The sequence below is a fragment of the Megalops cyprinoides genome, chromosome 1 (assembly GCF_013368585.1).
Source record: "Megalops cyprinoides isolate fMegCyp1 chromosome 1, fMegCyp1.pri, whole genome shotgun sequence".
NCBI lineage: Eukaryota > Metazoa > Chordata > Actinopteri > Elopiformes > Megalopidae > Megalops > Megalops cyprinoides.
The window spans coordinates 67,663,911-67,797,258 of NC_050583.1; the positions used below are offsets into that span (position 1 = coordinate 67,663,911).

General features: G+C 39.0%; 2 protein-coding genes across 4 annotated transcripts in view; one reads left to right on the top strand and one right to left on the bottom strand.

The window, feature by feature from the left end:
* Window positions 1-6,591, bottom strand: part of rcor3 (REST corepressor 3) — a 9,877-nt gene extending 3,286 nt beyond the window's left edge. For both annotated transcript variants that reach the window (XM_036541464.1, XM_036541455.1), the window contains exons 1-10: window positions 6,376-6,591; window positions 6,216-6,272; window positions 5,318-5,395; window positions 5,156-5,208; window positions 4,718-4,879; window positions 4,084-4,208; window positions 3,877-3,955; window positions 967-1,185; window positions 543-620; window positions 157-214 (exon numbers count right to left, since the gene is read on the bottom strand). In XM_036541464.1, the coding sequence (XP_036397357.1) occupies window positions 157-214; window positions 543-620; window positions 967-1,185; window positions 3,877-3,955; window positions 4,084-4,208; window positions 4,718-4,879; window positions 5,156-5,208; window positions 5,318-5,395; window positions 6,216-6,272; window positions 6,376-6,499 (1,033 nt within the window). In that variant the 5' untranslated portion in view covers window positions 6,500-6,591. The remainder of the gene's footprint in view (window positions 1-156; window positions 215-542; window positions 621-966; window positions 1,186-3,876; window positions 3,956-4,083; window positions 4,209-4,717; window positions 4,880-5,155; window positions 5,209-5,317; window positions 5,396-6,215; window positions 6,273-6,375) is intronic.
* Window positions 6,592-17,929: 11,338 nt separating this feature from the next.
* LOC118776446 (potassium voltage-gated channel subfamily H member 1) lies at window positions 17,930-104,597 on the top strand. 2 transcript variants are annotated; one of them, XM_036526807.1, is made up of 12 exons: window positions 17,930-18,191; window positions 24,379-24,405; window positions 26,889-27,012; window positions 30,216-30,322; window positions 31,795-31,923; window positions 32,185-32,303; window positions 34,150-34,542; window positions 42,756-43,185; window positions 59,397-59,596; window positions 60,892-61,144; window positions 69,522-69,718; window positions 103,560-104,597. In XM_036526807.1, the coding sequence occupies exons 1-12, from the start codon at window positions 18,119-18,121 to the stop codon at window positions 104,409-104,411; spliced, it is 2,904 nt and encodes a 967-aa protein (XP_036382700.1). In that variant the 5' UTR covers window positions 17,930-18,118; the 3' UTR covers window positions 104,412-104,597. The 2 variants fall into 2 exon arrangements, with proteins under 2 accessions (XP_036382700.1, XP_036382708.1); XM_036526815.1 differs by lacking the exon at window positions 24,379-24,405.
* The last annotated feature ends 28,751 nt before the right edge of the window (window positions 104,598-133,348 follow it).

Below are 133,348 nucleotides of genomic sequence, written 5' to 3' on the forward strand. Positions count from 1 at the left end.
CCCACATTTGAGTGAAGGTTTCTGTCACCGTCACTAACAAAGATGCACATATAGAGCACCACACAAGATCATTCCATCTGATGCGAAAGCCCCACCAACATAAATGTTCCACGTGGATTCTGTCTCCTATGTTGCCGACTACCTATCTGTATTTACCTTGAACTGCAAGAAGCTGTTCATCTGTTGTCCAGCGGGCGTTAACTTTCTGGTTGCACTACAAGAAACAAAATACAAAGTGATGCTCTTCCATCACCACCCTCTTAAACAGCTAAAAAGACCTTTAGGGGTTAAAAAATAAATCACAAGCCTCATATTCTAATATGAGAGACAGGATAATTTTCACAAAATTAATAACATATCTTGTCTTTATTTCCTTTTGTACAGGTGATGTTTTTCATAACATAATGTAAAGCTTTTTTTAGACAGACAAAACCAAACCAGTTTAAATAAAAAGTTAAGCAAACATGCACATTTGACAGTAAGCATGGCCATGCATGTTTAAAATCTCTGATTTACACAATTGCACATATGAAACACGTTACCTCAGGCAACCTGAAGTCATCTATACCTTCTTCCATCTTCTGTTTAAGACCACTGTTTAACTGTTTTGCATTTTGAACCTGGAAGAGAGCAAAGCGAATATGTAAAACCACATGAACACAAAACACAATAGGCAAGTTTATACATCTTTTCATGCTACAACATAACTTCAAGCACACAAATCAGGATTTAATGCAGAAAATGTGCCAGTTCAGACATACCGGTACAAAGTGACAATTAGACTGCAACTGATCAGTTCTTAAAATTGACAGTACTGCCCTGAGGAGTCAAAATACACAAGCAGTCCCCACAACACCTTACGGTGATGGTTAAGACTCACAAAGGAACTTGGGCAGTTCTGAAATGGCACATTTGGGTGTCAAATGGCATGGGAGACATGCATTCTGAAGTATGAAATTGTGATACCTGTCTTTTTAATGACACTAGCTCCATGTCCAGTTGTCTAAGAACAGTGTTTGCTGCACTGGCGCTACAGGAAACAGCTACCACATCCTCCTGAGTGAGGTACATGCCTTTGGGGGGGCGGCACTTGGAGCGCTGGGAGTGGTGTCGGTGCTGGAGTGTCTGGTGCTCCCGTCTGCCCAGCCCTATCTTAGTAGTTGGGGTCGGTGTTTCAGAGTGACTCTAGGAGGAATGGTGAAGACGACAATGAAACTGAACCAAAAGCATGCTTGCGTTTAAGTGACAAAGAATGCATCCATGGCCACAGAACAATATAACCTACCTGGCAACACCACAGACAGAGGCTATTTTTGACTATATACAGTATGTCACATAGCTCTACTCAGGTTCACAGTTTATTGTTAGTCAAGGCAACAGCTACCTAGCTAGCTTGGCCACGATTTACAGACACCTACTATGAAAGACAGAACTGATTAAACATTTGAGTATGTGGCTGGCTAGACAAACAATACACCTAGCTAGTTAGCAAAAATGTTATAATTGCTCAGTTGTCAGTCACTTAATGATTTCATAGAAAGGATGGTTTAAAAAATACCGAACTGAGCTAGCTAGCTACTAACCATCCACAGTATTGCAGCTGCAGGCTATGTGTTTTACCTGGGTCAGCAGCACAAAAACATATCCATCAATTTGAGATTCATCAATGCTTCTTTCCTTTTAATAAGACACATTGTAATGCCTATTTGTGAATAAGGAGATACTTATATGCTTACAAGCTTTTGAGACTTTTCATTGCATTTTCATAAACCATGAGTCAGAGGACAAATTCATTACTAAGCTAGCTAGTAGGGGTGGGCGATATATCGAATATACTTGACGTATCACGGCTTGTTCTATGTGGGATGTAGTAAATGATTATACTGCAAACACCGAGTACAACTTGTCACATAATTTTTTTAAGCCGCCGGCATGAGACTCGCTTCGGCATTTCGCTTCTCCCACTCTCTCTTATGGCTCTCTCCCTCTCACAGACACAAAAAACAGTCACATACATACGTCACACACATTCACCTGCCCATCCAGACCACTCTCCTGGGCGAGTGTGCGTGACGCATATAGGTGAGACATGTGTTTTTGTATCTGGAGGGAACAGGGAAAGAGCCTGGAGAGAGCGAAAGAAGTGAAGCACCAAAGCGAGTTTATACGTGCTGAGTTTGGAAAAGGTAATAGAAGATGGAGACGGACGAATTGGTTCCTAAAAGAAACAGCACTGGATCCATCATTTGGCAGTGGTTTGGGTATCCAGGGTGCCAGACTGCGACCGAAATGGTCGCATATGTGACCACTTTTGGAGAGTGTGCCAGTTAAAATTTCACTTGGTCACATTCGTGCAAGTGCATGATGATCATTAGGCTGTTTTGGTGCCCCTCCAGCACAGGTACTGCGTTAGCCATTGTGGTTGAAAGTAGTACTTTTTCTTCTTCACTGGCTCAGTTGGTCTCTCCCTGCCTGCACTCTCCCTGCCTGTACACGCACACTGATGATGAAACACGCGAAACGATCCATTTAGCTGTTACCGTGTTCCAAAGATGAAGCGGTCTATAGCTGATTACTTTAACCCTTTCACACGTAACTTATTTTATGCTATGTAGCACACATTACGTTACATGGTTCGTTATTTTTTCATTAGCGTTATTAAGCTTCTCGTAGTTTTCACGAGCCACATTTGCTATATTTTTTAATGTTAAATCGCTGTTTCCTCAAAGCTAGAATTAGCTAGAATTTTTCCCAATCTCGTGTTCTAATTACACCGGTTTTAGCACATGCGCTAAACAGCTAATCACACCAGTGTGACCGTACGTGCGAAAGGGTTAAAAAACAAAATGAGGAGAGAGAGGAGGAGGCTGGTGGAGAGGGAGAGCCAACGAAAGGTCCCGACTCAGACACAAGTGATGATGAGAGTGCAGATGCAGGCAGGGAGAGACCGACTGAGCCAGTGAAGAAGAAAAAGTACTACTTTCAACCACAATGGCTAACGTAGTACCCATGCTTGCAGTACGAAGGAAACTTAATGTTCAGATTAAAACATTTTGCAAATATGAATTCACGAGTCAATGTCAATCTTTAAAACCAGGGTATGCAAATTAAGACAACTATTAATCAGTATGCAAGGTCACTGAGTAATACCATGCTGTACCAAAAAAAAAAGGGTGCAACCTAATCATGTGCTGGAAGGTGCTGAACAAACAACGGCTATCTGCAAAATATGCAGCAAAACCATTGCCGGGTTTGAATAAATACTGTTTTGTTAAATTTAACTTGGTTGTGATTTCCCCCTTTTTGCATGCAGGTTTAAAATGTTTCCAGTAGAAACCACTAATGAATATAAACAAGCATGTTTTAATGCAGACATATGTTGCAGGGACTACTAGAATCATCATTCTGGTGTGTTTTTACGCATCAAACTGTTAAACTTTAAGAGCACTTATGAAGTGCTGTAGAGATTTCAAAATATCAAGATATATCTCCTGTATCACGATACAGCCTAAAAATATTGCAATATTATTTACAGATCATATCCCCCACCCCTACTAGCTAGCTAAAGATGCTCCCACATCATTTTTTTCATATCACCCACCCAGCCTCTTAAAGGGTAAGAAATGACTGTTGCACCCTCTCTGGTAACACATATTAAGCAATGCTTCAACATAAGTGTAATTTTGTTCTTGCTGGTTTGCAATGTCATGTTTATTAAAAGAGGAAACATGACACAACAATTGAAATCAGTGAAGCAGAAGTGTGCCAAGGATGAGGTTAAAAATATTGCTGACAGGCTGAGATGAATTCCTCTATATCTGAACTCCTATAATGAAAGGTCTCTCTGCCTTAAGTTACAAATTTATAAGAACTTACCTCTTTTTTGGTCTCTTTTGTTGGGTCATAATCACTGTCATTTGCTTCAATGGGATTAGCTTCTTCCATTTCTTCATCACTGATGTATCAAAACAATTAAAAAGACACATTCAACACACATACAAACTTCTCCATCAGACTTCTCTGTTACATCGTTAATTGCACGGAATTAAAATGTTTATGTTTATGTGTACGTTTAAATGTTACCTTTCATCTTGATTATTTCGATTTGCTAATTTTCTTGCTTGTCGATCCATTAGACTTGTCCTGGAACGTGTCTTTTTCCAAGAGTAGTAGTATTTCACAAGACTGGAAATTGATTTGTCTGGTAGCTACCAAGGAGGAAAACAGGTATATTACATTACAGAAATATTTACAAATGCATTTCCAAAGACAATCGCGTCATCCCACGGAAAACACTTAATAAGAAGTACCAACCATTTACTAAACAACTCTTTTAAGAGCAATTGACTTAGTTTGTATTTGGTACATCCATGTTCTCTGAATTCAAATGTCACATACTTCATGTATTTATACAGCAAAAATTACTGTTAAGCTCCAGTTAAAAAAATATATTAAATAATCTCAGCAATATTGACAATTTGCCAGAGAACAAACTGTTGCCTTTTAACACCTGTCCATTCTGAACTCAGAGAACTGCAAATTAAAGTTAAACATAGTCATTAATGTCATGAGACTGTCTAAATAAACTAGAAAGCTCATTCATTATATGCGGATCTCTAACACTATGAATAATCACTGTGTGAATACCACAGCGTATTTCGTACTCAGTATCAAGGTCAGGATCAATTGTAAAACCTGTGTCAGATGGCAAAGTTACCATTTGTTGAATTCTATGGAAGCTTTTCCCATGAAAGCTGAAAGCCTGTTCAAACAGCACTTTGTCCTCCACGGTCCATTCATCAGGGAAGGGAGTAAAGTTAGGCAGATCAGCTAGTGACTTCTCTATGTTGTGCTTGTGCCAGAACAACATGCCCAGTGCCTGTGGATGACAGCACAATGGCATACTCAGATGTTTGAAGGTTTACTTTCTGATAACATATCATAGTCACTGCATACATATGAAAACGGCTCGCCTGACTGTTGCCATAAGCAAAATGAAACTGCTGCACGCACACGCACATACACAGTGTATGGTGTGAACTTTAAAGTAACAACCATCATCACATTACTGAAGTAACAAACATAATTATAGTATGTTTTAGGGTCATTTCAAGTACATACTTAACTACACAAGCTTAATTAAAGTAACACAGACCTGTTCAACATTGTATCCATGCTTTTCTTTTGCAATGGCTATATATTCGTCCACTGTGGAAAAATACATTGAAGGCAAAAATATAATACAAGCAAATATAAAACAATGTAATTTAATGCAACAACATGATGTCTGTAGTGTAAATAACCATTCTTCTCTTACATTTAGTATCAGCAATAGTATGGTGTGGAGACCACACTAGCATGCCCCCGCTGTCCTTTTCAGTATACTTTGTGGAACCTACGACAACAAAAGAAAACGTATGCTAGTCACAGACAGAACTGATGCTGAACAATGCACACAGCTATTAGTATAATCGTGTCGGCTTTTGCAGTGCGTGCTGCAATATGTTACCAGCTTTTACGGCAGACATTTGTAGCTACTTCAGGGTCCTGACAGCACAGTGCTGATTCGACAGCAGTTGTAATAGCGCGAATGCGGGGGGGGATACAAGTTGTTTTCAAACACCGTAAAAGCGCATCATATGATCGCTCGTTTGCACTTTTAAGGAAGATAGTAAATGTAAATGATAACTCATATACGAATGTATAGTCGTTAACCCGACGTTGCACTGCAACCAAGGTTAATAAGAAATGTTATGTTTGGCTAACTAATAAGCAAAGACCACTTGTTCTCAGTGTGTTAAATTAATAGTTGTTTTGACATAATAAATTAATTTTAAAAATCACAAAGCACAGACGACTACAGGATATATAGCGTTATTTTGAAAACAGCTGACGAAAAAACTGAAGTGTTCTTGCATAAGAGCTAGCTGGCTAGTTAGCTAACGTAACGTAGCTAGTTCAATAGATAACCAGTTCGTCTCGGTAGCAACAATGATGTGATGTGTGTAGTTCATCAAATGTAATTAACTGCATTAAATGAATAATGTAAAAGACAAAATGTTGAGAGAATACACCGGTCAATCACTGTGTCTGAGATTATTACAGTAACGAGCTAACTGCAAACGTTATTGAAAGGCTTAAAGACCATTCCGAGGCTACCACTGCGAACGTCAGGTACTGTAGTTATATGGTTAACCCGCTGTACTAGACCATACCCGGATCAAATTCAGGGATAGTCGCTTGATATTCAGATCCCACTCGCATTCCCACATCTGCAAAAAAGCACAGTCAAACATTAGGCATTCCCCACTTTATATTAATATAGCGAAAGTAGACATATCGATTGTAGTAAAAGAGTCGCGTTCGAGGCTATACCGTGCTCGTCATCGCTGCCACTCTCATCGGAAAAATGTCCATTCGATGCATTTGAGGGGCTTTTCGTCCCGTTTGAACGTCCTTTCCCAAGGTACTCCGAACCCTTTTCCATCATTCCAGGCATTACTTATTTTTTTATTTTTCCTTCTTTAATGAATTAAAAATTAAAAGCATGCAACGCACTACTTCAACCAAGCTAACGACTCCCCTGTCTACGCAGTAATGGCACTGTGCTGATGTCAAGTATTACTCCACCATATTTTTTTTGAAAAATCTGTATATGTATTTCATTTAACCCTGAACGCACTATGTCACTTTAAATGGGTAATTCTTGGATAAGAAAAATTATCAAAACACGCCTGTGTTTCAATTCAATGCAGCAGTAATTCGATAAAAGAAACGAAATCCAGGTCTATTTCTTCTAGCGGATGGAATTGTCACTCACTTGGCCACAATAATGTCGAACTGTAGCTCGGGCATGTATTGGCTGAAATGGGGAGTAGCTTAACGCTGTGTAGCACAACTGTATGTTATTTTTCAATTTAACAAACCGGCGTTATACGCTTAGGTGGTTATCACATCTTAGAATTCTCAGTGAACCGGTCATCATTTAAAACGTTCAGTCTTTCTTCCTGGCCTTTCAGTATTTTCGACCGTGTTACTGTAACTGCGCTAATTGTGGCCTTTCGATCTTACAGTAACGTACCTAACCCTCCTCGCATGTATTTTTAGTCCATTACAGATAGGTAGGCTATAGCCTTGGCTAACTCAGGTAAAGCCAAGCGTCAAAAAATTTACTACGAAATTGCGTTGTTTATACGCAATGTCTTAGGTCCAGTTTGCGAATAGGCTGTGTGCATAACAACTCGTTCCTGCTGGATACCATGTTTCACTTTCCCATCGAAAGGTAAACACGGAAAAAAAAAAAAAAAACAGGCCGCTATACCATGGCTTCCACCTTTATTGGCAACCCTATTAAGAGCAGAAAATGATATTGTCAAAAAGAAAAAGCGTGAATTCGAAGATTTTATCTTAAAAGATAGGTTTGTGCTTATTTAAAAGTGTGAACCTCTTCTTATCAACTCTGTTGAAATTTTGGATTGAACAAGAACAACAGGAACAGGTAAATGTTACAAAACAAGATATGCAAAACCAGCAGAAACAACAGCAAAAGGGGGCATATAAAACCACAGACAAATAAACAAGTACAATTATTGAGAGTATACAAGAATATATGTTGGAGTAAATAGATCCATAAATGCATTAGTTTTTTCTTTATGACAAGAAAAAATGGAGTAGGTAATATTGTAAATATGATGGTTGAGAATTGCAAATATAAACACAAGGAGGCAGAATAACACTAATAATTGGCTTGAATAAAAAAAAAAAAGATGAAAATGTTACAACAAAAAAGAAATGTAAACAGTGATTGTCTATAATATAAAACGTAGACATGACCCCACAGGCTTTTCTACTGTGATAATTCCTGAATATTTTTGTGTATGAGCTGGGCTGGGCTAACCTGTGGCACAGCATTCTTAGTAGTGTTAGACAAATCAGAAGGTAAACAAACTTAATCTTATACCAGAAAAGATGAGGGTCACATATTGGAAGGCCATTGATTCAACCATGCCTGTAGAAGAGGCAGTGGATACTGTAATGTGTTCATTCTGGACACAGCAGAGTATGAGGCAATATTGAGAGGAAATCTGAGAAAAGGGTTGTTTTGTGATCTTCAAAATAATTGTTTTGCATCTTTTAGTTGTCTTTTTGTAAATCCAGTTATGTTGTAAACTGATTAGACAGACATTGCTGTGGCTGCATTGACATTCATTTCTGTTAGTTGGTGGCAACATAAGTATTTTATCATCTAATTTATGCACTGTGCTTGAGGGACGTCTGGGCACCTGTTAAAACATTTGAACGAGTAGTGACAATTTCAGCTTAATACTAATTTAACATTTTTGAAAATGAAACCATATACTGTTCTAACAACCACATATTGTGGCTATAACAAGATTCCTATAGTTTAGAACACTTCTGAAATACAAACCAAGAACATAACAAATATGACAGACAAGTCAACCAAGCCATTTTCTTGGTTACCAAGATTATAGATTTTTATATTATTAAAGAATAGTATTAAATAATGTATTAATTAGTATTAATAGTGTTAAATGGTATACAAAGGTAAATCAGTGATTATAGAGGTGAAATATAACAAATGTAAACTTAAACTAATCATTCAGTTTAAAAAACATTTTCTGGATCATTGAGGCTTTCATAACAACAGAAATGGAGAGCATCAATGATGCCTGATACACTGCAATCATATTTGGTGTGAAGTATGTCATTCTGCATGAGACTGGGTGCACAGACTGGGGAAAAAAAAAACTGTGTTTGAAATACTCGCCACATCGCACATCATAGTTATCTGGAGGTGGCTCATATCATTGCCTTGCACTGCGGCATCATTTGTTTCTATTTTGACATTGCTGGGTATGCAGAGGTTGTGACGGGTGACACAGCAGGCAGTCACTGTTGGCACTGAACTGAGCATCTCCAGTGCTTAAAAATGGCACACCATTGCCTTTTCAATAACTGATCAAGTCTTAGACAGCCAGATGCACTTTCCTAGCATCTAGCACTGATTCCTTGTAAGGGAGTATAATGCATATGGGCCTGTACAGATACGGGTGCCCCCCATCCTGTAGGATACACAAGCCTGATAGCTGTAAAGTTACTGGATGTACAGAGCTATTTATAAACAAAATTAGGTTGTGAACAGACCCAAATACAGACCTAACAAATATCCAAGGACCTCATTGTCATCACAAACTCCCTGAAGTTTACACGTGGTAGAACAGCCTGTAGCTGATGCAGCAGTAGGCATCCTGATGTCATACAAACCCAGTCCCCACTGCTTTTAGTTCAAATGCTACATATGAGTACTTCATAAACATGTAACGTTAGAATGATTTTTTTTTTTTTTTTATTAACGGGTATTTTGTATTGATTAAAAGTTTAAGAAAATAGGCCTACTATATGTATCCAAACATTCACACTGTTCTTCTGCTGGATTAAGGTAAAAAAAAAAGTACAAAAAGGTAGGTAAGGTACACTAAAGTGATTTTTTTAAAAATAAAAAACGAACACAGTTTCAACTTTAATAGCTCATTATTAATTCCCAATACAGTTTACAATGTGTTATTACCTTAACACACGGTAGACCCTCAGTGCTAACTGTTTCATTATGTTCCAAGTAGTAGCTACAGCACACAGCTAATTCATGCCTGCGTACCATAGAAAAATAGCGATCCGTGTGATTTTATCATATCTCCGAATATTCTCGAGATAACACGGTAATATAAAATTGATACAAATGAGTGGAATGGCTCACCTAGTCGTTACAGAATGGTAATTTATCAGTGTTTTGAAACAGCGCACATTTCAATGTTACTTTCAGAGCCAGAGTTTTGGAAAAGACATTTTTTCGCGCACAAGACACTGCCAAAATAACACTTTGGCCAATATTTTGGATCGTTCTTTATCTAGCTCGTCAAACTACTCACTGATCTGAACTGATAACTTAAGCTAACCTGTTACTTTGATTACCCCTCTCATTTTCACTAAAAAGAGTGGAATGATCTGGTTCGCGACTGAGCTCAGAGCAAGTAACAAAACAAAACAAAACGTTCTTTTGCTCAGTTATGTTTTTATTGTTTGCAGTCAACGACAGTGTGAGAAATTGATGAAGATAATGGCTAAGTGGCTAGCTACCCAATGGCAGAAGAGCTAGGAGTCTACTTTTGAGCGAGCTGTCAATGAATCAACATAGCTATCTTTAAAATAACTGTGTAAAATTCGTCAGATATCAGAAAACTGGTTTATTTTTCATTAATCCTTGGTAAAGTGATGAGATGATCGATTGGTAGGCATTTCGGTTTATAACCATACGAACTGTAAACGCGAGTACTGTAATTAATTTGTGCGATGGACATATTAAAAAGTACCAGCAATGTAGGATGAAGATGTTTTATCCCAAGGTACATCTTCCCTCTCCCACACCCCCTCCTCATGAAGAACTGCTGGCTACTTATATATGGGAATTATCCAAGAACGAGTCACCTGTTTCCTTTCTATTAAAGAACTGTGAAAACGACAGGCTCAGCAAAAACCGTGCCTATTCCTTCGAGTAGTCTTGTTTCGGAGAGGATGAGAAAGTGGCTGCATTTTAGCAAATTCAAGTCGATTCTTTTTGTGGTTTGCCTTCTGAATAGGCTTCTCCTTTGCTGCTTGGCCACGTATGTCACATTCGTGCAGGCGACGGCGGATGGTACTTTTTGACACTTTGTATCCTGAAGATGCCAGTTTGTTTTGGAGATCTCCAACTGTTGTATTTGGATTTACGGTTACTTCGAGAACCGCTTGTCTCACAGCCCGTGGTGGTAAAATACACTTGCGTCCTCTTCCTGGCAGGGTTGCCACTGTACCAGTGACCTTAAATTTTTTAATAATGGACACTACAGAGGAAAGCGGAAGATTGAGCTTTTTGTGAATTCTTTTATAGCCATCCCCCAACTTGTGGAGGTGAATGACCATTTGCCTGCAGTCCTCGGAGAGTTCTCTGACCTTAACCATTATGTTGAATTCAACTAATACATTTCAATGAGGATAGAGACAAAGGGAATGGATGGAATCTTTGACAGAAAGCAAGACCCAAAACTCACGCTTATTTTCGTTCTTCAGCGCGAAATTAAGCAGCGGAAACGCGTCTCCAGATCGTTATAATGAGGCTGATTTCTTCGCTACCTACCTAGCTACCGTTCCCCCGTCACAATACCAATGCCATAACATATTAAGGTCTGCTGCAAAACGTGCCGCAAGAACCACTTCTTCTGTGTTATTTTACGGCTCCAAATGAAGGGTAGTGTTTGTACGCATGTGCAAAGGTTCCAGCAAAATTAGAAGCCATTTCAGGTATTGTGGAATAACGAACACCAGGAGTCTCGAGGTGGTTGTGTACATCATCATTTTACCACCGCGTATAAAAGTCTGCGATTTATTTCGAGATACATACTATGAGGCAGAAAGTGTCAACAGTGTTAACATACTAGTTTAACAGACCGAGTCAATACTCTTAAGCGATTCTGGTTTCCCCAGCAATATGTTATGCGCGTTCATACTCTAGGTGCAGTTACAGCTACAAGTTTGCACGGTTGCTGCGCTGTATAGTCGAAAGCAGGAAACAGAGGAGAGGGTTTTGCGACAGGGCTGTCACGTGAGCATGTCAACTGACGTTACTGCACCGACATTCAGAACTTGGAGCTAGCTCGAAATATTTAATTTGTGTCTTTGTGTATTTATTCTTTGAGTTGATTTGTATACGTATCCATTAAACAGACGTTTCAGTGTGTCGTCACATTTTTCTACTGCGGGCCACCTACACAAAATGTCATTATTTTTACTTGTATGAGATATTTCAATAAAACAATGAAAACTGCGTGCGTTAATGGCAATGTTTAATTTCCCATATTATGTGACAAAGGTAGAAAAAACGTTCATTTTAATGTTTTTTTTTTTTAATTATTTTGTTATGTTTTGGTTATTTGTCAAATAAGAACAAAACTAAAAAAAAAAAACGTACCTAAAATTCAGCTATAATAGGCAACGGATTGTTCAAATTTTGTGAAATATAAAATACCTTCCAACGTTAGACTAAACATGATTAATGCATCCATTAACAGAATTAGTCATTCTAATTTCTTAGCAGTTAGTGATGGATCAGCCCATGAGCAAATGACTAAATTACTGATCTGTCGTTTTCTTAGGGCCTGTGTATGGTCTTTGTGAGAAAATAATATAACATAACATTAAAATAAAAATAAATAACATTATCTTATTTAAAATCATTCTTTAGTATTTACCAATGTCTTTTAAGACTGAATGCACAATAAGGAAGATATATCAAAGCAGGAGTTTTGATACAGCTACAGGACCTGGATCACAATCAATCATTTTTCACTAAGTGAAAGACATAGGACTGGGGTGGGGAAACAGATCTTAGATCTTAGAAAGTACCAGAACAGCTTTATTTTGTGTGCAAAAACACCCTGTTATCGGTGGCATATTGTAAATTCCTGCTATGACAGTACACCTCCATGCACTATTCTTCTGGGCAGGCAGCCCTGGCTTAAGCAGAAAAAGCAAATGCAGCATTATATTCAAATCATTTAGGGGTGGTCTTACTTGAGGATGAGCCTCCAAGCTTTTAGCACTGCCCCTTGTTGCGCACATCTGTTATGGATTGCCTGTTCACCAAGGGCATGTAAAAGAAGCCTTCAGGTCTGTGTGGTGTGGAGAGTTGAGAAAACTGTGGGTGAGATTGCTTTCTGATTGCCCACTGGTGAATGATCCTGTGTGCCCATTTTGACTCATTTTGCATGTGTGAGTACCTGAACTGTATGGTGATCCTGTGTCCAAATTATTACACACTAGGATCTGGAGTTTTGTAGGTGGCTCTGTCACCAGAGGTGTGTTTTATTATGGAGAGGGTGCACAGGTTGGTGTGGTTTATTCCTTATGGACTCTTTCAGTGGCTGCGGTCAGGCAGATGCCTCCGCAGCCAATACTGAGAGGCTCCGTAGGACCTTCTTCCCCCAGGCCATCAGAACACTAAATGCAGCTCATACTGGAGTCTAACTTCATTTTGCACATATTTCTATGTCTTGCACATTTTTCTATTGTGTTTTATATCTTCCTTAAGTTATTTCTTTTTTAATATTTTTTCTATTGTGAGTTGTGATTGTGAGTAAATTATATTTTTTTCTGTTGTGTTTTGCAAATTTTCCAACTATTATTTCACTGCACTGTGCATCGTACCTTGGCATGTGACAAATAAAAAACTTTGAACTTTTTGAACTTTGAACTTGCTTCTGATTGGCTGATGACTGAGTAAACTGAAGACTCAAGTACGACTTCAAGTGGAAGGATCAAAGGTGATGAGGTGGGTTTGAACTGAGCAAATTGCAAGCTTTCAGATTTATTGTGATCTTTCTGTATTGCATATTCTCCATCGATTAATTTGTAGATGAATATAGAAGACCATATAAACTGTGAATTGTCATACACAATTCTTAGACACTGATGTTCAATCATACTTAAGATGCAGGTTTTATCAGTTATTAAACAGGGTACAGTGTTACAGTCTCTCATGTCTCTAAGACATTAAGGCAGGTATATATTTGTATATAGTGTAACTTTTGTCCACCCTGAAGCAGAAATTCAGCTCCCATGAAGCATAAAATAATCACCATAAATTAATTGTATAGATTACATATTAGAACTCATTTATATATCTGAGCAAATGTTGCTGGCAGAGATTCTACCGATGATAGAATATTGACCATAATCTGCTCAGTGAACACTTCATGGCACCATTGTAGATTGATATGAAATTGTACATTTAAAAAGTGCAAGGTAAGGTGTGTGAAATTTAGAACAAAAAATGGAAGGCTGCCATTGCGCATTATTTTGCTATTTAATAGACCCACTCTCTCAGCCACCACCCCTGTGTTGCTCACACTGCCCTATCCATATTCTACCCACTCACAAACACAGAGATATTCAAACTCTAGATGTCTCATTGTTCATCTATTTGCTTCTTTGACCCAGTTCACCCTCTTCATCAGAATATATAATGTGATATTGTTCCATTCATCCCCTCTCTTGTCACCAACTCCCTGACCACTGGGTGTGTTCCCTTTGTCTTCCAGCAGGCTCATTTCACACCCCTGCTCAACAAACCAACACTGGACCCAACTACTGTTCAAACCTACTGCCCTGTCTCCCTTATCGCTTTCCTCTCAAACCCTTGGACATGCAGTTTTGAATCAACTGTCTTTCTCACACAGAATGACCTGCATTATCCCAACCGGTTTGGTTTCAAGGCTAGCCACTGTACTGATACAGCCCCTCTTTCTGTGATAAATGTCCCTCACACTGCAAGAGCTGGTTCCCAAGCTGCTTTCTTAATCCTCCTATACATTTCTGTGGCCCTTGATACAGTACATTTACATTTACATTTATTCATTTGGCAGACGCTTTTATCCAAAGCGACTTACAAGTGAGGTACAATACAACAGAAGCGAAAAACCATATGGTGTTTCAGGTGCTCAGTTAAGTGCAGAAGAGCTGTGTCTTCAGATGTTTCTTGAAGACAGAGAGGGACTCGGCAGAACGGATGAAGTGTGGAAGTTCATTCCACCATCGGGGACAACGGTGGTGGAAGTCCTGGATAGTGATTTTACACCATGATGCGATGGGACCACCAGATGCCATTCGGTGGGAGAGCATAGCAGTCGGGAGGGAACATAGGGTTGCAGCAGTGAGTTCAGGTAGGTAGGTTCAGTTTTGTTGGTCGCCCTGTATGCAAGCACCAAAGCCCTGAACATGATGCAGGCAGCTACAGGGAGCCAGTGGAGTGAGACCAAGAGAGGTGTAATGTGAGCCACAGTAAACCACCATGTATTCCTGTCTACCTTGACAGCTATGGGCATGTCAGGTAGTGTTCTTGACTGGGTCTAATCTTACCTGTTAGGTGTCCTGGAGAGGTGCCATTTCAATGCCTCAGAGTCTTACTACAGGAGTCCCTCAGAGTTCAGTCCCCACCCCCTGTGTTTTCTTTATGTACAAGTTCACATGGCTCTGTCATTTATTCTCATGGTTTCTCTTTTCACTGTTATGCTCATAACCTTCCATTGTTCCTCTCTTTTACTCTGGTAGACACCTGGCTTTCGTCATGCATCTCAGCTTGCCTAGCTGATGTCTCATCAAGAATGGTTAGTGCAGCTCAATTTTATTCAAGACAGCGCTTCTGTAAATCCCAGCTAAGTCTTCTCCTTTCCAGGAGTTGATTATTGCCCTGTAATATACCACAGTGTCAGCCTCCCAGCCTGTGAAGAGCCTTGGGGTGGACTGACCTACATTAGCACATAGCAACAGTCAGTAAAGCCTGAAGATTCTTCCTGTGCAGTATTAGAAGAATCCCCCCTGTCCGTACAAGCGACTCCACCCAGCTCCTAGTGGTCCTTTCCTGTCTGGTCTGCTGTAACTCTCTGCTCAATGCCCTCCCTGCAAGAGTGATCAAACCCCTCCTGCTCCTCAGTTGGTCCACAATGTCCCCATATTCTCCCACAATTTCACCAATCCTTATTTCCTTCCACTGCCTACTGGTGGCTCGTGTCCGTTTCAAAATGCCACCAGCAGTGCAAGGTTTGGCTTCCCCTTATTTTCAATCCATCATTAGACCCTACATACCAGCCAGGCCACTGTGCTTGACCTCTTCAGGATGGCTGCTTTCCCCCCTCTTGCAATTAGGCATCACAGTCACATCCTTTGTCCATCTTAGACCCTATGTAGTGGAATGAGCCTCCTGTTGTTGTCAGAACAGCTGAATCACTAGCCACATTTCATCACACCTACCTCCTCAGACTACCTCATTTACCCTAACCTAGAGTGATTTCTCATTCCCTTTCAAGTAATTTTTATGTATTGTAGTTTTGTAGTTTTCATTCTCATAATAATGGAGATGTTGTGCTTCAGTTAGGTGTTAAATCATGCACATAATTTTCATGATCTCAGCGCTGTTTGACATTTACATGTTTGAATATGCCTAACTGTGTCTTTGTTTTGTACATTTCATAATGTTTTGTTAAATGCAGTTTGTACTTGCACTTTGGAAGTTGCTCTGGATAAGCACCTCTGCCAAATGACAAAATTTAGGTATAAATTTACAACATCTGGGACAAAGGCTTTCTATAGCCTCCATTTTTAGTGGCCATGGTCATTCTAAACAAAGGGCCTGAAGGAAGCCTCTCAAACTGTAAATGAAGATCTGAGTTTTCCTTTTTACTGCAATATTGAATAACCCACAAGGCTGTTTCTGCTGTCTACTGGGCATTAATGGGATATACACCATACCATCACAACACTGATAGTCTGATGGAGCATTATTACTGAACCCTGAAACCCATGTTGAAGAAATGTTTTTGAAAATAAGAAGGATTGTGATTGCTGGTTTCTATTACTGCTGCCTGCTGGGAGCACCAGGACCTCACCTTCTGAACTCTTATAACAAAAGGACATATTAGAGCCCTTAAAAATCTTTAGAAGACCAACCCCCACAATGCTCTGTTATGTTCTCCAAATGTGGCATACCCTGGAGCAGATCTGGAGTAGGTATGCAACAACACAGAGAAGGCTCAAAAGAACCCACAATCCTTTTAGGAAAACTCCACAGATTTTCCAGCTGTAACAAAAGGTTCTGTTACAAGTGCTTCACTCAGAAAACAAACTACTGGATCAGTGGCAATGTGCAAAAGTGATGGGAAGGGGCTAAGGGTATAGATATTGGATTGGGATTTAGCAGTAGGCCAACTTTGGTAAGGGTAGCTGTTTTTCAATTAGGTCTGCTTCATCTGAAAAGAGATATTGATGATTCATCCCTGGGGTGTTTAACTTTCTGAAACATTATCAAATGATAACAGCAAAATATTGCTCTTTCCTGGCCTTGCTCAGAGGTGTGTGACGCTCAAGACAGCAACTAAACTGATGTTCTGCATTCAACATAATTACAGAGTGTGGAAGTCCAAAAATTAACTGCGCAGCCATTTGCAGAAGGGCTGGTTTTACGTGTGATATCACTGGCACAGGATATGTCAGTCTTGGTTTTCAATTCAAATTTCACAACTGCATGTTGACATCAAGCCATCAAATAATCTCCTTACATTCGATCTGTGATAATTTGTACCTGTAGGCTCTTACATTAACCATATTCTTTTACCGGTTAGTTTTTATGCCGACCAGCAGGTGGAGACAAACGGCTACAGTAGTCCACGGCACATCGAGTTTGTGTTAAATTAACTTTTGTGAATAAGGCACTGTAATATAATATTGTAAGATGACAGTCAAGAATGATTAGTTTATCAAACAGTTGCCTTCGATCCATATACAGATTTTGATACTCTATTTTTAACCATATATGCAAAAGTAGAATAATACATTTCTTTTGATGCACAGTATAAAATACAATAGTATTAATAGAGTTGAAAATACCATATTTCATGCTGACGGAATTGCTGATAGAAGCATTCTCTACATAAATATCTTTATGCATAAATATTCTTTATGTATAAATATTTTATCTTATAGAGCCCGTTTTGTATTGACTATCTGAGGGTATCTTTTAAAGCAGTGTTAGGAATCACATAATTATTGAAAAAAGCAATATGGTGGACTTCAGTTGTGTAATGTACAAAATGATTGTTTGTGATGCATAACACGTTTCATGACTATTGCATGGTGTTGGTGAGTATTGAGGTTTTTCTTTTAGGAAATTTCAAAAATTCTCAAATCAAGAATTTGAGACTGCAAAACTGCAATTCCTACATTTTCCAGCAGAGGGAAGTGAAACTTTGTGGTAATGAGAGGGAGTCGACATGCGTGCCCATCTTATTGGTACTCCGGGAAATCCCAGATGTGATTTACCCTTCGTGGCTTCAAGTCTTCCTCAGCAGGGGGAGCACAATCTCAGGCTCCGTGAGGCGTCGTGAGAGGCGACCTGTACCTCGATCCCAGTTGGACCTGGGACCATGAAGAAATCAGACCGAAGGTCTAGCCTGCGGATAGTTTTAGCATCCTAGTACGCCGAACCTTCTTCATCCAGACTGAATGACCAGTCGGGATGGCAGGCGGACGGAGAGGACTTGTAGCCCCTCAGAACACTTTTCTAGAGAATATTGTCCGACGGTCTAACGGTAAGAAATACTTGTGCATTATGTCTTTTGTTTTTGCTAATGAATTTTAGTAATGTTGATAATTAGCTCAAGCTCAGTTTAATACTAACGGAACTGAGGTAGGATCTTTTTGTTGCAAAGTGAATCTGGATGTTTCGATGCTTTAGGATTTTTTTTGCTGTTAAATTGTAAGAATACTTGGAAAATTATGTCGGTGTAAGACTACTTAACTGCAACACAAATCAGCTGTAAATAACCATGCAGTATGCTTCCGCTTTTTAAGGCACAAGAAAAGTTGTATGTTTCGCTGGGAAAATGTTCCCAATACTATTGGTGAACGACAGTTTTAATATCAGGTATTAGTCAATTCAGTAATTGTTTTTGTCTCACGTTTACGTATGGGTAAAGCAATATAATATAATTTGTCCATACCAATATATTCACCATTATCATTACAATAATTGCAACAAAACGCACGTTTATGGGATACTCGGAAAAATGCATACATTTAGATTAATAGGTGTCTCTTTGATTATGCTGAACGTTGTGTATGAGATCAATGCAAGCCTCCTTCGCGGCTGTGTGATCTTGTAAGGACATTCACCATGTTTTGAGGCATGTACGTTGTGTTGGTAGAAAATAGAGCAACACTTTCCGAAAAAGAAAAATAATGTCATTTGGTCACTTATGTAGTATAATTTGCTTGTATTAAGGGTTTGGTTCACGTTATTAGTTTTTTGTTGGCAATACTTTTTTTCGCAAATTAGCACAGGTTTCAGAAACATTGATAGCCATTGAATGGTTTTGGGGACGTTTGTGTCGCTTAATAGAAAAAGTTTCTCGTTTATAATTGTATAGTGATTGTAATTGAGGCTTTTGAGGAAACGAATTTAAAGAATATTACCCCCAACAGCAGCGTATCAATAGTGTGGATATGCCTCTTAAATGGACAGTGGTTTATTAAGTGCTGCTAAATGTTTCCAAGTATTTCAGGCAAATTGCTCACGCCATTGATAATACAACAGGTGACTAATTCTTTCTTTCCCCATTCCTGTTAACCCTGTTCTCCCAAACACCATGACACATCCTATAATCAAACAATTCACTAAACTACAGCAATAATTCCACTGAATAAAACTGTATCTCGAATTTGTAAAATCCAGCCTTTCCAGCTCACTCCATCTGTTTTATTAAACCTTAGATTAAATGTAAATATCACGTTTTATTTGCTCTTGTCTCTTATTATTGCTTATTTCACTTATTTAATTGATATTAGTCAAAGCTTATGCTTAGTTTGCAAAGCATACATGGCATATACATGGCATACGTGGCCACATCAGGGGTGGCATTTTTCCTCCGCATATCCCATAGATTTGCCCTCCAAAAAAGGAAAAACAATACTACCTCTGATCAATATAAATACTCTCAAAGCTATTTTTATATCCTTCTGAATAGCTCATGGATTGCTTTCTTTTATTGCTTGTATTCAGAGTGACAACATAGCCCAGAGCCTGTCTTTCATTTAGAGAGCAAGGTTACTTAGCTGACCTTATGTTCTGTAGAAAGACAGTCACTGAGTTGTGTTAACAAAATTCAATACTCTGTGTGACATGTAGTTAGGAAGGGAATGCACATGCCCCGCCAAGTGACTGCGATGCTGGTGGAAAAGGTGGAAAAGGTAGAGCACAACATTGAGACAAACAAATACAGTACGGGTCTTCATCAACCAAACTAGGTCCCATAACAGCATGCTCACAACTCAGCCAGACACTGCAGCTTGGAACAATCAATCTATATACAGGGAATGAGAATCACCTGGAGGGGAAAGCTCTCAGAATTGGTAGAGGCTATGGCTCGGAAAAAAAAGCAAGTTGTAATACATAAATCAGGTTCTGTAAAGTGCCACAGATGCAAACAAAACTGAGTCACCAGGCACTGTCCAAGGTGGATGTTCATGGCCTGCTTACAGAGTCTACTGCACACATCCAGACTTGGATATCAGCATATGTACCAAAACCATGCCCCCAGAAACCATGGAAATAAAGGCACCAAACACTTTAGACCTAATAGAAGGGTCGATGGGAATATTCAAACAGTAGAATCTGGAAAATGTGGACGGCAAAGTCTGCATATCTGCTGCATATACTTCAATCAAGTGGACAGTGTGGAAGCCCCCAGTCGTACTGCCTGAGATCCCTGTAAGGGTTTATGTCAAATTGCTGCTGTCCAACTAATGCAGGAACCTCAGAATCAGAGGCTTTAGACAACACAGGGGGTCCGCCTGTCTAAAAGATGCAAAGACAAGCCATCTATACATGTAAACTGTCCTCACAGAGAGAGCCCTAGCACTTTGCTTTCCCTCCTTTGCTGAACCTCACAAACCCTGACACTAGTGCAGTTGTTTAACGTTTTGATATCTGCTTCTCTGAGTTGGGAAACTTGGGATACCTTGGCTGTAGGGCTAAGGCTTGCTGATGACATTTTTGAACTGAGCCACATGGGGGCCCCTTAGTAAAGGTACCATTTGAATAAATGTCCCAGTCCACAAGCTAATCTTATGAAACACTAAAATTGGAAAACTGTCTGGGTCTGAAAAGTCATTAAATCAGGAAAGAAATTGCTGGTAACACCATGAAAGGTATCCTAAGTTTCACAATATGTGGGCTCAGTTGGCCACGCACTTGTCTTGAGTATAGGCCAAGTCCGACAGCCTGTATTTTGAAGTGGCCGTGTCATTTGAGGGCAATGACCAGGAGCCCATGGCAGTGGGTTTTTCTACTGACAGTAGGGGCGGGTAGGCTAGCCAGGGTTCCCTTGTCACACCACTCTCAGCTATCCTGTGAGTCATCAGTCTCTTGCAAGTTGCTTGGATGATGTCAGTGATGTAGCACCTATCCTTCAATGGACACCCATTTCACTTAGTGCACTGTGGGACTTGGAGTGTGAAAAGGAGTTGTGTTGGAGTGCATCTGTAGTGGAGGATAGCTTTTTTTTCAAGTGCAGTGAGTTCTGTTGGCAATTACAAAAACATTTGGGGGTGAAAAAGGGGGGGGTATAAAAATAAGTTCCATTACATGGATCTAAGCTCAAGGGCTGCCCCTCAATTTAATATAGGACATTCCAAGTACAGTTTAGGGCAAAGCAAGGGAGGAATGAAAGGGACGAATTTGCAAGACGCATGACACACTCTTGGGGTATAAAAAACATAACTCCAAAAAGCAAATATTTTCCCCTGTTGTTGTGTACATTATGACAGCCTCAAGACTCAAGACTACAGACTCAAGACAGCAAAATAAAAACAAAAACTGAATTGTAAGTTATCAGACTGAGAGATACAATTCACTGCAGTAAGTAAGAATATGTTAGGACTAATCTGTTTTGCCAGTGAAGCCATTCTCTTAGTTTATTAACCTAAGAGAATATAATTATTTCTGTAATTTCTGTACTTATTTAAAACAACTTTATTCTATTATTATTTCAGACAGACAGTGGATCTAGAAAGTCTAAACACCCTTTAAAAATGTCTTGTTTTTATTTCCTTGAGGCCTGAAATGAAAACCCATTAAATCCAGTTTTTTCCCCACTTTCATTTAGACATGGTAACCCACAACATCAAAGTAAAAAGAAAAGGCCACATTTCTGAATGTTAATTTAAAATACAACACTGAAACACATTGGTTGCAAGTTACACACCCTTTAATGGGAGTTGTAATTGTGCTCAGGTCTAACCATTCACCATTCAAATCATACCCAAAGTGAACTGACTTGTGACCTGTGATCATTTGAAGTAATTCTGATTATTTCAGGAAAAAATCCTGTAGTTTTTCTGAGCTGGATTATTTCTTAGTGCATGCCAGTGTACGGAAACATTCTAGATACTGTCGGCAGTGCGCAAAACTACAGCTGATGACAATAAAATCTTTCTGTAAGTGCACTCTCCTGTATAGCAACTACATGTGCACTCACTGAAGACACATTATCCTAACTAGCTAGATCGAAGAATTTTAATTTCCACATCAATACACAGTGGAAACGGTAGGCTAATATTACAGTGAAGACTCAAGACTACAGACTCAAGACAGCAAAATAAAAAAAAAAAACTGAATTGTAAGTTATCAGACTGAGAGATACAATTCACTGCAGTAAGTAAGAATATGTTAGGACTAATCTGTTTTGCCAGTGAAGCCATTCTCTTAGTTTATTAACCTAAGAGAATATACTTATTTCTGTAATTTCTGTACTTATTTAAAACAACTGTATTCTATTATTATTTCAGACAGACAGTGGATCTAGAAAGTCTAAACACCCTTTAAAAATTTCTTGTTTTTATTTCCTTGAGGCCTACAGGTACAGGAAATGTGTTTTAGTCATTGTTTGAATTATTAAGAACAAGAAAAAATATATACATTGTTGAAGATGTGCGCAGGTGAGCGTCCCCTGATGACATAGAAGAACGTATGTCTATGTGCCGGGGCCGAGCCCCGGACAGCCCGGCCCAATTGCCAACAACAAAGATCTCAAGGCAAAAATTGGCCACCATATGCACATAGCAACAATTTTATGTGTTCTCCACAATTCTGAGCTGTGGGGTAGAGTGGCAAGATGGAAGCCACTTGTCACAAAGAAGAACATCCAATCTTTGGAACTCCTGTTGCCATGTGAAAAAAAGGTCTTGTGGTCTGACGAGACTAAGGTAGAACTTGTTGGCCTTAAATCCAAATGATGTGTTTCGTGCAAAGCCAACACAGCCCATCAGCCCAAGAACACAGTCCCTGCTGTCAAGCATAGTGGTGGCAGCATCATGCTATGGGACTGTTTCTCTTCAGCAGGAACAGAAGCTATAGTGAGGATAGAGGGGAAATGAATAGTGCAAAATGCTGAAACATTTTAGAAAAAAACATGCTGCACTCTTGGAAAAAAAGTTGAACATGGGGAGGAATTTTACCTGACCATGTCCCAAAGCACACAGCTGAATCCACAGCGAAATGGCTGAAAAAAGGGTAGATCAGTGTTCTGGAATGGCCCAGTCAGAGGCCTTATCTCAACCCCATTGGAATCTTTGGACTGACCTGCAGAGAGCTGTTCGTAAGTGCTCCCCTCACAATTTAAGTGAACTCGGCCTGCACTGCAAAGAAGAATGAGAGAAAATTCCAAAATCTAGATGTGAGAAGTTGGTAGAGACTTATCCAAACAGACTCACTGCAGTTATCAAAGCAGAAGCTGCTTCAACTAAATACTAATTTAAGGGTGTGTAGACTTGTGCAACCAGGACATTCATAGTTTTTCATTTTTTATACTTTTTGAAAAACTGAGACATTTGATTTTCACTTTGATATTGTTTGTTACAATGTGTAAGTAAAGCTTTAACAAGTCTGACTTCATTTGCCTTGGTCTCAGCCTTTAAGACACAAAAACAAGAATTTTGAAAGGGTGTGTAGGCTTTCTAAGATCAATTCTATGTCTTATCTGTATTGGTAGAAATCGTTGTATTCTCAATTTTCCTAAACTTCAACTGATGATGTCATTACTGGATGAATATAACATTTGCTTAAAATCCCCATGCATTTGAAAATGGATCTCAGGGAAACTATATATATATATAGGAGACCATATAGACGGATTCACCAAACACAAAAGGCAAGTCAATGATCCTTATAAAGCTGACTTAACCAATTGTAGCTGCACATCCTAGGAACAAGCCTGTGATAGGAAGAATTTGCAAAGCTAAGGGCCTTGTAGTTTGTGCTTCATTGCTCACAGATAAGTTCTCTGGGGATTATGCCCAGTCCTCTGATGTAAATATGGCAGTTCATGGATAAGTATTTCTATGGTGTTTGCTTTATGCAATGCAAGCCATGCATAAAGCGGTGCACAGTGCGACTCCTGTGAATGAAAATTCAAAAATTTTGAAATACCATATTAATCTCACTGAAGAGTCTATTTTTTCCTTCTGCTCTCTAGTTTGTCCTTAACTTTGACCAATGCATTTTAGAATGCATTTCTTTGTCTTTTAATCATGTATCAGAAGTCACAGAGAATAAACAAAAATATTGTCTGCACAAGAAGTACCATTTGCTTAAATATGTTAGAATTTAGGACAAGCTGCAATGTGGAAGGAATAAATAGCTCTCTGTGTGGCAGACAGTTTAATGTTTTATGCACAGCTTTGCTTTCCTTGCCTTAACCATTTTTCTTTTTAAATTTTCAGTATGGACATTATCACATAGACAGACAGGTATACACAATGTTCTGCAGTGGTGTTATGCTCCTCTTATTCTCCTCTCTAATCATCTGTTACAGTGTTATAATGTTCTATACCAATCTATGTTAATTTACAAAGTTTTGCCCCCCGAAACAAATGACACAATATAATCAATTGTTCCCATTTCTTTCCTTGCGGTACATTACTTTTTCTTATCCCTACATTTTTGTTTCTCATATGTGTGGGGTTAACATGTTAATAATTAATATTTCACATGGAATGCAGTAACTTCATTCTGTGTGATAAAACTAACCTATTTTGTACATTTGAACTATTCAGTAACTCTCATATTAATATATTATCGATGATAACCATTGTAAAATAACAAATATTGGCATGGAACTCCTACCTCCATAATGTTTTGTGTGTGTTCCAATATTAGTAGTGCTTGTCTGTATTTAGAAAAAAAGTCCTGTAGTTTTGTAATTTGCTTGTTAGGTGACATGTCTTTCTCCAGCACCTTGTACACCCCACTGTTTCTATGGTGTCATTCATGTAAAGCATAATGTATTCACATGCCTGAAGTCCCATGGGCTGCTTTAGTCCCTGTGTACAGTGCACCAGTGTTTTGATACTGTGTCTTGATTCTGGGTCAGTTCTACGTTTATTTTAGTCATATTGCCATTGCTGTTCGTATCATTAAATAGACCAGCATTGAAGGTGTGTTAGTTAATAATGTTTTGCCACCCTTTATTTTACTATATTAATTGGGGATAACTCTTTATGAGAAATTTCACCTGGTGAATATATTAAAGCTAGTTTTGGAGCTCTTTTTCCAGGTTGCTATTTTCATGTCTTAAGTGTTTAGCAGTGTTGTCCTGTTATGGAGACAACACTGGGACATCTCCGCACAGTCTGTTACTGTGATCGCCATACCTGTCTGAGTCTGAGAGTGGAGAAAGCAGGCTGTATCTACAACACAAGGAGAGGTTCCAATAATACCTGCAAGAATGTGTACAGCTCGCATGGGACTGAAGTCCCACTCATAATGCCATAAAATAACATATCCCTGTCTGATGAGGGTACACATTCCATGGACCTCGTGTGAGTGTGTTTATGTGTATGATTCTTCAGTAATTAAAGGCATTCGGAGTGGATCATCCAATAAAGGCGCTTGCTCTGAGCACAGGGTGAATCCTACAGTTTGGTTCTTACACCAACAATGGCAGGCAGAGAACAGTTGGCTTCCTTCGGTTGGGGTAGGCTGGGTTTCATGGGCCAGGGTCCTCTCGTCCCCTCGCATTGGCATCCTCTAGCAGCTTGTGAGGCACCTGTGAATTTCTTGGATGACATCAGTGGAGATGTACCTATTCCTCAGTCAGCATTTGCACCACTGTGGTCCACTGTGGGAAATGTAGCGTGAATATTAGTTGTTGCTCCATGTAAGTGTGTCAGAGGATTGCCTTGCTTTAGTCACTTATTACGCTTTTTGCATGAGGATAGATATGTTTGTGGAGAGGGGAGCTTTCTATAGTGCAAGAGGTGATTCTGACTGGATGATTCTAAAAGTTGTGAAAAAGGGAAGAAAGTAGAGTAGTAGCTAATTCCACACTATAGAGTAATAGAAAAATGTACACTATAATGCACATTATAATGATTTTGTCATAATGTACATTTTCATATATATGTAATTTATTTTGTATTAATGAATAATATGAGTAAACAGTAAATTGTGGCTACATCAGAGAATAGCAGAGAACCAGAAGGAATCAATGAACCCTTTTGACATGAAATAGCAACCTACATATAAATAACACCCTTATTTCAGATTCCTGTTAATGTGTAGGTATGACATGGTTTCCTAATTTTAGCAGCTTGACTACTTTGTAAACTGTCAGAGACCTCAAGAGCCTATGCATATAGTCTTATAGATGCTGAAATATCAAATACAATATGTGTCATATCATAAATAGCTGTCATGTATGCATATTTAGACTTTTATTAATACTTGTATATTTCTTATATTTTTATTCTACATTTCATCATACATTGCATTGAACATCAGTAGTGGTATTGGTTTTGGTTTCCATTATATTTTCATTAGACCTTCTGTAATTACCTCGTTGAGAAAGTACATCGCTAACATTTTTGGACATAAGATTAATTATTCTACTTTGGAGATTTCATCACCATCACACAACCCCAAGGAATCTTTTTTTCTTTTTCCAGATTCAGTCACTCTCACCCTAATTCATATTTATGTTTTATAATGAGCTGTATGTCAGACTACCCCAGTATATAGTATATAGTACTATATATTTGTTTTTATTTCATTTTCATTTTATGTGTAAGTGCAGGCTCAGCCTTTAGTCAAAGATATGACCTGTCATTGAGCACTTGGAGGTGTTGCTAGCTTTTCTCTGAATGCTTTACATGTAGTGACTATTTTAGGCAGGCACCCTGTTCCTGTTTGGATGGTAATCCGCACCTGTGCTTCTTCGTTTTGTCCTCAACAGACACCAATTTTGTTCTGGGTAATGCTCAGATTGTGGACTGGCCCATCGTGTACAGTAATGATGGATTCTGCAAGCTCTCAGGCTACCATCGGGCTGAAGTTATGCAAAAAAGTAGCACTTGCAGGTACTCTCCTCCCCACCTTTCTGTTGTGCGTTCTTGCTTGGAAATACTTTATGGATTTGTAAGTACAACCTTTATGAACTGTTTTACAATGCATGCTCCTCAATGCTAATTCAATTGCATTCATCTCAAAAGAGGAATAAACAAACTCATTTAGAATTGCAAAGACTTGAAAATTACCATTCTGAAGTATTGGTGTTACATTGTGCAATGTCATCTAGATGTGTACTTATTTGGAAACAAAGCCAGTTTAAATTCAGCATTGGGCCATGCTTGGAAGAACAAAACCTTGCTATAGATGCCATTTAATGGAGCTTCAAGCTCCTTAACTGTCACGAGTCCACTGCCAGTGATAAAGGAACATTACAAACAGAAAGAGAAAATGTAAACTCTGTGCTTTGAAATACTGGTTTCCCCTGCGAAAGACAGTGCATTAGGGTTGAATTGAACTGAAATCTTAAAAAATAAAATGTGTCTTAAGCAGTAAAGGCTGAAAAATCCAACCGAAACCAATGATATCAATAACATAAATTTGGTGAAAATGTGAAAAAATAGATAAGAAAACATCATACATGGAGATTATGAGGTCGACCTCAGAGTGTAGCTTTTTCTGTTTGTTGTTGCCTGTTTGTTGATACCATTGTTTTCAATTAACCTGTTTTACTATAAATTGCCAAGTTTACGCTCAACAGTTTCAGGCATTCTTTGTATAAGGTCAGGCTTACATTAAAATAAACAGTAGTGAATTGGGGGACTAACTTGAAAAAACCCATCTTAACTTGATTTGATTGATCTGTGTTGCATCTGAGACACCATAGTGTAACTGCATTTTGTAACTGTGCACAAATAATGGAAAAGATAGTCAGACCTCCAAATTAAGCAAACACAATCTGCACTGTCAATCACAGTGAATTTTACATCTGCAGAATGCTAAAGTCTGATTTTGAAATGAAGCCATTCTTTAAAATTATACAGCTCTTCAAAGACTTCCACAGAGTACTTTTTTAGATCTGCTGTAACTTGACGTACCTTATTAAAAATTGCAAAATTAATTTGAGTGCTGCGTAATAATTTCAGCACCGTATCCAGAGAGAAAATCAAACGCTTTTCTTCATACGCTGTTGAGTGCAATCAAAGACAAGAAGCAAACAAACAGTCTCTGAGCAGTGGATGGTACCAGTCTCCCTTGAGAGTCCTTTAGCAGAAAAGTACTTGCCTATGCAGGAAAGTTGTCATCAATTTTGTAACCGTGTTGCATCATCGGTTGTGTTCTTCTTCTTGCTCAAGTGTTCCTGCTGAGGTACTTGGGAGGGATGATTAGCCTAAGCAATGGTCTGGAGGCAGGCATACAAAATTATACAACCCACTACCCTATATAAACAGGAGCAGCATTCTGGTTGTAGTGGTAAGAAACAATGCCAGGTTTCCAGTTAAATTCCAAGTGGCGTTCTGCTGCTATCCCCTCGGGCGAGGTACCTAACCAGAATTACCTCCAGCTATATCCAGCTGTATAAAAAAGATAACATGTAAAAACTGTAAGCTGCGGAAGTGGCTCTGGATAAGAGCATCTGTTAATTTTAAAGCTGAAAGAGTCATGCTTGCACAGGCTTATACAGAATATAAACCCTTAACCTGTTTTTAGATGTAAACAGGACAAGTCTACCCAAATGCAGAAACGCACAGTCTGAACTCTTCTCTCTCTGTGAACCCTGAGAAAGGATCCACCATTCAGTATCCACTGTCAGTCAAACTAATCCTGCATGGGGAGGCACGAAGCACCATACATCTCATGGAGAGTATCTGTAATCACAGAATGCCCAGCGGTGGGATTCTCATTGGTTGAAATAAGATATACACAAACTTCTGGAAGCCTGCTCCACTAACAAACCCTTTTAAACAAGGTGGCACACTGAGAAAAGTGAACCTGCAGAGGAAAACCAGAAGTGATTATGCTCTAAATCTCTATCAGGAATATGCCCTGCCAAACCTGGGGTGCTGGTACCATGTGGAGGTGCTGTGTTCTGTTCCAGTACACAATGCTTCATCAACAACACGTTGGAGTAGAAGGAACCATTAATGTTGTCCTTGCCTGCAGTTCCAGGCAATTAGTGGGGGATAAGTGCTTTCACAGCCTGCTTTCGCTACAGTGATTAGCTATAGTGAAGGATAACAGTTCACGCGCAGGAAGCTGAACTACTTAAATACCTCCTGGAGTGTTTTCCTTTTTTCTGTGGCAAAATGAAGGTCTTATCTATTTCTCTGAGATGGCAACCAAGACATTATGGCATAACGGTAACATTATGTGAACGGCTCCATCTTTGAAATGTTCTCTGGCGTGTTGAAGTGTTTAAATTTATCTCTACGTGGCATTTGCTCTGGGTGAGAAATAAAAGTGTAATTGTTGGCTATTTGATGGACACTATCTACATTGTTATGTAAGCACTTTAAAGGCATATTTATACAGTGCAGCTGTGTAGCAGGCTTAGTATGAAGTGTGTCCTGAAGTATGATATTGTGTGTTTAAGAGCAAGTCTCCCGTATGCAGGGAAATGTCAGTGACCATGGTCAGCAAATATGGGAATACTGGGATTCCCAAAAACCAGCAGTGACTGATCCACTCATGCCTCTATCCTCAAGAGCCCATTTGTGGACTTAAGCCCCCTGACAGATCATCAGCTGTGTGATCACTCTAATGGCTTTCCCCCTTGCTATTTACATTAAGGCCGTGGAGCCTCACCACCATTAGTATTTATACCCAGTAGATCCATGTGCCATAGCTTCGGATCTGAAACTGCCACCTCTGAAAAAATAATAGGGGATAATCCCACATTGATGATGTGCAATTGTTCTGCCTAGCCATAACAGAGGAGCTGTTATGATCATTGAGTGATGGGTAAAATAGTGTAATCATTTGAATTAAATGTCATTAATTTATGCACTGCACGCATTATTTATTTATTGACTTATTTTTTTTGGGGGGGGGGGGGGTGTTTGCCAGACTCTTATGGACACACAATATTTAGTATAGCATAGAAAATGTTTAAATCACTGAATTTTAGTAGCTCACAGCAAATACATCATGCATGTCTGTTTCTTTTTTTAACAAAAGTGCTCTACCTATGCAGACTGCCTTTTATTCCAACAAATTTACTGACAGATGCTGTATGTTCACATGTTCTGGAACCACCTCTTTGTGTGTTTTCCAGCTTCATGTATGGGGAACTTACAGATAAGGAAACGTGTGAGAAAGTGAGACAGACCTTTGAGAACTACGAGATGAACTCTTTTGAAATTCTCATGTACAAGAAGAATCGTAAGTAAATGGGAATTTTTCATTTAACAGCTATCTTCAAAGCACTTGACTTTTTGAGTTGATTTGAACTGATTTAGATGTCCCTAAAGGAACACATGCAGTACAGTAATAAATAGTGTAACAAATCCAATACAAAAATCATAAACCACAGAAATGTGCATATCTGAATCTTTTACATTACATTACAATAATTTAGGCAATCTAATCCAGAGCGACATCCAAGCACAAGAGAACAGAGGTATATCCATACAATTTGAATGAGCAACAGTGTCAGACCAGGCTGAGAGCAGGCTGAGAACACTCCCAGACCAGTGAGTGTGAGCACAACACCATTCAAGCACTGCCACAAGTTAACTTGTGCTAACCTGATTAGACAGCCTAGAAACTAAGGGGGGCTAAGTACACACACTACCATGCATCACAATTACTAGATCACAGAATCCAAAACACTTTGTGATATTACACATAAAATAAGCAGCAAGTAATACAAGTAACAGGTGTTAGGGGGTGGGGATTGAGGTGGATTTTGACGCAATTAAGTTGTAACAGGAAGCAAGTGAAGCGAGATGAAGAGGGGTATGACTTGACTATGTTTAGGGAAGTTGTAGACAAGTTGTGGATTAGTTGTAGGAGTTTGATGGCACAAGCAGGAAGACAAGCAAAGAGGGAGTTACAATAGTCCAGTCATGAGAGGACCAGTGCCTGAACTTGGAGATGCGTAGAATACATAGTGAGGAAGGGGCAGACGTTGTACGCAAAGCATCTGCACGCCCGACTGACTGCTACAGCCTGAGAAGAGAAGGACAGTTAGTTATCAAGGATTATGCCAAGGCGTTTGACAGTAGCAGTGCTAATGGTGAAAAAGCTTGTAGCGTCTAGGCTGAGGGAGAGGTCTTGAAATGGGGAGGACCTGGAGGGAATGAAAAGCATCTCAGTCTTAGCCAGGCTAAGCTTTAGGTGGTGGTCCACCATCCACTGTGAAATATCCTTCAAGAAAACTGAGATGTGTACAGAGATTTGTGTGTCAGATGAAGACAGGTAAAGTTGAGTATCGTCAGCATAGACGTGGTATGAAAAGCCATGGAAAGAGATGACAGGCCCAAGCGATTGCATGTAAAGACAGAAGAGGAGGGGGCTGGCTACAGAGCCTTAAGGGACACCTATAGGCAGGCTGTGGGGTCAGTGCAAACTTTCTAGAACCTTCTAGAATCTTCCAGATGGTAAGAATCAAATCACAATTGGATGAAAGTGACTGTCTTTAATGGGAGGGCATAATGCAAGACACGAACTTCTTATGAAGACATTGTAATCTGCAGAGAGATAGTTGCAGTCATTTTGCATGATTTGATAAATTTGAAAAATTTCATATACATAAGTCTCAGTTTTACTGTATTTTATAGATGTGTGAATCAGAGTTGAGATAATTAACTCCACTGAAAATGGAAAGTTAACTTTCCCCTCTTCTACTTCAGGGATGCCGGTGTGGTTCTTTGTCAAAATTGCTCCTATTCGCAACGAGCAGGATAAGGTGGTATTGTTTCTGTGCACTTTCAGTGACATCACTGCATTTAAACAGCCCATCGAAGATGATTCATCCAAAGGTTGGTGTGATCTGAAATCTCTGTTAGTGAGAAGGATCAGGAAGGATCAAAAAGGCATTATGTAGCATTACAATGAAATGAAAGGGAAAATTGCATCTTGCATCTTGCAGGAGAATTTTTACCTCAGATAGTGGCAGGAAATATTCAAATATTCATTATGTAGCATCTTGCAGACGGTGCTGAGCAGTACTGTGTATGGTTGCAGATCGCAAGGAGCTTGCCGTGTTGTCTAGTCATGAATATTGCTTTGTCTTTGTCAAGGTTGGGGTAAATTTGCCCGTTTGACCCGAGCCCTCACCAGCAGTCGTGGGGTGCTGCAACAGCTTGCTCCGACTGTGCACAAGGGAGAAAATGTCCACAAACACTCCCGCCTAGCCGAGGTAGGGGCCATGTCTCGCCTGCTGTGTCCTTGGTCAGGAAACGTTTGTCCATGCTCTGCTGGTAAACTGAGTGTAAACCCCCACCAGCCCACTGTTGATGGCTCCTTCCGGACTGTCCCTCTGGAATCTTTTTTATACCACTAGATTCTGGTGGCTGGATGACTCATCCAATTTTGAGGAAAACAGTAAGAGTGGAGGCTGACGTTTGGATGGTCTGATAGGGTGATTCTATATTAGTGTGTTTAGTGTGGTTGCCTGTCTGATGAAACAAACTGATAAAAAAGCACTCTGTCTGTGTGGAGTTAAACGGTATTCCTGTGTTATGGAACATTAAGTACAGAAATGAGAGTCTTGTACACTAATACTGAAACTAAAGAACACCAAAAATTCATGATTGGAACTGTACCCAAAGCTTTTGCAAATTGTGAATCTCTGCAGAGAAGTATAAGAAATATTGGTTTTATTTCAGATGCAGCAGATTTGTACTCAGTGGGAGCTTGGATGACCATCAGGATTATAGAGCAGCTTGTGCTAAAGCTGTCAGGATGCTATGAGAAACATTGTTTTTGTCAAACACTTCTGATTTCCATGCCAGAAAGCCAAATGGGCATGTCACCCGTGCTCCAAAAAGGCTTGTTTGTCAAAGTGTACTGTGGGATTGTATTAATGTCCACAGTTCTTTAAATCATCCCATTATTACTTTTATCTTTACACCTGGCAAACCTGAAAAAAGCAGAGAGGCAAGCTATAGTAACATTGGGCCTTTTGAACTGAAGAAAAAAAATCTGCTTATATGATGAACAGGTGGTGGAGATTTCCTTTAAATGTAGCCATCTATAGTAGCTGATTTATGTTCAGTGTTCAGGGGTCACAGTATACTGTAGTATTGTTTAATGTTTTGGTATTTACTAATATATTAGCTCAACTGAAGTAATACTTTTGGCCTTTGATCAAGAGTGATATTATACTGAGCAAACTGACAATTGAAATACTACTATATATCGTGCTGTGTACAGCGTAGTAGATACAATTTATTATTTTATTCTTTAATTGTTTTATTCTTCAGGGATGGAGGGGTTTGTGCTTTTTGTATACTGTATGTTTGAATATGAATATGAAACATATAGTTCATAAGTTGAAGTTCAGATTGTAGTTGTCTAAAAGCACATACAGTATGAGTCAAACATACAGTTAAAATTGAAAATTGAAAGTTCTGAAATGCCCTTTTTACTTGCTTCCAAAGGAAGAACTTCCCTGCAGGGAAATGTATCTTCATTGTGCATGAAATGTCTCCTAGAACTTCAATTTGTCATGTTACATGCATTCCATATGATTTCTACAGCCCACCAAGTTCAATGGTGAAAAACAGTCATTGGTAATTTTCGCATTGTGGCTAAATTAAACGAAGTGTGTGGGAGTTTAAAAATTGGGAGAAATTGCATATGATATTAGCCGCTCATCTACAGATATCAAAAGATAGTTTTGATTGTGAGAAGAAAGAAAACTCCAGAGAAATGTTGGGGCTGTGCAAAAGAAAGCATTTAAAAACCAGTCTAGTAAGGACCATTAGCTTGGTGTGTGCTAGGTACATCCAACCAAACATTTCCCATGGGGTCTGTTTTTCATATACAGCCATGCGTTTTTATAGAAAATTTAGTGTATTTTTACATGTACAATTTTATAAGTGTACAGCAGGTAATAGAACTGTAAGGTAAATTATATAATCTTTTCTATGGACATCCCTAAGTACTGTTTAATCTCAATACACAAAATTTCCCTCATTCTTCTGTGTCTCTGTGTCCTGGACGTACAATTCCACCTAAAGGCTTCTCTTTTTTTATGACAGGTGCTACAGCTGGGCTCTGACATTCTCCCTCAGTATAAGCAGGAGACACCAAAGACACCCCCCCACATCATCCTCCACTACTGCACTTTTAAGACCACCTGGGACTGGGTGATCCTCATCCTCACCTTCTACACCGCCATCATGGTGCCCTACAATGTCTCCTTCAAGACTAAGCAGAACAATGTGACATGGCTGGTGGTGGACAGCATTGTGGATGTCATCTTCCTGGTGGACATTGTGCTCAACTTCCACACCACTTTCGTGGGACCTGCTGGGGAGGTGATATCTGACCCCAAGCTGATCCGCATGAACTACGTGAAGACCTGGTTCGTCATCGACCTGCTGTCCTGCTTGCCCTACGATGTCATCAATGCCTTTGAGAACGTGGATGAGGTCAGCACCAATCACTCGGCTTAAAACAGTTTTACATGACTACAACACCATCCCCTGTCTTGCTTGTTTTGTCCTGTTCACCACTGATCTTTCGCTAATGGCAAGCATGTCCTTTGCTGCCCTCCACAGTGGCCAGCAGCTGTTTGTCAGATTGTCAGTTCATGTCTTAACTTTATTTTAGAGCAGGGATCAAGCTTCATTAGAACATGCACAAATCTCCATTTTTGAATACCCCAATATCAAATAGTAATTTTAACTCGTGACTTCATTCACTAACCACTAAAAGTCTCCAGAGATTTTCCATCCATTCAGACTGCAGTGCATTTGCAGCCAAGCTGCTTGCTGAGGAAGAATAAAGGGGGGCTGTTTTTCCTGTGATTTAAACAGTTGAGAATTGTAACGCCTCTCCTTCTGAACTGTGGAACTAAAGTCATTTGCATTGAAGTGGTCCTCCAAAGCTGCCCCCGTAGGTTTCTGTTTTCCCATAACATGAAGAATATATGCCATTTCAGACATATTTAGGTTCTGAGAGTAAATCAGGAAAGAATTGCATTCATATTTAATAATTAAGATATTGTACCTCAGACTACAGCCATGAGCTGTGTTGAGGCATTAAAGCCATACTTGACTGGATAAATGCCTCGATTAGTGAATGAAATGCACGTTTGGAAAAGCACTGTGCAAAACTGATAGTGAGGTTTTCATGGCATCCCTGTGGGCAAACATGTGTGCTGTGGCCCATGTTAACAAATAATGAGTGATGCAGTCACTGTATTCATTAAGAGCCTTGTTCGAGGAGTTGTGTGCATGGGCACAGTTGAGCTTCTGAACATTATTTTATATCCTCAGTAGTACTCCGGGTCTCTGCGTTTGATCTGAGAGGTGCTGGAATGAGCACTTGCTTTCACCAGCTTGTTGACTGCACCTGGTGTGTCTGATGACCAGAGAGAAGGGATGGCTGGGGTGGGAAGTTGCTCCTCTGCCTTAGTGCTCACTCCATTGAGGCTGTTTCTTCCTAAAAAACTGACCAGTGGAAGGTCTGACTGCATTGGATGACTGTGGTTGAAGCTTGCCAGAATCCATAGCGAGTATCCAGAGCTGGTTTTGTAAGAACCTTGGAAAAAGGTGCAGGTTATTTTTTTCTTTATTGTAGTTTCTGTTCAAAATCCACAAACTTCACCAGAGTGTGTTGGCATGCAAAGACAGTATGTTTTAGGAACGGAAAGGGTGGAAGAGATTCATCATTTTTCATCCAGCTAATTTTTTTGTCTGGCTGAATAACATGAGGTCTAATTATGTACTGAGGGACTCGCAATTCTTCCCAATTAAATGAGCTCTCAGTGGAGCCTCCACTAATAGTAACTGGGCCCACACCACCCTGTAAATTCTGGTAGCTGGTGTAGTGTAGTAGTTCACTTTTCATAAATTATCACATACAGGCAGCCTGTTTCAATGATTGTTTCTCTTATGTACTTTTGGATCATGTGCAATTTTTAGACAGCTATAACTAAGAGTAGACTTTGGTGTATAACTCCAGTTTTTCCAACATAGTAGCTAGCCAGCTTGCTATTGTGAAATATACCTCTTCTTATTTAAGTCTTAGAATACTGCCAGTGCATTACCAGGCTGATATGTAATACTTGAAAATTGCAATAATTAGTGATGTGAGGATGGTGTGGATGGACTGGGTGTGCGCAAACCATGTTCTCTGTTGTCACACTAAGATTGTCCATTTTCTCTGTATTAAAACACTGTGACTTGCCTGCTTGATTTTCAGTCTTCGTGCTAACACAACACTGTAATGTAGTAGCAAATCAGTTGATTTGACATTACTGTAGTGAAGTTGCAGTCAAAAATTAAAAGCAACTTTACACTAGTACTCTATAAACACCACCTCTGGTAGAGCTTTACCAGCTTGCCAAGCACACATATTTGCCCTGAAACAGGCATTGATGTCAGCCTCTATTTAAACCAAATTCTGGTCTCCCTGTGGTTATAGAATATGAAGCATGACACATATCTGGCATTCTAATTCTATCTACCCAATTAACCCCAAAGTTTGATTAGTAATTCAACATGCCTCTCCACTGAAAGCTGATTAACGTTCGGGTGTCTTGAGTCACCCAGATGGGGCAACACATTGATATTCAAAGAAGCGGATTTCGCCATTTTTCTATCAAAAGATTTGGGATCCTTAAACACATCTGCTGGCATCTCATTGTAAATGGATTCATGAACCCTTTTGTATGTGAGGCCACATAAGTCTGCTACAAAAAGGTGATATGACTCTCTATAGTCAGGACCTTATGTGTTGGCTAAACCTCAGCCTTTAGCTTGGAAGAACAATTGCATCTTTTTGGAACTTATCCGGTGTGATTATGTGGACTGTGGGTTCAGTCCCTGCGTGGACTTCAGACTGGCTCTTGATGTTACAATAAATGGCCATCTATGTGTCTTCATCAACTTGAAAGAGGTTTAAAGTTCACACATGAAATTTTTGCAACATTCAACTTCCCTCTCCGTGCTAAGGCCTCTTAGCAATATCACCACAATGTGCCTTTGACTTTGAATAAAGCTAAAATGGGGCAAGTGTTTATTTTCCCCCTTTTTGCAGAATATGATGGGTTTGATGGTGGTTGAAATTAATGTTAAATGCTACATAATAAATGAAGAAACAAAGCTTTCTTAATTTTTTTTTTATTTGAGGACAAAATGCCTTGCAGGTGAGTTGAATTTAGGCCTAAATCTTGATTGACAAATACTTGTGAAATAATTAGAGCCCGACCGATAAATCTGCGTGCCGATATTATCGGCCGATATGAGATAATAGCAGATGAATCAGTATCGCCGTTTATAACGGCTGATAAATGACAATTAAAAAAGAAACGGAGAGATGGAAGATGGATCCTTCGACCATGTTATGAGTGTCGTCGTTGCGTAGTTTGTCCATCAGAGGGCACACTGCAACTCCACTGTTGGCAATACATGTGTTTGGAACACCACATATCACAACAATCAGCTGACCCAAGCAGAGTCAAGCAGAGTAGCCCACGACGGAGATCTTCATATTCATGGTAAACTGATAATTGTCACGTGAAATACATTACTTAAATAATAATAAATATCCCCCATCATGTCTCCTCTTAGCCTAAATAAACCTGACAACGTTCATATCAGCCATGACTGGTTTTGCTGCAGTAATGTAAAACTGCAATTGCAAAATGACGTTTAATGCTACGGTAGTTGAGTGGTGTAGGCTAAGCTGTTGACAACTTGGGTTTATTTATGAAACAGTGTGGCAGTTCTAGCGAGTAAACAAATAACGGTCCTATCATTTCTTCCTCATCATTAAAAATTAAGGTAAATTAGGTTACCCACAAAGCTAGCTAATGCCATGTCTATCAGTGGAAGACCGCTAACGTTAATAAGTGGTTAAACTATAGCGTTTAACTTATTCTGCCTAAATGAAGCAATGGTAAATATATCTGCGACTCGCATGTCTGTAGTTACAGTCATTGCATTGGAAATTATTAACCCTTTTGCGCATACGGTCACACCGGTGTGATTAGCCATTTAACGTGTATGCTAAAGCTGGTGCCATTAGCACACTAAATTGGAGAAATTCTAGTTAATGTTAGCTTTGAGGAAACAGCAATTTAACTTATTGCTGTTAAAATTTAAAATATAGCAAATGCTAACTGAAAACTATGAATAGCTTAATAACGCTAATGAAAACATAACGAAACGTAACACGCACGCTACATAGCATAAAAAATAAGTTACATGCGAAAGGGTTAAACCAGAGGGGACACGTAAATAAACGTGAGCTGAACAAGTATCTAACATGGCTTGGTAGCCAAACAAAGTAGCTTCTCTTTCAAACGTGTAATGTGAAATCCCAAAGTCGCAAGTCCTCGTTGCAGACAGTGATGCATTATTAGATGCATTCAACAGCAGCATTTACTCTAGATCACTGTATCAGTTTACTGCATAGTTTAAGATGGCATGATATATATATATATTTTTTTTGTATTTTTATACATTTAACTCTTATTTATCACAACTTTAATATATTTTGTTGTACTTTTGTTCAAAGTACTATTTATGATAATAAAACAACTTCATTTTTAAACAGCATTATGTCATGTTATCTTGGTGAGGACTCTTAAATAACTACACATAACAAATGTTAGGGGAAATCGTTGTTTATGTTATGTTTTTTCGGGAAAAAAAAAGAATATCGGCTGATATATCATTATCAGATTTTTAAATCCTCAAATATTGAAATTGGTCGGGCTCTATTAATAATAATCTTTTACATAGCATAACTATCTAAAGCAGAGAGGACGCAAAGAATGATAGACTTGTCACAAAACACAAAATCTGACCTGCAATCTGGACTAAATCTGGATATAATATTATCATATTAGTGAGAGAAAATGCAGGTGAGCTTCCACATGTGAAACAAATTTTAAATCAGACATTTAATCCTATTCTGATAGGATGAGACAGCAATTTTGTAGTTTTTCTATATGGATATTAAATATGAGATTCCAGCTGAGAGGAAGTGTCATTCATATATATTGCCTTGCGTATTTAGCAAACCACTTCAATATTGTGCGCAAACCACTGATCAGACCCACTTATCAGAATCAGTTGTCTGTAGCCTACTGCCTTTTTCTGGGCTGGGATATTTACCAAGGGGAAATCAATAGATGCACCGCAGCAGCATAATTGAATCATTCTTATGTATCACTAACCAGTTGGAACCAGAATTGATTTCTTCATGGGTTTTTGGCAACGATGCAGCAAAATTCATCAAGAGGCAGACAATAGATTTATTAATAACACTTATTTGTGTCTATAGTGCCTTTAAATATTTAAAATTTTACATTTCAAACACATTTCAACAATCCATTGATACCACCGCAATTTTGAACTCAGTCAACATCTTACAACAGAAAAGTGAATAAATATTTAGTAAATGCTTTGCTCAGCTCTGTTGGACAATGATGTCATATAGTGATGTTGGGCTCAGCCAGATGGCATATAATATGCAAGACCTTGCAAAGATGGAGAGCCTCTTCCCAGGTTTTATTCACAGCTGTGTGCAGGAACACTGGACTAATCTAACCAGTTTCCCATATACAAGCTTCAAAAATAGTTCTAGCACTTAGAGCTGAAAAGCAATGCCTGTACTGTATTCATCTGAACAGAACATTACGTCCACAATCAATGGCAACCTCTGAATTCTCAGGTATTTATATGGAATCAAATAATATTGAAGATGTGAGGAAGATAATAATCTTTTAGTCGTTTGCCATTGTGTGTAATGTTGTGTCCTGATTTTTTTTTCATTTTCCCTATAGCAATACTTTATTTCTCATCATTGTTTTTTTTTATTTTTAGTAAATGTTTATATGCTCTATTATTTGACCATTTTGCCTTGTACCCTCCTTTAAACTAATCTGTTTGCATGCCCTCCTATTCTTCTGTTTGTTTGTGGGACTGGAAGAACTGGAACCACTGAGCTGTCACTGAAATAAGCCTCACACTTTTCATTCCAAAAGTTGTGGATTGGCAGAGACTTTATACATAGACTCAATCTGACTACAGTGGTTTCCTCCTGAAAGCCTGGTACACATATTATGATTCCTGGAGATGACAAGTAAACCTGACAGAGGTTAAACCGAGGTACTGCAGAATCAGTACAGTTGGTGCTCATTCACCTCATGGGTTTTGAAATATGTGAACTGGGCCGTGTCACCACTTCTGGGCTTGGTGGCGATTATGAAGCCGTGCACTTCTGCTTTTTGGTTTGTTATACTGCCCTGTAAGTCCTTAAAGCAGTTACCATAACTCAAGGACACACAAAGGTCATGACTGCCTAGGTATTTCTTCCCCCTTGACAATTTTCTTTTGTTACCAGTGGTATCTGTTTGCTGATAGATTCAATAAACTAAATGCTTTCCACAGCATAATAAAGTCCTTGTTTGTTGATTCTGCTTGCTTGGCGCTTGCGTCTTTTTCATTGTATCATGCTCCACAGTTCTTTCGCTACTTTTTGTTGTGGTTCTTAATGAAACAGCTACAGCTCCCAGTAGTTCTTCCAACGCTACATTATGAGCAATGAGCAATTTTGGTCACTCATAGGACCTGGCACACTGAGCAATCTAAGATGTAAAGATGTGGTACAATTTAAGCATGCACACACAACATTTCATCAAGAATCATGGCAAACTCATTCCAACTCACAAGTGCAACTAAAAGAGCAAACGTGAGTTAAAATCACAATATGTGTACAAGGCTTTGACTAGTGAAAGAAACAACATTGTGTATTTGTCACAGAAATCAATGTAAAACGCAAACCTACCACTGAAATGACACTTGCTTACTTTCATTATTCATGGACACACTCTTATGTGCACACACATACACACACAAAAATTGCATGGCTACTCCGAATTTACCCTGCAAAGACCAAATGTTATTTTAGAATGTGTGTGATGTTTTGTGGTGTGCTGTGCATGTACATGTTTGATATCAATTGTGGAAAATGTAGAAGCTACCAACATGCCTATGCAACCCTCATCACATAAAGACCCTGTGCACAGTACTGAAATTCTTGTCTCTGAAAGATGGTCTCCATGTCATACTTTTGTATAGCAGTGATAACATATGCAGAATGTGTGTGTGTGTTTAGAAGTTTGTAATATCACAGAATCAGTCTCTCAGCCAGACAAAATTTCCCTCACTAAATATGTTTGTATATGTCTGAGGTAGTGACCATTGTATATATTATATATACCTTTTTTCCTCTTTGTCTCTGCCTCCCTCTTTCTACAATTTCAGTTATTGTTTAATTACAGACATAATAAGCTCATTCCAGTATATCTGCCAGGGTGCAATTACTTCATACACAGCTAAGGCATGCCTTTGCACATATACCTAAAATTATTATAGGTTTTGGAGACATACAAATCTCCTGTAACTGCCTGTGGCAAAGAGCGAGAGCAGTCACCCCACCCAGCCTCGAACCCGGGTTTACGGGGTACCAACCATGTGACTTTGACCGCGATGCCAAAGAGCCAGGCTCATTGGCATGGCAGTCAGAGCGCATACTCAACCGTAGTGATGGCACTCCTTCACACTGCCCTCCCCTTCGGGAAGCGCACCCATGCGCTTCACGCACCATGGCGTCCCTCACGCATTCTCTTGCCGTACTTCTCCCATCCCAGGGTGCCCCACCCATCTCTGGGGTCCCTCGCACCGTGCTTCACTCATCTCTGGGGTCCCTCACACACTAGGGTCAACCGAACCTGGGGGTCCCTCATACGGCTCACACACCGGGCACGCCTCCGATGGCCTCACGGCAAGCCATCCCACTTCTAATACCATCGCCATATCAACAATACAAAATCCTATTGAAAACCACCAAAGTGTGTTTACTATTAGGATAATGATGATGACTATTCTAAAAATAATATATTAATATTAATTTTGTTTTATTATACAGTTAAAGTTTACAATTCTGGTTCATGTAGTACCAAACATGGTTACTTGGAACTGCCTGTTTCGAGTTTGAATGTAACCAATCATGCAAAAGTAGCTCCCACTGGCACCCTGAGCACCTGCTGTGATAAACAAGCAGACAAGCTTTTAGCTGCCTCCTCTTACTCAGTCAGGGGATATTTTATCAACTTGACCAATGGCAAGTTCAGTGCATGGTATCAAACAGTTCACAGCTGTCTCCTGTGAGCTTTTACTGTTGTCCCTTCTGAGCCTTTTACTCTGTCAGCTTTGAAGACCACACACTCTTGAAAGCATATATGATGTACATACATTTTTATACTATTGTATTTAATGAATCTGCTCTAGAGGACGGCTTTTGGCTGTATTGTTTATTTATTTGCCTAGCAGGTGTATTTATCCGGGGCAAGTTGTGGGTTACATGTTACATATTCATAGAGCCAGATGTTTTCTGATGCAGTTCAGATAAAATAATGTGCTCACGGCCATACATGGAATGCCCCAACCTGGATTTAAATCTGCAACCTACTGGTTACAAAGCCACTTCTTTAACCACTAGGCTACACTGTGGTAGGCCCTGTGTGAAAAAAACTAAAAGCCACACAACACCTGACAGGCATTCTGTTCTTTTGCACATGAACTAGTATAATGACCCAGTGCATTTCCCCTGCTCTGTTCCCCAGGGCATCAGCAGTCTCTTCAGCTCCCTGAAGGTGGTGCGGTTGCTGCGGCTGGGCCGGGTGGCACGGAAGCTGGACCACTACATTGAGTATGGGGCGGCGGTGCTGGTGCTGCTGGTGTGCGTCTTCGGCCTGGCCGCCCACTGGCTGGCCTGCATCTGGTACAGCATCGGGGACTACGAGGTCATCGACGAGGACACCAACGCCGTGCGCACTGACAGCTGGCTCTACATCCTGGGCGAGACGGTCGGGTCGCCCTACCGCTTCAACGTCAGCGGCTCTGAGAAGTGGGAGGGCGGCCCCAGCAAGGACTCGGTCTACATCACCTCGCTGTACTTCACCATGACCAGCCTCACCAGCATCGGCTTTGGGAACATCGCGCCCACCACGGATGGCGAGAAGATTTTTGCCGTGGCGATGATGATGATTGGATGTGAGTAACTGCTCCACTTTTCTTGTTGGCTTTTATGTACACGGCCTTCTGGTCCTGGTGACAGACTGCTTCACCTCCCACATGCTTTAAGTGCTTTTAAACCTGTTTGGCACATAACTCACAGTTGGAAGCTCCGGGAAAAAAAAATAATAAAATGCCTTTGAAAATTAAAGGGAGATTGAGCCTTAAAGATTAGTGTGTCCGTAAAAATGACACACAAAAATGATACAAAGAGCGTTCTTCACATGCTCCGAATAAGATCATTCTGAAGGATCAAATGGCAAATTGTAAGTTATTAATAAGTCATTTGATGTGTGTTTTTAGACATAATAAGTAAAGATTTGATAGAGCTGAAAGCTCTTTTGCTGCATTTTCCAAGGTGATGATGTCAATGTTTAGCTCCTCCTCCTGTAGTGGAGTGTAGTTTGGCCACTATAAAAATATCCATACCATCATACCAGGGCAGCTGTATGGTAAGGTTGTAAGGAATAGGGTTTGTGACCAAAATGTTGCTGGTTCAATTCCCTGGTGGGGCACTGCCATTGCATCTGTGGACTAGATGCTTAACCCACATTACCTCAGTAAATATCCAGCTGTATAAATGGACAACAAGTAACAAGATAACAAGTATTATAAGCTATGTAAGTTGCTCTGGATCAGAGTATCTAAAAAGAAAGTGCCACATAACATACGAGGGTGGGAAAATGGAACAATGTTGCCACATGCTTGTCGCTGTCTACTGCAGATTATACTGATCTATTTTAATTAACTTTTTATGAAATAACTAGGGAGCCCCAAGTGTAGCTAATTCAGACGCTTGCACCTGAGATACAAGATTTTATTTTGATAGTATTTTCCATCGAATCTCTTCATTTTGGTCTGTTCTGTTCTATCACCTTCTCAGTCTTGCTTCAAAGTACCCGAGGCACAACTATGAGGCAATGAACATTCCCCAGCAAACACACAAGAAAGAACTTTCTTTTTGTATAGCCAGCTGTGGGTAAATGTTGGATGTTTATACTGGCCCTTTTATGAAATTTATGAAATCAGAATACCCCTTTTATAAATAAACATACGGTGACTCTGCAGTGTCTATTGCGCATACTGTAAAGTGTCTTATCAGTACAGCCGTGGTTTACTGGCGATGGAAAGATTTCAAAGTGTGGAGGCCAAATTTCATCAAGTGACAGAGCTAAATTTAGATTCTCAGATGTTATTGTATTGCTGTTGGCAAGATCCTCTGTGACAACTGGGCATGCGTCATGACATGATGTAACACATAAAAGCCTATTCTTATTTCTGTTGTGTCCGTAGCATTTTGTCTGATATTTTGGCTGTTAGGGTGGATTACATTTGCTGGGGGTGATGCAGAGCTCGTTCTTCATTGACTTTGATGGTGTTAAGTTTGGCTCTGCGTTTGAAAGCTCGTGTTCAGATAATTAACAAAATCCTGTGTGACAGTGATCCAGGGTGGCAGAAGAGGTGGGAGTAACCTTGGAGGCGGGGGCCATGCTGTCTGACCACGGGGCTCAGAGGACGGTCTTTGTGTGTGTGTGGGGGGGGAGGAAGGCTGTCCTGCACGCTGTTGCTCTTCCCCTCCAGCTTGAATTGAGCTGAAGCAGTGACTAAGTCATGTGATGAGAACACCTGCTGTGATGTGGGCCTGTCTGACTTTTGTCGATATAGACTGCACTGTGTTTGTATCATTCCAAAATATCCATGGGCATTTTCCTGAAAGCAGACTGTAGCATCTTAGATCAGCTGGCAGTGAACTGGCAAACTTGTCTTTGATTTTCCTAGCACTGAAATCTCGATATGTTTTGTCTTCAGTATGTAATATGAAGGTATTATATTATAAACCGTTGCTGCAAAAATCTGTGCATGGGGGAAGCTATGCACTGCATGTAGCTCTATTCATAGATCAGATGCGACAATCAATGTGTGACTCTGTAATGACTCTGTTTTGTCTGTCTCTGAGCAGACAGGCCTGTCATGTTGGTCTCTGGAACTGTGTCAGTGCCTTAGACCCTGTCCTCTGGGGCTGATAACCTATTATGTATTTATAAACCACCTCATTCTAATATCTCTCCTTATTTGCAGAGTACAGAAGCAGGTTACATGCTGTTACATCACAATTTTGTATATACATATATATATATATATATATATATATATATATATATATATATATATATATATATATATGCATAGAGAGAGAGAGAAAGAATTTTTTGAAGTTTTTCATGATGTTGTACTTTACCTTTGAACATAAGTAGCTTCTCAGGTCTTGTGAGTTTATTTAGATGGGTGATTTTTGGGTGTTTTATGGCAGTTATTGTCATCGGGAGCTAAATACATTCCATACATTCTGTAGAATACTTAGAGTACTTAGGCACAGTCCCTTGTCCTCATTAACTGGGATATGTAAGCTGAGAATCTCAATCTTCACCACAACATTTGCATCCCCTGTGCCAGTGGGCCTGTCTGTCCATGTCACTGCCACAGCGTGAATCCAGGTGCCCCTTTAGGCCACAGCAAATTGAAGAATAACTCACCCAGCTGGCAGGATCCTTTACAAAATCCCCTAGGACACATTGAGTCTGTGCTACTCTGTTGGCTCTGCTGGCAGGACAGCTGGACTCTTGATTTGAAGAGAATTGGTACACACCGAAGGGCTGGTAGGGAAGAGGAACACCAGGTTGCAGCCACGCAGGACTCCCTCAGCCAGTCTCGCTCCTGGCTAACGCAGCACAGAGCGAAGCACTCAAGGCGCTGTGCAATTTTAGCTCCGCTCTCCCTGCAATTTGACAGCCACCCGAGGCAACAGGAGAGACACAGCTCCAGTCATTGTTTCAAGAGACAGCAGTTATGCCGTGTGGGAAAGCACAGGAGACTGCCTCGCAGCAGTGACATTTTAATTTAAAACAGTGTCAGTGCAGTCCCATTAGGGCTCTTAATTAAACTTTAAGGATTGACTCTGTGCTACTTATGCTTGCCTTTCATGCTGTGGGCTCCTAAGGTTGTTACTGCTAGTCACTATTTAGACTTAGTTTTCGAAAATTCGACCCCCTCTTTGAACATTGTTCTATTTTTACAACATCTTTGGAGAAGTGCTGTCAGTGAGACGTCATATCATGCTTGTGGCAGAGAGGATCCCTGTTTCTATAGCAACCACCATCCCAGGGCATTTATATTAACAAAACAATAAAGAAACTACAGTACCAATAATAATCACTGTGGTAGGGGTGCAATACTTTTTCACTTTAATAAATTAGAGTTTTAGATTAAAATTTTTGATTAGACTATCTGTTACATCCCACACGTAACACTATCAGATGAATATATTTGTGAAACGAGTAATACAGGTAACAAGGGGATTAACATTCTCACTGATGTTTGCATAAGAAGTGTATTTTCTCATGGACTAGGCTGCAAAATTTTAGTCAAACAAAGGAGTTTTTGGTACAATAAGCTAATCGTTTGTTAGCTTGCTATTAGCAGAGCATACCTAGGCAGATCTTAAAGCTTTAAGTCTCATGCTGGCTCCACACACTGCACTGTGTCACTGTCTATGTAGCAGTGCATCAGCTTCTGTGCTACTCTGCCACTTTCCCATCAGAGGAAACGTACCATACTATGCCATACTTTACACTTTACACTTGGGACAGCATAATAAAAATAGAGTGTTATGGGGTTTATGATATAGTAAATTATGTGGTACACTTTAGCAAAGTAGGTGTGCTCTAAAAAGTCACTCCATTATGAGAAATTTCATTTCTAGAGACATAAATAACCTGACATATGAAGGGATGTGTTCTAGGAGTTTAGAAAATGGGGCTAATTACAAAAATATCATTAACTTAGAAATAAATAACATCAAAACATAAATACACATATTTAATTAATAGATTTTGACTGTATAGATTAGATTTATTAATATTTGCTTTGAACTGAGAGCTAGTGCTACTGCCTTTGCTCCAACTTTTTAATGTCACTATACTGTGGTTACCCTTTCTGCTCAATTTCAAATGCTTTTTGTTGCTGCCAACTCCAGTGAACTTCCCTTTTAATTTCCCTTGACTTTATCCTCTTCATGATCTGCATTTTAATTTCAAAGTAATTGATTTCCTATTCATCTTTTGCTGGAGAGGCAATGATGAGAGGATGATTTTGTGCTTTTCTCCCTGAAGACAACTGAACCACTCATTGGTGCTTGATTAGAAAGATATTACTGTTTTGACAAACACCGTTGCATGTTTTTAAATGATTTTAAAAATGCAATTTTTGGTTTTGCAAAACACATAAATAGTTTTGGGTAGGCTATTGAATTTCAGATCTTGTTGCTGGATTACAAACACACACTGTGATGGATTTCTCATACTGCCTCTCAGAAGCACCATAAAGCACAAGGTCTGCTTGAATTCTGATACCTCTCAGAGCTTCTATATACCTTTCCTCAGAGACATGCATAGTGTGTGTCAGTGTGGATTTGTATAGGCACATGCCTCACCTCACCATTTTCCTGAGCTAGCTCTTTTGAGTGGTTACATTTATGGCTTTCAGTCTTTCAGTCCACCGCTAGCTTTTGTGTCAAGACAACAGATCAAAATTCTACACTTCTCTACCTGTTGAACGACTCAAAAAAATGATACCTGGAGCTTCTAGCAATTTCCTAATGTAACGCAAATTTTTGTTTGCGTGATGTATGATATTTATTTGTGCAAACTCTTCTCCTGACAAGCGGATGGATTCATTTTCAGCAGGTATCTGCCACTCCAGAAAGAAACAAAATTCCATCATTTACAATGTGTTTGACTGTGGATTTTATTACCAGAAGAATGCCATTAAAGATTCTGGCTATGGTGGGCAGTTAGAGATGCAGATGTCACTGCAGGCTTTGTGCTGCACATTTCCTTTGAGTGCTTTCATCAGTGTTAATTAGGAACTCCGGGGCCATCTGAAAAGAAAGCAGAGCCAGGATTCAGAGGCTTTTGATCCTGTCTTGAGGTGCTTGGTTCTGACGTCCGCTTTAATTAATTTCCATGGTGGCTATAACTTCAGAGCATTGCAGAGCCAGATCAGGAGTGGTCCTGTGGGTGTTGTCATGCTGTATGTACCAGATTAATGGATGGTCTCACATTTAAAAAATAATTTGTTGGCAAGATGTTAAAATAAGGGATTATTTCAGAGGTAGGCAGCCCTTGCCCTGGGATACCTGAGATTATCTTTTTTTTTTGGTTCAGGTGGAACCAGAAATGGCATGATTGGATCAGGTACTGCAGGTGACTCTGTGCTCAGGGTACTGTTCCACAGAGAACTCGAGCATCTGCATTGGTGTGGGGGGTTTTCAACACCATTTGTGGACACATGCTATTCTAGGGTGCTCCACCGCTAGCAACAGATCAAAATTCTACACTTCTCTACCTGTTGAACGACTCAAAAAATGATACCTGGAGCTTCTAGCAATTTCCTAATGTAATCATTGCATAAATTTGTGCCACCTTTTGTGCGTTGTACTAGTAACCATGTCTGTTTGTACAGAGCCCATCAGTCACAAGAACAATTACTATTTCATCAAGTTGATTTTGCTGCTGTACCAAAATTTGACAAGGTAGCCAATCATAATCTTGTATTGGTAGTCAGAGTGTAGTGGTTTTCTGGAGTCTATTGGGATGATTCTCTCAAAGGCTTACCAGAGGGGAACCTCATTAAAGTATAGTAACCTAGACTTCAAATAGCAGAATTGAAGAGGAAGCATTATACTGATAGTTTAATGCTAAACTATGGTGTTCAGAAAATAGTATGGCCAGAGGAACAGGGTCTGAAATCTGAAAGCAAGTGAATGAAACAGAGAAATCAGGTGGGCTTTTTTGATTGATCTTCAACTTCAAATGGTATTGTGTGGAAAGGAGAGAGGATCCAATATGGTATGCTTCACATACCAACATACACTTGTAGCAAGTGTCATAAAGGTTTCTTACAGCCAAAGAAGGAGCCTCTGAATGATCACAGGATTATAGCATCTAATGAAAATGTTCTCTAATGCACAGAAATGTTTAGATCAGTCCTTCATTAACTCCAAGTATAAGAGGATATACGGACAATATATTAATCAACAGAATTAATTTAAATCAACTTAATAAGACTGAAATATCTGTGTATCTTTGCTACTGAGCATCTCCCTCACTAGTTGTTTTAACTCACCCCATGTCGGCTGCTTTGTCATGTCCTCTTTTAAGTGTGCACTCAGTTTTGAGAGCCCTGATGTCTCTGAAGGAGTGAAACCTGATCAAGGTTTGTTTCAGGTGTACTGCTGAACAGGCATACAGGTGAAAGAATGGAAGACAAAAACACTTCTCAAATTGTTTCCTCTCTTTCTTTATGCATTCCAAATTGGGGACAGCAGTTGTCCCCTTGGTTACAATTTTATTCAGAAAAGCATATTATTAGATAATTTCGTTGCATGATGTGTTATATCAGTGTATAACAAGAGTAGTCATATAATTTTATAAGGCCATTCATAAATTTCACCCATGTACTGCAACTTGAACTCTATGTACATGTGTCCATATCCATAAAACTATGTAATTCATGCTTCTTTGAATCTTGCGTTAGAGCTTGAGGTAATGTTTTCTTTGCAAGACACCATTTCTTCACCACTTCATGAATGCCATTCCCTCTCATTTAACAGCCTTGCTGTCAAAACCCCTCGAGGATTCAGATTGCAAACAAGACCTAGCTGTGTGTGGAGAACACCAGCCCACCAGCCAGGTCATGCACACACCATCCCGCTAAAAATCTCTGAGTGATGGTTCTGGCATGCACATCCAGATATGAAGCTGCTGAGGGAAAATTTCTGATTGGGAAAGCAATTAAATTCTCATTTGTTGAGTGTGTAATGTATCCTCAGCAATACTCATCTTCCTACATTAGAAATGTCATGCTGTTTTTAATATAACCCATACTTTTTTTTACAGTCCTTACACATCGTAGGTTAGAGGGAACAACAGAAATTAACAAAACATTTGAAGCAAATTTAGTATGCTGTCAAATTAATCACTCAAAATTAAGGAAATAGTGCCAATATAGTTGGATTGAATGCCCCACTTACACTCCAAGACTCTGTCAATCTGGGCACAATTAAGGTGAACTGAACTGAATGAACTGAAATTGATGTACGCTTTCTAATGATCACTCCCAGAGGAAATCACTCCAGCAATGACCCCTGATTAAAGAGGCTATTGTGCACAGATTACTAATTAAATGGCCACATTCTCCAAGCGTTAATTAGAAAAAAAAAACAAACAGCAGGACATGAGAGGACGATATAATTATGAACGCCACCAATTCCAGGATTTAAAATCTCCAGTGATTGTCCACTTAATGACGATGATGTTTGTTTGCCAATTTGTTCATGCATGTTCACTTTGAAGAGACCCTTGAGGAGTCAGATCATCCAGATGGCATTTTAGAGTCATGAGTCCAGATTGATTTTGATGTAATAATATGCAAAGATATGTTTTTCACCGTAGGAATCACTGAATATACAGTGAGGCAGAACACTTCTCAATGCCATAGAACTCCAAATGAGCTGTAATAGACTGGCAGTGAGAGACCTCTCACAGATCTGCCCATATTGCTACATCTCAGGTAGAAACATATTGCCACATGACACCTCTGACTAAAAGACCACAAGCCTTGGACTTGTTGTTTAACTGAACTTGATATACATTTACTTCCTTAAAGGACATTTTGAGTCAATGTAGCAAAAAAAGTATATGAATAAAATAATGGAGAAAATTGCATGAATCCATTTAAATTTTCTTAAATCCCCAATTTACTGTACAAGACAAAATACATTGCTGTGAAATTAAATCTGGGCCTATGATTCATTTTGTCTCAATGACTATAATTTTGACAGGGGAGTCTGGCAAATACTGCACTCGAAAAGACACCATTTTGATTTCATTAAACTCATTGTAAATGCAGTACATTTATCACTAAGTGGGCCCTCTGTAAAATATTATGACTTTCTAACCGTCACAATGTTTTGCTGAGCTACAAGAGGTCGAATCAGTGACCTCAGTGAAAGAAAGGTTAGATTGCCATGAAGATCTGCTCGACCTGTGATCTGCTAAATGATACTTCATTTATCATTAATCATTAATGTCAGCTGATCTGCTCGGTTACTGGGCCGTCTTTGTTGCAGAGCAATGCTTAGTGCAGCAGAACTGGCGTAAAATGGAACTGCACCAAATCATAGGCACCTGCAAACCCAGTGTCCTCACTATAATGTAAATTTATTATGTTACATGTCATGTGTATGTAGTACTGTATTTAGCTTTTGCGGCAGTATTGAATGCAGTGCCTGTGTCAGACAGTGTCTGTGTATCATAACAAATCCTTGCTGCAGTGAAGCATTTGATCTCAAATTTAGAAAATAATGCTGTGGTTTAAATGGCTGTAGTAGCGTTTGATAAATCACCCCTATTGTCTTTTTGACAGCTCCTTTCTCATGCTGTACCCATACCTCTTGTTTGGTTTCTGCCTGTAAAGAGATCCGTTTATTTAACACTGTGGTCCTTTTCCTCCTTATTCAGAACCTACTGTATTTCACTGCTACAATGCATGACCACCATATTGGTTATATTATATTAAGTTCTTGCCCAAATGAAAAAGCAACAGATTTCTCATATCCATGTTTCCACAGCAGTTGAGGTAAAACGTGATTTATTGATTTGCTTGGCAGAGAACCTTATCTAAGGAGGATTGAATCGATTATGTTTTTGCTAGCGTCTTTTACGTTCCATAAGCCATTCTCAAGGATTCCATTTTCACTGGAATATTTGCATGGTAAAGTGTTTTTTAAACAATACTACCACACTGTCCCACACTGGATTCAATGTGTTGCTCTTAAAGCTTTCACCCATACATCATGTACAAGCCTGCGTCAGAGTGCATTTTTATGTACACTGGATCTAAAATCAGTTGTGTCATAAACATTAAATGGCTGACTGTCGGTTCTGTTCAAGGATGTATGGTAAAAATAATGAGAATAAACAGCCAATGTAGTTTATTAAAGTGTACAAATACAACAAAATATATATGTATTTGGCAGAGAGGACATTCCAGTATTTATTTGAACTATCCGCTAAGTTCATTGCAGGGTTATAATAGTTTTACATTTTCAAATTCGTTTTTCTCTGAATCTGAATTTCTGTTTAGTTTTAGTTAGTTTCACCAGTGTTTTCATTAGTTTCAGTTTAGTTTTTATTTCATGGACTCATTTCTATTTCGTTTTAGTTTATTATAGTTTCAGTTTTAGTTTTAGTAATTTTAGTTAAGGAGAAAAAATTGTCTAAGATTAGTGCAGTGTGAAAAATAATCTGTTTATCATTGAAGATATCAACATTTCAAGACTAAACTTAACTAACATATGCGATACATTTGTTTCAGACTACACAGAATTTTGGGAGTGTGACCAGTGGTGGCTCCTGCCAAATCTCTCGGGGGGAGGGGCCAATTGTTGTGATGATGGCTAAGCGGTGACTCGTTCAATGGGTGAATTAACAGCTAGCTAACTTGACATTGTCACATTGAATTGAGCAGGGGTAGCAGAACAAAACGTTACCTACTTTGCAGCCTGCTAGCCACGTTTTCCGCTCCTACCAGCTCCGCGAAAATCCCCAGTTATACGATTACCACCCCCGCCCCCCCTTTGTAGATACTTGCTTGATGTTTAAATTTGGTCTGGGTGGTCCTCATTCTTTAGTTGCCAATTTATCCTGCTTACTACGACAACTGAACGGTATTTTTTTAATGCCACGATTGAGTTGCTCTGAGTTGAGGTAATATTAGCAATGTTGACCTTGAATGTGACGAGATCGCTGGCTGTTTGGTGGTGCGTCGCCCGATCGCCCTAAGGAACAAACCGCCCCTGAATGTGACACCCGCCGCCTTGAATGGATACGACCTATTTTATTTGTATTAGTTTTTTAGCAATCATTATTAGTTTCGTTTAGTTTTAGTTTTACATTTTCTTCGGGTAAATTATTTTATTTCAGTTTACGAAAATGTCAAAAAACCATTACTTTTCGTCTTAGTTTTAGTTTTAGTATACGATAATAACCCTGGTGTGCGCTATACGTCAGATATGAGTGAGTATGCATATTTCAGAAAATGAAAAAAACCCTGTATTTTTAAAATAATTGAACACCACATCATCAAAGTTGGTGTTGTGTCTTTATATATGGTCAGATACTTGCATGTGTCATTATATTATTAATATTTTACCAAAATCAAGCTCAAATGGAGTTACAAGGTTTGTGACCAGCGAATGTCAAGATACGTGTTTTGTCCGTCATTGATTAGAATGGGTACATCTGAGGCAGTAAGTGCAAGGCATTGAATTCATTTGGCCAATTCTCTTGTTATAAAAGATTAAGTGCTATGAACGGGCTATTGAAGACATTATTGGCCATGACTAGACGTCAAATGCTAGACTTAATTGCACTCCAACCTGCTGTGGTTTGCCTGTACTCTTCTCCGCTCCCACATGTCTCAGGCCTCAAATACATAAAACATTAGCTTTTATAGACTTAGGCTGCATCCCAAAACTCATACTGCCTTACTATATAGTACGCAAAAAGCAGTAGGCCCTACGTCACAATCCGCAGGGTGTCCGAATACTCAGTAGGTATTTAATAGTAGTCGAATGGTACCCGGATAACCCACTACATCCGTTGAAATTTTGAAGTGTGCAAACGTACTACACTACACTATCCCATAAGTCAGCTGGAGCCCGAATAACCGCAGAAGAAGAATTCCCCAGGAAAAAGAGAAAGAATATGGCACACCAAAGCGAAGCTGGCTTTAATGTTTCTTGAGTAAAGAAAACGCTGTACTTATTCAAACAACCACTTCTTTATTTAGCCTTGCATTGCAGCTCTTGCACTGCAAACAACCAGAGACTTTCTCCAAACAACTGCCTACTACTGCTGTGTATTCTTATACAGTATAGCTTGCTGCTATACTTCATTCCTGTTTCAATAATGGACAGAGTTTTACCTGAGTTTTATAATATTACTTTTGATGAAGTAGGGATTGACCTAGCTAGCTAGAGAAAGGCTATGAATAATCTGATAATTTCTTGTCATATCGCTACGCTAGTCTCCTCAGCAAACACTTCCATATATAATCACAATGTTAACATCAGAGCTAAATTTAATAAACAGGTACACTACATAGTTTTAACTGAGTTTACAACCTAGGGCTAATTTGAAAACATTTTATTGAGCTATTTGCCTCAGACGAAGTCAGACGAAATCGCCTCATCACTGTTTACCTTCAGCTCTGCTGTGTGCGGCACTTCATTCAAGATGGAGGCAGGGTGGAGCTATGAGGTTTTGCCGACAGTTTGAGGATCTAATGGAGTTACGATATTTAATCACAAGCTCTTTTTAATACTTTTCATTGGTTAAATATTTGTAAAACTCACATACAGACGTAAAGGGTAACCAATAGCATTGATTTATGGAAAAAAAAGACGAAATATGGAGATTTGAGATTTCTGCCCGACAGCGACAATGTACAAAGAAATATTTTTATTGGACCTATTTTAGACTCAATGTAGTGACATATTTCAGCTGCTTGCAGGGGGGGCTTGCCTCCCTGCAAACTCCACACATGGAGGAGTAAGAGGAGTCGGTTATGTACTGCAGGGAATGCAGAAAGACAAGGCTGTATCCCCCATTGGTATATTAAATATTAACATTGATGTCAAAGAAGATAGGATGTTTTCCATGACTTGGAGCACATTCTTTGTAATGCAATTCATGTATCTTTGTTTGCCACTTGTGGAGATGCTAACTGCACTGCTGTGATTATTACAGGCATAGTTTTGTAAAATAATTTTATTTTTTATGAATCACCATAGTTTCCTTGTGTAACAGTATTGCTTCAGTTTCCCGTTGAAATCAATTGAAAATATAAGTACAGTTTAAAGGGTACATCATTTGTAATATTTAATATGCAATTCTAGCATTTTATCATTTTAGATTGCTGGTGGGTTTTAAGCACCAAAGGCTTCCATTCATTGTTGTTTTGGGTTGTATTACAAATGTTATTATTCTGTTGCTAATTTATTATCTTTAAATATTGCTGTCAGAGCAGCTATATCACCATTTGTATCTTTTAAAATAAACCTGAGCCTGTGTAGAGTTCAATGGAAGATCATTTGGTTGCAGGGTTCATCCAGAGGTCACATCAGCACTGAATCTGCATAATTTTATGTAGCAGGTAATGAAAATCATTCTCTTGTTCGCTCAAGACATTCTGTAATTTCAAAAAGATATTGTGTTGCCCAATTTAACACTATCAATAAGTTGGAATGGTCCGTTGTAAGGAGATGGCATTTCAATGTAACCAGGTTAATTCTGAATTTCTCCATTATTTCCCACTAACTTTGACAGTCAAAAGCCCCACTCTGAAGTCTTATTCAGCATATTCTCATAATTGTGATCCATATCAGTATATCATGCCAAAACTGAACCGTGTGAGATTACTGGGTTTTGTGTCATCAAACTGCTGTAGTGAAACTGTTTGTGAGATACATTCAAATTCAAATTTATGTAGAGTATGATGAAAAGACTCATTGTTTGGTAGTTTTCTGGTTTTCTGGTTGTTAATTAAATATTTGTTACACACTATATAATCTTTTTTTCAGCTGTAAATATGATAGGTTACATGATGGGTTACATGATAGGTCCTTGCCGATATTTTCTCATGTGTGTCAAGATGCTCATAATAACAAAACGGATTAGCTGAAGCAAGAAAAAAATTATTGAGCATAAAAGCATTCATAACACTTGAGTAAAAACAGAGGGTATTGTGCAGTATCCCATTGAACAGCATCACCTCTGTCTGAGCATGACCTCTAAGCCGTAGTGGTGTTGATGAAACTACACCCGGTGTGACCGAGTTTGTGTATGATGGATGGGCTTGGTTGTGATTTTTTTGGTGATGCTGTCCCTGTCATAATTTCATAAGGTTAACAAATAAAGCTGAAACATACAAGTCAGAAAAGGGTGTGTGTGTGTTGTTGTGTTGGGTGGAGACGGAATATGACAGTAAAGGCAGTGATGGAAACGCTTTCTCCTGAATAGACAGATAACCTCCCTGCTGTTTGCTTTATTGACCTTATCGCAATGTCACTGGCTATTTATCAGCATGAGAGAAAGGAATGACTTATCCTCAAAAGGCTTGTCTTTCGCATTTAGCAGCAGAAATGGCAAGCCCAATAACATGTAAAAAAGGGGGTGATGCTCATAAATGCTTTTCACACTGCAAATTCTTAGCCCAGGGCTATCCTATACACACACATTGTAAACCAGGGTTAACCTAAGCTCAGGGCTATACGATTCACACTGCACTTCTAGTAGCCCTGGGTTAAATGTTTACATTCTGGAATGAAGTGTGACTACTCTTTAACAGCAAGCAGCAACGTTAAAATGTCGCTATTAGCAGAGCTTTATACGAGAGTGGTGTTGAAACCCTATTTTTTTTAGCTTTTTTTGAGTTGTTCCAGCATCCTATTTAAACCTCCCTCGGCTAGCTTCACTGACAGATGGTGGAAAACCTTTCTGTTGCGGCATGTTTCATCTAGTTTGTCTTGAACGGACTTCCCCGAGCACAGACTCAGGTTGTTGTTTTAAGTTAGCTAGCTTGCTAGGTACCTTTAGCATCTGAATGTTGCCGGTTTCGGTTAGTAGTAGTTACAACGTAAACATAAAACACGCACATACCGTCATGATATGATGAAGAAGTCGTGTGATTGGACAACAAACACGTGGCGCAAAGTCCATTGTTTACTGTTTCACACTGGCACCTGGCAACCAGGTGATTAATCGATTTTCAGGGGATAACCCCGCAAACTCAGGGCTAACCCTGCTCTGGAGCAGGGCCAGCAAGCCCTAGGCTAAAGTCGCACTTTGGAATGTGCCAGGATTGTGCAAGTGTGAAAGCTTTCTAGCCCGGGCTAACAGCTCCCTTAGCCTGGGACTAAGAAGGTTCTAAGAATACTTTTAGCCCTGGGCTAAGAATATGCAGTGTGAAAAGCCTTCTGAAAATCTATCAAACTATAAGACTTTTCACACTGCATATTCTTAGCCCAGGGCTATCCTTAGCCCTGGGCTAAGAGTTGACCCTGGGATAATTTAGCCCCTTTTCACACACACATTGTTAACCCAGGGTTCATTGTTCATAGTTCATTGTTCCCCCACAATGTTCAGTCGATGTTTAATTCAATGTGGGTGTGAACACAGTGGGTCCACCTGCAATTATTGCCTAACACTGTAAGGCAATGTCAGTATGAAGGGGCTGTTTGAAGTTAATTTGCCACACCAGTAATTTCCCCATATTTCATAATCAGTCTTAGCTCCTGGCTGGCCTTGAATTGATTTGTACAACCTTGGTTACAGGGTTGGGTAGTTGAAAGGGAAGAGGGTAATGCACTGCACCAAGCACCAAAAAATCCGTTTTTGATACGTTTATCCAACATCCGAATCCAAGCCCACACATCACGAAGTAGCTACGAAGGAAAAAAGATAAGCATTTCCTACATGAGCACTCAGTAGTGTGAGAATGTTCTAAATAGCATTTAGGGACTCAAATCTACATGTAAAATATTTGTCTGCAATTTCAAATTTAGTGGGTCTGCCACAGGAACTTAAAGTACCTCCATATTTTTTAGGCAGAAGCCCAAATTTGATACTGTAGAACAGCATTTGGGAGAAGTGGATTAGATGGTGTGAATATCTTCTATGGAGGACACCATGAGGATGCTGGATTATAAACACAATTTTCTGTAATTTTCAAGAGAGAGGCTGAGGGAAATAAGGACAGGATGCCTATGTATTGGTGCCTATTGTGTTGAAAATCCCATCATGCTAATTTCATGACAATACACTCCAAAGAAAGAGCCACCAGAGGAGGATCAGTGACTTGGAGGAAAAAAAATGATCACAGCGATTTCTTCCAACATTAACAGCACCTCTGAGCAATCCTCTCTTTTCAGTACAGGAAGAGAAGAACTATCCTGTATTTAGTCCAATAAGCAGAAAGTAAATTAACACCTGAAGGCACTTCTTCTAGGTTGGCAGTGCATGTGATGCCAGCAGACAGCCTCTGTCAGAAGTGTTTCCTTTCACCCAGAAACTTCTGGTCTCAAATTCAATACCGTCAACCTCTTTGTGCAGTAGTTCCTGGCTCTCAGCCACCACTGCCTGGTGGTTGTCACTTAGTCTTTAATTCATGCTACATGTTAGATCTAATGCATTGAACGAGGCCTGCGGCACATTGGGTGATTTTAAAAAGCGGACTTGTGTTGTGGCAGTGTGCCAAAAATAAGCAATTGACGTGTCGACTGGTAATTTTGTGATCAATTACTTCTGTCCTGTTGTCGTTGCTTTGCATGCAGTCTGCATGCACAGGTCGGTCTTCTCCAGGGTTCAGCACATCCTGGTGCTCTCTGGTATATTAGTTGATTTGAATGAACTGAAAAGCATGTGGCACAATGTGTTTGTCAGTAATTAATTGTACAAAATATTCACATTTTTATAAGTGTAAAAATAAATTCCAGCATATATCTTGCCTTAAATTGGCTCTATCATGTTTGGAACGATATATTTAATATTTGAATTTAGCAGCTGAAATATTTGGGGAAACTGGGGAAAATTTTTAAAATGTGGGATAAAATGTGATTAAACTAAATTTACTGTAAAATTACAAAAAAGTTAAATTGGAAGATACACATGTAAAATGAATTAATTCAGCTCACATATTAAATAAGAAACATTGTTGATCCATATTAAGTTTTTTTTTAGCTAATTATGCAGTTTGAAGGAAAAGTAAACACATGAAGCTTCTCACAAAATCATTTTACTGTCATGTTTCTTGAATGTTGACGAGAGCTTCTTTTACAATAAATAAATAAATAAATAAATAACTTGTGCTGAAATAAACCTCTGCTGAAATTAGCTGCAGATGGCCCTTACTTCTCTTAGTCTTCTGTTTGGATCACTTAATTGTTGACTTTGAAACCTTGGAAGGTCCCATCTGGTCTTATCTGACACAGTTTTATAGCTGTTGGCTCTAACATGCATATACTTTATTTTTCTTCCTTGGTCTTAACTGGCATCTGCTTGTCTTTCTAGCTCTCCTGTATGCAACCATCTTTGGTAATGTGACCACCATCTTCCAGCAGATGTATGCCAATACCAACAGGTACCACGAAATGCTCAACAGTGTACGAGACTTCCTCAAGCTCTACCAGGTTCCCAAAGGCCTGAGTGAGAGGGTCATGGATTACATCGTCTCCACGTGGTCCATGTCCAGGGGCATAGATACTGAAAAGGTATATCAGACCGTATGCAAGACATTCCTTACCTTGCCTGCATGGTCTCTATGCTGACTCCCACATGGAAACTATTAGCAAGCAGATCCAGTGAACAGTGATGACAAAGCTGTTTGTTTGAGAGACTGACAGAAGAAAAGGAAGATTTATCTGTTTATTACACTATCATAATTAGTTTTCCAATTTTTGTATAATAATAAGTAGTTTATTTATAGTTTATATATATTATATAGAATAAAATATAAATTTTATATATAGATATATATTAGCACAAAATTGAAGTGTGCCCTGCAATAGGCTTTGAGGTGCTTCAGAGAAAGTGAGACATGTTCAAATCTGCAGTATTTGTAATGGCTTTTGTTAAAAAAAATAGATGAATTCGTGCTGGTAGCTGCCTCTGGAAGACCTCTGCATAGTCTTTTGAGGGTAAAGCCTATCGCTTTTGAATTCAGATACCAATTTCAGAATCCTGCGTTCATGAATTAAACATGGCCTTCAGACTGTGACCCCTGCACTGCAGAAAGAGTGAAATTCAGCTTATTTGGAACCAGGCCAATTAAATAACACAGAGCTGGTATATAACATCACTTCTAATGCTAACTGTAGCCCCTTTCTAATTCTGGACCAAGGAGATAATACTGTTCAAAGGCATACTGTATTGTGTGTTTTAAAGGGCATTTATGGTTCCTCTCTAAAAATGATTTGTAGTTTACCTGATAATTATCATTTATCATGTGTGCCCAATAGAGTTTAGAATTAAATTTTGAGCTTTCTGGAAAATCAGTAAGTACTTGAAACGTGAACTCCAGGAAGAAAGTTATGTTTGATGAACTCTGTGACACTCTGAGGGTGATTCATAAATGCTTGCCATGTTCAGCTAAGCACTTTTCCTGGAGAAAATTCCCTCATAGAAACTTTTATGGGGCCTTTTTGGTATACACTGAAAGTTAAACCTATACTTCCTCATGTCTGGATTATTGCATACTTAGCTGTCTTAGTGGTATCAATGCTGGCAGCTGGAAATTTTTATTGGTTTGAAACATCAACAAGACATAAGGACATGTAAAAATTACTCCAGTCTAGTGCGGCTGAGGTGGAGCTTTTGGTAGAACTAGCTGTCCATAAGTGCATAGAAGTTTGAAGTGTGAATGTGAAGTCCTCTTGAGGGGCAGCTCAGGGCCTGGACCTCCTGCATGCTGAGTCATCTAAGCATTCTTGTCATAGTGGAACACAACATGGGCGGTGATGTGTTATAATCCCTTTCTCTTGCCTCTTTGCTCCTCTCCACCAATCAGGTGTTACAGATCTGCCCTAAGGACATGAGAGCAGACATCTGTGTGCACCTGAACAGGAAGGTATTCAAGGAGCACCCAGCATTCAGGCTCGCTAGTGATGGCTGTCTGCGTGCCCTGGCCATGGAGTTCCAGACCATCCACAGTGCCCCAGGGGACCTCATTTACCATGCTGGAGAAAGTGTGGACAGCCTTTGTTTCGTGGTGTCTGGCTCCCTAGAAGTGATTCAGGATGATGAAGTCGTGGCCATTTTAGGTGAGCTTTGAGTGGGTGGTGGCTGACTGGGTTTGACACTGGGGCCAGTGAAGGCACAGTATTGCCAGTTCAGTGGCCATGTCTTTACTTTCAGTCCTGACTGGGGAAAATGGTGGGTTCAGTCCCCAGCAGGGACGTCCATAAGGCTTTTGCAAACACTATGAGCCACTCGGCTTTGAAAAATTCCCAATCTTTAAATGGAAAGGAACGGATAACAAATGTATTTGCCTATGAATGGATTTAAGGCTTGTAAATAATCTGGAGCTTTCTAGAGTTTTATGAAAGTTCTGTATCTAGTTTTAACTTGGAAAATTATAAAAAAGGGAAAACCTGTTGCTTTCCACACATATTATGTCAGCGGCTGACATATAAATGTGTGGTAGGTCTAACCAAATACTTTTTTGGGGGTTTTATTTTCTTATTGAAAGCTCTATCAACTTTCTATGCTCTGTATACAACTCAAAATGCTAATTTTCCCCCTGTAAAGAATACATTATATTACACCCATACTGTTCACACAAAGTGCAATTTAGAGCACAGACATTATAACTTGTATTGTAATATTTTTATAGATTTTATAGAATAAAATTATTCCTATCACAGCAATTACAAGCAAGCAAGAAAGCGTAGTGCTCTTATGTTTACAAGTATTGTGGATTCTCAGCCTTTTGAAATTAATGTGCTTGAAAAGATGTGAGTTGTGTTTGTTTGAATTAGAATACATAAAAGCAATTAAATGCACTATGGCTTTTTCATAAAATTTTCAAGGAACATGCTGAACCGCACAAATTTATTGAGCTCTACTTTTCTGAAGATTTTATGTAAGCCCTTGTTCAATTACAGCTCAACATTGCCTTAAAAAAAAGCAATAGGCTTGGAAATAAAGCCATTTCAGTTTAGAAAGAAGAAACCATCAGTGGCATAGGATTAACAGATATTGGTTCCTGTTTTAAATATGTATGGTTAATTATGATACACAGGGTGTCTCTGATCTTATGTAATATTATACATATGCATATACATTTATAAACAACAAAAAGAGCTGTGTATGGAAAAGGTTTATTGCATGTATAATCCTTTTATCATCTTTATCATTTCTAGCAATTTTTAAAATTTTTAACATGTCAGGGGATCTCACTGTATCTATTCCCATCTGTATTTACTATATCTACTATATCTACTGTGCTGTGTGTTTTCATTTGTCATGTTTTGGGCTTAAACGTGAAAATCTACAAGTGTTGTTCAATGTTGATGAAATGTTGATCAATTTTAGCACTAAGCCTACAAGAATCACAATAAACTGAGTTTGTAAGTTGCTGTCAATATGACCCAAAGTGCAAATGAAAACAGAGGGAAAAGTTTTTTTGTTTCACATACAATAATGTTTGGAGCCTGATAAATTTCAGATACCCTTTCCAGTTCTGATTCTGAAAGGTTGCCTAGGGGTGGCTAACTCTGGTCTTTTAAAAGATAAGAAAGTTCATATTGGCAATGTTTTGGTCTTCAGAACTGGAATTATTGCTTGAAGAGAATAAGTTTACAGTACCTCAGGGTTAATCCTCACATCGGTAAGGAAATGTTTTTTTTCCTCTGTATTGTCAAGAGAAAAGCTGCGACTCAGGGGACTGTCTCATTACAGAGTTCTTATTTACATCAGAGATAAACATTTGTGCCTTTATCATCAGCATGGAGCCTTTCAACCCCCTTGCCAGCTCACTTCAACCAGGCTAATTCATTTTGCTGTTAGGCTCATAACCTTAACTCAGTAAACTGAGTGCAAATTGAACTTTCATGTGTGGAAAAACTGTCAGGACTATCATGACGGTGGGTCACAATGTTGGAGCACATTGTGACCCACAGTTACCCACAAAGTTCACAGCAGGATAGAGTTTTTACAATAAGAGAAGAAGCTACTCATTAGCAGCTGGTGACCTGTGACCTTATTGACTTGCATTGTGAATGTCATTTTGAAAATGGCCCTCAGAAGTGATTTGACTCCAAAATGCATTTATAATTCTCTGAAAAAATAAGAAAAGAAATTCTACCTGAGCACCAGTGCTACTAACAGCAGGATGAATATGATGAACTCTGTGACCGAGGCTTTAATCGAAAGAGAGTAGATTTAGGTTCAAGTAGGAAAGCATTTTAAATCATGCATTTTCCTGTATAGTTCCTCCAATATTTGTAATTTGTTAGTTGATTCTAGATGGGAACGGTGTTAAGTTTGTAATGTTCTTGCAGACTTCATTAGCCATCTGTGTAAACCAATTCATCACAAGACTGCTCTTGGAGAGTGAAATTATGAGCAGTCACAGAGCAATGGGAAGAGATTGATGTGACTACTGAAATAATGCAAAACACACAACTGCCACAAAACCCTGTAGTGTACTAATTAAGTCTAACCGGCTGTTCTCACCAAATCAAGTCAGATATCTTCCATAAATTCAGCATCATCCTGAATATTGTCTACCACTGCTTTATGTTTTGTTTAAAAAGGTTCGTGCAGTTGGTGCAAAACCATGAAGTACTTTATTGAACGGTTGTAAGTATGTGGGCATCAGTTTAACAATGAGGCAGAGCAACGTTTGAATAGAGTGGTGGCAGCGTGCAGGGTTATTCCTGCTGATCTAAATGCTAGCCAGCCTGCTTTGCTGTGTTTTCATACCACATTTGCCCTGTCCTTAAAATGTCTGTAAATTAGTATTCCAGAATGATAGAAAACTGTTGCCATTTTGCATCATGTTCATCCTTTAGATGGTTCAGTCAATTGTGCACTACAAGTCCAGTGCACTTTTGGGGTAGTTTGTAGTCAAACATAAAAATATGGATCCCTTAATTATTAACGTTGTGGTGCTACTTGACTTACTGAATACACTGTGACATGGCATACACAGTCCCAATGCATCCCTGAGGAAGGAGATGAAAATGATGAACATTTCTGTTTTGTTGAATGAATACACATGCTGTAATTATTTATTCTAATAAAAAACACAAAATATATTCCTACACCTCAGATTTTAACATCTATTACATTTACCTGAGGGATGCCATGTTATATTAGACTGCTACACATGAACATTATCTCATGAATGAACATGCACTGTGTGTTCTTCAACATACAGTGGATCTAGAATGTTTACACACTCTTTCAATTTTTTATTTCCTTGACAACTGAAATGAAAAATCATTAAAGCAGTTTTTCCAATTTCATTTGGGTATGGTTATCCAAAACATCAAAGTAAAAAGAAAAGGCAACACATTTCTGAATATTAATTTAAAATATAAAAACTAAAACACCTCAGTTGCACAAGTTTACACACTCTTTATAATGGGAGTTGTAATTGTGCTCAGGTGTAACCATTCACCATCCAACTTATGCTCTAAGCTAATTGACTTTGCAATTGAACTGATTCTGACTAGTTCAGAATATAATTAGCTGCTCCTGTAGGTTTTCTTAGGAGGTTTCCTTGTTCCTTAGTGCAATCCTTTGTATGGAAACAGCTATGGGAAACAAAGAACTACCAAGACATTTCCAGGATTGAATTGTTGAAAGGCATAGATCAAGAGGGTTATAAAAAGAGATCAAGGGCCTCATCTGATTTATGCAAAAAGACACTCTGGATCTCCTGTTGTCATGTGGAAAAAGGTGGTCTGATGAGACTAAGGTAGAACCTTTTGGCCTCAGTTCCAAATGGTGTTTGACACAAAGCCAGCGCAGCCCATCATGAACATGAACACTCTAGAAACATGAACTTTGAGCATTCTTTATGGCAATTATCCCATGCTGTGAGGCACAAGCAGAGGGTTCTTCCAGAGGTGTGAGGTCATTCTGTGGTTGATGGACACTGGCAGGCGTAATGTGTGAGCACAGGGACAAAGTGTCACTTCTGTCACACTGGACACAAGGACATGTGTCATCTCCAATAAGAGAGGTTGGCGCTCTCCAGCAGCCCCTCTTTCAGTATTTTCCCCTCATTCTGTAGATGTGAGCAGAGACACTAGGGCAGAAATAGATGTACCCAGGCAAAGCTTATGAGAAGTAGGAAAATACGGATTTTTTATTGAGGGCGAGATGACTCAACAAAACGACATGACTAGCAGTGGAAAAAATGGCAGATTCCTGTAAGCAGTTGGTTTTGAGCAGGATATTTGTTAGTCCCATCCATTGCCTTGCCAGAGGAAGAAATACTTACTAGATCACAGAACACCACTGTCCCTCTCTTTGGGTAATTAACACAATGGCAAAGAATTGTGACAGAAGTAAAACTGGTGTGTGTGTGCTTGAGGGGATGAGAACTAAACCTGGGAACTAAAGCTTTAGGATTAATTAAGCAGACATTAAATGGTCTCATAAGATCTGTAGGTGGTGTACAATCAAACATTACATAATTCAGTGTGGTGTGCACACATCCCACCTCAGCATATGCTGAAACTTGGTAAAAAATAAAAACAGAAATATGTACCCGAATGTGAACGGCCATTAATTTTAGAATTTTAGATGACCAAAAACCTGATACGTGGAGAGAATGCTGTGCTAGCTGGGTGGTAGAGTTTGAGCAGAGGAAGCTCTGTGGGTTAGAGCCTGTCTACAGCTGAGAGGTCAGAATGTATTTATTGGTTGGCTCCCGGCATCATGTCCCTGAGAGGGTAATGGACTGTCTGATCAGGAGCACTACGGTCACCTCTGCTAATGGATGCCTCTGCTTGCTGTTTGCATTTAACTGCACGTGGGTGGCAAATAATTCACAGACAAACAATAAGTGTCAGGCCAATTATACTAGCAGTCAAGCAGCATTGGTGCCAGGCCAGATAAGGCAGCGTCTTAAAACAGATATAACTGTTTAACTCCTCCACCCTCTGCCATGGGGAGATCACCATATGATCCCTCACAGTGCAATAACTCATGTGCAATTAAGTACAAAACCCCTCATGTGCAATATATACAATATATAAGTACAATACATGCAAGAGACTCACTTACGGACATTACTGAAATTCTACAACTTGTTACTTTAATGGTGCAGTTGTAGTTGCAGTATTTATTGACCTATTTATTGTCCTATTTTTTTTTAAATGTCGTGTACCTCTTTTCCCAACATGCTTGACTGTTGGCAATGCAATTTCCTTTTTGGATCAATAAAGTAGGATCTATCTAACTCTAACCATCTTGAGGGTTGAATTTTAGGCAGATTTATTGAGTGGCAGTGAGTTTACAAAGGCTCATAGAAGTTGTTTGAATGGTTTTCTGGCACTGTGGTTAAAATCTGATGTGGCTCTGTTAGTTTGAGAGGCTCTGTTAGTCTGAGTGACTGTTAGTTTGAGAGACTTCACACATCAATCAGGTATTAACTCTTCAGAAATGCTCTGTGCTGAGGCTTTGGGATTTGAGACAGGCCTACTGAATAAGACGTCAGAGCTCAAACTGGGCCCTGTCTATCTGTAGGTCCATTTGAACTGTTGTCCTTTTTAACCCTTGTATGTCTGCTACAGCTGTTGGTTTTTCCTTTTTAGTGTAAATAATAGCTAATCTATTGTATGGTCACTTGTATATGAATTTCCTCACAATGTGTACATGTTGTACTAAATTTAGCATACAAAAGAAACAAAAACAATTTGCCAACAATAGATTTCAACATTGATTAGGATAATTGTAATTTAAATGCAATGGTAAATTCACATGCTGACAAAGGAATAAAAACATTGTAAACTAAAAAAATATATTCTATTTGGCACAGCACACATTTTCTGTTGGCCAATAAAACATACTATCTGACATCAAGGAACAGGCTGATTAGCCATGTAACTATGACTTTACTTTCAAGGACAAAAGCAGCCTTTTTGAAGGGAGGGTGAGGATGTTTCTAACTCCGACCATCCAGTCCAGTTGATTTGACTCAAAGTATTAGGGAAATTATGGATAATGCGGCAAACAATAAATACTCATGTCCAAGGACTTCATCCTAATTTTAATAATGGATTGGAAATTAATCATATCTATTTTCTACTATTGTCATTCAAAGTCATGTGTGACACAAATGTTTTGACATTAACATGTCCTTGTCAGCATATGAAAACAGCAGGAAAATTAAGATGAATATCTATTCTCTGTCTAGCTCTCTCTCCTCTCTCTATTGCTCTGTCTCTCTATCTAACACACACACACACACACACGCACACACACACTGACACAGACACACACACACACACACACACACACACAAACACACACACACACAGACACACACACACACACACACACACACACACACACACACACACACACACACACACACACACTACTCAGTCATTCCCAGTAATGAAAACAGTATAAAACGAAGAATGGTTTTGTGTGTAGTACAAACAAAAGCAATACATTTAGCTACATTTGACTGTGTCAAAACAAGTTAATCACCATTCACAGCTTTCATTTTTCATTTGTAATACCCTTTAAACATGTAGATGATGGAAAGAATATCAGAGGCATTTCTTACTTCTGTCTTATAGTGAAAATGACATGTTGAAAGGAAGAAAGCATTGCCTCTGCCATATACTCTAAGGCAGAGGTTTTCAACCTTTTCAATCATTTCAATCATTTACCTGTATGCTTTTAAGAAAATGAAGATTAGAACTGAATGAAATTCAGATATAATCCTTGATAGCTCTAAAATGATGGAAAGTAACCAAACAAAACAGTTTGCCACCATTTTATAAAGATACTAGAATCACAGATAAGTCTGTTTTGTCAGATATGATCTTGGCTGAGTAAAGCTTGGTAAATTTAAGGTACTCTCATGTCCCTTTCAGGAGAGCCATGTTGTTTATTTAATTGGACAGATGTACAAGTATTGAGAGTTTGTACTTCATTAATTGCAGTGCCCTATTGCTGTTGTTGGTCAGAATTTGCATAATGACACTACCAGCATATATGCCTTTATTAATTTCACGGAAATTACGTGACAAATGCAAATAAGAAATGTAATTCAAAGGCTGCCAGCAGATTTTGAAAATCAAGGTTTTTTCATATATGGTAGGCATTGTTTTTACATGTTTTCATTGTATCAATTCTGTTTCTAAGTGAGGTGATTTGTGTACACTGGTGGAGAGGTTATTCTTAAAATATTGCAATTAATCACATTTTACATTAAGTGTACTTTCAATCTTTCATAACATACATAATACCTTTGTGACAACTGGCATAGAGTGAGATAGCATGCCATGGAAAATATGTGCAATAATAAATAATACAATATCAACTGTCATTAAACACAATTTCCTTATGAAGATCTTATGAATGTAAATTTAGTTCTGTCAGATAATATTTACATCACTTCAACAATGTCTTATGATATCATTAAGATACTATTTTAAGAGTTGTGTATTCTATGCATAAAATTGTCTGTTCTTATTAGAAATTGGATGATGAAAATACTTAGGCCTACTTAGGAATGTCCAAAGAGTCACTTTGAAATGATTAGATTTGAAATCACAATGAATGACAGTTTATATAACTGAAATGACTGGAGATGACACTGAATAGCATTTACTTTCCTGATCCTCTAGGTCTTGTATTGAGGTATTATAGTCAGAAATCCCTATTTATTTCAATTTATAACAAAAAAATCACACCGGATCTCACATGCAAAAAGTATCTTGAAATTAATTAGCTTGTATGCAGCTTACATATAGTGTTCACAAAATAAAGCTTTTAAAAAATTCATGATTACCTATTGTATGCACAAAAGTAAACACATATGGGGCATTATTTACTGTGAAAAAGTCAGAAAGTGGCAAAGTGACATTTTCTGTAAGTGGACAGTTTTAAAAGAAATCTCTAAAAAAGCCATCCAAGATCAAATAGTTTATGATCAAATTCTGCCTTGCAATGTGAAAGACGTGAAAAACATATGTAAATATATCATGGTTATGGGAAAGTTGCTCAGAGGTCAGGCTCAAACCTATGGGCCACAGAGATGGTAAAGATGCTGAAATACTAAGTAAATGTTCACTGCACTGACTGGGGAGAGTAGAGGAATCCTTTTCAGAAGTCGCAACCAAAAAAGGGACCATGTTTTGTCATTAGAAAAATTGAGACTTGTGTTGTGACTTGGGTTGAAACTTGGGTTTTTAATTAATATATAATGTACTGTGTGTTTGATTAGTCAATGGTGGTCATTTTGTTGGAACAAGTAAACTATTCAGCACCTCCTGGCTTCACTTCATTATTAAATTCTTGTAAAAAATGTATGCACACAAAGTGGCAATGCTTAAACTGAATTATGTGAGTCCTCGTTGGCTATGATGTGAAGGTTTTATTGCTGCTCATACGGCACAGTGGCTGCACAATACAACAAAGTTCATTTGTTTTTTGTCATCACAGGAAAGGGGGACGTCTTCGGGGATGTCTTCTGGAAGGAAGCAACCCTGGCCCAGGCATGTGCCAATGTGCGGGCGCTGACCTACTGTGACCTCCACATTATCAAGCGTGACGCTCTGCAGAAAGTTCTGGAGTTCTACACAGCCTTTTCGAATCACTTCTCCCGCAACCTGCTGCTGACATACAATCTAAGGAAGAGGGTGAGTAAGTCCTCTCTCCTTCCCATGGGATGAGAGCACACTTTTGGCTTTTCATCACCAGCTCTGCCAGGTATTTGCGTCAGGCCCACTGTGCACCTTTAGGTACAGAGTAATTTCCTCTGCCTGTGACGTTAAGCAATGATGGTTTGTACGCAGCTCCCTACCTTCTTGGAGCCAGGACATACATGTTAAGAATAAATTTATTAAAATCTGTTGTTAATACCAATAGGATATATATTCAGAGCCCCCTCTGAGGGTAGCCTTGAGCGACTCTCTTCCTCTAAGCCTTCAGCTGGCTGGCTGACATGGAGCCTCGTACGGGGGCATGATGCATTATGGGAAGTGTTATGAGAAACTTTGTATGGGGCAGAGGACATAACTAGTGATAGAAAAAAACTGCATGTTTTACAGTGAAGGGCCTAAGAGTTGCAAAGTCTGCTCCTTTAGGATTCGCTTGTCATATGAGATGGGAAATGCATAGATATTATACCGTTTTTGTCCTTTGTCACTAATAAGTATAAAAGTCGACACAACTGATGCAACTGTCATTGAGCTGACTGTTTCATCAGTGTCTTGTGTAGGGTTACACCTATTCAGATGAACCAGTTTTTCCCTTCAGCATTTTTCACAGGATAATTTGCACTGATGTATCCATTTGTATACATTGTTTGGCTCTTCACTGAGGTTTGCTGAGAGGCATTGAGGTACTTAGACATAGTTCCCTATATACTTAATGATTGAAGCCACTGGATCCATTGACTGCCAGCTTCCTGTAAATGGTTTTAACTATAGCTGTTTCTACTCTTTCTTTCTTTCTTTCTTTCTCTGTGTCTGTTGCATTCCATGAATTCCAGTGGTTCTTCAAGGCTGAGCTGTGCAATTGTAGCCATGGCACCTAAAGCACCAAGCTTTATGCTATTTCTACAGACTGGTTTAACTGAAGCACCATAATAGTCTTGTATTGTGGCTGACTGCCCACATAAAGCACAATTGTTTTGCCACATGAACATACACTCAGTGCTGTATTGATCCATCCTGCCAGCCAGTGTGCCTTTTCACTCTTCGATCTGTGGCAGCCCAGCAGCCATCGAGAGTAAAGCAGTGTGGGTATAATTCAGGCTATATATCATTATATGTGTTTACAATATGGCATTTGATGCCATGCATATTACCTCCTTGAGTCTCGGTTTTCACAAAGGTTTGTTCTTGGTAGCTTGTTTCATTTTGATATTATTTATTTGCTTAACGGATGCTGTAATCTGTGATGACTACATTTTTTCATTATTATTTACATTATCCATTTAGACTGCTATACATTTACTGAAGTAACTTTTTTAGGGCATGAAGATAGTATGCCTATACTCCAACCTGCCACTGTGATAAAAGGAATGTGTTTGTATATGATTGGCTTTCACTGTAGTTCCTCGGGAAGTCTTTTTTTGAAAGATTTGAAAGATTCCTTTGTGTTCATATGGTATGAGTGAATTTCAGCTAATGTAATGGCTAAATGTAATTACTCATTAAGGCTCAAGGAGAGCACTACTATTCCTGGAAGAAAATTGAACTTTCCTTCAGCATATGCCATTAGCGTTGGAATTAAAGTGATTTGGTAAGATAAGTGGTAAGATGGGGCGGCAGTGTAGCATGGTGGTTAAGGAGCAGGACTCGTAACCGAAAGGTTGCCGGTTCAATCCCCGCTGGGACACTGCTGCTGTACCCTTGGGCAAGGTACTTAACCCACAATTGCCTCAGTAAATATCCAGCTGTATAAATGGATAACATTGTAAAGAACTGTAACCTATGTAAGTCGCTTTGGATAAAAAAATGCCAAATGAATAAATGTAAGATACAGAACATAGTCTAATGCTACCTGAAGATTTACATATGACAGCAACTCCGTGGAAATAAGCTGCATGACGTTTTATGTCCAAAGTATGGGGTCTTTTGCCGCTGTGTGAGTGTTTGTGAGACCGTTCCAGAAACACCTGCTGGTGTTTTCAAGTTAATACAGAGAGATTCGCACTGCTTAATTTTTCCTCCGGGGTGGCACTCATGAGAGCCTTTTGTTTAGATTTGTCTGACAAATATGCTGGTAATCCTGGACACTCATCCACCTCATTTAATCTAGATCTGCTGTTTTTGAATCATATCTTGAAAGTCACACACAGAATCTAATGTAGGTATGTGAAATAAAAATGGCCTGACTACCTGATAGGGAATCACTTCTGTATGTTTTTCCCTTCAAGGCTATCAGACATTGAAGGACAATGAACAATGACTACGGTGTTATAGAAGCGAAGATGTTGAATTGGTGTACGTGATCACTGTTTTAATAGTAGTCCCCTAAATTGGTTTTTGCCTGTATAGAAATGATATATCACTTGTTTGTGACTCATTTCTCATGGAACCTTGAGAAAACCTAAAAAGAGAATCTTGAAGAAGTCTTAAAATAAATGTGTATAGGGAAGCCCTGGAGAATCCAAATGTTTAAATAATTTAACAGGAGACTTTTCATGACCAGGTCTTAGGATCCAATTTATCTCACCTCGTAAACTGCCAGTTTAAAAAAAAATGAGCCCAGGCACACCTCTACATGCTGAGTGATGCCTCAGTGAAGACTACTGTACAATGTGACTTTTTACACAGACAGTTGCTCAACTCAAGTTGCACATACATCATTGCAGACATTATAGCCTGCTTCTCCAATTCGGAGCTTAAATGAAACCTGTGGCTTCATTTAACCTGTGATTTCCACACAAACAGGAAGTGAGCTTGTGTAATGGTCTGAGAGAGCTGGCCACAGCAGGCCTGTGTTTTCAAGCACAGAACATGCGTTGCTTCTTGTTCCTTGAGGGAGGCTGAAGAGCCATTTATTCTTGTCTTCCAGATGGGGTCCTTCATGAAAGCACTTATCTATATACCGCCACACTCTGCAGTTCAACTAAAAACACCTTTTTTGTATGGCGAGCTCAATCTGAATATTCTAATTCTGGGATAGTACTGTGGTACAGTGGGTGGGAGAAAATGGAAGGGCTACAAGTTTAAATTTTTGGTGGGGCACTGCTGTTGACCCTCATGTAAGGTGGGGTGAATAATAAATGTTTAATATAGTATATGGATTCTGATACTGTCTGCTAAGCAAAGAATATTGCTACTACAGCACTAAGAATAATAGTATTTATCTGACATCTGATCATTCCTGACTGGTTAAGGAGATATTAATAGTCAACAGAATATAAATGATGGGGTTTCTCTCTGCACATACTGGCTTTGTCTGGATCCCTGCTGCAACAATATTGTTGAGTAACATGGTTTGCGTCATGCTGTTTGCGAAAATCGCTAGCACCACGTGGTTTGCTTTACCTTATCATTTTTTGGTGTGAGAGGACAGGATGTTAAATAAGTTTATATTCCTGCATGCTCCCCATTATAAACAGAGTATGCCAATAACCTAGCTGAAGGATGTTTCCTATAATCTAATACACTTTTTGCCGGTCCACCTCAGTTAGTCAAGAACTTCAGTGAGTGTGACCTTTCCTTCATCTTTTTATACCACGCACCTTTGAACTGAAGTGGAAGCATTTGCATAAGTTCAACACAACTAGTAGTAGACCGTGTTTCAGTTTAGGTGTTAGGCTATGATTTTCTTGAAAGTGTTTGTTGCTTAATTTATCCAGTTAATGATGGAGGCTTGCCCCCAGTTTTGACTCAACTGACATTTGCAATGTGAACTGTGTAATGGGCATAATACTGTATATATAACAGAGGTTGTGTGCTGTGTAATGGAAATAATTTTTACGCTAGAGATGGTGAATCTTCAGGATATGATCCCTCTTATAGGCTACTATATAAGGTGCAGTATCCCTTTGAAGGTGTCTATGTCCTTGCTTTTTGAAGTGAATTTGACAAGAGCAAATTGTTGTCGTTTGGATTGTACTATGTGCTGCCTCTTTGGTGCTTGTCCTTCAATGTAATAAGCACATCTGAGTGTGAGTTACTTATTCTGTTGCTTTCATTATTTCAGTATTTCACTGTGTTGTCTAGGTAATGAAAAAGTAACACTTGTCAAGGGTACGACTACACTTTGAGGCTATGTAACTGCCCTGGTGCTATATCTAGTGTAAGGTTATTTCCTTTTTGGCTATCCATTCTTAATATTTGGCTGTCCACATGAGGCTGCTCTTGACAGGTTAAGGGAGTCAGCCCACAGGCTATGGTGCAGTAGAAATGAGAATCAGTTTCACTTGTTTCTGGTTTGACCTCTGTTGGTTGTAAGTATACTTTTATCACTCATATTATTGGAAAGAATAGAAATACTTTACACAAATACATTACATGTACCCATCTGTTAGAGCAAACACACTTCTAACAACTCATATCCATAACAAAGCACTGACAGCCAATACTTGTTAAGTGGCATCAAATTCAGATCAGTATAAAATGAACAGGTCAATCAAACCTAATTAACAGACAGCAGTTGTGCCGCTAAGGCCAGGGTAGGGAAACACTGTTGGGGAAGACAACCTGTGCCAGATCCTCCAGATCAAAATCAAACTGCAAACCAATAGCCATTACAAGACTCTCAGTGTTATTAATGCTTTGCCATCTAGTAGGCAGCATAAGCCTATTTACAGTCATCTAGTGCATGACCCTCTGCAGAGAGCAGCCTTATTAGAGATTTGGTTTGGGTAGTGCTTTAATCTGCTATAGTCTGCATCTGCTGGGCTTCCATCTTCTTGTGACTTACACATTTACCCAGTACTGCTTCTCTCACGCTCCTTCAGTCAAGCACAGAGCATGGCGGGGATAATGAGAGCCCCTTTAATGAGAAAGAAGCTCAGCTGTATGATTGAAATTACTTCGTCTGAGCACTTGGGACAGGTCCAGCTGTGTTTCCTCTGTTTAAATAGCATTTGGGGAATATTTACTCTATCCCCAGGATATCTTTTTTTTCTTAGGTTTAGACTTGATCTTAATCTCATTGCTAAAATGCATTTTATAAATGGTGTATACCAATCTCTCAGGACTGCTTTTAGATTATTCTTTTTTTTAGGATGTACATCATCTATGTTAACGTGTAAAATGCATCAGTCAAGCATTTTATGTGTAGGGTTTCAAGTTTACAAGCCTTTGTCAGTTGTTATGCGATCCAAAGTCCAAGGCTAAAATCATTAATGCATTTGGATGTTTCCATTTGTGTGCATGTTATGAAAAGGGATGCAGGTATTAGGTTTGTACCAGGACTACACAGAATTTACAAATTTCTAAAACATAGATATTTTAGCTACTTAAATACGTAGAAATATATTGAACTGCGAGCACAGTTCCGTGATTTTCATGCAGCACAACAATGAAGCAGTCTAAATAAAAATTACCTTATAACATGTTAGCATGCTTTGATTTTTGCAGGTTGTGCACATGCAGTTTTTCCACTTCAGTTACTTCTCCCTGATATTGTTAAGCAGAAAATGGATGCTATCTGCATTTACTGCTACTTGTTCCTAGAAGTAGAATAATGGAGAGCTCAATGGTTAAGGTGTTTACTTTGAATACAAGCTGAGCTATATAGTACGGGTTTAATCCTAGCCAAAGAATTTAGAATAATGACTTGAAGTCTTCAGCAGTGGAACAAATTTGCTTCATACATTCATGCCAGGATAGGGGTGTGTAGGTCAGCCAGGGTTTCCACATCTAACCTCCTCTCAGGCCAATCAGTGAATCAACTGCCTATGAATTGCTTGGATGATGGATGAACAGAGTAGCGTCTTCCTCCAAGAAAGGTTGCATAAATGGGGAAGAAGGCCGAAAAACAGATATGTTGCGTAGTGAGAATATTTCTTCATGTCCTTTTTTAATGCATGAAAAATTAGCAGCTTTGTCATTTTCACTGAAAGCAGTTTTCAAAATTGCACAATGTTTACAAACCGGTCTGTGTGTGTCATTTGAGAGAGGAAGCATAGTTTGCTTCCTGTAGCAGTGCTGCAGGCAGCATTGTAGCAAAACGTGTTGAGGCGACTTTCCTTCAGACCGAGCTACTGTGGTTATTGGGTGACAGTCTGGACTTGGAGGCATTTGTCAGTTTCATAAATGTGATGAATTGGCAATAATACAGAGAGTGGGAGATTTAATATTGTCCCTGAGTGAATTGGAGCTAATTAATTCGGTGGCAGTTCACCTGTAAAGTGAACACATCTGGTCTAGCACCTTGCTACTGGCTTGTCACTGTAAATCATCTCAAAACACAAAATTGTTGACACGAGGACAGTGCTTATGTTAGTTTCACACAGGTAATTTATAATGCTGGTTCCTAAGACTTGAGTGTAGAGGAAAGAGAAAAGACTGCTGGTCAACAAAATATAATTGTTATGCTCCAGTTTACTTTCTTCATACAGGGAATATCTGCATAGTACATGCATTGACTTTGAGTTGTTTTACTCAACAGCTGAAACTGATGAACCTGATGAAGCTCTCAGATTGTGTTACTGCAGGCTGTGTCTATTTCAGCATGTGGTTCAAGGAGTCTGTCACTTTCAGGCAGGGCCACTCTTAGAGAAGGGCTCAGGTGTTGGAGAAATCGATTCCTACGTAAGCTGTTTGGGATTTATAACAAGGAAGTGAAAGAGTGTACAGATGGCCTTGATGAGAAATAGGGTAACCTCTTCAATTTCCATGGAAATTGTGGATTGACAAGGGCTCAGTCTGGACTCAAAAGTAATTGGAGGATTTCTACTATGTTATTCATACTCATACTGTATATTGTCATTCATGGGTTTTCTTTAATGTTGCTTTCTCCAGAGCAGTCATTTTCTTCAAAACTTGACAATGACATTATTTCTACATGGAAATGACAAATGTATACCCACACTAGTAATGAGGGGTTGGTGTTTTGTACCATATTATCAAGTGAGAGGCTGAGATACGATGCAGCTGGTTTTGGCTGCCCTGAACTTTGCCTTTAACTTACCTCCTAGGGTTTCACTTGTCACTTCCATTTTGTCTCTTGACAGTTCTAAGAATCTCTGTGAGGAAACTGTGGGTTAGAAGCTTACTCAATCGGCACCTTCATTATGAACATCCTCTTTCTCGTCTCCCCATGTAGAACACATTTTAATGGCACCACTGATGGCCTAGCCTTCCTTAACATTACATTGTTAAATTCTAAATGTTAACTAAAAATGATATGAAAATCATATCACCATCCCCTAATTAAAACATGCTTGCCAGGAACACAGGGAATATGTCAAAGGGTTGCTGCTGTTACTGTGTAGGACAACCTCTTTTCTTTCCAATTAAGGCCAGTGCTCCCACACTGAGAATGCAAGGTCTGAACTTTGGGTACTTTCTACACCTAACAGCTGAAACTGACCAGAGGTCAGTGCTTGAGGGAAGAATCTATCGACACCATATTGGTGTTGTATGGGAACTGTTTCCCTGCTCTCTGCCCAGACGCACAGCTTTGGGTGCACTGCTGGTAGCCGACTGTGAAGTACTAATTGGAGTTAGCACAGATGTGATTGCAAAGAGCAGGTGACAAATAGCTGTGAGCTCTGTGCCTCCCTATGATATGAGCCCTGTGGCCTCATGGGATGGAAACCTGTTCCTTATGCGAACATGAAAGTACAGTAAAGGGGGTCTCGTGAAGTCAAGATTCTGGCAGGGTGAAGGGTGTTCCTTTCGTGAGCTTGTTTGTGCATAACAGGGATGTAAGCAGTCACTGAGGTGGCAGTATTGATCTTGTCCGTCAACCATACAGCGTATAAAGAGCTGTCAACAGTACAAAATATCCAGCCATGGATGGAATGGTACACTCGGTATGTCACATGATCAAGAATTATTATTGATGAGGTCATTACTGACAGTGAGAATTATGAATGATTTAGTGTTATACACTAAAAATCAAGAAATCAAAAGAAATTGTCTTAAACTCTTTTTGATGTCCAAACGGGGGGTCAACAACCTCAACCCATGGCCGGGTGTGACCACTTCATTGGATTCCAAGCCAAATAAAGTTCTGCTATAACTAAATTAAATGCAACCTTCATACTTCAATTGTATGGAAATTCATATCTACTGAATTGGTATTTTAGTGGCAATAGTGTTTCAGCTTCATTGATATTGCCCAGGATTTAGCGTAGTGACAGTGGTGTAGTAGTACTTGCATCAAACCATTTAAACTGTAAGCTGTGTAAGTTATTTTTGATAATGACATATCATCACAACTAATATACACATTACTAATATGTAATATTTTATTATTTTCTTATTAATCACAGTAGCTGAAAAATATCCAAGAACTGTTGATGAGACAGTTTCTTTGCAGTTCTGTGCTCGGACTTTGAGTTCCCAGTGTCCCCTTATTTATTGACCATCACCACTCTTGGCTCTACTAAACTGGAATTCATATTTCTCCTCTACATGCTCCTCTACCCTGCAGCCAGTGTGATGCCTATTCTCAACATGGATGACATAATAAATTAGGTAATGTAAAATGTATGCCTGGTGGCTTTATCACTGAATTATGCGAGCATATTGTGACAAAACAAAGCTTTTGTTGATCTGTTAAACATTGTAGTCAGAGAAGTCGCCATCGGACAAAAGCATGCCATTGAAAAGGAGGAAATTAGTCAGGTACTGAGAGTTGTGCAAGTTGTCAAAAAGGTTGTGGTCAAGTGGAATCCTGAGCTAAACTGGAGTAGAAAAGAAAAGAAAAATGTGAACATGGGAAAACATCCATCTAAAATTCTGTGGACTGCCAGTAATCTTCTGTCTTTTCTGACCCAGCTGTCTTCAAAAGCTTACTGCACTGTGCACTCCAGTATATGGCTTGCTTTCTTTCTCTATCAAGGTGCATACAGCCTGAGCCTGGATCTAATCACTGCAGCTTTCTATTAACTTTTAATGTAGAATTTAAGCAAGTCATATATTGCTGCGTAATTAAGGACATGAGTGCTAGAATTCATGTAATTAATCTGGCCTGCAGTGTAAGTTATTAAAAATGGTCAAATTTGTCTTAAATTTGTTGAAGACAGACCACAAAGCAGAAGTCTCAGAGTCTGAGGCCTTTGTCTCTTGTGCTGAATGAAAACTCAGTGCACAGAAAGCTTACTTCTCCATGCAGACTGAAGCCCTTAAAATGACTTTCAGGAAGCCTGTATCTCTGTTCCCAGAACAGAACACAGAACTCTGTCGAGGTTTGCAGAACATCTTTTTTTCCCTGCATTGATTTTTTTTGCCCTTAAATTTGCATCCCAAGGAGGGCAGAGATAAATAGAGAGCAGAGAAGAGAAGAGAGGATGTGCACACACTGAGCCAGACTAATCCACAGCAGTCCTTTAAGATGCAGGAGGATCCCGGGAGAAAACTGAAATGACGAGAGATTGACAGTAAAACAGTCGCTGTAGCAGTTGCTGTGGATCCCACAAAACAGTCAGAGTTCCATATATCTATTAAGGCCACCTAGACACTCACCATGACAGGGGAGTTTGCTTAAGTTTTTAGAAGTGATGTTTGCATACGTTCATTTTTAGGTCCCTATTATGTGTCTTTACTGATGTGTCACATTTCAGGACTTAAAACCACAGAGCATAAGTAGAATGGTGACATTAGTGAACACACATTGGAAAGACCAGTTCACCTTTGTTATTACTGAAAAAGGCATTACAGGGTACAATGACACAAGTATGCTAGTTGTAGAATGATATAGTGTACACAATACAGACATCTGTGGAGAGGATATTTTGAGATTGGACAAAGCAGTGTAGATGATGATTCTTGGCCAACACATTTTGTACTGTTGACATTGCATTGCTGTGATGCTGAAGCCCTGTGATAGTGCCATCACAACATTATGGCAATTAGTAGGAATTAATCTGAAGCACCTGTCTGCAGCAGGATTTAAAGGCTGGGGTTAGATGAGAGAGAGGGAGAAAGAGAGAAAGCGAAAAATTGAGATAATTGAGAGAATTGGAGGCAGAGAGCATAGAGAGACATAGAGAGTGAACAAGTATAAGATGATGAGGAAGGAGAGACAGGGAGGAAAATGCTGTTGCATTTTAATTTGAGCATACAAAAGGTCCTGGTGCAGACTAAAAAATGTGACAGAAAATAAAGGAATAAGAAAGAAGATACTGAAAACAACAGAAATAACTGTAAAGGAAAAAGACAATTACATTTCTGTTAAATGTAATTTCAACATTTCGGTTAAATCACAGAGACAGCTGTGCTTTGCCTAGCAACAGGCACACCATCACCCCATCATTCTACAAAGCTGCCAGCCTGGTCTGAATTGCTGACTTGACTTCATTTGCAACAACAGGCCTATTCTGCCTGCTCGACAGCGAGCTTCCCACATCTGGGGTATGTGTGTGTGTGTGTGTGTGTGTGTGTGTGTGTGTGTCTGTGCGTGCGTATGCATGTGTGTGTGTGTGTGTGCATTGGATCTATTTGCATGATAGAACAGGCTCAGTGCATTAACTTACCACGAAAGAGGATGACTGTGCTATTACATAGCTGATGATGTGCATCATCAGCACATCATCATCATCAGTTGTATCCACTCTAGATTTGTAAGAAACTCTTTGTAGTTTTTTAGCTGGATGTCAATCATTATATTAGTTTAGCTGATGCTCTTTCTGTATACTTTCACAGCTTGCAGTTTTAACATGTTATCCATTTAGACAGGTGGGTATTTACTGAGGTGATTCAGGTTAAGTACCTTTCCCAATGGTACAACAGCAGTGGCCCACCTGAGAATGAAACTGGCAACATGTGGATTAGGAGCCGTCTATTAACAATTATACCACACCATCCGAATTTGAGGAGTGTTGTGTGAGGTTTCATGTTCTAACTTCTGCATTAACGGCACACCTTCAATAAGGAGCTGTAATGGAGCAGTGTACAGGTGAAACCTGAAGGCATTTAATGACACGGTCCAGCTTCAAGAAGAAGCAGAGCAGAGCATTGTGTTATGACTCTGAGCTGGAAGTCAAGAAAGAAGATACATGTTGTAATCATATAGAGGGAAACACCAGTATTAAAGTCAAATTGAAGACTTCATTGATTAAAGACAGGGGGCAGAGAGCAAGTGTCCAGAATGTCTGCTTGAGTTAGGAACCAGCATTGTCAATCACCCTTCATTTCAGAATGCTGAGGTTTATGGAGTTTTTAGAGTTTGTTAACTTGCAAATTGAATGAGAAGTGAACAGCTGTGGTTTGCCTCCAGGGAAATGTTCTTCACTGAATTTACAAGATTACTCTTCTATGTTGCCATCCATCAGGATTTACTAGAATTCTCATTTAGTGTTGTGGGAATTAACTCATTAAATATGTTACTTCATACACACACACACACACACACACACACGTTAAGGCGTTCCTGCAGTAGGCACTCCGTTAAAACATTGCCACACCACTTTGCCTGAGGTTAGAATTGTAAATAACTAATTCACATGCAAATAGTCATAAATGGCCAGCAGTAGAAGTGCTTTTCAGGTCATCTGAAGAGCCCACAGTTTCCCATCCGTGGGCTTCTTGAACAAGGCGATAACAGAGGACTTAGCTTTCTAGCATGTTCATCCTCATTGTTCCAATTATGAAAGCTACTTACGGTTTGAACACATTGATAAATGCTGCGACCTACTATAGTCCGAACAGCTGTTGGGTCCCTGATGGTCCCCGCATCCTCATCTGTGAGCCATCCAGCCACATCACTCAATCATTAGTGTAGACGGGCTTTGTGGACTATGGTGGGTCAGCACTAGAAACATCAATATCTCATTGCTGATCAAGTCACGACAGGAACCTCATTGTCACATTGTAGTAGTGAAGCTGTGTGTTATATACAATCCTGATTGCTGTCACCATAATGCACATGATACAATGAGACCTTATTAACTGCATTGGGACAAAGTAATTAATAATAGTCATTAAAACCAATCCCAAAGTGTTTATATTCAGGGATAGGGGTATGAATTGCCATTGGCATAAATTTCTTTGTCCAAAAATATTGTTAATGAGGTTGAACGTATTTACTGTAGGACTTGGCTACAGGCTCACTCAACAATTCGAAAGGATGCCAAACATATTCCTAGCACACCACTTAAAAGCATTGTACAATACAGACAAGGTCTGTAGTCATACAGTCAGGGTGCTCCTTCATTCACTTAATAAATAGATATGCACAGTTTTTGGATACATTCCAGAGTAGACAAATAAATATCCTAATGGAGCTATACTGAATATCATTCCATAAGAGGGCTTTTCACAGTTCTGACTCAGACTGTTTGTAATTGATAGCCCTTCAGAACTGGTCTTGATCACTCACTGTAAATAAAGCCAGCCTACATGTATTCACTGCGGTGTCTAAAGAGTCTGCTGAGAACCTGTGTGGTATCTGTTGTAGTCAGAAAAGAGCTTAAAAAACAATGTTTCATATTGCCCCTTGTGTACAGAGGCTAGAAAGAGGCTGGTGCAGACCACACACCAATAAAATGCAGAATCTGGATAATTATATAATGTGATCCAATGCTTACATAATGTATGTAGCAAGAACAGAATGCAGGACAATCAGAAAGTCTTCGATATTCGATATTTTGCGTCAATTCCAGTGATATGTGTATGATTTGTGGGAATGAATCTGTCAATGTCCTGTGTCAAGGCATTTTGCCATGCCCAATAGTTTTAAGCTGATGCACCTTGACTTAGACTAGATATTGATTGGACCCACTAATTGATCTAATTAATCAGTTAAAGCCTGTGGGAAAAAAAAAATGCAGTTAAAAGACAGGGCTACTCCATGAGAGAGCAATCGACACGGCACCAGACACCGCTCTCTCGAAGCCATGTCAGCGTCACATGCAGAGGGCGTGTAACTTGGCGTAAACAGCAGACACTGAGTGCAGACCCCTGTACAGCTTCTCGTCTCCGGTCAGAGATGAGATGTTGTGGCAGCGCTGTCATCTGGGATTAGCTGCTGCTATACAAAGTCGACACGTCACATTTTGCCTGGAGCTGGAATAAACGAAGGTCTGAATCACAGCACTGATAGGCTGACAGGGGTCTGCCCAGGCCAGGCAAATCCTGTCACAGTCCCCAATGCACCGTCAGCATTTCCTGTCACGCCCATGCCACACCAGACACCGTCTGGTCTCCATGGCTACTTTGCCAGTCCTCCAGTGAAAAAGCAGTATTTGGTTAAAGTATGTAGTCAAAAATAGGAAGACATCTCAAAATGTTTGTAGAAACAATTTCACTGTACAAGTACTTTTAAAATCTTTTCAACAATACACACTTAGGCCTATACACTGTCAATGATTTTTATATTTTGTGATATGTGCAGTGCAATATATCTATAATATTTTGGAAAATATAAGAATAGGTTCCTTGTATTATTTATTTTTATATAAAATGTTGATATATTTGTATGTTTTATTTTAGATTTGTATTATATTTACACTCTCTGCTAATGTGAATAAAGATAATCTATATGCTGACCAACAGGGCTAAACAGTAATATAACTCACTTCTCCTGCAGCATCCTGTAGCTTCTGCCTTTATTACTGTCAGCATTTGAATTGTAGCTTGTAGGATCCCAACTCCCAACTATCTCATAATGATCTCCCAACGTTGTTAAGGTGTTTCAATAAAGTGTAAGAAATTTGAAATCGTTATGTGTAATGATTTTGTGCATGCAAAGCATGGTATAAATTGAATTCATACAATGGTCATTACTCAGAATGACTGGAAATGCAACCGAATATCACAGGATGTTCAAAATATTTGAGCTTTTAGGTGCCACTTTAATTATTTGAGCAGGTTTTTGTTAGTTTTTATTCAGCACTGTTTTGTATCATATTCTGCAGAGTGATTTTATTCACACTGCACCTTGATCTTATAAATGTAGGTGAAATAATATATACACTACACTAACTCAGCTACATTACAAGGGGAACTAGCATGACATTTGAAAAAAGGTGGTGTGATGACAGTACTGATATGACACAGGTGACTTGATGTTGGTCCTCCTCCTCCTCGAGGTTTCTTTGTTTCACTTCCGTGGCTGCTGTGAAGAGGTTGGGGCATTATATTGTACTTTCACCTCTCTCCAGTGTTTCAGAGGAAAGGATAAACTCACAGGCGAAACTGAACAGCCGTGATTTGCACAGGCAGGCTTCTTGTCAGCACCGCAAATCCACTGCATCAGTACTTAAAGTGTCACGTGAGCGCTCAGGATCCACCAGACCCTCATAGCTTTAATCCCTCTGACTGTAATGTCGTCCTTCCCGGTTTTAGTGGAAAGGACGTACAGATGAAAGACAGATGAAAGGTGTGTTGTGGAGGCTGTCTGCGAATGCAGTTCTGCACACAGGGACCTTGAGTACTCTCAGAAACAGTCATGAATCTTGTTCTGCTCTCCATTGTACCCAATTCCACCCAATTTACCATCATTGAGAAGAGATGCACTGACAGAAGCCTGTGGTCTTTGTCTCTTCAGTTGAAAGGTCTCTTCTCATCTATTTTTTTAACACTGCCTTTGTGGTGTGAAAACAAATCTGAATGTTTATGTAATGCTTAATCAGCATTAGGTCTCTTTGTAACAGTGCATGTTGTTCACAGAAAAACAGAAAAATGTATCTGTGTCACCAAGTCTTGCTGTTTGTATCATGTCATTTTCAACATAATGTCATGCCGTAGAATTCATAGATGAATATTTGCTGCTGGTTTAGCTCTGTATATGGATTATCTAATGGGTGACAGTGACAAACCACATGGGTAATTTCAGATTCTATTTTCGCACAGAATATACTAAAAATATAGGATAAAGTACACTATATGGACAAAAGTATTTCGCCACACCTGTTTTCCAGGGTTTGGGCTAGGCCCCTTATCTCCAGTGAAGGGCAACCTTAATGCTTCAGCATACCAAGACATTTTGGACAACGCCTTTGGGATGAACTGGAACGGAGATTGCGAGCCAGGCCTTCTCGTCCAACATCAGTGCCTGACCTCATAAATGCTCTACAGAATGAATGGGCACAAATTCCCACAGAAGCATTCCAAAATCTTGTGGAAAGCCCTCCAAGAAGAGTGGAAGCTGTTATAGCTGCAAAAGGGGGACCAACTCCATATTAAAGTATATGTATTTGAATACAATGTCATTACAATGTAATGGTCAGGCATCCGAATACTTTTGTCCATATAGTGTATATGTAAATACTTTTACCGTATCTGTAGTACTATATCTACTGCTAATTTTCATGAATGGGACACTTCTTCTTGAGAAGAAATTAGTCCTCTGTGAGTACAGTCTTTTTAGATTATTAATAACATAACTGAAGTACAGTAACTGTACTCGTCGTCACTTGGCAAAGCATGAAGACATGCCATCTATGCTTAAATGACACAGTTTTGCCAAGCTGCAGTCACAGGTGAGTAAAATTTCTACATTCAGCGATGTTGCTAGAAAAAGAGACAAGAGACGTATTGTAAATGCGTATTGTTGGGTGGTAATTGCATATATTGTTTCAGGGCTCTATCCAATGATACTAAATGGCTATGTCTCAAATGAAGAGAACCATCATGTTCCTCCTGATTACTAGAGTGAAGGTGTGTGAAGCGCTAGGGTTGTCTTGCCATCAAATTGATTGCACAAAGATATTTTTTGTGGAAATAACCAGTCTTGACCCATGGTCTAGCCACAGTCCCCCAACATTTCCAGGAAGGGATTTTTAAAGCATCTGTTAATCAGTTTAATCAGAACAGAATGATTTCTAATGAGTCCTCCAGATATTGTGTTCAAATGCAGGCAATCAAATGTGTGCATCTGCCACCTGGGCATAGCGGAATCAATGGACTGAGAGGTCTGAAACTATGAAGAGGACACACAAGATCTATTGGTAAACTAAATAAATAATGAATAATCCAGGTATTGAACATTAAGAGATATCTTACTTAAATATACACTCACTGCATACAGTACCAGTGATGCAGCATATTGTGCATGTACCCTTCCAAGTAACCTGCCTTTGAGTGCACACACCCTCTTGTCTGGAATTAATTGCCCTAGTAACCGCAGTTTCAACTCTGAAAATGTTCTTTTTAAATTCCCTGAGCGCCATTATTTTTTATGAGACAAAATGCCATTATACATTTTAGAGGACAAGTGATTGAATGTCAGTGGCTGCACCCAATGACAAGGTCAATCACCAGGTGTCTGGTTTGTAGTAGAGATATTGACATATGTCGATGTATTGCACTAACCAAGTTGACATCTTTCAGTGGTACCTCCTCATGTGAGATTGTCCCTTTGGTCCATTGCCTAATGTATGCTGTTTTGTTTAGGGTTAGGGTTATAAACCTCATAAAAAATTGTAGGATTCATAGGAGTTTCCAATACAGAACCACATGTCCTCCATATACATGGAATCATTTTTGTATTTTAACAATTTTATACAACTAAATTTTTCTGACAGTGCCCATCCAGTGAGACAAAGTCTAAAGAGAAAGACAAATTGTACACTTTTCAAAATGTTACACAATACTCACTTTCTCTTTACTGGGGGAGAATGTAATTGTATACTTTCATTAATTGTTAAAGCACAGATTAAAATCTCAACAAGGCAATATTTGACAGTTTAAAATACAAGCACAGTTTATTACATTTGTGGATGTGTTAGATAGATGCAAAAAGACAGTTCTATATTCTTTTCATTGATTTTAGACACTTGAAGCAGACAGTGCACTCTGAAATGAATCTTACTGGATTCTTCTTGCTTGCAATACATAGCATGTTTTATTTTTTCCAGAGTAGATCAGATGATGATTGTTATTAGTGTTAGTGGTCATCTCCAGGATCTTCTGCTGTTATAAGCAAGTTTCCACCAAATTTGTCATACCTCAGACTCAGTGATATCATCCACTCCTGTTATTTCACTCACAAGTGGAGCCTTCCAATCTTAACACTTTTTTGGCCTTTAAATGAAAAAAATGTGTTTTTTTTACAAGTGTTATGTTTGATGGAATACATTTTAAGGGAAGTCTGTGTTTTTCATTTTCACATATTATGTAAGTAAGTAAATAAAGAGATTTATTCAACCTGACAAGATTTTTTCAGGCTGCTACCTTGAAAAAGAATATAGCACATTTACATTGAAGACTAAATACTAATGGATCATAATTCTAAAAAATTATAAATAGTTGATTAAGTGAATAATTTAGTTGGTTTGAACTTACTGTTCTTCTTAATTTTAACTTCACTTGAAAAAGCCAATGTACTATTCGTGGCAGATACCTTCACTCAGTGATGGAAAAGCATCTTATGATTGCCACACATTTTTTGTTAAGGACAGAATTTTTGAAATTTCGGTTAATAAAATGTTTAAAAATGTATTATAATATCGATGTCTATATTAATAACAGTTTATGTCTATGCATACAGCCAGATTTATCAAAGTAGCTTAGGTTAAATATCTCACTGAAGGATACAATAATAGTGAACTATATGGCATTCAAACCTGTAGCCTGATTTATAGTTGTCTTTGATAAAAACTGTCAAAACTTTATGTCTGTGGACTTTTAATGCATTTTGATTATGATTTATACATATGGAGTCCCACAATTATAATTAACAGAAGATGGGAATGACATCGACTTGAAATATAACAACTGTGGACAGCCTTGATTTGATATGAGTTGGGGATAAGAATTGGCAATAAGTTGTACATTTTGAAAATATATGTTATATTTTATAATTATGCTTCTTATACTGTGTTTCAGATATTTAACATACTTAGCATATTACTACAGTACATTTCACAAGTAAAGAGTAGTTACAGCAATCATGAAAGCTTGCCATTGCTGTATACTGGAGTTTGAAAATGATTCATTAAACTTCGAGTGTTGTGGAAAAAAATTAACCATGCTGCCGTGTGAATTTGCACTGCCAGTCTAGCGTCTGCATGCATTAGACTAATTGCTGTCTGTCACTGTCACTCTAGACATGAGAAATGAGAAATACAAGTTTTAGAAGGTACATGCCAATTCAATGCAAATGTGACAGGCGCCAGTTACACATGTGTATTCCCTGCTCAGTCTATATATGAGTAGAGTGACTACCCAATGAATGACTTTCATGACTTTCATGTCTTTATGACATTGAAATGTTTTTCTTATACTTTTGTGGCTGTGGCTTGTGGATGTGGTGAAAAAAGAATCTGCACCCCTGACTCGCTGTTGCAACCTGAGAAGAGAAGGTCAGTTGTCTATCAAGTATTATGCCATTATGCTACTTCTGACGGTAGTAGTGCTATTGGTGAAAAGGCTTGTAGAGTCTAGGCTGAGGGAGGAATCTCGAAACGGGGAGAACCTGGATGGGATGTAAAATACCTCAGTCTTAGCCAGGTTAAGCTTTTGGCAGGGGTCCACCATCCACAGAAAAGTCCTTCAGGCAAGAACATCAGAGACAACCATACTTACACACATGGTTAACCTCATATTTAATATGCTTCCACTTCATTAATTCTAGTTATAATAAGGCCAGTTACAATGCTGTGTTATGTCCCCAGTGTGCATATTTCTTATGCAATATATATTGTACATTTACATTACATAGCATTACAATACATATATTACATATGTACACATTTAAAAGCAGAATAGTATAGCTTACATGTCAGACTGTCTTGAAACAGCACCCCAGTTAGGGTCAGGAGGTGACCTCTGTCCTTCAGAGTAGTACACAGACTGTAGGCCAGACCCGCTCCCCCAGAGAACGTACCACACCAACAGGTGACCTTTATTCGGATAAAAAAGATAAACAGTACATTATATGAAAGTCAGTGGACCTACCCTGAAGCTACTTGAACTAAGCAATTGCAATACGGACATAAAGTACCCAATAACAACCGCTGTGTCATTAAAATTTGTTACAGGGAAACTGTGGTGTGGGAGCTGTGTTGCTCACATACATGTGGCACTCTGCAGCACTGGGGTCCCTGCTTCTTCCTCAGATGAGAGGGATGTGTGTGTGTTTTTGGAGCTCTGTGTTTCAGGAGCTGTCCTGCTGAGCCACAGATGCTATCTGCTAGGTGGTAATGTGCAAGCAGCAGGGCGGTGGCACAGCTGAATTGCACTGTATCAGTGCTCAGCATGTGTTGCTACTTGTGCGTGGATGAGCTGGTAACAAAGTGAAGACCTCCTAAAACCAAGCCTTCAAAGGGAGCAAAACAGGGATTTAAGTTTCTCTTGGATCCAAGCAAATCATTGTGCATTTGATTCAGCCATTCATACCCAGAAGAATACTAATAACAGTAAGTCAGCATGATGATTCTTAGGCGGAGCTGTAAATGCAATTTCCAATACAAATCCCCAGTTTAAGCAAATCAAATATGAAGCGTGATTACTGGTTGTGGATTACCTGTGGGCACACAAATCAAAGGAGTATATTATTACGACAGACAGGGGTGCTCTGGAGCATCTTTCTTAGCATAGTTTTGGTGACAAAAACCTGCAAATCCTCGTAGACTGAAAGCAGACAAGACTGTCTGAGTATTGTCTGCTTCTTGATGATTTTCTTCAGAGAAAATGCGCATTCTTTTGGGATGGTTTCCTTCATTATGACCTCTTTTTTCATTTAAACATCCTTAATTGTCCAACACAGCAGTAAGACAAACAGGAAGCTTTCTGCAGTAGACAGATACTTGTTCTTGGAAGAACAAAGAGTGTTTTGGTACAGTAAGTCTGCTAATGATCCACTGCACAGGCAACATAGTCAGAATGTAGTGACAGATTGTATAGTGCAGAATATAGTCAGAATAATGCATAATGAGAGACAAAAATGGAATCTGAGTACACTAGGGGGTGTATTCAGTTTTAATTTCACCAATACCATACATTGTCCCCATGTCCACCATAGTCCAGGCAACCTGAAAAAGGGCAGTTTATGATTTAGCAACAGGCATTGGGATAGTTGTGACTACACAGTTACCTAATAGTGTGGTTCAATTAAAAATAAGATTTACAAACCAGTGTTTCTCAACCCTGGTCCTGTGGGTGCGCTGTGTACTGGTTTTGGAGTTGAGCTCAGAATTAAGTAGGAATGATTGAGTTATTAATTGAATACTGATTTTATTTACTTACTTTTTATTTACTTTATTTAATCTTTACGTATTGTGCTGTGAATGCTTTGTGAAGTAATGGTGCTTAAAATCATGCATTTGTCCTATGTGAAAATAAGAGTACTGAAGTGCTCTTTGCATTTTTGTGAATGTTTGTCCCTTGAAAAAATTCATTGCAGCTGTCTCAATTAAGCATAATTAGTTGTCCAATTACTTTTTCTAGGCTCCATCAAACTACTAATTACTCTTTAAATTAATGCTTTGTGCAATTCATTCAATTAGTTCTCTATTTATCAAATGTCTTGAAAGATACCTTGGGTGTCTTTGGGTTCAATCCTGCCTCTCTGGTTGATCTTTCACGGTGGGTTGTCTAGACCCCGCAGCCTTCCTAAGGGCGTCCATCAAGACTCTGTACTTGGCCCCCTCTTCTTCTCTCTTTACATGCAATATCTTGGCTCTGCCATCTCCTCCCATGGCTTTTCATACCATTCCTATGCTGACAACACTCAGCTTTTCCTGTCTTTTCCACCAATTGACACACAGGTCTCTGTGTGCATCTCAGCTTGCCTGAAGAACATTCTCCCTCACCCTAAACTCTACAAGCCTTTTCACCAATAGCCTTGGCATAATGCATCATAGCCAACTTGTCTCCTCTCCGGTTGCATTGATGAGTTCAGATTCTTTTTGTACAATATCCAGAGAATCCACCCGTACCTCACCATGCATTGTATGCAGCTCCTAGTTCAGGCCCTGGTCCTCTCATGCCTGGACTACTGTAACTCCCTATTTGCCTGAGAGAGCATGAGTTGTCTACAATATCCCTAAATGTAATCAAGTCAAGTTCAAAACCTTGGTATTAGCATACAGGACAGTGAATGGGACAGCCCCCTCATACTTACAATCTTCAAACCAAACGTTACCTCAAGATCAACATTTGGTTTGACGATGCAACCATCTGCAACCATGGGGCAGCTGACTGTCCCATCCCGATGGGGTCACTCCTCCCAGACACAGTCCCTGTGTGTACTGGTCTCTCAGTACAGCGGAATCACTGGCCATCTTCTGCCGCAGACTGAAGACCCACCTCTTCAGACCTCATCTCAAGTTTCACCTCAATCCCCTAACACCTGCTACTTGTATTACTTGTGGGTTGTTTTATGTGTAGTATCATGATGTGTTCTGTGATCAAGTGACTGATGTATTGTAGTGTGTGTACTTGCCATCTCTTAGTTTCTGCTGTCTAGTCAGGTTGCACAAGTTAAATTGTGGTAGGGCTTGAATAGTGTTATGTTCACACTCACTGGTCTGGGAGTGTTGTTAGCCTGGTCTGACACTGTTGCTCATTCAACTTGAATGAATACACTTCTGTACTGTTCTGGTCACGTCTGAACTTCAGTAAGTCATAGTCAGATATGCTTTATGTTAAATGATGTCAAGTTGTGGTAGTTTTTCAGAAAAGGTTCTTGTATCCGATAAGTAAGTGGTGTCCCACCCCAATATGCCCCTCAGCTTGGCCCTGCTTACCCTGCTCTCCCACTGGTATGTTTTTTCTGGAGGCTGGTACATATATTTCCCCAACATTTTATTCCTCAGTTTGTGTCCCTCCTGCTTCATTAACCCTTTCGCACATGACTTATTTTATGCTATGTAACTTGCGTGTTACATGGTTTGTTATGTTTTCATTAGCGTTCTTAAGCTTCTCATAGTTATCACCACCACATTTGCCATACTTTGTAATGTTAAATCACTGTTTCCTCAAAGCTAACGTTAACTAGAATTTTTCCAGTCTAGTGTAATCACACTAGTTTGACTGTACGCGCGGAAGAGCTAATCACACCAATGTAACTGTAAGCACGAAAGGGTTAAACAACTAGGTTGTGAGGCAGCTGCTTTCTTCACATAGTAAGAATTACATCTGATCATCACCCAGCTAAATAAAGACCACAGAGTTACATAAACAAAGTGAAGCCCTCGTTCTACTGAACTCACAGTTAGTAATAGTGTCAAGATGAATAACACCAATGGATCCCCAAGGCACAGTCTTACTATACTTGTTGGTGCTGATGTGAGCAGTTTTCAGTTTTTCTGGGGCAGAACCTGCACTCAGTTTGAAGATGCAGAATATTTTGCTGTGATCTTGGTTTCTCACAAGCAGAGGCCAACCATGGGAGAAGAGAACCTGCTCAGTACCTGACAGGGAATGAAAAACAACGGAAACCTTTGGTTTTGCCCAACAAAAAAAATATTTTTACCAACACTCTTCCATGGGGCAGGTCTTCAAGCATCCCTGAACGCATTCTACCTGAAGTGCAGGTGGAACCCACATATAATCATATTTTGTATTTTATATTTTGTGAGGTGTAGGAAAACATGTCAAAACCCTGCACTGCCAAGAAATATTGATAAACATATTATCTAGTTGCTGTCTCCACAGAAAACACTGAGATCTCACAGATGATTGCTTTATTTGTTCTTAATGCAAAAGGCAAGGACAGATAGATGTTCCCTGCTAGACCTGCTCATATCAGCTACCTAGATTGTGCAGCTTGAATAACATGACTGCCTTGCAGCATTTTTTTTTCTGTTCTCTGCCATTAATCCACTCTCGGCTGGGTGCAGTTGACGCCACCCACACAAGGGGAAAAATGTGTGAGCCTCTTGACTTCTCTTCTTGCTATCATTAGCCTGGGGTGCCCTGTACAGAGAAACCCATTCCGACTGTGTTCCCCAAGGATCAGAGATCCGCTGGCTGAAAGGGACAGAAAAACAATTATCCAGGAGTTAGATATCACAGTGCAGCATTTGCTAAGAACAGCCTGGACAGACCTCAGACTTCCAGTGTAATTCATCTTTACTGCACTTTACTCTCCCTTCTCTCCCTATCTATGGAAATAGGAGGAAATACTTTGGCACATATGGCTTTTTTCATGTCAAGTAAATGTTAGCTATTGTGTTGTGGAAAGGAAAGCAATTTCAGACAATCTGAGCATCGAGGTGTGGAAGTAGCAGGATGTGTTTTCTTCTGTGTAGTTATACATCATTATGATTTTGGGAAAATTACAACAAACACAGTCTGCATCTGGTCATTTTATGCCATGTCATAAAGTTGTACCTGTAACAAAGTATGACCTTCACTAGTGCAGTCTCCATCCCAGTAAAATGGTATCAGATAAGTTACAGTGGAGGAATTTGTGTGGTGTGTTTCTGTTCAGCAGGACTGCCTGACAGCAGAGACACATGCAAACCGAGACTTTTTCAAAATAACATGGTATGACAGGCTAGTGAAAAAAGGATATTAGTGACTGCATCAAGCCCAACCACAGATATTTAGGGGGGAAAGAGGGATTTTAAAAAATCATTTCCCATTTGGTATTCAAATTCAAATCAATTGCTTTCATAGGTATCACTTAAGTGTGAAACTAGGTGTCATAAATTTGATTGGTTTCACATGGCATTGAGTAGCAGTGGACATTTTCCTTATCAGAATGCATTTGCTACAGAATCCAGCAACTTATTGCTTCCAGTTGGTTTAGATGTCATGTTACCCACAGCAACCATATTCTGAGTGCAAATAGATGTGCATTGATATGCCACTGGAGTGATATAACAGGAGTGATTCAATTGTGGGGATTAATTACACGTTGCTGAGCAAAGCTATGCAGGATGCCGGCCATTCGTTTTCAAGATGCCCAGCTCTGAAAGCAAAAGGTTAAATCTCAAGTGCTTCTAATGGTCTGTATCTCCTCATAAATATGATGGAATTGCATTTTCCTGTGATCTGTATCACTGCGGAACACTTGCTTTGCAAAGCGTGCTGGAATTCTTTGTCGATACCTCAGTGTGTGAAGGCAGTCAGTGTATATTTAGGGGTCAGGTTTTGTTTTCCAGGTTTAGCTGGAACACACAGACAACTGTTAGAGGGGTTTATATCAATTTAAAATGCCATCCTGTCCGTGTATTAACCAAGATGTAATCTATCCGCCAGAATGAACTGATTCTCCCTTGGGTTGAACACAAAGTAACCACAGCTATTTTTGCCACGCCCTTAGGTTTAAGTGATAAGTTAAAATTATAAATTATAAAAATATGTTTTTACTATATGAAAGAAATTTTCCGTGTGTTGCAACATGTATGAATGAATGTTATTTTATGCATATACTGTAAATGTATATTGCAATGTAATGTATATAAATGTATCTAGAATACATTTTATGCATGACACTGAACTCACACATAGCTATGTTATTCATTTTATTAGAAGGGACCGTGCTCTGCTATCAGTGCTCAGTGCAGCTGCTTTGCAACATGGGTAATCACAGTCTCTCATTTTGCCTTGAATAGCCTGTTCAAGCGCAAAGGTATTGAGAGAGTAGCATGCAGTATTTTCTCCAACTTAAAACAAATGTGTATGTTTATAGCCACTTTGTAGCTGGTTATGTCTGAAAGGTATTATTTCAAGACTGCTGACAAGTACATCCAGTTGGCAGGTAAAAATGCAATATTAATAAAGTCTGATATCTATCAAATAAAAACCACTGCGGCCCCACAGGAGTTACATCATCTTAACTCTGATGCAAAGGGACAGGTAGAGAATGGAAAGGTACACTGCTAAAATGTCACAAAAAGATGCAAGATGTTAGCACAATAAAGAAGCAGGCCTACATGTACTCTGCTCGATGGTGCACTGCAAGTGGGAAACAAGAATGAAATGTACCATCACTATTTGACAGAATGTAGATATCCAATGATATTTCAGCCAAGGGATTGGCAATGGGAGGATACTGACAACTGTCGAATCAAAATGAATAATAAACCGCATTCTTGAAACTTGGGGCAAACAAGGTCTTTTCTAATTTTAATGGAAGCTATCAACTTTATTATCAACTCTCTTGTACATACACATTGTATCTCTTATAAAGGTCTCTTGGCAAAGGGATTTATTCCCAGTGGGACTACAGACTACCATACCTGGATAAAGTTTAAATGATTATAATTACACTGGACAAATTGCCCAAATATACAGAACTGTGTAGTGAAGCAATGAGCCACTAACAGAATCCCAACGAGACCTCAAAAACTAGCTCTCCTGGTGAAGGATGATTCTAAAGCAGTGACTTTAAAAGCAAAATGCTTCTCTTGACTCAAGAGCCTTGTGTGGCAGAAGAAGCCAGTCTTTTTTGAAACAAGGTAAGCTATTTATGGCAGCAGATATTGTGATATATTTTGTCTCAACATTAAATGAGGTGATAGGAAAAGCAGTTTTTGATTAACATATAATACAGCAGGTTGGTATATTCCTCTTACAGTTTTCAGTGTAATAAATTTGCTTCAGGTCAGTATTCTCTAGTATGGTCCTTGAGCAGATGGAATGCAATCATTATATTATTATATGGACCATTTCATTTTCCACTGAGGTGTCAGACTTTCCTTCAGATCAGCCGTGACTCATTAGAGGAGGCAGAAATTTCTATTTTAATCTGATTATTTCTCTCAGCTAATTTTAATTTGTTTTGCTTGATCAATGATCAAACTATAATTGGGCTCGATAATATTTACAATTTGGTAGTTCCTTCTTTCTCACTGTGATCTAAATTTACAGGGTATAATGCCCATCTGTTGCAAAGTGGAAATGCAGAAAATAGATTAGTTAAAAGTCACTGTTTATGAACCACACCAAACATTTGTTCATTGTTATAAAACCTGATGATCACTTAAAGCTACATTTTTCACAAATCCCTTTTTTTCTGTCCAAAGAACTCTGCTCACTTGCAAATGTAAAATGTGCTTTTTGGAAATATCTCTTTGGTTTGGCTCAACTCCATGTTTCCTAAAGACTTTTGTTTTTTGACTGTGTTCATAATTTATTTGTCACCATAACTGTTTATGACATCAAATGCGAATAATTATGAGTGTGAGAAATTGACAGCGGTGTCTGACAGGGATATCAGGGACAATCAATTTGGTATCAGGGACACCAAGCAACATCACTAACACAGGTGTGCCATTGTTTTAATGCAGTTTTCACATTTCATTGTGGTTTACTCCTTATCTTTATACGTAAATGACGATGCCAAAAACGTAGCTGGTTAGGCTTGGTACATTATTTAAGCTTATGGCACATAGTTCAAACTGAGTATCCAAAATCTCATCTCAGCTCAGAAGATGTGGTTCATTTCCTTCATGAGAGAAGCAAGGCCTTTTAAGACTTCTCATGATCATTTTAAGTGGTTAATCTTCAGTTATATTTGTTGTGTTTCATCAAGTGCCCAGTCAAACCTTGAGATCCATGTTGTTCTGAAAGGGAGCCATGCTTTATTGCTAAACAAAAGTCAAATATGACTCCTGCCTCAGAACTTATTTTGGTGTATTGTCTCAGGTGTGTATATTTCCATGACTCATTGCTATTTGTTAGTGTCCTGCCTGTGGCATTTATTAAAAAATACTGTGCTAAAACCATAGCCCTATGTAAACATAATGCTCACATTGATTATACAAATCTGTAATAGATGAAAATACATTTAAATTTAATGTTTAATTTAAAGGTTGATTTGTTTTGATGTAATTACTCATGCAAATAAATTATGGACATACCAACTGAGATGTATAACTCAGGTGTTTCTATGCTTTTAGACCAGATTCAACACGGCCACATAATTAAGTTGTGTTTATATGAGGTGTGTTATTTTGTGTCATAATACCTTGTGTCATAAAAACTAATAGTTTGCGTCACAAATATCTTGTTTATTGAATGTTTCTTTGTAAGAGTCTTCTAAGTTTCAAGCAAAGGTAGTTTATTAAGAGTGTGACTCCTAGTCCTTAGGGGACTTGGTCATGAGAGGCAGCAGTCATTCTCCAGTGGCTTGCTGTCACCCCCCACTTCCCCACTCACCCCAGAGCCTGTCCCAAGTGGCCGCTTTGTTACATGCATCTTCCCTCTCCTGAGACCCTCTGCCAGCCCCGCTCCTCTCAGGGGAGAAGGGACCTGGTGCAGCTTCCCAGTTTGAAGCCTGTTTGGGAGGACTGTGCTGTGGTTACAGCACGCTGCCCCGTAATGCTCCACCCCACAGAACAGAGGAGGGACAAAAACGTCTTCCAGTCTTTGCATACAAAAATCTTCAACTCTCTTTCCCTTCCCTTTCCTTAATAATTTGTAACCCTGTTTGTTGCATGCAGTGGGTTGTAACACACCCAACTGTGGGCTGTGAGAGAGGATGGAGGTTGGTTGGGAGGTATGGAAAAATGGAAAATGGTATTTAAACCCTCCAAACACAGATTAAATACTTCTCTGGCTATGTTGCATACTTATTGATTAGATGAAATCCTTCCTTGGCAGGTTTTAATCTTAACTGAGTTCATGTTTATGCATATTTTATTACATAGGCATTTTACCATTTATTTTACAATGGATACTGAAATAACATTAAATATGAATGTGGCATTTTTTTTAATGTTACACTTTTGCTCTAATTCCTTATCGGAACATATATTTATATATACAGCATACACTGGGTATTACATTTGAGTGTCACAAAAAATGCATTTGCTAATGAAGTGGATAATGGGACCCCTGAATTTATGATCTGTCTCATCAAGTTCTGGCGACAGAATGTAACGATTTAGTGGAATATGAAGAGGACCACCAGATCATTTCTGTCAGTACAGTTGGTGAAAGTATACAAAGTGTTTAATTTGGAATCCACATAAAAGCGGTACCTCTTTTACAATCCTTTTAGCCCAATCAACAGCCTCCTGCATTAGATATTGACTGAGATCTCAACTAGTGTTAGAGTTGTGATTTTGTTTTTGCCCCCTACTGTATGTGGTGGGTGAACATACTGTGCATGAATCTGTCATTGATCTAGTGTAGGGCATGCTGCCGGTCAACCTTTTTTTTTAGCAGCATCTATTTTTTGGAACTTGAATGTCAGATTAGCCTGGGCAGTGCTGTGCTCTGGGGGAGGTGAGAGAGGTGTTGGAGACAAGATGAGCTTGATGGGCCAGCTGTGGACCATCTAGAGCTCAGCAGTGGTCCAGAGGTGTGAACAAAGTAATAATTTTTCTCTGTCCAGATGTATGGTCACCTTTGGTGCCACATAGTGGATAATCATATAATATACAGTGCTTTGAAATACTGCCTTGAAATACTTGAATACTGTTTTCACAATTTATTGTCTCTGATTCCAAATATTTAAAATATATTAAAGTAAGATTTTTTTTCCAGCTGGGCTACACAGTATTGTACATCATGGCAAATCAAAAGAAACATCCAAAACCTTAAAAAAAACAACTAAAACTTTGAGATCTAAAAGGTATTCATACCCATAGTAATTATAAGGCTAACCTGCAAGATATTGTCTTATAAACTCATTCAATTTTGGTCTCCACCTGTTAGTTAGTGGATCAAATGTTTTGAATTACTTCATGAGCATAAATACCTTCCTTCTCTATAAGGTCAAACAATATGGTTTGATTTTCCATTGAATAAACCAAAATGAAGAGAAAAGAACATTCAAAACAAGTGAGGGATGAAGTGTGGAGAAGCACAAATCTGGGGAAGGATACAAGAACATGTCAAAGGTGCTGAACTGAAAGGCACTAGGGCAGGCTGCCCCCCTAAACCTCGTTGCCAAAATAATAAGAATGGCACTTGTTGGAGAGGCTGCTACAGTGAGCTACAGAAGTCAGTGGCTGAAACTGAAAATAATGTCCATGGATTAACAATCTCCACGCTATTGCACAAAAAGGACTTTTATGGAAGAGTGGCAAGGAAGAAGCCCTTGCTGAAAAAACAATGGACATGCTTGCCCGTAAAGACTTTGCAAGATGCCACCTGGAAAGTAATACAAAGATATGGCAGAAGGTCTTGTGGTCTGATGAGACTGAAGTGGAACTTTTTGGCACAAACAGTAAGCAGTATGTGTGGTGTATATCTAACATTGCACATCAACCAGGAAACACTATCCCCACAGTGAAATACGCTGGTGGCAGCATCATGTTATGGGGGTGCTTTTCAGCAGCAGGGACTGGCAATCTGGACAAGATTGATGGGAAGATGAATGCTGCACAGTATATGGAGATTATGGATAAAAACATACTCCTCTCTGCTAGAAAGTGTAAACTAGGGAGGAAGTTTGTGTTTCAGCAGGACAATGACCCAAGGCACACTGCCAGAGCAACACTGGATTGTCTTAAAATGATGAAAATTGATGTTCTTGAGTGGCCCACTCAGAGTTCTGACCTTAACCATCAAATATCTGTGGAAAGACCTCAAAATTGCTGTCCACCACCACTCCCCAACTAACCTGGTACAGCTCGAGCAATTTTGCAAGGAGGAATGGGCACTGTATGTTCAAGTATTGAAATGCATCTAATGCATCTTTTTACATGGTGTCTGTGCAGGCTATATAAATTATAAATACAGCCAGCCAGTCCAAGCCAGTCCTAAGCAGCTCAGTGTGTAAATTGATCTAAGATTGTTGGCTTTATTGTTGGCTTACAGCATGAGATGGCTCCATAGTAAGATCATGGCTTACATAACATAAAAAATGCCTCTATATCATATTTAACCACAATGCTGTATACATATTGAGATGGAACTATCACCATTACAAACCAAAAGAAATTTTATAGGGTCTTAGGCTCTCTGTGGGTGATTGGTGATATTTGAGAAATGGGTGAAATTTCATTGTTTATCCTGAAGGGATATGGATTGATATCAGGCTCAATTCTAAATGAGAGTATCAACTTGATATTGATTACAGAGGTTTCCACGGGAAAAGTAACAGAATCCAGCTATAGTACTGAGGAATGCTTAGGGCTTGATTATGTTGTAGCTTTCATTCAATGGTAACATTCTGATCACTTGTATGTAGAAGCTTGTGGATACAAATTTATGATGTTTAAAACATATTTGTGAGAATGTGGAGATGCAATGGAGTCTGTTTATCACAACATACATAATAACAGTAATGGGAAACCCCACATGATTTCGGGAAAATGGTTGTGACTATAGGTGTAACTATGTGAGGTTTGAAGAGAGTAACATCAGAACTCTGCAGCAGTGCTCACAGAGCCCTGACCTCACCATAGAATATTTACATTTACATTTACATTTATTCATTTAGCAGACGCTTTTATCCAAACCGACAAAAGTGCATATAGTGGGCAAACAACAGGCACAAGGACAAGATGTGTACAGGTCATACAATGCAGATAGCGCTGAAGCTGAGCACAAGGTCAGTGTAGCGAGACAGAACTACTCTGAAGGTTACATATATCAAATACAGTCACTGGGATAATAAAGAGCTGCTGTACTACCTACTATACTACCTATCTCTAGGATGAATTGGAAATCCGAATCAGGGCAAGACAAGATGGACCTTACTAATGCTTTAAAGGGGAAATAGAGCACAGTACCACCAACTTCCCACCATAGATTGGTAGACTTCTATAACACATTGAAGAAGGGTGGGTCAATGCACTGTTAATGTCAGGAGGTAAGCTGACAGTTGCCGCTGTTGTTGAGCTTCTCGTTCGGGGGTATTAATTGGGAGCCGCGGGTGTGTTGTTGAGCCGGGGTTATTGGATGATTGCCGCCACCAAGCTGGTGGAGCTCGTGGCTGTTCTGAATTGTTATTATTACCGTGGGTACAGGTATAAAAAGGCAACGATTTAGACAGTCAGGGGATGGATGGCTCAGGGAAAGGAAGGCTCTGCTTGCTGGTTTTACTGGGGGAAATATTTTTGTTTCACCTGGTTATTTTTTAATTGCTTTTTTGGTTATTATTTATTATTATTATTATTATAGGGCAAGCAGCAAACATCAGCATCTGGAGGCAGCAGTCTGGACCAAGAACACCAGCAGCACTCCGTCTTTCTTTTGTTTGGGTTTTGTGTTTTTATTTTGGGACGCAAGCGAGGCCCGGCAACGAGGCGCGGGCTGAGTTGCATCCCACCATTTTTTTGTTGTCTTTGGGTGCGTGTGTGCGTGAGGGGACCTTCTCCTCCTTAGTGGGTGGTACCCCCCCTTGGGCGGCCTGTCTATGAACTGTGGTAGATTTTTTTTTTTTTTTTTGGAAAAAACAGCCAAAGAATAAAGTCATGAATTCTAACTAGCCATGTCCCCTGACTTTGGTAGGATAGTGTACTACTACTATTACTATTGACATGGGAGAGGAAAGGATTCAGGGTATTCCTAGTACAATACTGCAAGATAAAATGTACAATAATAAACCACATGTCATTCATTAGCTTGGAAAGAGACTAAAAGATTAGAATATCAATTCACAGCTGAGACTCAAAGAATGGTATTAGGATGGAGGTTTGCATAATCAAAGTGATTCCTCATTAGAATTTCGCAAATGTGCATTCTGACCTCAGGAGATCAAGCAATTGTGGATTGTTCGTGTCATTTGCTGGCTTCAACAGTTTTTTTCTCTTCACAGCTATGGTGTTATAAGACCATATCATGGAGAAGTACAAACATGTAAATGCTTGTAGTGCATGGAGTAAATCATATCTACAGCATAACAAGACAACAGACACACGTAGAAAAGTGTTGCTGGTTAAAGTACTACCTACATAATATATTACCGCTGCTTTTATGGACAAGGACTTATGGTTGTGAGATTTCACAACACACCTTGACTGTTGCTGGAACAAGTACATTGCAGGACCACTGGTTATTTTCATCATAACAGGGATTGCAATGCCGCTGTATGTGGTTTCCAGGTCTTCAGAAAAGAGGTGGCATCATAAATTACGATTTTGGCCAGCCAAAAGCACTGCATATACTGTTTGTCAATCCGGTACCATCTATATTAGGCCTGGGGATCCATTTATGGATTTGTTGAAGGGTGTCTGTCAGGTGCCTGCTGCCTTTTTCATTGCCACAGAGAAGGAGTTGTAATATTTTACTCTCAAAACTTCTAGCTAGCCAGGTATCCAGCTGGCATTGTGGTCAGAGACACTGTTCGATTATTCTGTATCAGCCATTTCACCATACTGTGCATTGTCTGGAGCTACTATTTTGAACCATAGAGAATGTTGTCAAATAAACGTCCATCATGCCTGTTTCCTCTTTCAAATGACAGTGTTATAGTGCAATGAATGAAGTTACAAACAAAGACTCATTAGGAGAATTTCCAGGCAATCCCTTTGCAATTAATCAAACCTAGACAAACCTGTCCTGTCCACTGCTATAAAAATCCCACTCACCACTTCCTTTCTGCCTCAGCTGTTCATAGCATCTCTTCTGTTTATGATGTTTGCACAGGCCACCTCAGTGCATGAACAGGTGTGATCCCCTCATTGGACTCCAAGCCAAAGAAAAGTACTGCTGTAACCATATCTGCCTAATATACTGTTGTAGAAGGGTGAAATTCAGTATACAGTCAAATACAAACTTTTCTATGCTTATTTTCACTGGACTAAATACCAACAGTGTTATTGTTGCACACAATATCCACTGTGGCACACAATTTATTTGACCTTTTCATGCACAGAAGCACTGCAGAGAGAAAAAAGATTTAAGTGTGATGTCAGAATACCCACATCTTGGGAAATAATGAAATACACCCCCGTTTTGAGCAACACATCTTCATTTAGGGCACATTCTGCATCAAATTCATCTCCCACATAGAAGCTTTAGCGGCCCATATCTGAATGTTTTTATATTGCTCAAATCTAAATTGGCCCCGTTGTGAACACACAATTTTTATGCACAGGGTTTAATAAATTTAATAACGTTGTCTTTTTCCATTTTTTTAAATTAAGTGAAAGGGTCAGAAAAAATTTAAACTGTAGATACGCGAGCAGAGGGCAATTCCTGCATGGGTTTAGATGCAGCAGAGTTCTAGAGACACAGTTTGTCCAGGTCATTATTGTGCTCTTTTATTCATATGACAAAACATTAAAGAGCTGGATACAGCCTGTGGCCCTGCTTTACCTTGCTTGAGGGCAAAGAAATTGTTAAATTCTATCACCCAAAATAAATTAATGAATGAATATATAAATAAATATGTTTTCCACATATAGTGAGACCTTTAGATTTGAGGAAAATAACACTGTTTATCAGTTCTATCAGTTCTATCGGGTCTATCAGGTCTCTCAGTTCCCGGCAGCAAGCATGGAGGTTGTCACCCCTAATTATTATCTCCAGTATGTGTTTTCATTTTCGTCAGTTTTGATAGTTGGGTCAATTTGGGAGCTTGTGGCCAGCAAATGATTTGTGGATCATCACTGATCAGTCTCTGTGGACATCGTGTAACTCAGAATTGATTTTTGTTATGTGAAGCATTCAGGGAAATCTTTAATTTTTTCAGAATGATGATTTTAAATGTGTTATTAAACATTTAACATTTCTCTGCAGTTTCTAACATTTGAGGTGATGTAAGCTCATCCTCTGAATGCCCCCTGTCTTGCTGGTATGCAAAACTAATCAATTATTAATGTATGAATGCATTAATGAATGTATTAATGTTCTTTAGAATTCTGGAAATTTGAACTGCACAGAATTCAAAGGGATGCAAAGGTTATATTTCAGTGGTGTGATCTATGTTTTCTATAAAAACGTGACATGTACCACACCTTATCTCCTTGTATGATGCTCCCATGACAGTAGTAGACCACCACAACACAGCACCCAATTCATGACATCATGTTCCAAACACAATTCTACTCACAGTTATGACGCATTTGAAAGGTAAAGCCCGGATGCTGTTGTGTTTCAGATCGTGTTCCGGAAGATCAGTGACGTGAAGCGTGAGGAGGAGGAGCGTCTCCGGCGGAAGAATGAGGCGCCCCTGAACTTGCCCCCTGACCACCCCGTGCGCCGCCTCTTCCAGAGGTTTCGGCAGCAGAAGGAGGCCCGTCTGGCCGCAGAACGGGCCAACCAGGATGAGCATGACGTGGAGAGGGGCATAGTCCGCATGGAGCAGACCAGGGTCCATGATGCCATTGCCACCACCAGCATCGTCACAGTGACCGAGAGCCCCGCCACCCCCATCTCGTCCATCTCAGCCGCTGCCTCAACCTCCAGAGCCTCCGGCCATGCCAAGCTTCAGGCTCCTCCTGCTTCCTCCTCTGGGGGCAGCAAGTCCACTGAGCCCACCAAGGGCAAAGGATGGGGCAGGTTAAAGGAGTCAGTGGGGAAGGGAGAAAACTGGAACAAGGTCTCCAAGGCCGAATCCATGGAGACACTGCCAGAGAGAACTAAGGTCCATGAGGAGACGTCTCTGAAGAAGACGGATTCTTGTGACAGTGGCATCACCAAAAGTGACCTGCGGTTGGACAACGCGGGGGAGGTGCGCAGTCCGCAGGACCGGAGCCCCGTGCAGCCGGAGCTCAGGCATGCCTTCTACCCAATCCCTGAGCACACCATCCAGGCCTCCTTCCTGGAGCTCAAGCACGAACTCAAGGAGGACATCAATGCCCTCAACAGCCGCATGGCTGCCCTGGAGGGCCAGCTGGCTGAGATGCTGAGGATACTCAAGTCGAGGAAGTCACCATACTCCCCCCAGCCGCTCTCCGAGATATCACGGCCTCCCTCCCCAGAATCAGACAAAGAGGACATTTTCTCATAGTGTCCATAGATGAGACTGTGTCCCCTGGTCCTCAAGTTCTTGCTTCAGCAGGAGGGAATGAAACCTTTGCTCAGGTGGCACCTCCAGAAACAATGGCTATATCTGGGAGTAGACTGGATTACAGCTTCATTGTCTTTGTACATACAGCAAACTGTATAGCATTCCAGAATTATTCTTTTGTAAACTTTAAAATTGAAAGAGAAGAGTTATATTTTTATTCATCAACAATTTAGCCATTTGGGCAATTTCTACAGTACCTTACCAACCAATTTCAGTGTTTATGCAGGCTAAATTTACATTATGTTTATTTATTTATTGCTTTCCTGCTTAATTTAAATTAGTTTTAATTGGCATCAAAAAAGCTGGGAGTGGTCGACTTTTTGTTCTTCAGAATCTAGGAGTCTGAACCAAGAGTTTGTGCTCAGGACCATTCTTGTTAATGGGAAAACAATGAGCAGACATCTGGCTATGTTGTCTCTGTGATTTCTGGTTTTTGTTGTGTACAAACATTGTCATCAGATGAGATTCCCCCACCCCGAGTAAATTTTCATCAATTTCCACATTTTTGTAATCCAGACAGAGTCTCTGCATTTGTTGCTCTGTGACTACCACAGAGAGTAACTAATGCCATAGCATTAAACCTTACCATAAGACCTTATTTTTTTAGGCTGTCTTTAAACCTTGAATTAAACATGAACTGAAAATTTCAAAATGGCATGAACATTACATTGTTTCAAAGGGACCACTCGTGTTCCAGTAATTCATTTGTTCTGTAACTGGGTCTTCCAATACATAATTTGATAATGTCTAAAGCAGCCTCATTGCAAATAGTACTACAATGCATTTCAGCTAAAGGGGAGTTATTTGTAAAAATGGCCAGTGACGGCTCATTGACCCATTAAATTAACATAACAATATCAGCTGCCAAACTGTGAAAGTGAAGTCAGTCTTATTACTGTAAAAGTACTAGGCTGTTTGTATCATTGTAGTTTAAGGTAAACTGAGAAGAAGCTAACATGCAATTACAATGTAACATGTAAATTAAATGTTGACATACATGATGTTGTGGCTGTCAATGTGGTGTTTAAACAATAGCATTGACTATAGGTAAGGGGCATCAAAGAAAGCCAAAATTTTTTGCTGGAGGAATAAAATGTAGCTATTGTGAAAAAATATTGGAAGTTTTTGTTTCAGTGCCTCTTCTGATGTAGGGAATTCCACCTGTTGGTTTACTGTCCTTACCATTGCAGTGGTGAACTGCAACATGTATATTGTGAAATAGATGATTGACTCGCTCCAGTGTGCAGTCCCAGTGGTTGCTGAAACAACCCTCTAGCATAGCAATATGATGCATGTTTTGTTGTTGTTGATGATGTTTCTGCTATTAATAATTTATTTATCTGTCTATTCATTTGGCAGATGCTTGTATCCAGAAACACTGACAAGTCTTGTCACATTATAGGCATATCACGGGAGATACAAGAACAATAGCACAGAACTACATGAATTACAGGTAAAAGACACTAAGCTAAAAATGTGCTAGGTAAGAATGGAGACTTATGTGAGAACACACTGCTGTTAAAAGGCACAACTATATCTTTGGTGCCAACATTACATTAAATACTTGATGTGCCTATCACCACAGCTGATTAGGTGGTATTTTTACCATTAGATATTTGTTTTATGACTCACCTTGATGATATGCAAATGGAAAAAATGGCTGGTTTTGACCTTGTTATCATCTGGTTAGCAATGTTTATGAAACAGATAAAAGCCCATTGGGACAGTCAGCCTCTATCATTGTGAAACAAAAAATAATGTTGAGTGTTATGAATCACCCCCATACTGTCTATTTTCACCATTGCCTTGATTCTTGTTTTTTGTTTCTTTCTTTATTCTTACATTTTCATTAAGTGTCTGAACTGTAGGCCTGTAGAATCCTTAGCCTCAAAGTTCAGCACACTGTTTACATTTCTGACACATCAATATCAAGGGTCCATCAATGTCAGGATATCAGAGCTTAAGTCTGTCAAACTAATTTCCTGCCTTCATTCTCCAACATCCATTTTATGTCTTTTTTATTGTTTTCTTCTCTATTTTTTCACTGCCATTGTTTCCATGTTGGTTTTTAAATGCTGCTGTGTATCAGTGTGACTTATAGTAGTACATGGCTGGAGAATGAAACTCTAAACTTTAGTGATATATTACCTAACACACAGAACCACTCATTTTTCCATCCTGTTGCTTGTGACAGGACTGTACAAAAGGTCTTGTTAGAACAAATCAAACAGCAGTTAGTCATTTTTCATTATTTTACCAAACTGTTGAGATAACATAAGAATGGAATTATATATAAAACACAGTAAAACATAACAGATGGCACCCACACCCACAAAAATATTGTTTCAGCTTTTATTAAAATGTGAGAGCCACTACTAAAATGTTAAATTACAATTAATTCAAATACAGTCTCAAGTACTGTTGATCACTGATTGCACAGAGGTGTTGATGGCAAAATCCCCAGTCATTAAATATGCACTGAAATATTACATCGTTTCCAAAATTGATTAGCTAGGACCATTGACAGTCTCTGAGTTGACATCCATTTGGACTCTGTCTGCTGTAGGAAGGTATGATGCTGGCATTGATTGTAAAGATACCCCAAGCACTTTAGAACAGAGAACATGAAGTTTTGCATGTTTTTAGCGCATTTAAACACAGACAGTTTGTCTGTCAAAATTATGAAAGGCTATCCATTGATAGATTCCATTAGCCAGTGGAAGTCTATTTCTTTGTGTACTTTATAACTGTGAAAATTCCTTGGACCCAAAAGAAATAGCATGATTACCTGAGAAGCAAATAAAAACAAATTATTTTTGATATCAGTGTGATTAGAGGACTCATTTAATGGATGCATTAACTGGTTTTGCTTCACCGAAATGGCAACTCAGTCTTAACATATAGATTAGAGGTACTTAATGGGGGCATTTAATGTAATATATATTTTATATATGTAATGTAAACAAGGTGGATATGGAATGTATGAGATGTACTGTGTTTCAGGGGGCAGATTTTGAGCAAATTTTACACATTTTTCCAGCAATCACCCCAGGGCACTGATATGATTTGTAACCATTTTCAGAAACTATTTATGTGTATTATACTGATGTGATGATTGTCTTTATTTCCATCATTTCATATTTATGCAATAACAGGATGGAAAACTGCTATACCAAAGTGAGCTCAACCTTTCAAAAGTGCGCGTGTTTGCTGATAGCAAAAATTTATTGGTTTGAATGAAGTAAACACTCCTTTCATCTAGGATTTAATTTAAATAGTCTAAATTCAATTTTCAAAGACCTCCACATTTTAGTATTTTTATCTGTCTCATCTAAAGGGGAGGGTCTATGACAAATTGATGTTTGGAGTGTTTTTCAGTGCATGGCAGCTAAGCAATTGTCCAGTCAAATATCTTTTCAAAGTTTTAAATGAATACTCATGAAGGAATATATCACACAGAAATCACATATGCCATATTGTATGCTATATTTTTCATTTTTTCCACAACAGTGTAAACCACACATGCTGTGTGGGTTGTGGAATGAGGAAAATACAGTCATAAATCAATCAGAGCACTCACACTGGCTACACAGCTTGAAATAGTGAACTTTTCTGTCAGTGGGATTATAGAAACACACTGCTGATGGAAGCCTGTATGAATAGTTACTGCTCTGCAGTATTGGAAGTTGTATTATAAGGTAGCAGAGTCTTTCATTTTGCTTCACTCTTGAAGTGAACCCTGTTAGAAAAATAAAAAGAATGTGGGGGTTGTTTCTTTTGTAATCCAAGTGCTTAGGATGGGAAGGGAATAATATTACCAAAACAAATACTTACCCAATACACAAATGTACAAGGATGAAACTGAACACCTGGGAACTGATCAGTTTGTCATTTAGTTTAAACCACTGCTGATGAATATAAGGTGGTATCTGCTCAATCAAACCACAATGTCCTTTGTCCTTAACTTTGATGCACCAATATTTTTGCTCACTACACCAAATTCTGTGCAAAACAACAAAAAACAAAATAATCAAGTAAAAAGTGGAGAAAATATGAATATTTATTTCATTGCTTATTGAATCTCCATGTACTGCATCATCTAGTAAATGCAGGTACACATAAAAAGCCAGCTGAAGTCAAACTGAGGCTTCAAATGCGTATATCTTTTCTGCATGAGCACCCCGAGTGTGTCTGTCTGCTTCGCATATAACATAAACTAATACAATAATGTTCACTTTGCTTTTTGTTGCACTTTTAATACATGTACTGCAAATGAGCATGAAGATGGTAGATATATTAACTGAAACTATTTTTGTGGACATTGATGAAAGCTGCCAGCTACTGTAAGTGGTGTTTTGGAATGCCATATAAAGAGAGAGTGTAAAATATGAACAAAATATATTTAAGAACATTATTTGATTTATGCACATGTAATTGTATTCATACATTTCCTGTACTGAGAACTGTAACTACTGTAAGCACAAATGAGAGTATTTGTAAAGGAATGTTAAATATTTATAATAAACTGTTTTATACCTATGAATGTCTGGATTTGTTCAGATTTAATCTACATATACATCTTCCTAGCAGGAATCCATGGTGGCTTTAAATTTAGTTAATATAAATTAATAATAATAAATGAGAATAAAAAGAGTAAACAATAAATAATAATTCAATTGAACTGACAACCTTCCAGTTATGCCTCTTGACTGGAATCAATTTATACTGGATTTAGCCAAAAGTATGTGAGTTATTTAAAAACCATCAAAACCAAATATTAGCAATATGAGAAATGTTACATATTTAGATAAAAAGATATTAAAATATTAGACATATTTCACATATGCTTGTGAGGAAAAACATGTCAAAAAGTAAAAACAAAGAAATCAGTGCATCCTGTTTTGGTGAACAGAGATGACCAACTTTAGACAAAATGAGATTTGAAATCTGAGTGAATCTATTATTGTACTGCTCTACAGTTTAAGTATTCAGGCCACATAAAAGTGACAATAGGAAGCCTCTGTGGCTATACAATGGCAGTACAACTACTGTAAGGTAGTGCACCCTTCCTGGAGGGAGGTTTTTTAGCAGAGACCAATGTCCTTCGCCACTTAAACAACTGCTAGTTGCAAGCCAGGCCTTGTCAGCCTTATGTTACATTGATAAATATGCGTACAGACTGAGAAAAATGTCTGTTCATACAAAATTCCATATGTGAAGGTTTGCCCAGTTTGTATCCACAGTCACAGGTGTAAAAAACAGTGAAAATGGCCATGATCACCTGCAAAAACAATGATTGGTTATAAATAGAAGATGGTTGTATATTTGAAAAATACATAAGTTTATATTAATGCATGAACTATGCATATATATTTGAAATGATGTTATAATGTATGCACTTTACATGTGTTCCTAAAACTGTTCAGCTTACAATTTAAATTTATGCTCCATGCCAGGCTAAGATACAGAAATAGCAAAATCTTAGCATCCATGTAATGATGTTTTCAATGATAAATTCAAATTCAAATATTGATTTCAATAAGATCTGAAATCCTCTGAAAGTGTTGGGGTGGGGGCCAAAGGGAAGGGGGGGTATAAGATTGGGGGGTGGGTAAGTCAAAACAATACCATGCCACACACACCAACACTTACAAACACATGCTTGCTAATCTCGAGTGGCACAATCTATGTACTTGCCAGACCAGTGAGGACATTTATTGCAGTGAGGACATTTATTGCAGTGCAGTGGGAAAAAAGTGTGAACAAACACAAATTATAGTGTGTTTATAAATCAATTCACTAGACTGGCTTAAACAGTGTGAGCAGCATCCATTTGGGAAATATCTAAACCATGAATACTTTGCTGACAGATTTGAATATCTTTGCCAAGAGCTACACAGTTCCCTGGCAGGCTCTAAGTTCCTGGAAATGGATGCATCTATAGCAATTTGTAATGCTCAATTATGTGATAATTAAGTTATTCCTGTGCTACACTATGTATGGATTGGCTTAATACAGTAAAAGTGAATGTCATAATATATTACAGAATCAGTCCATATTTACATTTACATTTACATTTATTCATTTGGCAGACGCTTTTATCCAAAGCGACTTACATAGGTTACAGTTCTTTACAATGTTATCCATTTATACAGCTGGATATTTACTGAGGCAACTGTGGGTTACGTACCTTGCCCAAGGGTACAGCAGCAGTGTCCCAGCGGGGATTAAACCGGTAACCATATTGATTGTTATTCTTAGGCTTAATGAATTAAAGCCTGTGATTTGGTCAAAGTGCAAAATAATTTGGTTTTAATATCAATTTAAGACAGTTAATAACTGATTGAACTGTGCTATGAGAATCAGTGTCTGGCTGAACAGCAAGAAAGAGCCAGACTTGTCCCCACAGTGACAAGAAAGATGTGTTATAATATTCCATATTATAGTATGTGTTATAATATTCCACCAGTGTATTTATTAATAGATGTCAATAAATCCTGCATGCTTATGAAAATAAGTCAATTCTTGACACTTTCATAATAATTTTTATAATTTTTATATACACTGTACAATATAAATTGTAAATGTATGCATGAAAGAAGAAAATGTATTTTTTGTTTTGACACATGACAAAGAAAAATAGCTCCCCAAACCCAGTCCGGTTTTCAAATTTATCATATACTGCATTTAAATACTATATTTCTTTCTTCAGTGGTAACAATTTAGGTGAAGTTAGTGGTAAAAAATTTCTCACACAATTAGTTTGAGAGGGTAACATTGCCTTGTTATCAATTATGATTTTGTAAGCAGGATGTAAACAGTGAGGAGTTACACTGAGTAGGAAACATACTTAAGTCTCAGACAAATTTACAAATCATTATTTTAAACACATAGCATCTCACATAATCTTTGTGATTTGTTGTTCTTAATTCATCAGATTCAAACTATTGATATCTACAGTGAAATGCAATGTATTCACTTCCTGAAAAAAGACATATACAAACAACTAAACAGAAAACCTAAAAATGAAAGTAGGTGTTCAATAACTTCTCTTCTTCTTCTTATTCTTCTTCTGCTTCTTCTTCTTCTTCTTCTTCTTATTATTATTATTATTATAATTATTATTATAATTATTATTATTACAATGCATCAATCATTCAGCAACTTAAAGACAAAAGCCTCAAAATTGTTGTCAAAAAATGGATTTAGCTTCATGGAGACCATCCAATGGTTAACACTCACAATATCAAACCCACTAGGGTGAGTTTAATATGCAAATCTTTGGCACCTTTGTTTCAGCACCTCTTTAATTTCAGAATACAAGTACACTGTACTGTATGTTTTAACTATGGGCTTAACTTCCCATCTGAAACATTGAAATAGAAGCATTTGCATGTTGCACTCTCTACTCTATGAGTGACTCAATACACCTTTTGCTTCTTTACTGTTATTGGATATTGGCATATACAGTATCAGTGGCATAAAATGATTTGATCTACATACAATTATTGTATATTCAGGAGGACAGAGAACCCTTTTCACGCTGTGTAGATATGAAGACCTGAATGGCAATGAAATATGTAACAATTAAATTTTTCAAGTCCAGTAAATTTTCAACCATTTCAATTGGCCTGGAAACTAAAGAAATACAATTTTCCATGCCAATGACATTACCATATACTCCTGTAAAATATGTCTCAAAATCCAAATACATTTTATATGCTGTTTCACTGACAACAATATAAGACTCTTCTTCTGCTGTCAATATAGACAAGGGGCCCCAAGGGCCACAGCAGTGCTGTGCACTTGGAAGGTCATCCTGACACACGTGGCCATGGTGTCACGCTTCGCTGCAACCCTTACAAACATCAGAATCAAAGTCCGGATTCAGTGAGAAGCATGCTGGTTCAGTCTGCGGTCGATACATATCTTTTCTGCTTGGGTTGAAGGTGACTTTAATAGTGGAACTACAAAAAGTCAGTAGCTCTAGCCATCACAGAAAAGCCATGAATCACCACGCTTATCCTTTGAGTTCTTAAACTAATAAGTCAGATAATGTCTGCAAGCTCCATGTCAGTTTGGCCACTTACTGTGTAACTGTGGATTGGGGCATTTTTCATCTGACACCCCCACAGCAGATGGGTTTACACATTTTCCATTTCCCAATTGCTTGACAGGGGAGTATAGTAGAGCAGCAGAAGGACAATGTGAGGGTTATCCACAAGGATTGTGCTGACAGCCACATTCTCATGCAGGAGTTATTTTCAGATACAGGTTTCTGTGGTTTGAAATACTGGTTCAATTGTCATTTGAGTGCTCCTTTCCCTGCTCCACTGGAATCAGATTACTAATAATGTGCTGCAGAATCAATTGTGCTTGGCTGTGTCTGTGTACAGTTCAGTCATCTTTCAAAGCACATCCAAAATGCAAAGCCTTCACAGAATGATCCGGTTTCAGTGTAAATGTTTTGTAATAAGTAAGGGACAGTGACTTCTTATCTCACTGTCCAGGTAATATGTGTTGAAGTGATTTCTGCTTAGCGAATATATTACTAGTGCGTGTTAAAAACTACACTAGCCCTGGTGCATTGCAGAGTCCATTCTTGGTGCAAATTTAAACCTAAATGGTTTTAGTTTAAACATGGTTATCCTAAACATTTGCAACACAATCTAAGACACCGACAGCTGCTAACTGCTGCTTTGAAACTATTTAAAACCTTTGCTGAATAGGCAGGTTTTTCATACACAGCAGGTCATTTGCTCAATGGATTGCTCTGGAAAACAGGATCAGACCACAGTGTAGAATGATTATTGGTTAGGTTACTGGGCCTGAGATTCATTTTAAAGGTTACTGGGCCTGAAATCCATCTTTAGCACAAGGTAGTGAAGTACTGAAAAGGCAAAACCTCTAAATATTGTCTAGGTGTTCATGATTTATGTTAGTTAAGGGGTATCACAACTGATTTTTAACAGGAAAAAAAAAGATGCTGACAATTGAGGTAAGACCAATTCAGTTATTCTATTTTTTGAATACAGCCCTTTCAAGTTTATGCTCATGTAAGGACAATCTGCTTTGGTGTACATATGGCACAAGATCAGGAGGTTGTTTTTGATGTAAAATAACCTTGCAAGTGAGACAATGCGTGTTGCACTAGTGTACACCTTCTACAGTGTAACTGGTGCTGTTGCACTATGACACTGCATTCCTTCCTTACGCTCCAAGTTTGTCAAATGTAGACATAATTTATCATAATGTCAGTTAATGGATGGCTTTTCTACAATTTTATACCTTTAATATATCCCTTGAGATACTAGTGCATAAATAACAGAATATAAAATAAAGCTGTACCTTTATTAGTGATAGTTCTAATTACTGTAATACGTTACAGGTCGATGTTGTCACATGTAATTGTGCTCACTAAAGGCTACTTTTTCTGACGGAAATTCAGATAGAAGGCCAGTCCATGGTGGAAGGGATCATTACGAGAATATAAACAGCTCTATTTTTTTTTTCTTCATTCTTTTGTAACTGAGGCCAACTCTCTGTTGATCTCCTTCAGTCGAAATTGTCAAACAACTTGCTCCTATTAAAAGTAGAATACAATACACCATTATGTGATTAGATCTGAGATCTCAAGCACATTACATAGCTATACAACTTCCTTGTATTTTGAGCCAGTTGTTTAGAGTTTCACAGAGGAGTGTGACCTTTGGTGTGATATAATGCCAATCCATACATTTCAACATACTTTATTTCAGTGAAAATCGGGAAGATACTGACAAATGGGGTCCTGTCAATGGTGAAAGTTCGGAGCTCACATATTTCTTTCCCTTGCTGAAGAATATTAAATGGGAACTGGAGTCCCAGAGTGGCGGACTGCCTGACACATCCATCACCTCTCTTGTGCCAGCAGACTCATGACCACCTTTCGCAGAGGAGCGGGTGATAAGCAGTCAGTGCAGGTAGCACACACTGCTGTTATTTATATCCAGAACTGACTCCTGTCTTCCAAAGCTGCCAAAGCAAGTTCTCGGAGCCAGGCTTTTACATCACTGACTTGAACGGGTTGCTGGCATTGCCAAGATGAAAAGACACAGAGGTTTTATGCAGCCAGAGAAGACAGGAACTGACTGAAATGCCATCATTTCATTAGAATAACAACAGCGAGACACCTCGGGTTCTTCCCCTTTTCCTCTAATACTGGTGGCATGTTACTTGCCTGACCAATCAACATCTGTGTTTTGGTAGCTGGATGAGAACGAGTTTGCAAAGGTAGCGCCTTTATATGAAGAAAATGGATAATGATAATGATCTACTCATTCGAACCAAATATACTTTTGACTAAAAGGCAGGAGAGGAGCGCTTCGTTGCGCTAAAAGCTTTGGTCAGATGAGTTGGAAGGTGCCCTTACAGATAGGGTTACTTTAACATGAGGAATCGAACATGACTGAGGTACATCCTAAATGATCTCTAAACACCTTTAATCTCTTTGTGTGTGTGTGTATGTATATGTGTATATATATATAGCCTTCATCAGATATAAATGGAATACTGCAACGTGTGCAAAAGTAATCACGTGAATGCAGACAATGTCTCACAAAATAACCCAACAACTCAGATGAAGTTTTGCCAGAACACGAACAAGAGCAGCTTTACACTCTTTCCAAATTGCAGAAAACCCAGTAATGTGGTTGTCAGTCAATGCTAAAAAATATGACATGCTTTGTATCTAAGCCCCCAATCTTATTTTGAGCAAGCTCAATGAAGCAGATGTACGCGGTTACATTTAGCCTTGTGTGTGTGTACCATGTGTATGACAGAGAACATACAGAGCACATCATCATGCCCACATTCAAGTTCAATTCAGCATCGGTAATCGGGCCAAATTTTAGAGGATTAATGAATAAACATCGTCAGTGCTGCCACGTTCCTCTTCATTTTGTTTTAGCAATTCATTATAGGGAGTAAAACACATGGTGATACAGCCGTAAGTAGCGTCTGAGCTCTTACTGTGATACAGCGGGCAGCAGTATCAGGTAGCCAACAGCTGAATGACACATGGGATCTGGAAGGGTGCCATTTGATGAAGAGGGAGAGTGTGTACAGATGCTTCAAGCTTATTAGCTCCCAGACATCTGTCTCAGAGCCTGACATTGTGAATCAGATTTGTAGACACTCATTTAGGAAGGATACCAGGAAACTAGACCTCAGCAACTGTCATCCCTCAGAAAAGGATAAGATGTGCAATGTGTGTGTTGTGCAAATTTGGTCATAAACTGGCTGCTTTTCATACTGCAGCCTTTTTGGTTTAATGGCATTGTGGGCGGTCTATTGTCTGCAACTTCAACCATTGAGACACCACAGTTCATTGTAAGTGTTGCACGTTTTGATTTTACTCCCAAAGCTCCGTTATGCTTTGCCTTTTTTGGACCTTGAACTATTTTTACTCACCATAGGTACTACAGTACTTCAGCATTATTTTAACCATACCGCCATGTCATTTCCACTGAAACACAACAACATCTCTGAGTTTAAATAGTGTATGCCAAGAAAAATGTCTTAAACCGATGCCATTAACTGACCATTATGTGTGGCTGTGTAAAATTCAACTCACACCTTAAAACTTGTTCGGGACAATCCAGAGCACACATTTAACCATGTGCAGTGCTACCTCTAAAAGCAGAACTGGAACAAGTCCAAATTATGAAGTAGACTGCTCCTTTATAAATCGTGATTTGCTTGCTGATCTTCAGCTCAAGAACATTAAATGAGTAAGTTGAACGTAGCTTTCAGAAGAATGTGCATGCCCTACAGCTGAAAAATCTTCATCAACTATATAGACTATAGAAACTATATAGAGAATACGAATGCAAAAATAATGTATCCCAGTACCTAAGCAATAAGAAAGAAACCTTGGATGAACCTCAGTCAAGATATTTTTCACAGCAGTTATTTTTAAAAATGTACTATGAATACAGCAGTACAAGCATTGTTCTTTGCAATCAACAGAATCAGCAGAATTAGTATGTAGGACACATTTATTCTTCAACAAATGTGAGACATAACTGGAGAAAGTTAACAGAGTTATAGGCCTAGCCATTCTTCCACTACTTTTCTGTGTCAGTAAGGGGGCCATGTTCCAGGATGACAGATTCTATATACCAGCAAACCAGACGGTCAGGGTAAGTTATAACCTGGAGGGAAAGAACTGGGGCTGTTATTTAGGCTAAATAGGTGACCCAGTACAGTGACATACTGCTATATATATCTTACCCAGTTTACAACAGGTCATGGTTGTCTGGGAGTTAGTCCAGGAACATATCACTGGTTTCAATCACAATTTGCACTCAGTTTTGTCTCACGATTAAAATGTAGGTGATATTTTATTTTCTTCACAAACATAGTTTGGCTAGTTCATATTTCATCAAAAATTAATTAATGGAAAAATGTTGATTGAAAAAACATTTATTTGGGCATATTTTGACAGAGACTGGGGGTAAATATAATTATCCCTGCATTATGAGCAAGATCTTGAATTGAATTATATAAATGAATTAAACTTCTCCACACTGACACCATTGCATTGATGCCCTTTAATGATCTACACAGAGTTAAAAAATATTCATTCATTCAATTATTACAGTCTCCTATGCCCCTGCCCCTTCCATGCAGTTCATTATGCAAATGGAGGGCAAACGATTTGAGAACAAAAAGTTTTAAAAACATTGGGACAAGTCAATTTAAAGGCAAAAGTATCTGATATCTTTCTAAGAAGCCTCTTGGATCAGTCATAGTGACCTTGCAACATAAAATCTAAGAGACTTCACTTCTCTATTTAAAGAGTCAGGAGGGACTTTGTCATTTATTACAGCTGAATACGCAGCACTGGTTGTACTCTATCAAATTTGGAGAAACGTATTGCTGAGTCATTCATTAACGGACCTTCCTTTTTATCAGTTGGAGTGGGGCATTTACTTGACTGTCTGCTAAGAACTACACGGTTCTGTGGGGACTTGTGACACTCAATATTTGTTTGCCTTCTTTCTTTGCATGGTGTTATTGCTGAAGAGAAAAGCACACTCTAAGGTTTGTCCACGGATACACGCAGAGTGGCAGAAAGGCAGTCCTGTTTGAACTGGATGGACATTTACATTTATTCATTTGGCAGATGCTTTTATCCAAAGCGACTTACAAGTGAGGCAGAGTACAACACAAGCAAAGGCCATACATGGAGTCACAATATTAGAAGTGCTGCATGACCAAGTTTCAATAGTTGGCTAGACAAGGTACAAGCTAGTTGGCAGAGTTTAGGACAAGAAATTGCTTAAGGTGGTAGTGATTCTGGTGATCAGCTGTGTCTTCAGATTTTTCTTAAAAATAGTGAGGGATTCGGCAGAATGGATGAAGTGTGGAATGTCATTCCACCATCGGTGGACAAAGGCAGAGAAAGTTCTGGATAGTGATTTTGTGTCGCGATGTGATGAAGTGAATTTTGCAAGCATACAATGGAGCTGCCAAAGCTATTTTACATTTTTATTTTCAAAATTGGTAATCAATTTTCATTTATTAACATGTTTATTTTGGTTGTTATCATCATCAAGGTGGTATGGGTTGAATAAGTAATGTAATACTCCTGGGTGAATGGCTTGTGTTAAATGTAATGTTAATACCACAATTATAAAAAATGCCAACATAAAAATGTATACATCAGTTATAGGATTGTTGTGCACCTATGACTGTCCCCTTTGTGTACCATCCTCAGCTTTCTGTTGCGTCTAATGCTGTCAAAGGCCAGCGCCTGATGCAACAGGATGCCGTCATTAGAAATATAGAAATGGCGGCAGTGTAGCATAGTGGTTAAGGAGCAGGACTCGTAACCGAAAGGTTGCCGGTTCGATCCCCGCTGGGACACTGCTGCTGTACCCTTGGGCAAGGTACTTAACCCACAGTTGCCTCAGTAAATATCCAGCTGTATAAATGGATAACATTGTAAAGAACTGTAACCTATGTAAGTCGCTTTGGATAAAAGCGTCTGCCAAATAAATAAATGTAAATGTAAAATAATCTGTTGAACAGAAACACAATATGTGACAGATGCAGCATTTGGGGTGAGGTTGGTAGCATGAGCTAAAAAGGGATCATACTTTTGGACCATACACATGCAACCTACCTAGATTATTTGATATACAATATGTTGGCATGAGGAAAAAAATCATTTGTTTGTCTTTGCGGAAATGATGTACAGTATCACTTTACTTTGCCCCAAATGTATTATGTGGCATAGCAGTATCCATACCAAAACTTTACAGCAATTTTTAATATTCTCATTATATTATATTATCATCATATATATATATACAATATCTCATATTCACATAAATGATCAGAAACCACACATGTCCATAACATTTGGGCCCTTGTTCATTTAGTGTAATTATACAATATTTTGTAGCCCACGTTGCCTTTCCTACTCTTGTTGTTTCTTTCCTTTTTCAAGCTCTTAATTCAGATAGGAAGCAAGCACTGATTCAGAAATGATCCACGGAACAACCTGTGTTTGTCTGCGCATCAGTCTGCCATTCCTTTGTTCTCATCAGGATAATGAAATTACAGTCACACACAAGGGGCTGCACAGTGAAATACTTGCACCCTACAGTGAGTCATGAAATCCAGTCAGTCTCAGTGACAGTACATGTCCACACAGAATATGATTAATGCATGATGAGGAACAATCATTAGCTATTTTTTGTCATTATCGCTATTGTTCCAGCCTGGAGCTGTGCAATGTTGTTAACGTTGTTCCAGGAAGACACTGGAACTTATATGAAATACATTCTGCACCCATTTTGGGCTCTCGTTAAACTTGCATTCATTATACAATGAATATAATTCAGAATGTTAAAGCATATTATTTATGGAACATGTATCCTCCTCATCAAAAAAAAAAACTAACAATGGCATTAAAGTCTAGTGAAGGTCAGGGAAGACTAATGACACTGGTGTAATATCCATAGAGCCATCCCTTACATACATTATCTGTTATCCTTCTTTCAATTTGAATAGGAATAAGCATAGTACACTTGACCATGGTTGTGACTGAAGGACAAATTTTAAAGAAACTGAAAACAGATAGACCATGTGCACACAAATGACACCTTGAATACATGTGGGTCTCTGCTATATATCTGCAAGTGATTTATCCTGAACTTTTTGTCATGATTGTATTATTTTGTTCATTTACACCATTTATTCTTTACAGCAGCTACTGTATTCAACTTGCCATGAGAAGAAAAACAATCATTACCCAGTTGAATGCATAGCTGACCACAACCACTTTGTGGTTATACTGACTTCTTAGTTAAAGTGATTGCAGTTTCATTTTTTAAAATATGTCAATAATTTCACCTTTCACTACACTAGTCTTGATACATTAACATTAGCACTTTATTTTTTCAAATGAGTGGATGTAGGAGCATATCAAATGAATTTGTTATCGTTAAACTACATTTCATTGGACAGTACCAATTAATTGTTGCCAATTTAATTCACTCACTAATTCAGTTTATAGAATTAACACAAAATTGTAAATTGATAACCACCTAGAAGCAAAACCTAGGATAAACCACCCTTTAAAAGTGTATTGAAACCGACGTAGCCATGCTACATGCTAGCTTCACCATGAGTATTTCCAAGCATTACTAGGTTTTACATCTCTTTGATTCTCAGGATGGGGAAATAAAAATGATATAAAGATATTTGTATATTTCCTCTCTTATTTCCATTATTCCTGTAAACCTGCAGTGCTATAATGGTTTAATGTTACATTGTTAAAAAGTAAACAGTAGATCTATTTACAGGGCTGGATTTACAATTGACTCAGTCAGGGTTGGGCTATGTCATTAGCTAACTGTGGATACTCCACTGTTATTATGCAAGCAAACCTCAGGTGCCTGAAGAATTGCAGAGTGCCTGAAAGCAGAGAGATTACCTGCTCTTTGTCTTTCTTGATAGTGTGACCTATCTCAGCTAATGTTATTGCTAGTTGGGCTGTCTTCTTGTCATGAAACTGATGGGAACATGAGGTGGAGGAATATGTTCTCCTCCTATGAATGGTCTGCTATCATGCGTAGGGTAACTATGTATTCTATGCAGGTTCTTTCTTCTAGGCAGCCTGTTGCTCTCTCAACTGCTTGTCTATGGCCTGAATCAGTCAAGCATAATTACCTGGCACTAGTAACATGGTGCATCTTTTTGCAGAACTTTCTGCATGCCGTTAGGTTGCAGTTCTTCGGTAATTTAATGACATTTCCATTATTGCTATCAGCATGTCCATTGTTTTTTTTTTTTTTTTTTAGCATTAACCCTCTTTATCTATGACTCTTTTTCCTGTCATGCTGATTTGTTTCTGTGTCTGCCTGTCTAGGTTGTCTATGAATTGACTTTTGTCTTTCCTGTGGCTCTTTTCTTCTTGAACTGTTCCCAGTTTGAAAGATGTGTTTCCTTGCTTTGGTCCATCTTGTTTCCCCAAGATTAAGTAGACTAGATTACATTTCTACATCTCCCCTGCTCTCTGTACAGCTTTGCAAGATTTGTACTGTATATTGTCCCAGGAACCAATTTTGTCATCTGCTTTGTTTTGAGAAGGGGTTCCGCAGGACAACTTCCAGACAGATATTATTGCACCATGTCATACTATGTGCTAAAAGGAGCACTATCTGGTCCCCAGCCATAGCCTTGTGAATTCTTTGAGGATGTTTCTGTATCGTTTATTACCATGCTGGTATAATATAATGCGACTGATATGCGACTGATATTACCATGCTGGTATAATATAATGCGACTGATAATTAATATATCTTAATTAATACATGCTAATGTGTGTTTCCTGTTTAAGGCACATTTTATGTTATGTTATGTTATTTCAATGAAGTCCTGGTATGTATCCATACATATGCTAATATAGGGGAGCGCAGGGCACAACCTAACACATTTTGGTTTTTGCAAAATAATTTTAAAAATATTTAAGTTGGAATAATAATGTTTTTATACAAGCAACATATACATCTCTGCTACAAACGAACACTTGAACTTTGTTTCTAACACCTACTGTTCATGTACAATTCCACCGAAAATAATGGGAAGTGCAATGTTACAACTTACCCCATAGGTGGGATTAATTGTAACAGACAGAGGGTTAGTTGTAACACTTGCTAGGAAAGTCTGATAAATTAGTGGAAAGTTAATTCAATATAATTCTATACTGTATGAAACAAATATATTTTCTAACCATACTGCATTATATATTATCTATCTATATGACAGACAGACGGATCAATCGATAGATACACACACACACACACACACACACACACACACACATCAAATTATATATGAATACTGACATGAGACTCCCTTATCTGTTTTTCTTATTCTGTGTCTCATTCTGTGAATAAAAAGTTACATGAAATTAGTTGTTTTTATTTTTTATGAGAGAGAAATAACTTCTTGTCATTGTTTACGAAAGGTGGCTTAGTTGTAATGCCGTGTAACAATTAACCCCGCAGTATGGAGGCTGTACTTAAGCCTAGCTAGTACTTGCTGTGAGCTCGTCACATGTTTCAAAACGGTGCTACATTATAGTAAGCAACAAGATGATGATTAAAGTAATATAAGGTTGGATTTTGTGATTTACACACACAGCTCAGTAACTGAAAACCACTTGTGATGAAAAAAAATTACTTGCATGCCCTGAAAACACTCTTTGGCACAGATTTCTTCAAAACACTGACGAATCTTTCTGAATTTTTGCGGGAGACCATGGCTAGGAAATGTGGTAATGTGGCCAGAGCCACAAGCTGCTTGATCTTGATTTACAACATAAAAAGTCCGTGTTACATTTTGCCCCGTGTTAGGTTGTTCCCCCTGATACCTGGAATGCATGTATTAGAAGAAGGACATTGTGAGAGCAATGCAAGCAATTAGGTTTTAAAAATCACAAACTACAAGTTCACAATTAAAGGTGAATTTTGGTCAGAAATAGGTTTTAAATGTATATTCACTGTCACGCAGGAGACTGTCAATCATAGCAAACAGGTGGATTCAGACTGCACTCTGGAGCAGTGCAGTATATATTTGTGTTATCACTGAATAAGTGGCTGTATAGGTACTGTAGGCTACACAATCTGGCATACCTGTTATCAGCAGCACTATTTCATGCAGAAGATCTAATGATCCTACTCTCTGGTTAACTCAGCTGTTAAAGACTTGGGTGTTGATGAATGAACAAGATTTCACAGGTAGAATAAGGGGAGAAGCAACAAATGGCACTGCAGATTGGGCAGATTTTAAGAGCTGGCCATCTAGTTGCATACAGTAATGTCAGTCTGTACTGACTTTTAAGTCTTGGTGCTCCATGACATAAAATAGGATGCACTCTCATTGTTACTGTCTTAACTTAGCATCAGTGGGAGATATTCTGTTTATCATGGCAAACTGGGGCCAACTGAATTTAATGTTATAACCATATTGAATAAATGACTGAGAAAATTCTATGCATCGCTACCAATGTGCACATACTGGTGAGGATTGGCCTCAGAGGGTGGAAGAATCACTTGAAATAAAAATTTTAAGCATACATGGTCAAGAGGGACCTTTGGGGTGCTCAATTTCTACAAATTTCTAAACAAACACTTATGATGAGGACAGGGGAGATCCGTGAAAGGCACTCTAGCACATGATTTATTACTCAGTGTTAGAGGTACTGATTCAAGTGCGGTAATCGTTCATTTCCTGGCCTGTGAATCAGCCCTTGTGTATAGGCTGCAGTTTTCTTTTGAACTGTCGCTTCTGCATTAAGTAAAAACGTGCACATGTACAACACAGTGCAGAGATAGTGCTCTACATTTTTGGCATAAACACAATATGAACACTCCGCTACACTCACAACCTTCAGCTGTATGCTGATGTTATTGGCACAATTAATACATAAAACACTTAGTTTGTGTAGTTTTTTTATTTTAAAGAATGGTTATGCTATTTAAACAATTCATTTTACAAAGATCAATTGTTGAAATCAGTTACTAGCAGTAGGGGATCTATGTGCTTGTGATTCTATTTTTCTATTTTTATTATCACAAGGTAGTGGGACACACACAGCCAAAGAAGGTGGCAGGGGAGTCCGAAATATGGTGCAAAGCTGGTGTTTATTACAGCAACGTGCGGGTACAGAGGTGAAATATATAGACAGAGGAGGGAAAAAATAAACAAAAAAGGAAACATATACAAACTGAGACACAGTGTCAACCCCACACTAACAATGGTCAAAAAAATAGCTTGCACTACTGAGCAGACTTACAGACAAGGCTTATAGCATTCTCAGACTCCAACTCTCTCCCCCAGGCCTTGGAGGGACAGTGCCTTATAAACCCTTTGCCACACAGGTTACTCCCAAATGGAACACTGCAGATAGGATAATTGCATCACATATTTAAAACCACACAATTCCCCACATCACAGTCTCAATTAATCTACAAAGATTATACATGGACTGAGATCTGATCATCAGTGCATTAAGCACTCCCCAGAAAGTTCATGACTTGTTGCACCCAAATTTCAGGTCTGGCATTATGGGGGCGCACCCCCCCAGATGGACCTCAGTGCACCCCAGGTTGTCTCCTTTTATCCCAATGTCTACATAGTATTTGTTACGTTTTTTTTTTAATATGACTTTTTGTGCCCCCTCGTGGATTGCAGTTGCACCCCTCTGTATTTTCTGCTGGGGCCGGGCCTGCCCCCAATATCTATATCAGGGGTACACGCATGACTTTCCCCTGTAGCCGCATACTATGCTGTACACTGCGAGGTAAGTTCCCTGTTCCACTCTTAATGGTGCTATATACCTATCCCAACACAATGCACAACCTGACGCAAAGTGAAGGGACTTGGACTTTTCCCTTTACATGCGCGAAAGCCGACATTTCACAGGTATATAGAGAATGTCCGCACCGATTCCTCAGCAATCACCTAGAAAACACAATAATGCTGCTAACAGAATACAAAAAAAAATTCCTAGGACCTTTGTCTTTTCACCACATTTTGCCTAAGTGAACAGTTCGGTCCAATTGAAATATTAAAGTAAAATGTGGCACTAGATAATTTTAATTTTAGACAATTTTAACTGTGCCAACGCTAAGCTGCGTCGTTACACTTAAACTACGTTTAATCACGTCCATATATTATTCTGTTATTATATGTAGCAGTAGTAGAAACAGTAGTGGTAGTAGTAGTGGTAGGGGTGAGAGCAGTGTTATACATGCCTGCGAATCACAGTGCAAATGGAGCAGATTCCAAATCAGTATCACAAACACATCATCATTTCATTTTATTTCTTTATGTTATGTTCTTGTTATATATGTCTGTTATCTATCTGAAACTTTTGATGCCATGGGATGCAAGACAAATTTCAGAACAAACTGACAATAAAGTGAAATCTTAATCTTAAATCTTAATCTTACAGCATTTGCTAGTGTAACAGCATAGCTGTAGATACTGTATGTATGCTTACTTATGATTTCCCTGTCTTAAGAAACATACACTTGTGCACTTCAGGTTTCACAATACTTTGACTATATTTTGCCGTTTGGTATGTTTTCTTTCTTTAAATAGCCACATTATTGAACTAGCTATACATTATAAGGACTATTATAAGGACTAAAATCCGGCTATTGAACAGCATTTGAGTTGTGCCAATGATAGAGCATGCTCCATAATTATGTCTATAGCCTTTGATCAGCAGGATTCCGGATGCCTCTCTAATATCTTACTGTAGCAGCTGTACTTTACCGTCATGCTTATGACTCAAAACTGGAATGTCTCTGTACGTGTGTGTCTGACAACAAAGAGAAATGTGGGCGCAGGGACACAAAGGCAAAAGCTGCACTGGAATTACAAACACGGCACAGCAGCTCAGGGAAAGGCAATAACGCCTTCAAAGGATTGTCAGACACGTTCATACACTGGCCCCAAGGAACCTCTGCAGACTGTCATACTGAAGTGATTAATGTCAGATGCTGAGTATAATGCGTGAGTGTGAAGGTACCTCTGGATTTCCTCTGCTTTGTATGCGTTGGGACAGGAGATATTCAGGCACTGCTGCTTCGCTCTGTCACTGTGTTACTAATACTGTCAGTGACTTCCTCCTTCTTTTCTCACAGGTGGAACTTTCCTGTTCTGGGAGTACTCATCTCCACTTGAGCTTGCCATTTCAGTGCTCACACAATGCAGATTTTTTTTTTTTTTTTTTTTTTTAGATCAACTGTCATTTTCTTTCTTGTTATGTCCTGCAAAGGCTTCTCTTCACAAGGCGTTACTTCAGTCTTGAGGGTGCGAATGTCTTGAATAGTGCCACATCTGTCGTCTTTCATACCATATAAATCCACCGTACAGGACCCACACATAATGTCCTTGACTCCTTCTGTTTAATATAAACCAGCAACAGATTTTCATCAGTGACTATAACTCACACTATCAAGCTACGGCTAAAGACATTACCAACAGGTTTAAGTCTTCATCTTAGTGAGTACCGCAGTTGACAAGCAAAAGATGTCATGGTCACCTTGATGAATGAATCCCAATTAATAGCTTGATTATTAATGAGTCAAGGGAAGCCTGGTAACATAAAAGATTATAAGAGTTAGGTCATGCTGTCAGCTCATCAGTTTTGACTGATGAGTACATTCTGACTTACTTTCAATGGCTATAGATAAGGACCAGCATGCAGATGTCATATAAGGACCAAGGAGATGCATGCACATACCTTCTGCTTTGTTTTGAGAAAGTTTAAGTACGCTGTTAGCTGTAACATGTGCCCTATGTGCCTGGCTTTTCAAATGTTATGAATGGTAACAGTAAATGCTCCACCAGTTCAGGAGATAAGAAATTATGAAACATAATTCTATGATTGCTTTCTTCAATCTTCTCTGTAAATACTTTCAGTTTGTATTTTCAAGATCTAGATTCCTTTTTTCAGAGGTCAGAAAATAAACTGCAAAAAAGCAGCTTTGAGTAATTCATTTAAGTCACGTTTGATCAGAGCGGGAAAAAAAAAACACTGCATTACATCTTTCTTAAAACACGTAACCACGCAACTGGGAGAATTTGTATGGTTTGTGTAATTCAAGGACACACTGTACCACCTACAGAGGATTAGTCACTCTGTGATGCGGTTCTGACACTGGGCTCTGTGAGCAGTGTCCTCAACTATGATTTCTATTAAAGTACAAGTCCTCTTAACTATTTGACAGGTACAAAATGTCCCAAGAATGATATGGATGTTGATGCAATCACAAAAAAGATCACAGCTTGTACCTTCAGAGAGAAGTGTCACCTACAATCTGTCTCTCTCTCTTTCCAGATACGTTTTACACTTAAATCGAAGGCACACACATAATTATAATTAGCACCTGACATTCAACAGGACCATAAATGTAACTCATTATGATCTTGCTGTGTTTTATTACACAATGATGTGACCACTGAAGCCAAACTAAGTTTAAATGATATGGTTTTTACAAGCAGCAGTCATGTTTAAAATACATATTTCCCCAGAAGTGTCTGTGGCTATGGCTGTCAGGCGGATGTGGACATTGGGAGTAATTATAATATCAATGTACATGTGAAGGCACAGGGAGCCAGGACAGCATCATCACCACAAAACAAAACACATGCTCAAGCACTAGTCTGGATGGTATCAGTCTCCACAGCTCAAAACACTGCATATGGTTTGCCACAGTGGTATGTGAAATTCAGTAGCGGACAGTCTGTTAGATTGCATTTGGTTATTTTATATAATATTTATAATATTTATATATTTTATATATAGAAATAAATTTCAACAGTAGCAGCATTTGACACACAGGCATGAAGAAGCTTTTCAGCAATTCCTTTTATGCCCTACCCCCATTCAAGAGGTTCACCTGTATGGCAGCTGAGCTCTGCTAATTGATCTGTGCCTTTTAGGCAGCCACAGCTGCGTAAGCTGCATCTAAATTTCAAATCAGCTGTCGGAGTTCCCACTGAGCACACACAAAAAGATATTATTTGTTGAAGCCAGGGAGCTAAAACGTGAACTTAGAATTCCATTGACAGAAAACCCAATAAAGTTGGATCACTTTAGTGGCAATTTTATTACTTGCAATATTTCTGCCAAATCTGTGGATTTCCGATGGGAAACCTGTTTGGCATATTTAGTGTTTTCAATGTCTAATGCTAAAGTCTAATGTCCAAAAAAACAGACTTGCTCATGCCTGGCAGTGGTTAAGGTGAATAGTAGAGAGTCTTGCTCATCCTTGACATTGGTTGAGGTGAATGGCAGAAAATCTTGCTCTGTCTTAGTATGGGTGAAGGCAAATGTTTGGTTTGGAATTAAGATGGGGCTTAAATGGGGATTAAGGGAGGTAGAGGGAAGTTAGGGGAAGTTGTTGGCTGGATGGAGCTGACTTAACCCATTACTGACCTTAGGTCTGAGTTCCTGCCCACATAAAAACACTCCATATCACAGCTCACCACTGCAAACCAATATTAGTGAAGTTCATGAATGGACAGTGGAAGATTTCCTTAACAATGTTCCATGCTGTGCTGCCAGGCTTCTTCAGGGCTTCTGACAGAATAAACAAGCACATCAGGAGAATATGTCTTAATGGATACAAAATTAGATATTAATGTTTAAAGACAGATTGTGGCCTCTGAAAAGGGGATATATTAAATAACATACTGTATGTTGCAATTGGATTAAGACATCTTGCCTATTAAGAATGCAGCCAATTCTTTTTGTGTAAGGCATGTATCTTTTCGTGTGGAGCACATAAATGGCTCATTCCTGTGGAAACATTTAAGTAGGCCACGTACACTCAATAACTACAGAAGTAATGTTTCTGTGTTTTACAATGTCCTTTTCTTGACCTTTTGAATTTGTGTTCATCATATTTTTACCACTGACTTTTTTCCACAATCACGTCAGTTACACTATGTCGACACAATACTTGACACAAATTAGAAACAGTGGTGGATAACTGAATGCAATGGTTTATTGAATCAAACTGCCTCTTTCTCTGTTTTTCCCTAAGTAATTCAGGCAAACAAATGATCAGCATAATAAGTGACATTGACTTTTCAATTGCTAATTAATTGCTATTTTTTTTGCCCCAAACAAATGTTAATATTTTGAACTGCAACTTTCACCTATCACCATCACTGTGTGAAAGTACCCTGTTACACAGCTGGACACATTACAACACTCTTTCATTATGTGTCTGAATCATTCTACCTCTGACAGACATAGACACCTCAGTGATATTGGCCAAGCCATTCATTTTTAAAAAAATGAATTCAGCAAAGGGAAGAACTTTAAGGAAATAGTACATTACTTGGTAATCCTGTGACCCAAAGGGGTATAATATGTGTCAAAGCCTTTGCGCAGTGCAGATTATCAGAATAAATCAGGAACATATCAATAATGTTAAGTGGGAATGTCAGTGGAGTTTAGACAGTGATGGGAAAATGAGGCTTCATGAATCATATAATGCTCACAGCTACCATATATCAACTGGAATGAGCCAATAAAAAGGCTCTTCATAGCAAAACATAGCTACGTTTGTTAAAATGAAACTGATCAACAATATCTGCTGAGACAAAAAGAAAAACAATATTACAATACACTTAATTTGCCTATGGTGAATGTAAGGCATACCGTCAGCATTCTGCTTTTGAAGCCAATTCTGACAAAGCTTCATATTTCGGAAACGCTTAAGAGCAGTCTCTCCCAATTTTATCCGAAGCGCTTCAGGTAGGCACTTCAGTCTGCCTGAGAAGAGGGGGGCTCTTTTTAAACCCTAGGAAGTGTGCAGAGAGAGATGTATTGGCAATGGCTGATTGAAAGCTGAGTGGAAACTGGATGGCTGATAATGAGGAGAACACCATTACCATGGGGGACTGGAATGACTCAGTTGAAAAACAGCCCTTTATACCAGTGCACTTAGTACGCAGGGAAAGCCTGAGACAATAAAAAGACATTTAAAATTCTCATTGAAAGCAGTGCACTTTACCGTCTGAGTGTCACGTAGATATCATGCACATTTATCTGAAGATCATGATCATAAAGTACTTATTATGACCAATTAGTTATTTAGAATAAAGAGAACCCACTAACACTGTGGGAGCATGGGCATTAGATTTATTAGATTCAGATTAACCAAATAAATGGTAGGTTAGTCTGAATGAAATTAATTAAAAATTGTTTTGGAAATTTCTTTGAAAATCAAAAGGAGTGAGGTCAGTTCCCACCATATTTTAAAGGATGCAGATGACAACAGCAACACTTTTACTTTTTTACAATAAATTATTTTTAGACAAAAGTGAGCCTGGAATATAACTTGTGAGTTATGTTGAGGTTATGAATCTCATCTGCACTCAGCTTTGTTTTTTTGTGTGGTTTTCTAAGGAAATGCACCTGGACATTAAACTCTATCTGTTTGCTGGGCTGACTACTCTGCATCCCATCATCTAACTGAATCATGTGTAAGAAGCTTACTATATGGACATAAACAGAAATATATACATAGGAATGTATATACAGTAGTGTGGTATAAGCACATAATTATAATTGTGGCATATACATTTTTGGAGCATTGTCATACATTTATAATTTGTACATTGATACATAATAGTATACATAATATAATAATGTAATACATAATATTTACCCTACCTTGCCCTGTCCCACACCATCCATGAGTTTCCAAAATACATTTTGTAATTTTCAGTGCACCAAGTTCCATTTTGTTCAGTTATGCATTAATTACTGATAATTTGCATGTAAAAAATCATTTCTGTCCCCGAATATAGAAATGTCCTCACTTAATCTTAATGAATAACACTGATTATCTGCAGAGGACAATGTTTGCACAGCCAGGTGGTACTAACACTGCATGCAGTTACAACATACACATCGCTTCAGGGTGTCCTTCTCAGGTGATGGAACTCTAGCACTGTTCGCTGCCTTAGGGATCTGTTCAGTTGTTCACTTTGTGGTTTGTCCTTAACTTTGACCAACAAATTTAGCTAGCTATTTAGACGAGGTTTTTAAATTGTATTAGGGAAGTCAAACCCTATCTTTTGTACAGAGACAAAAAGTAATCCTTACCTAAATTTATAAGGACAAAATGGGAAGCAGGAGGGTTGAACAGCCCAGTCAGACTATTTAATGTTTTTACCACCCTGCTAGAGGCGGTAGCAGATGGAATTCTGCACCCCATTGCACTCTGTTAAGGATATCACACTGGTGGAGAGAGAAAATCTTCCTGAACAGTCCCTCACTGTGGCTATTAATCTGCACCTGTCCTGGCTCTACACAATTGAAAGCACCCAACTCTACAGGCATGATTTATGCACCAGGATCTGGCAGGGTAAGCAGAACAACCTGAGAGAACCTACAAGGTCTGAAAGAGAATGAATATATGTAAAATATATGAATATATGCTGTCTAATCAATCTGAAAGTATAAATCAGTATAATCCATAAATACAGAAGAGCCCCTAAAATGAGATACAGATTTACACAGCACTGCACATTGTCCTTCACACACCCTCTAGTTCAAAACTGCATCTCATTATGAGTGTTAAAGCAGTTGGTTCCTATAACAAGGTTCTGTTTAGCTAATACATGAAATCACAAATCAATAACATTGTCTTCTTTACCATCTCACTGAGTGTCCCTGACATGAAGACAACTGGTGTCTTTGTGTCTTGAGTATGAACAGCTGGTAATGAACACACTTTTTACTCCAGCTGGTTTTATCTCCAGGGCTTGTGTGACACTGGCTCACCTTCACACATGTCTGTTGTTGTGAAACATTCTGCTCTGTAGGTAATTTTATAAAGCACAGATCCTTCTGACAAGTAACTCTGACTTTCAGTCACGTCAGATTGAAAAAAGTTTCCATTATCTGTGTCAATTTACTCCTAACTAATAAACCAGAGTGCAGACAAAGCATCCCTTTTCTCTGTTCACTTTTGTCAGGAGTGAAACAGTTTGATATGAAAGCTTTGCCCTTCTCTACCAATAAAGACTTCAGAAAGACTTTCCTCACAAAATTATGAAAACCATCTGAAATGCAGCTTGAGAGATTTTTTTGTAATTGCCTTGGTTGTTTTGTCATTATATTTAGTTGTGGATTATCTTATTAGGATTTCTCAAAAATTACTGAGGCAGAATAGAAATGGAGCATTTTTCTCGGCTCAGGTTGCATGCCAAGACTGTTGGTGGTTTGACCTTCACAAAGCTCTCCTAGTGTCCTGCCAAACGAGCGGTTCAGCACTGCATTCCATGAAGAAGCCCTGGGAAGACTTCATCTGCCTTCAGCACAGACCTTATCAACAACAAAAGGGGGGCTACAGGAGAGATGACAGGGACCTACAGGTGACAGGAGGCTGAGGAAGGCAAAATGAAGAGCCCTAAGGATTGGCTGTGAGAAACACTTCCATCACTTCTACTCTTGTTGAATAAAAGGCACCTCGGATGGTACTACGAAAAACAACACTTAGGTAAAGGTTTTTTCTGCTCTTTTGTTTGTTCACACCTATATGAGCTTATTGGACACCCCATTCCAAAACCATGGGCATTAACATGGAGTTGCCCCCCCCCCCCCCCCCCCCCCCTTTGCAGCTATAACAGCCTCCACTCTTCTGGGAAGGCTTTCCAAAAGATTTTGGAATGTGTCTGTGGGAATTTGTGCCCATTCAGCCAAAAGAGCATTGGTTAGGTCAGGCACTGATGTTGGATGAGAAGGCCTGGCTTGCAATCGGCATTCTAATTCATCCCAAAGGTGTTCAGTGGGGTTGAGGTCAGGGCTCTGTGCAGGCCACTGGAGTTCCTCCACACCAAACTCGTCAAACCATGTCTTTATGGACGTTGCTTTGTGCAAAGGGGCACAGTCATGTTGGTACAGGAAAGGGCCTTCCCCAAACTGTTGCCACAAAGTTGGAAGCATATGATTGCCTAAAATGTCTTTGTATGCTGTACCATTAATGCTACCCTTCACTGGAACTAAGGGGCTTATCCCAAACCCTGAAAAACAGCCCCAGACTATTATCCCTCCTCCACCAAACTTTACAGTAGGCACTGTGCATTCCGGTAGGTAGCGCTCTTCTGGCATCTGCCAAACCCAGATCTGTCCATCACACTGCCAAACAGTGAAGCGTAGGAAGCGTCGGTTCATCACTCCGGAATGCATTTCCACTGCTCCAGAGTCCAGTGGCGGCGTGCTTTGCACCACTCCAGCCATTGCTTGGCATTGCGCATAGTGATGTTGGGCTTGTGTGCAGCTGCTCAGCCATGGAAACCCATTTCATGAAGCTCCCAATGTTCTTGTGCTGATGTTGATGATGATGTTGCAGCCAGAGACAGTTTGGAACTCGGAAGTAGTGAGTGATTCAACAGACGATAGGCTGTTTTTACGTGCTGCACGCTTCAGCACTCAGTGGCCCCGCTCTGTAAGTTTGTGTGGTCTACTGCTTCGTGGCTGAGCTATTGTTGCTAGACGCTTCCACTTGACAATAACAGTACTTACAGTTGACTGGGGCAGATCGAGCAGGGCAGAAATTTCGCAAACTGACTTGTGGCAAAGATGGCATCCTATGACAGTGCCACGCTTAAAGTCACTGAGCTCTCCAGTACGACCCATTCTACTTCCAAGGTTTGTCTATGGAGATTGCATTGCTATGTGCTTGATTTTATGCACCTGTTAACAATCGGTGTGGCTGAAACACCTGAACTCAATAATTAGGAGGGGTGTCCACATACTTTTGGCCATATAGTGTATATAC

Excerpts from the sequence above, each read along its gene's own strand:
- LOC118776446 (XM_036526807.1), top strand. The coding sequence starts at position 18,119 with ATGGCAGGCGGACGGAGAGGACTTGTAGCCCCTCAGAACACTTTTCTA. Across the intron at positions 59,597-60,891 it reads GGGGCATAGATACTGAAAAG|GTGTTACAGATCTGCCCTAA; the intron begins GTATATCAGACC and ends TCCACCAATCAG. Across the intron at positions 61,145-69,521 it reads TGAAGTCGTGGCCATTTTAG|GAAAGGGGGACGTCTTCGGG; the intron begins GTGAGCTTTGAG and ends TTGTCATCACAG.